This window comes from Grampus griseus, assembly GCF_964374135.1.
Source record: "Grampus griseus genome assembly, chromosome: 20".
Classification (NCBI taxonomy): Eukaryota; Metazoa; Chordata; class Mammalia; order Artiodactyla; family Delphinidae; genus Grampus; species Grampus griseus.
In genome coordinates, this window is record NC_139014.1 from 18,630,146 (window position 1) to 18,757,929 (window position 127,784).

Here is a 127,784-nt window from a genome sequence, read left to right on the forward strand (position 1 = left end):
CGCGCGCTCCGCAACAATGGCACAGCTCTGGGGTGTTAGAGAGCGGTTTCCCCCGCAGAGGGGAAGGAAAAAAACAAGGCACTTAAGGAGGAGGAAAGGGGGTTCGGGGCTGTTTTTCTCGCGCTTCCAGTCACCTTTTTGTTTTCCGTGACCCCTGTAAAAGCGGTTTTTGATGTACCTGGCCCCCGTCTGCACCGGTGGGATTAAACGACCCATTTCACATGAGGAGGTGGGTCTTCCCAAAACGAAGGTATTAAAAGTACTGCCTCTCCAAACAGCGCCTGTTTCTAGGCCCGAACACCGACGTTGCGGTCAAATACGAGGAACGCGTACTTGCCTCCATCTGGCGTAGGGCGGCAGAGCCTACCGCACGGTGGGCAACTGGGCCAGGGTAGGAGAAGATCCTACACGCCTGAAGTTTCTCTCTGCCTCCTCTCTCTTCCCCGGTGCTGGGGCGACGTTAGTGCTCCGCGCCTCCACTTGAAAAACCAGTCAAGATCCAGGGCCAGGAGTTTTCCCCTCGCCGCCGCAGGGCAGGCGACAGAAGGAGCCCTTTACACGTGAAACACAAAGACTGGATCACAGGACTTGCGCCCCGCCCCGCATAACAAGTCGGAACCGCCAGCTTAAGAAACACGGTGGAGGGCGGGGGGAAGCGGGCCTTCGAAGAATTGCAGGAACCCAGCTGGTGTCACAAACCAAAGCTCACACAGCCTCCCCCGCCCCTGCACGGGAACGGACAACACACGCGCTGCCGTAATCCGGAAAGCGGCATCTTCTTTTTTCAACCAGTGGTTTAGTCCCCGTGAGGGGAGGTGCACCGTTCCCGGAGATACTGCAATACCAGGTCGATGCGTGGAGCGGACGGAGCAAGCTCCTATTCCGACTCCTAGCTCTAAAAATCCATTTAATATATTGTCCTCGGATAGAGGACGTATCAGATATTAAACTGATAAGAACAGATACTACACTTGATCTTAGCCAAAAGGCCGAGAAGCGATACCACCTCGCCGCCTCTGGCCGTTGCCCTCTTCCCTTCATCCCTATTCAAGCCACGGTGAGCGCCCTCATCCTCACGCCTCGTCTGCCTCCTTTTGCCTCGTCCACAGTGCTAGCACTAGACTCCTGTGCAGACTTTCTGTTCTCTACCTTTGTGAGGAGAAAGTCTGTGTACTTGATTGTCCCGTCCTTCCCGCGCCGAACAGCCGTTTCTAATCTGCATGCTCCGCCTTCTGTCGCCCGGGGACGCGCGGCTGCCGCGGGCGGACTCCACCCTCCGGACCGGCTCCTCGCACCCGGAGCCCAGGCCAGACCCGGAGCCCGCCTCCTGGCCTCCTGGCCGGTGCACGTCCCGCCGCAGACCAGAGACAGGGGCGGCAGCCGGAGAATGCGAGGGGAGCGCTGACACGGTAGCAGCTGTCACGGTTCGAGCCCCAGCAATCAAGAACTTGCCTTTTGTCCACCGCTCTTCCCCCCCCACACGCACGGCACATTCAACAACCGTTCAATGAGTAAGAGTGCCTCCTCCACGCTTAGCCAGTGCCCGACACACGCCATGATTAAAGGCGGCTCTTCAGCCGCCACCGCCACCACCACCACCACCACCACACCACCACCACCACACCCCCTCGCCCCTCCTTGCTCGGGGCCGGTCTGCTCGCGTCGGTGTTCTCCCGCCCGGCTTCTGCCCGACGGTTCGGGTCCCCTGGGGGGACGGGTCGTCCTGAGAAGGGATGCCCTGGGTGACAGTCGTTGGAATGCAACAGTGCCCGTCGCAAATCAGTAACTTAGCATCTCCGTTTTCGCAGCGTGATTCACTTCCGCGGAGTTTGCTCAAATCGACGTGCACGGACTGAAGGGCCTGCGAATCGCGCCCGGCCCCCGTGCACGGCGCTCTGCGGAGGCCGGTCGCGTGCTCTTGTGCCCTCACGGTGGTGCAGGGCCGTCGCGGTCCCAGCCATCTTCACTGAAACGGAGCCTTGAAGCTCGGGAGATCACGGACGGTGACCGGAAGAGCACGGCAGGCGTTCCCCGGCACCGCCTCTTGCCCCAGCCTCGCCAACAACCCCACGTGGCATCAAACCTGCGAATGCTTTTTTGGTGCGGGGTGGGGAAAGGGGGGAGGGGTCGATCTCACAGGTGAAAATGGTACCTCGGCGTAGTTTGGATTTGCAGTTTTCTAATCTTGGGTAAATAAGGTTGAGCGTCCTCTCCTGTTGCAGAGACGCCTTTATTTTCTCTCCGTGAACTAACTCCTTGTTGGGGGTCTTCGGCCCTTTTCCTCCTGGATTCTCGGTTGGGCTTTATCCTAAGGGCGTGGATCTGCAATTTACACATTCAGGGGACTGGCGCTTTGTCTGTAATGGAAGCGGTGAACATTTTCTCCTGTTGGAGATCTGGCTTTGGCTTTACTTAAGGCGATGATTCCATTGCTTAAAGGTTTCATGGAAAGTTCTTTTTATATCATCATATTTATCAATTTTAAAAATATTCAGATTTTGAGTCGAAAGGATTTATAAAATAATTTCCTAAATCTTCCTCTAGGTCTTCTTGTTCTTGTTCTTCTTCTTTTTAAATATCTATCTATCTATCTATCTATTTATTTATTTATTTATTGTTGGCTGTGTTCGGTCTTCGTTGCTGCGTGCGGGCTTTCTCTAGTTGCGGCGAGCGGGGGCTACTCTTCGTTGCCGCGCGCGGACTTCTCATTGCGGTGGCTTCTCTTGTTGTGTAGGCGCGCGGGCTTCAGTAGTTGTGGCACTCGGGCCTAGTTGCTCCGCGGCATGTGGGATCTTCCCGGACCAGGGCTCGAACCCGTGTCCCCTGCATCGGCAGGCGGATTCTTAACCACGGTGCCACCAGGGAAGTCCCTCAATCCATATTTCTTGAATGAATAAACCCCAATGCATACTGTTCATTGGAATCTGATCTCGTGCTGCGGGGGGGATGCCTTGGTAGGAGAGGTGTATGTCGAATGCTTCTCCTAGCGCCCTCTTTGCCTTTCCACCCTCTACCCCTAGGTAATCCCGAGACTGGAAAGTTCAAGTAAAATGATCATCCACTGGATTAATCATGTTTTAAGTTTTTCTATAATTTACGATGCTTTGACGTCTTGAGGGCCTGCTGGCCTGGAAGAGACTGCCCCTCGCAGGACTAACTAATTCCTAGAAGTGCAACCTACTTGCTTTGGGAGCCTGCTGTTCACGTGCAAAGCAATCTTCCAACACCCGTATCTGCAACTGCCTCCTCTAGTTACTCTCACACTCCAGCTAGTATTTCCCCTGCCCTCTCTCACCCCAGGGCCCGGTACCTCACAACTAGAGAACAGCCCTGTAGCCCAAAGCTCACCGAATGCTATTCTAATGGTCCAATCCGAACCTTGCTCAAACTGGCCTACCTTGATGCCTCTGCCCATTCTCCCCACCCTCCCCTCCCCTCCCCTCCCCTCCCCTCCCCAGGACGATAAAGGCCATATACTCTCCGCTCCTGCCTCCCAACCGAGCAGGCCAGGCCGAGTCCCTATGTGGCTCGCTGCAGGGTGTGGCGTGCCCTCTTCTCTTGGGAACTGTAAGTAATAAAACTCCTTTCAGTGGCACTGACCTCTCCTTGTCAGTCAGCTGTATACAGTACAACCAACACACGCACCTAAGTGAAAAGCCCATCACTTTTTTTTTTTTTTTAATATAAATTTATTTATTTTTGGCTGCGTTGGATCGTCGTTGCTGCTCGGGGCCTTGCTCTCGTTGCGGCGAGCGGGGGTTACTGTTCGTTGCGGTGCGCGGGCTTCTCATTGCGGTGGCTTCTCTTGTTGCGGGCTCTAGGCGTGCGGGCTGCAGTAGCTGCAGCACGCAGGCTCAGTAGTTGTGGCACACGGGCTTAGTTGCTCCGCGGCCTGTGGGATCTTCCTGGACCAGGGCTCGAACCCGTGTCCCCTGCACTGGCAGGCGGATTGTTAACCACTGGGCCACCAGAGAAGCCCGGAAAGCCCATCATTTAAACCTCCATTCCGGGTGGATCCTCGTGGCTCTCAGCGGGAGCTGCCCTCGCGCTCGGTCCTTTTCTGCCTGTGGATTTTTTTTTTTTTTTTTTTTCCCCGCGGTACGCGGGCCTCTCACTGTGGTGGCCCAGGAGCTCCGGATGCGCAGGCTCAGCGGCCATGGCTCACGGGCCCAGCCGCTCCACGGCATGTGGGATCTTCCCGGACCGGGGCACGAACGCGTGTCCCCCGCATCGGCAGGCGGACTCTCAACCACTGCGCCACCAGGGAAGCCCTGCCTGTGGATATCGACATCAGGAAACACTAGGACAGAAGTAATGCTGGAGGCACCAAAAGAAGTCGGGGGAAGTAGAGACAGAAGAACAGAAGACTCAAGCTACTGTTTTCTTTCTGCTTTGAGGGTGACGTGGAAACGGTCTGGGAGCCTCAAGACGAAGCTTGGATACCCTCTCCGCTCCTTTCCTAGTTTCCACAGACGGAGGAATGTGGGAGAGAGGCCCCCTGAGAAGACTGGGGGGCAGAAACTATGTCCTCCAGAGGACGCCACGTTTGAGCAAAAGCACAAAGCTGCACTTCGAGAGAAGGCAGAAAAGAGAAGAAATTCTTAGCGCAAGAACACGGTTTAAAATTGGGGGAAAATGAGAGAAAAATGGAGAAAGGGACGTTCAGTTACCTAACAGAAGGAGAGAGACGGCAAGGTGAATGCGAAAACAGCCAAAGCACACAGGTCAGTCACCTTGTGGTCGTGGGTCCTTCCGCCAACCAGTACGAAGGCCCTCCCAACGCTGAAGAATGGGAAACTGTGAGAGAGCTCTCTCAGTCACAGCGGTTCTTTCCTCTACCCAACTGAACTTGCTCCTTTTTCTGCACATACAACCTATCTATACAAACAAATCCACAAGAAAAACAGACGCAAAAGATTTTAAAAACACTACCGAGAGGAGAAAAAGCTTCGCTAAAGGAGCGCACGGCGACACACAGCTCTTACTTTTTAAACCTCAATTATCTCCCCGGGAGGGGTGCACCAGTCCTGGAAATACTGCAATACCAGGTCGATGCGTGGAGCGGGCGGAGCAAGCTCCCACCCCGACTCCGGAATCCAAAAATCCGTTTAATATGATGTTCTCGGGTAGAGAACGTATCAGATATTAAACTGATAAGAACAGATACTACACTTGATCTTAGCCAAAAGGCCGAGAAGCGATACCCAACAGCCTGCCATCCCTGTCACCGTCCTCCTCGCATCCATATTGGACTCAGTGTGACCCCTGTCACTGCTCACTCGAGGTCTCACTGCCTTTGCTTCGGTGACAGTACTGTGGGTGGCACCACACCACACTCTCGTGCAGAGTTTTTATTCTCTACATTGTAGAAGAGGAATTCTGGATCTGTTGTAGCTTCGTCGTTCTCGGGCTGGAGCGCCATTTTACATTTGCATGCCCCGCCCCCGCCCGCCCAAGGGGGCGTGGCTCCGGCGGGCTGACCTTATCCTCTGGGCTGCTGCGGGGGAGCTCCTCTTTGGCATCAATGCGAGCGGAGACAAAAGACCGAACCGTAGGGGATTCGGGGTGGGCGGCTAGAGGGGCCTGTGGGAGGAGCCGTTGGCTGAGAGTTTTCCTGAAGACGAGGTCGCAAGACACTTTCGCTGGAAACGTCCAGACTGCAATGTGTTAAATAGGCCTCCGCTTCGTAGGGTCGGATGGGGCGCTCATTCTGAGTCCGGGGAGCGGAAGGTCTAGAGTGGGGGCTTCCCAGGGCCGGTGGGGTAATCTCCCTGCCAGGCGGAAGGCGGATGGCCCACAGTGGGGAAGGGAGGAGGTGTGTGGACGCAGAGGGCCGGGCTGAGCAGCTGGAGGGATTCTCTCCAACTCAAGCGCCTGCGTCGGTCGGTGCTTCTACGAATGAACCCAGATCCCGGGCTTCCTACAGAAAGCTTCCTCTGCCTGAGACCTCCTTTCCCTCCACCTCCTCCTCACCTGTCTAATTCTTACGCAGAGCCTCTGGGCTCCGCTTCGGCTTCAGCTGCCCCAGCAAGCCTTCCTCATGGGCTCTTCCGCACCGCACCGCACCGCACCGCACCGCACCGCCCCACCCCACCCCACCCCACCCCAGGATGATTGCGGCCCTCCTTTGTGTTTCATCCCACCCCAGACTTCGAGTCCACCATTCACCACTCGTTGGGGGCGGTCCTGTATCTCCGCCACTGAAATCTGAGATCCTTGAGGGCGGCGACCCTCATCAGCAAGCCCTTAACCTCTGTGTCCCAGCACTAGGCCAGGGCCCGGCCTGTAGGAGGTGCACAGTAAACGTTTGCTGAGTGAACAGAAGGTGTGCAAAACAGACTGAATCGGAGAAGCGCTTAGGAGGGTCCTGGCCCGATCCAGGGGTGAAGAGGGGAAGATCTGGCCTGGGGTGGCAGGACACCAGAGAGGAGAGTGACTGCCAGGGACGCTCTGGGCATCAAGGCCCGTAAATAAATTAAGGCCTCTGGCAAAGTGGGGATGAAGTTTCGCAGCGGCAACGCTTCTCTGTGGCAAAGGCCGCAGGCTGCCCAGGCAGCGTAAACCTTTTCCATCCCCCTTCCTAACAGAGCTTCACTTTAGTTGGGGAGTTTCTATTTCTTTCACTGGATCTCAGAAGAGCTCTTAGAAGGTATCACTGATGCAGGACTGAAACCCAATGGGGTCGTTTCACCCTGCCGCAGGGAAAACCTGATGGCGGGTGCTGCCTGAGCCCTTCCCAGTGCCCGCCCCTCTGCCGAGCGCTCCGTGTGTATTAACTCATTTGATTCTCCCCGTAACTCCGCGGGGTGGGTATCAGTATTATTATCCGGGGCCAGGACTAGGTGAGGCCAGTGAGAAACTAGTCTTCGGGGCGGGCGGGCGAAACATTTAAGGGAGTGCCGCCCCGAAACGCTCTTCAGCAATCAAGATAAGGAATATTTTGATACAGTGCATCTTACCTGGATCCTAAGATAATCGAGAGATTTATTTTGATTACTGGGTTTTTGGTGCTCCCTGAAATTTTTTGGCCAAGGCAAGCGCCTCACTCGTTTCCCTCCACTCTCATCCCCATTCTGTTGACCTGCGCTGTCACAGCCACTAGCCACTCGCAGCTAGGGAGCGCTAGGAAGGTGGTTCCTCCTAATACATATGTGCTGTTAAGTGTGAAATACACACGGGATCGCAAAGGCTTGGTATTAAAAACTGTCAAATAGCTCCGCATTAATTACGTGTTGAAGTGGTGTTTCAGATATCTGTTTTTGTTTTTTGTTCTATTTTTGTGGCCGCGCCGCAGCTCCCCGTAACCCCGACCAGGAATCAAACCCGGTCCCGCCACCCCCACCCCCACCCCCACCCCCATTCTTATCCTCCCGCCCGGGCCCGCTGGCTGCCCTGACCGGGACAGTCTGGTCAGCTTCCAGGTCAGGAGGCCAACATGAGCGTTGCATCAAGGAGTTCCAGTCCAGAGGCCGAGAAACCTTTCGTGGGGCTCAGATCTACTCACCGACGGTTTGTTAGTGCCTCCGTGTGTGAGCCAGGCACTGCTTACGGCACGTTCCTGGTCACCATCTCATTTTACCTTTACAGGACCCTGAGGAAGTGTCATCACCCCCAAACCTCAGAGGGGAGAGAGGCAGCCTGACTCACCCCCGGGGCTTCCAAAGGTCTTCCAAGGGCAGAGGTCTTCCCCCGAGGCCCGGCAGCCAACTGTCAGGCACAGCCCTTCGCTCACCCATTCTTCTCTCTGGCAATGACTTGCTGAGTGCCTCTGACAGGCCAGAGCTGTTAGGGGTTCGGAGTTACCATAACAGATCGCTGTTGTAGATGTACAGGAGAACATTGAAAGTACTCATCGTCAGGGAAAACATACAGCGTTTAGGGTCACTTCCTAGTAATCTGTTCTAGGCCCTTGCTGCTCAAAGCGCGAGTCTGTGAACAGCAACATCCGCATCGCCCTGGAGCCGGTGAGAAATGCAGGACGCAGGCACCAAGTCACACCTCCGGTCTTAGTTTGAGAGGGCTGCCAGGGCTGCCAAAATACAACGCCACAGGCCGGTGGCTTCAAGAACGTAAATGGATTTTGTCACAGTTCCGGAGACTGGAAGTCCCCGATCGGGGCGCCAGCGTGGCAGGGTTCTGGGGATAGTCTTGGCTTGGCTTGCACGTGGTGGACTCCCCTCCCTCTCCTCACGTGTTAGAGAGAGGGAAAGGATAAGCTCTCCCGTGCCTCCTCTCATTGGGGAGCTAATCCCAACAAGAGGACCCCATCCCCCATCACCTCTTCCAAGCCTCACCGGCCCCAGAGGCCTCCCCTCCGGATAGAGCTTACAGATACGAACTTTGGGGGCACAACTCAGTCCGTGACCCCTACTGAACCAGAACCTGCATTCCTGTAAGGTCCACAGGCGACCCCCGTGCACCTTAGATTGAGAAGATTGAGAAGCACTGATTTCTTAAGTCACACACACTGGAAAACAACGTGAGTTTTGGTGGTCAAAGTTGATGTGTTACTTTGTACTTTGTTTCCCGAGGAAGATTAAACTAGCTTCCCGGGCCAAACTAACCGCTACGAGCCACAGAGGACTCACTGTATGCCAGTCCCTTGGCTGAGTACTTCACACACTCCATCTTACTTAATTCTCCTGGTAACACTATGAGGTAGGTATTTAAACCCGGACGGAGACCACTCTTTATTCTTCCTCGCGCGTGGTGAACTTCCGTTCAAACCGCACAAGACTCACACCAGAAGTAGGTCCCGCAACTTCCGCGCGGTGGGCTCTTTTTTCAAACCCGAACACGAACTCTCATCTCCTCACGCTGCCCCGTAGAAAATTGGGGACAAGGTTCCGCAAAAAGTACCCTTCTCTTCCCTCCCACTAGTCACGCTTCGCAAACACCCATAACCTAACCACTTAGGTCCGCAAGATGAACAGCAGACACAAAAAGAACTTGCACAGAAGAGCAGTGTTACACCTTGCAAACGTAAAAAAAAAAAAAACACCCCTGCAACTGGGCGATAAAAAAAAACATAAACCACAGCTCTTACTTTTTAAACCTCAATTATTTCCCCGGGAAGGGTGCACCAGTCCTGGAAATACTGCAATACCAGGTCGATGCGTGGAGCGGGCGGAGCAAGCTCCCACCCCGACTCCGGCATCCAAAAATCCGTTTAATATGATGTTCTCGGATAGAGAACGTATCAGATATTAAACTGATAAGAACAGATACTACACTTGATCTTAGCCAAAAGGCCGAGAAGCGATACCCAGCGACCTGCCATCGCTGTCTCCGTCCTCCTCGCATCCATATATGACTCAGTGTGACCCCTGTCACTGCTCACTCGAGGTCTCACTTTCTTTGCTTCGGTGACAGTACTGTGGGTGGCACCACACCACACCCTCGGGAAGATTTTTTATTCTCTACACCGTAGAAGAGGAATTCGGTACCTGCGGTAGCTTCGCCGTCCTCGGGCTGGAGCGCCATTTTAAATTTGCATGCCCCGCCCTCTCCGCGCGGGTAGGTGTAGCCGCGCGGGTTGATCCGCCCAGTCCTCGGCACCGCCTCTGCGCGCATGAGCGGAGGCTGGGCCGGGGCGGACCTCTTCGTTGGCACCAGCTCTCGCGTAGACAGAATTCGGGGGAATTGGGGGTGGGAGAATAGAGGAGGGCGTCTGCGCAATTGATTCGCAGCAGACTGGTCCGAGTACGAAAAACGTCATCTGGTCTTCACTGTGAAGACGACAGGGTCCCACGGGCTGGCTCTGTCCAGGCCGAAGACCCAGTCGAAGGCTGGGAGTCCAGGAGTGCCTGTCCGGTGTCGCCTGGCAGGGGCTGCGGTGAGAACTGGGGACCCGAGATCGCTCCCTGCGAGCACTGCTGCCCTGGTTGTCAGGACCCCCGCCCCGCCGCGGCTGCAGGCCACTAGGGCAAACTCCTTCACCTCCAGAGCCTTAACTCCCCAGCTGAGAAGTGGAAACCTTAGTGCCTACCGTGTGGGGTTGAGGGGGTATAAAGGGAGCTAGTGAGGCGACCTTGGTTTGGTAGTCTAGAATGTGGGCCCTAGTGTCCAACGAGGTTCCAGTGAAGGCGTCATGGCTGTGACACTGAAACAACTGAGCAGCTGTGTTGCCTGTAACAACACAAGAGGAAACATTTATTGCTTGGGCCGGGCTTTGCGCTAAGTGCTTTCCTTATATCAGACTTTCAAAGTTTACCTACAGACGGAGCGGTTGACACAGAGAGGGTGAGCAACTTTGCCCAAGACTACACAGCTACTTAGCGGAAGAGGTCGGATCCATCTATGAAGAGCACGGGACCTAGAAAAGGGCACGAAAAGAAAGAGAAGTGGTTCTTGTGTGTCCCGCCCACTATGAGAGTAAGTGTTGCTGAGCCTGACACACAGGTCTGTCTGAAGAGAGACAGGAACAAGCTGTCTGGTGCAGCGGTTAAGAGCAGAGACTCGGAACACCTAGTCTCTAATCCCGCTCCACCTGTTAATAATCACGTGACCTGGTGCGTGACTTGGCCTCCCCGCTTAACCGTCTGTCTTCGATGTAGCCCCGTTATCTGTAAATTGGAGATAAGGAAATGAGAAATTATTAGACACGATCTTAAGAATTACGAGACACGCCTGGAATATGGTATTCCTGTAAGTACCAAATGTAAGGGAAAATATCGCAACTCACTTCTCTGTAGCTTACCCTCTTCATCTAGAAAAATGAGAATATTAACATATAGTCCTGTGCTTAATCTTCCCTCATTCTCCTGGTTTTATTTGACTCCATAGCACATGTCACCTGACATCTTACACATTTATTTGTTTATTGCCTTCTAGCCTAATAGCATGTAAGTAAGCTCCAGAGCAGGGAACTTTATCTCCTCAGTGTTTAGAATACGGCCTGACACATACTAGACACGTGAACACATGAATCTGGTTGAACACATGAATGTGTAAATATTAAATAATGCGATTTGTCCGTACAGAAAGAGATTAGCAGGCCTCCTGGCTCGCGGTAATTATTACGACCCTCACTGTGTTCCACTACATTTCTGCTTGCTTCCATGTTTATCAGGTCATCTTGTGCTCACCAGTTTAGCTTCCTAGGTATTTTGATCTTTAGAATGAGGTACCTTGGATTGCAGACATGCATGTTCTGTCATTGCAAAGCCGTATCTCCCTTTGTCAATTAACGACTTAGCATTCTAATTCACGCACCAGCTTCTTGTGAGTTCGGTTAACGTGAGTCAGTGCCCCTCAGCCAGCTCACGTCCATGTGTACAGACGAAAGTGCCTATAAAAGTTCAGGCAACACCAGGACGTGGCTGGCTGGTGAGCCTTCCTTTGTCCAAGCGTCCTACAATCTCACTATGGACCCAGTTATCATTGCTGCCAGGGAGTTGGAAATGATAAGCCAGAGACAGAGACTGGAAGAGCACAGATAGCCTTCTCAACCAGTGCGTTTCCCACAGCCTTGCCCAACCACCATGTTATCAAACTTTTGCGTACTACCCAATGTTATCTCTTACTATGAGCGAGGTTGCACAGCTTTTCATGCGCTTGAGATCCATTATTATTTTCTGTGAACTGCGCGTTCCTATCCCCTGCCCACCGTCTTTTGAACTGTTGATCTTCTTGCGTTTCCATCTCTGACCTACTTCACATTTGTCCTAGTATTTGAGTTCAGGTATAGATCTGATTTTATTTTGTCTGGATGGCTACCCAGTTGTCCCAATATCATATATGAAATAGTCCATCTTCTCATCAGTTTCAGATGCCAACTTTATCATATTAAAAAGTGAGTGTATACACACACACACACACACACACACACACACATATATGACTTCTCTCTTTTTTTTTTTAGAAAATCTTCTGATATCCTGTTTTTAAGAGTCTTGATTCAACTGATTCTCTGGTATCACACCTAACTCTGTGCCTGTCACCGTGTGGGTCCTGGGATCACACAGGTGAACGTGACCTCGTTCCTGTGGTCAGCAAGGGGCATCTGCCGTGTTCTTCCATTCCTCTCCTCTGGCTGCCACTCAACCACATCCACTGCTCTTTGCTGCCGAGGAAGCCTTGCACGCTCAGATAAGGTCTGCCCGTGCCGAGGCTGCCAACTCCAAGCGCTTCTACGTGTTCCATCCCTGGGCGTCAGAAGCCTGCTGGGTGCCCTGCCAGCTGGGGAGGACAGCCTCTTCAAGTCCAGGCCTCACTGTATCTGTTTTTCCTGGCCCTGCAGCAGCGCTGCCTTCCCCTCAAGTTTTACCCTGACCCCTTGGACAGCTCCCTCAGGTTTCTTTTCATCACTTGTCAGCTTGCCCTAGTTGAAGAGACAGGGAGGGAGGTACCATTTTGTTTTCTCTGACCTCCTCTCCCTTCTCTCTGACCCCGCCCTCTCGCCCTCAATTCTCCTTTCTCCCGCCTTCTCCCTTTTCCCAGTCACAGAACAAAAGCTTTCACTTTTATGACTAGCAACAGAACTGGATCGGTCTGTCTGACTTCGCAGTCGGAAAGGGAGATGGTTTTTCCCAGCCACGTGATCAGGGGGTGCGCGTGGACCAGCAGACCTTCTGCTCCTCACCCCCCTGCCCCCGCCCCGAATGTGCTCGGGGTCCTGGCGCTACAACGTAAGAGTCTGTGTGCTGGAGAGCAAGTTTCCTGCCCGGCTAGACTGGATCCGTCAAACTAGTTAGACTCAACCAAGAACTGGGCTTTTCGCAACTTGGCTGCCATCACGGAGGCCAGCAAATCTCCACATTTTCTTTTTGGCCTTTCAACAGCCCCCAACAGAAGGCGTCACACTCCACAGTGATGCCTGATTTTGTCCATTCCAAGATGCCCATCGTTTTCACAGCTTTACGTCTCAGGAGCCAGCATGCGTCTTACATTCGACGCCAGGAGAAAGCACTCTCGCCGTTTAACATCGCAGCACGTCTTTCTTTGTTTCTTTCGTCCTGTCTTTCTTCAGGGCTAGGTAAAAGAACGGTACCTCTCACAAAAGATGGCATCTTAAATTCGTGAACTACTATAACAATAAAAGCCTCTGTTTCTTGAACCCGATGTGTGACGTGGATTATTTCCTCCCAGCATCACAACACCTCCAGGATGGAGGTATCATGACCCCTACCCTGCAGGGGAGGAGGCTGGTCAGAGCTGGGGGAGCCGCTAGATCGCATTCGCACGCCTGTTAAATAACGCAGCCGGTATTTCATAAGATTTACCTGGCCCACGCTTCTAACTGTACCCTGTTCTCTCCGCAGCAAAGGATTCTGGGTCTCTATAATAACCAGCTCTATTAAAAATGCAATGTGCGAGTGGCTACAATCAGTTAACAGCACGGGAAGTTCCCCGAGGGCTGATATGAGTTAAAATCCAAATCGACAGGGGGCGGAGTGGGCTACGGAGTAGAATCGAGAGCTGGAAGGAGTTCTGAGGTCAGAGGTGGGGTTGGGAGAGGCAGCTTGCACAGGGGGAAGGCACGAGAGGGGCTCGGAAAGGGAGATGAGAATCGGGAGGGCGCAGCCTTGGCAGATTTGCCCTGAAAATCCCTCCTCTCGCGGGAGGACTGGCTCAGAGGGTTGGACACAGTTCCCCAGATTCAGCCCAGCCCACCTCCCCTACCCTGAGCGTCTCCACATCTGAGCCCTGGTCCTCCTAAGGTAGGAGGACAGGAAGAGGGAAATCGAGGGAGGAAGAGATACCAACAGGAACCCGCTTCCTCTTTTGCCCATTTAATGAGGGAGACAGTCAAGTGCCTTTCTCTTTCTCTTTCTCTTAAAATAGGTACTTTCCACCTAAATATTCGCAAAATTCGTTTATAGGAAGATAAATGTGCTGTGAAAATAAATGTCCAGTGACAAGCCTCCATTTCATTTTTTGTATCTGGAAACCCTTGTGTATCTGTCGTTGCAAATGACATCCCTGGGTGCTAGGACGAGGAGAAGGGAGTATAGCACCTCTTTGAAAAAGGGAGAAAGTTTTCCGGCAAGGCTCAGGTCCCACTGGCCCCTCAGCAGAGCTGGGGCGCCCCCAGCAGCTGGCCATAGCCAGATGCCCACTGTGACGGCGGGCACTTCCCAAGCATCCTATAGTGTCTTCCAACAACCTTCAGAGGAAAGGCTCAGAGACGCTGAGTGACCTGCCCAAGTTCCCCCAGGTAGTCGGTGACACAGGCGGGATTGAACCCGAGTCTGTTTGACTCCAGAGCGCTAGATGACTCCACTAGACTGGCCGCCTGAACTGACAGACAGACTCTCTGTTTGAGGTTCAAACTCTCTGTTTGAACCCGTTTTCAGGTTCAAGGGCTGCACCCTGCACCCTCCCTCCACCATCAACAGTGCTTGAGGCTGAGGCCGGGTCGAAGCCCCTTCTTCACCTATACCCTCCTCTTGCTTCCAGTTGGACTCAGCCTCTGCCGTTTCTAGAAAAATTTATATCTTTGGGGAAAGACCAACAGTCCACCCAGTCCCTGCCCCCAGAAGCCTTCCCCCGGGCTTCACGAAATGACACCCTCCCCTGGCCACTCCGCCTCCTGAAGACCCAAGGAGTTCAAAATGACTCTCCCCAGAATGTGCCACTTCGGCCTGGGGCTATTTGCGTTGAAGGCCGTGGAGGCCCCAAGGACACAGGAAGAGCTTTCTACCTCCCCCTCAACTGCCTAAAGAATTTAGATAGGGGGCCTGGCTCAGAGAGAGTTATTATCAGAGACAACTTTTATCTGAGAGACCCACCTGCACAGCAGGGCAAACATCCCATTACAAGAAGGGCAAACGTCTGGTCTGCCCTTCTTTTTGTCCCGGTGACTCACCCTTCTCTGCTTTGAAGCCCAGGCCCTTATCGCATTCCTTAGCTCAGGAGGGCATATAAGCCTCGGCTGCCCTTGGGTCTCGTATCCTTATGGGATCCCTGAACATACGTAATTATACCTGTTTTTCTCCTATGAGTCTGTCCGATGTCAATCTGGTCATTAGACCAGCCCACAGAACCTAGAAGGCTAGAGGACGAATTTTTCCTCCCCAACGGGACGCAAATCGGGTAGGATAATAAATAATACCAACCTGTAGCTGAGCGATTTTATATTTCATTTCACATACCTCTCATCCATTGACCCACGTGGTCCTGTGTGAACTTCGTGAGGAAGGTAACAAGTGCTACCCTTCTGGTTTTCCGGGCAGGGAAACTGAGGCCCAGAGAGGTGAGCTGAGGCCCGGGTCAGAGGAAGAGAGGGAGGGTAGGCTTGAGCCCGGGCGCATCCAATCCCCGGAACCAGGGTACTTTCTAATAAGCCGCTTTGCCTTCACAGAGCTCAGACCTCAGTGAGAGCTGGCCGGGTCTCGTATCTTCTTTTCCTTTTTTTGGTCTTCTGTGGCCGCTCCACGCGGCATGCGGGCTCTTAGTTCCCCAACCAGGGATGGAACCTGTGCCCCCTGCAGTGGAAGCGTGGAGTCCTAACCACTGGACCACCGGGGAAGTCCCTGTTTGTTCTTGAGTCAGCACAGCGGGGGAGACGGAGGACTGAGGGAGGAGGGAAGGGAGGGGTCAGCAGAGGGCCAGATGAGGAGGCTGGAATCCTGGGAAGGGTGGGAGAAAGAAACCGGAGAGGAAAGCCAGACCACTCGGGGGATCGTCCCCCGGGGCCCACTGAAACTCAAGGCTTAGGTGGAAAGGTGTCTTCTACCTGCCCAGGGCCCTGGAGAGAAAGGTACTTTACAGATGCTCTCTAGGAGGCGTGGGAAGAACACCCCCCTCCTTCCCAGGGCAGGCGGGGGTGGTGGGTGGGGGGTGGCGGGGGTGGGTCGCGGGGAGGGGCTGCCCAGTTGCCCCCGGTAGCGGCCGGCCGTATTGTGAGGTGGTTCTGGTCACAGGCCAGGGGGTTGAGGTGGGAGGAGACGGAAGTGGTGGGGGCAGTGGCAGCCTCCTGGGCTCTGCCTGCCCCCAGCCCCTGCCTGGGGCCTTCTGTCACCGCCACCATCATGGGCAGTGCGTACCACTGGGAGGCCAGTCGCCGGCAGATGGCTTTGGGCCGGAGGAGGTGGCTGATGGCCCAGCAGCAGCAGCAGCAAGAGCAGGTGCATGAGAGGGGCCCCGTTCACCAGGGTCCTTCCGGGGACACGGAGGGGATGGGGAGGGGAGACGACGGACCCCAAGGAAGCTGTCCATTACCTGGTGAATGTTGTTTTGCTTGGGCTGGAGGAAAGCAAGGTCCTTGGATGTCTTGGATGGACCGTGTGTGTTTGTGAGTGTGTGTGTGTGTGTGTGTGTGTGTGTGTGTGTGTGTGTGTGTATTGGGGTGACTCAGCTTTGCTGTTGTACTAGGCCGAGGCCTCAACGTGGGATTGAAGCGTCAGGCTCGGGAGGTTTTAAAGCTGCTCTGTCCAGTAGGGCGGCCACCAGCCTGTGTGCTATAGCCCTTGAGACGTGGCTAGTGAGACCGAGGACCTGCATTTTAAACGTTACATACATCTAATTTATTTAAATATACTCTTTAAGACAAATTTTCGTTTTACCTACCGAAACACTTTTAAGTATGTTTGGAACAACGTGGATATGTGAACCTACTTTTTCGACTGTGAATTATCTGAACTCTAAATATTTTAAATCAAAATGCAGTGTCTAAATTCAGATGTGCTGCTGAGTATAAAATGCCCTCTGGGTTTTGAAGACTTAATACAAAAACAAAGACTATAAACTACCTCATTAATATTTTCATATTGGTTTTACGTTTTGGCTGTATTGGGTTGAATAAAATGTATCATTATACCCAGTTTCACCTATTTCTTCTTACTCTGTTACGTGGCTAACAGAGCATTTTAAATGATACATGGCCCTCGTTATACTTCCACTGGGCAGTGCTGTTTCAGAGCATGTGCAAGAGATTATTCTTTACCCTCCGGCACTGCAAACGATTTTCAGTGCGCGGAGGTAGGTGGCCCGAGGCGGCTGTTTCCTGGGCAGGGGGCTGTGCGGGGGGGGGGGGGCGCACTGTTGCTATAGAAACAGTCCTTGGGCGTGGGTGGGTGAGGGGAGAGAGCTCAGGCCCCAGCCTCAGCCTCCAACTCCAGGGAACAGAGACCCTCCAGCCGCCTCCGCCTCTGGATTCCCTTGCCTTGCTCCCCTCAGTGTCTCCGGCAGGGGGGCGTGGCTGGGTGGGGAGGGAGGAGGATGCCACTTGCGGGTGGCTTCTTGACAGGAACTGAAGAAACTCCAAGAAGAGAAACGGCAATCTGAAAAAAGAACCCAGCCATCTCGGGAGTCGCCGCGGGAGTCGCAGCCACCGCCGGCGCCATCACGGTCGCCACCCGCGCAGCCGCAGCCGCAGCCTCCGCAGGTACCCGAGCGGCCGCCGCCGCCGCCGCCGCCGCCTCAGCCAAAGCCACAAAATGCCCAGGACCCTCTTACTGAGCGCACCTCCCGGTACATTCTCCAGGATTCCCAAAGGCCAGGCGCCCACAAGGACAGATTCCAAGGACGGGTGATGAACCCTCAAGGTGCAGGTGAGTGACATGCCCGGGAGCGGGAGATGGTGAGGAGAGAGCCCCGGGCTATAGTCCAGAAGCCACATCTGTCACCCCACCCTTTGACCCTCCCCGGCACCTTTCACCTTTACTTGGGGGTGGGGGCGGTCACACTCTCTGAGTGGATTTGCACCAAGCGAGAGCTGCAGAGAAACCCGCTGACTTCCGCAGAGCGTGGCTCAGAAGTGGTCAGTCCCTTCTCCATGGTGAGGGTGACAGACGGGGTCGGGGTCGGCTCGGGGCGGCCAGAGGGTGGGGCAGGAGGTGTAGGCTTAGCAACGGATATCCTGAGCCCTGGGGGGTCTGGAACAGGGAAGCCCCGGTCGGCTTCCTAGTGGAGAATGCTCAGCGGGGGCTGGGACTTTGCCTTGCCCCAGCTAGGGGCCTTGGCCTGCCCCCCAGAAACGTGGTAAAGAGTCCGGCTGTGGCACGTGCCATTCTCAGGAACTGCCAGCTGAGTGACGTGTGCTTCGTTTCATCATCAGGTTTCGGGAAATCTAGCCCAGATACACACACCAAGTACCCACGATTCACGGTGAGACGGACTCAGAGTGTGAGAGGCAGCTACGGTTTGGCTGCGTGTCTGCCCGCGCTCGCGTGTTAGTGCAGGTGGGGTCTAGAAAGGCTTCCTCGGCGGGAATCGGGAGAGGGGACTGAAGTTATTCCGTCACTTCTGGATGGCCCGTTCTTCCACTCCACGCCCCCATAAAGATGTCTCTGTAGGCCCTGTTGCTCAGCACTCAGTATAAGTGAAGGAGCTGACGATCTAGTTGGAAAGATAGGACGGGTGCCAGAGAAGCAAAATCAAGGGGGCCGTTTGAAACGCGGATGGGGTAGAGCCAGCTGGAGCGGGAGGACGGTAAGACGTGAAGTCAGGGCTTGTGGTCTCCGTCAGGATCACCACTCTCGGGTAGCACGACTCAGATCTCTGAGCCTCAGCTGCCCCACCCGTAAAATGAGACTGATAATACCCCACCTCCTCCACAGAGGTGTCACGAGGACTGAATTAAAAGGGAACGCATCCAAAGCACTTAGCTTACGGCCTGGCTCCTTGTAGACTGTCAAACCCAGGAAGACGCTTTTTTGAGAGTCTTGAGAATTACATGAAACAGGATACGCTTTGGAAAGAAGCTTTTTTTTTTTTTTTGTCTCTGACTCAGGAGCAAAGGATGGGAGAACCTGATCCCGGCCCTTTAAGACGAGGACTGGGCTGCTACATCATCTCACTTTGATTACTCGGGGCTTCAGAGGCCTTAAGACAATGTTCTCAAACCAGCAGGCCCGGGAGCTGCTAACTAACCTGTTCTGCCTCCTGTCTCTCCCTCTTCTCAGTCAACGAACTACATCCAGCAGTGGTGATTCAGAGACAGACCCCCGAGACCCCACTGGCCGGCCATCAGCAAACATCAGATGAGCAGCCCCGTCTTCCTACCTCCCAGCAGCATCTCCACTTCAAAAGCCGAGCCCTCCTGATCCACTCTGGCAGGGGAGGCTAGCCGGGAATCACGTGTGATTTCTTCCCGCAAAGAATCAAGAGACTGGCTGGGCTCCGTGAGACAGAGATGAGGGGGAGGGGCCAGGAAGACCCACGAAGAGGATGGAGAGGGTGCGAGAAGACAGTGGAGGGCAATTCCATGCTTCTCCAGGCAAAGGCAATGGGAGAACTTGGCCTTGGGCCCCCAGCTCTACAGCTCCACTACTGGCTCTTACTTAGCAGTGATATCACAGCCTGCTGGGGGCTCAGGTCTAGGACTCTCGACTCTCGCTGGAGCCACCAGCCCTTCCTCCTGGCCGATGCTTATCGAGATGCACCTGGGGAAGCGTGGGTTGCATCACACCAGAGCAGACCTGGGACCTGGGGCAGCATCAGGAAAAAGTGGCACGCAGGGGCCCGCCCCCCAAGTCCAGTGTCGTGCCTGGTCCACGGTGGGCACTCTGCTGTTGAACGGAGGGTGGTTGGAAGGGATGGAGAGAAAGAACTCGGAGGAAAGGAGGACTGTAGCCTCAGGCACAGGACACCTGACCTTGGGAAGAGGGGACTCGCCCCCCGCCCCCACCAAATCCACAGGCCTCTTCCTCCCTGGGTCTCAGCCTTTCCACGTAGCAGAGACAACCCAGAGGCTCTGGAGGCCCCAGGCAGCTGCCTCACCTCTTCCTGAAACTGACACCTGGGGTCCCCCAGCCCTGCTCCCTCTGCCACTCTTGACTGGTGAGGGGGATGCCTGGGTCCTTTCACTGTAGCGTCTCACCTTTGGGTGAGACTGAAGGAGCCTCTCTGCAGTGTTTCCTGAGAGGAGCAGTTGGGGGAAGCGAAGGAGCGGGGGCGCACAGAACAGGAGCATTAAAGTTGGGAGGGGCTCAGAGACACACAACGAGGGAAGGGGAGCGAGCGAGCTCCTGGGAGCGGTCTCCCAGAAGTCAGAGAGGCCGGGCGTGTTCCCGAGGGGCTCAGGGACTGGGGAAGAGACCTTGATGCCCACTTGGATATTAAGAAACAGGCTGTGAGATGGGGAGCGTCCACCGGCTCCCTTCCCACTCACAGGAGCCTTTTATTTTCCTTCCTTAAACACGGTTAAGCACAGCTGATTGACTCCAATATAAATCCATTACATTAGGCGAACTCCACCCAGCGTGAGCTCCAGCCTGGCCCCCGTGGACTTCCGTGCTCTTACCAGCACCACCTCGACGCCAGTTACCCAGGCGTGAAAGCGTGCGGACAGCACGAACTCCTTCCTTCCCCTCATCCCCCCGGCCGGCTCCTCACCAGGTTCTGGCCCCACGTGCCCTTCTCCGCCCTTCCTACTGCAAACTCAGCTTTCCCTGCTACTCAAGCTCACCTCTCTGCCTGTCTGAGTGACGGAAACCGGTAACCGCCTTTAGTGAGCAAACACAATTCCTGCTCGCCTAAAGAACCTGGGGTTTGCCTGGGGCTTCTCATCTGAGTGACAGCAAAGAGGGGACGGCCTGGACCAGTCCCGACTGATAGGCAGCTCCATACTGTCAGCGCCCAAAGGAGAGCAGAGGCCTCTGGGAGCAGAGGGCGCCCTGGGACTAGGCTAGGGGTGCAGCGGGACCCAGCAGTCCGGCCTCACCTCTGCAGGTTTTCAGCGGGAGGGCGGCTGCGCCCACCATTTGACCTGCCTGTGTCCCCTCACGTGGGCTCAGGCTTGTGGCCTCCTTCAATAAAAACCTTTTAAAATGACTCTGGCTTTGTCTCTGTTTTTCCTGTGCAGGCCCAGGGGGTTGCCCGGTGCCTCCCTTCCCTTTCCTTCCCTCCCCTCCCCTCCCCTCCCACTTTGGTTCCTGCTCTGAAGAGAACGATAAAACTGTTTTCGGGAGAGAAGCTTTAGCTGCAGAACAGCTCTGACTTCCTGGGGACCCAGACAGTCTAACCAGGAAGGCTGCGGAGCCAAAGGGCCTTGGCCAATCTTGCTGTCAGATGGGTGGGGTGGGGAGACAAGGTACCAGGCGTTCTCGAAGCAGGCCATCACCATCACTCTGTCACACGACCAAAGCAGGGCGGCATAGGAGAGCATCTACGGTTCCCTAAGAGGCCCTGGGGACAACACTGGCTGTCCCCCAAGTCACCTTCTCATTACCAGGTGGAGAACTTGGAAAGGATCCATGTATTAAAAGCCAGACAAAATGAAAGCTTTCTCCACATTCAGGCAGGACAAAGGTCTTCCCTGGACGAGCTGGGCAACCAAGGTGCTCAGCACAGACAGTGTGGGAGCCACTCCGTGCCGCTGAGGCAGCTCTGAGGAAACGTCAGGTCAGACTTTCCTCAAGACAGACCAAGGGGAATATCTGGTGCTGGCTTCTAGAAGAACCAAGCTTCCATTCCTGTGGAAATCAGAGAGGGCGTGAGGGTGTGTGTGCGTGTGCGTGTGCGTATGAAGTTAACGTCCACAGAAAGCTTCCTCTGCTGGGGGTGAACGGGGGGAGGGTATGATAAACCAGGGCTTTTCCTTCGGGAGTCACTCTCGTCCTATTGGGTGCCATGGAGTGGTGGGAGATACAGACCAGGCCGGCAGGTGCCCGCAGCTCGACGACAGCAGACAGGTCACGGCGGGCGAGGGACCAGCAAGTGGGGCTTGGATGCGTTTCCCCGGCAGTCCACATATTCGTAGCTCTGGAAGACCAGCTGCTCTGAATGGCTCAGGTAGGAACAGGTCAGGGTGCCCCTGGAGAGGAAACAGGGCTTTCTGTTTTCCCAAAAACCCCACACCAGTTTTATTTTGAAGATTACAGAACTTGAGCCTTGGCCCTACCCAACTTCCACGTCCACCGATCTAAGGATATGCAGTTGGGGTAGGAGTGAGAGAAGGAAGTAGGGAGGCGAGGGGAGAGACCTGGTGGCGGCAGAGGAAAGGAGTAAGATGGCGGCTGGAGAGCTCCCGCCACCCTAGGTCTGCGCTTCACTGTCTTCGCTCCTCCACACCACAAGGGTCTGGGAAGAAGAGGAAAGCCCTGGCCCTGCTCTGCTCTCTGGGGAGGGCTGGCTTCCTCAGACCAGACCCGGCCCTTCCTTCTGCTCCCCACTCTGCCGAGGCACCTGGGACAGCTGCCCCCCACCCCCCACCGGGTTCTGGGCAGATCTGTGCCTGTCACGTCAGTGGCTCCCAAGGTGGGCCTTAGGGGAGGGGCTGGATCTGCTACTGCCAAGAGCCGACACAGACCCACGGGATTCGCTGCGATGACTCTCCCCCCACGGGGGGCAGAAGTGGGAGAGGGTACCAGGGCTCCAAGCCCTACTTACTGGATGTGCAGAAGCACATGGTGGACTTTGATTTTCAGCCAGGTACAGATCTTGCTGAGAGAGACAGAGAGAGAGAGACAGACAACCTGGGCCCACGTTTCACACACTGAGCAGCCTGTCGGACAGCTCGGAGGAGGCCTGCCGTCCCAGCCCCCCCCTTGCCTCCTTTCCATCAGGGGCCCCACATGCCGCCCCCACCTCTTCCCTCTCCCTCTGCCCAAGGTGAGCACGTCGCCCCTGCTGCAATATCGCTCCTCCAAACCCCACTGGTTTGGCCCAGGCACGGGCTGGCCTCTCCCTTAGTAGAAGACGGTGAGTCAGGCTGAAGAGCCTAAGGTCATATAGCGTTAAGTGTGAACCAGATTCTAGGCTGGTTTTCATTCCAGTCCAGGTCCAAACAGGCAGAGGCTGGGGACCCTGAATGCTTGTACACTGCAGTCTTGGCCACAGAGTGCAGGCCACATGCTGACTGCAGGGTCTGCTAAGCAATCAGAACATCTGGTGGGAATTCGACCTGGGTTTCCAATCAGGAAAGAGGCTAAGGGAGAAGGGATTGATCAAGGGCTACTCACTATGTGTTTTCATCCCATATCCTGTTGGCTACCGTATACAACATCTGTCAACCAAATGGGTATAGGGTTAGCCCCAACTCCAGCCACCCGCGTCCACACACCTGTGGGCAGGTCTGGCCAGCAAGAGGGAGTCACCTGCTCACTGGCCAAAGGGCCGACGTGGAGGAGAAGGCTGTCGGAGACCTGCCCCACCACGAGGGACAGGTGCAGAACCTCAATGGTCAGCTGGGTCACAGCGATGGGGTAGTAGTTGTTATTGGAGATGCTCAAGATATTCTGGCGAGCAAGACAGGGAAAGGAAGGGGTTAGGGTAGCACCATCCTGGCAAGAAGTCGAACAGTTTCAAAACCCCGCAGCCTGATTGAGCCCACCCCCAACGCGGGCCTCAGCTGCCGAGGCCCAGTGCCAGGAGCCCCTTGGAGGGGCTCTTAGCGGCGAGGGGTCGCCTTTAACTGAGACATTAAGCTGGCTCAAAATCCAGTCTCACCCTGCAAGGCTCTCTCTGTTCAGTCCTGCCCACCCGGGGAGTCTCAGGCACACCACCCCGACTGCACCCAGTGATCTACGGCTCTGGCGTCAATTCTAACCCCTCACTGTTCCAATCCTGCACGGTCTGTTAGGGGGCTCATGGTTGCTCCTGCTTCTCCCCAGGCTCCTGACATCCTCTGGCTGCCATAAGATCCCCGGCTACCGATGCCCGGGGTGAGCACACCGGACAAGGGCTACAGAGGAGTGTTGCCAGGAAGGTGGGGTCGGAGCCCAGGGGCACAGGGCATAACCCACCCACCGTTATACTGAGGTGGATGTCGGCCTCGCCAACAGTCACCGTGGAGGAGTTGAGGCCTACAGGCTGCACGGCGATAGTCCGGGGAAACAGGAAAAAGACGATGAGGGAGGAGGTCACCAGGCAGATGAACACTGCCAGGAACACGGAGAGCTTCCTGTGGGAGAACAGGACCCGGGGTAGAGGAGTGGAGAAGTCTGGACACCAAGGCTGCCTGGGCCGGGGGCGTTCAGACACTCTTCTCTCTACGTAAGGCTCTCCTCCGAGCCCCCACCCCAACACACACACACAACTGTACACTTAGCTCCCCAGATGCGGAGGACCAACCTAGGCTCAGAGGTGGCCCAGGGTGGGTAGGAGCACCGGACTGAGAGGCTGGCAGCCCGGCTTCCATTCCCAGTTCTGTGTTAGCCACTGGCCCAGCAACTCTGAACAACCCGCCTAACCGCGCTAAGCCTCCGTTTCCTTGTCTATAAAATGGGGGTAATGGTACCTACCTCATACCATCTGTTATGGGCTAATGCATGAAAAGGCACCCATCCCTGGCCCTGGCACTGGCACATAGCCAAGGCTCAACCAACGCTAGCTATTCTCACTGGAAGAAGTAAGCCCATGTGAATTTTGACAGTTCTGAATTTTAACATTCATATTCAGAACAAGACATCATCTGTCCACCTAGTTCAAAATTGAGATATGCATTAGAGAGAGCACCTTGTTAGCATTTCCTAAGGGGCACTGCCAGATTCGGCTTCTGGTGCACTGGCGGGGGCAGGTTGGGTGGTGGGCTCCCCCACGGAAGCTGAGGACCCTGGGAGGAGGTTGCAGGGATCTATGTCAAAGGACCCAGATGACAAACAGGGTCATGGGCCCCCCAGTGAAACTCAGGGCTGCCTCCTCTGAGGTTCTGAAGTGTCCCAGAACAGAGAGCAGCTGGTTTCCCATCTCTATGGGGAAAAGAACAAGCAGGTCTGAGCTGCCGTAGCAAAGGAAGCTCTTAGGAAAAATCACTTCCCCAAACCAACAGCAACCACAGCCACTCCCTCCCTCCTGGAAGGACTTGCAGAGTCAAGAGGTCCTCTCGGTCTTCAAAAGGGAGCCACGCTTCTTGGAGGCAGTGGTGCAGGACACCAAGAGGCCTCAGGTGGCATCTGCTGTGCCCCGAGCTTCTTAAACTAGGAAAATCCTTGGAAACAGGGAGCTAATACGTCTGAGGCCAGTGAGGCTCAGGCTCTCTGGGGGAGAACCCATGGAGAAAAGCTGGGGGGTGGGGTGGGAAGGGGGATTGGGGGAGACAAAGAGGAAGAGCCCCCAGGGGCAACGCCTACAGAGCTGGGATAGGAAGAGGGGCTTACGTGTGCCTGGGCTTCAGCCTCTGGTCCCCATAGGGGATGAGGGCCACCAGCTGCTTCTCTAGTTCTGTAGAAAGAGGGTGAGAGGGAGGGCCGGGAAGTGTCCATGACAAGTGTTTCCTGTGCCAGCCTGCCAGCAGCACCCCTCCGTCCCACAGAGCAGTGTCAGAAGCACGCCACCTCTGCCTCAGAGCAGGACTGACTGGGGACACCGGGCTGCTGGCAGCTCGGCTTTGCCAGCTCTAGAACGGAGGCGAGAGTTTCATTAACAGGTGTGGAGCATTCCTGCACGTCACCACAAATCCGAGAAGCCCAATTTCTTTGGAGACGTCACTGTAACTTCCTGCATCCGAAGGCAGTGCTGCTAAGAGAGCAGAGAGGCTGGGAATCCCCTGGGTTCGGGCAGTACCACCAGGGCAGGAGGGGGTCTCTGCAGCGAGCCCAGGGAGGGTCAGCATCTCCCTGGCTAGCCCTGAAACTCAGGGACTAGGAGCTGGGAGACCCAACCCCATCCAAGGAGACTCAGAGGGGCCTGGCACTGGCCAGCTGGCTGCTAAGAGCTTTTCCTGGAGCCCGGGCTACTTCCAGAGCCTGGGGCCACTCACCTCGAGGGATCTCCCCACTGCCCTGGCAGGTGGGACAAGTCGCGAAGCTGCCGCCAGCAGCCCTTTCACAAGGCGCACAGGAGCAAGAAGGCTTGCTGCTGGTGGTGCTGGAGTAGCTGGCAGCCTCGCTGCCACAGGCTGGGCCGGAGGGCAGCATCGACTTGTTCTCATCCTCCCGAGAGCCCAGCTGGGAGAGCGTCTCACCCATCGTTCAGTGGTATTTTTCACTGATGAGAGAAGAACAAAGTCCAGTCAGCACCGATGCCGGGTGTCCCTCTGGTTTTAGGCTCTTGAGATTGGCAAGGAGCCCCACCACGCTTTCAGCAAGCGCGAGCCTAAGCCAGTGAGGGGGTGGGAATTCGAGCAGCTACACACGACTCCTGGATCGGGACTCTCAATGCATTGCAACTCTTTGTTGTTTTTGTTTTTATTGTAGGGAGAGCTCAATCGGCCTACAAGAGGGAAAAGCAAAGCAGAAGTTATTTCACTTTAAGGGACTTTCGTAAGTGAAAGGCAGAGCGCTTAATTTTGTTCTGGAAAAGCTGCTGAGCTGTCATTCACTGCAAGGGAAGGAAGTTAGATAGGTCATGGGGGCAGCAGCCAGGGGAGCCCCTTCATCCTCTGCGACAAGACGACTCTGAACGTGTCTCTAGAGCACCCGGGCAGAAATGCCCGAGGTGTCCAGCCTGGGTGTGGAAGGAAAGTTTCCATTCCTGAGCCTGGACAGGTGCTGGCGTGATAGGAAGGCAGGGATTCTTTGGGACAAGAAAAGAAAAAGGCGGCTAGGCTGGCCACAGGTGGGGCTGAGAACCCTAAAATGATTGTAGAAGGGAGCATAAACCTCTTCCGCTTGCTTTCTGAGTCGGGGTGGGAAAGAATGTCTGGGCGAGGGTGGTAGCAATTTCAGGGTCAGTCCTTCACTAGGACGAGTCACAGTGAACTCCAGATCCTTCCCAAAAGACTGGTGGCAAATGAGTGGGCAAGGTGAGCCCCACTCAGACCTTCTGGGCTTAAAATAAAGGAGGCCTCACCTGGCTTAGGTCTGAGGTTTAAAATAAAGGGAGCCTCACCTGGTTTAGGCCTGAGATCCTGGGCTCCTCTCAGCTGCAAGAGGGCTAGAGATTGCTGGAGTACGTCTTTGGGGAGGAGGGCCTGTAAGGCAGGGTGGCTCCAGGGGGCCACCAGTCTCCTTCCCGGAGAGTCCTGGGGACCGACTGCACCGCGTTGGAGGAGGTGGGGAGTGGCGACCCTGGCCTCCCCAGAGCCTTCACGCCTTACTCTGGGGCTCGGCCATGGGCTGCGGGGTCGGAGCGGACTGAGAGGCTAGGAATTCAATGAAGGAGGATTTTCAGTCCCACCACACACCCCGAGAGGCCGTTAGCAGAGCTTGGAACCTGCGTGTTGGGCTAGGAGGAGGCACAGAAGGGGCCTGGGCCCGTGCATGCCAAAGGGAAAGAAGGCAAGGAGGGTCCCTTCTTTCTAAGGAACCGATTCTAAGGAATCGCCTTACCCCCGGGCGACCGCAGCGACAGAAACGCCTGCAAAGCAGAATCGAAAGCGCGGGAGCCGGTGTTTTCGCCCCAAGCTTCGGCTCAAAGCCTTGGGAAGCTCCGCCCCGGCTCCTCCGGACCCGCCCCTCCCTCTCAGGGCCAGCCTCTCTCGACCCAGCGGCCAGAAAACTCGGTTCTTCAAAGGCCACGCGAGGTTCCCGACGAAAGGACCGGCCAGTCCAAGTAGGGGTTTCAAAGTTTATTTCACCATTCTTGAAGCGGTTAGGTACAAGTACAATGGGACAGACGACTGGACCCCGGGGCCCTCCTGGACCCCTACAATACAACTCACATGGTCAAGACAAGATCCCGTCCCAAATCAACCGAATTAATTACACACACCCTGCCGCTCAGCCTCTACCCAGAAGGCCACCCCCACCCCCACCCCCCACAAAAACGTTTTAAATAATAAACAGGCTGGTTGGCTTGCAGTCTGAATCCTGGCTTATTTCACAGCATTCAAGAGTTATACTGTAAATAAACATCATTATGGCCCATGATTCATTTAAATCACCATTCATTATAATACCAAACCAGGTTAAGTAATACTATTTTACTATCCTTCCCCCTTCAGGCTGGGGGTCAGAGTCTTCTTTTTCTGCAAGTAATTTTTATGACTAAAATCTGTAGTGTTTTCTGTCACACCTCTTTACTAGCTGTACCCAAGACTCCCTTCTGTAAAACAGCGCGAGGACCAGGAGCCTGTAAGCGAGCTCCTTCCCGCTCGCGTACCCTGGGGTTAAACCAAAACTTTTTCAGTGAGTTTGCTCCCATCCAAGTCTTGCAAAACACCAGCCTCTTTTTCTTGTTCTAGGTTCTCCTGAACAGATTGCAAACATTCAGGAGGCCATCAGGATGGCCTAAGCCTCACACCCACTCATTTGCCCACCCCTGAACTTCACTGACATGATTCACACAGGAGCCTGCCTTTCACTTTTCTCATGTTCCTATACACCCCCGCCCACTCTACTGTAAAGGCCTGCCCCCCGACATAAAGAAAAAGGGTAACTGTTAAATTTACTTTTCCCTTTAATAGAAGAGTTTCTTTCCTTCTTTGTAGCATTAGCAAAATATTTCACACTACCTACATTTTTTCCCTTAAATAAAATAAAATGTATGCAAAATTGCTACGACAGACACTGCTCAACAGGTGCTGCTGGGTTAATGCGCACACTCCCCGCTCCTTTCTCAGAAGTGCAGAGACCGGAAGATGGATGTACTCTAAACGCATCACTGGGGGTCTTTTGAAAAACAACAGTGCCCAGTACTAAGACTTGCAGGGGAACGACTTTCTCCTTGAGAAGGGAAGAGGAACAAAACTCCTATCGTGCGCACCCTGGGTGTTATTTTAACACCACACAGCTATGAAGCTTGGGATAGGTTAGAAAAATTATGAGAGTAATTCTTGAAAACAACGTCCAAGGTTAATTTCTTTTATAAGCTGACAATGAACAGATATCCTCATTGAAAACATCCACAATTAAGCAAAGAAAAATACTCAACTTCAGTACAAGCAGGAAGAAAAAGGGTTCTATAGGGAGTTTAAGTTGCACTTTTCAGTGCACTAAAACGGAGAAGAGTTTTATCCAGATCAAGTGAAAAATGCTCTTCCTACAATTCATCTAACGTCTAAAGGGAAGGTTTAAGTTCCGGCCTTTCATGTGCTCCAGAAAATACCGCAAGGCAGGTATTGTCTTGACAGTTCAATGATGGGCTCTATGTAGATTCATCAGATTAAAAAATAAGCAAGGGCCTCCACCCCACACCCCCAAGACAGAATAAAGATCGTCTCTGAGCAGCAGGCAAAGTTATTGAATACGAGGTCACTCCTCAGTAGCGGTGGCTGTACCAGTCGTCGTTGTTGATCTGAAGGAGTTCTGTCACAACCTGCAGGATGTTGTAATTGTGTTTCTTCAGCAGCCTTAGGTTTAGCTGCCTGTCACAGAATCCCATTTCAAAGAGATGGGACATCAGGGCTGCTGTCTGATCTTCGGAAACTATTGGCTGTGTAGAGTCAAGAAAAGCGGAACAACGTTTTTTGTATAATTTGTGTTTATCTTGTTAAGGCATACTCATCTTCCAGATTCATTCAAAATACTAGGTAATCAGGTGCCGGGCTACGGCACTCCTGTCCACCCAATACTAATGGGTCTTCTGAGGGGATAAGGAAGGACTGGGAAGGCCCTGCTTTGGATTAGGTACGTCTGCACTCTGAGCCAGGTGACTGGCGAACTGTCTTTACAACTAGATGAAGGAAAAGATGCTAACGAACTCTGGAAACCCTGTGAAGTTAAAGGTAATCATGACGATGGGGCAAGAAGGAGCAAGAGAGGAGATGGTAATTGGAAGAAAGCATGGGAAACTGGAAGAAAGTATGGCCAGCGCAAGTCTTAACCACTGGACCACCAGGGAAGTCCCTCCCACGGGTCTTAAAAATAAAAGCCAAAATCACTTAACACAGCATCCCACCTACATCACTGGTCTTTTCTCTTCTTGGTGCAAATTCACCTTCCAGGTTCACATCTCCAAGTCTCTGTACTGGCTACTCTGTCTACAGTGACCTCTCTAACCCTCTCTCCTGGCACACACTCATTCTGTCCTTTAGGACTGAGCTCGGGCGTCATCTGCCAGGACGCCTTCCCTGGCCCCGCCGTGGGGCCGACACCAGGCTGAGGTGTTCCACTGGTCTGAGAACACTGGCACAGTATCTGACACTGCACAATAAACGTTTTTTTTTTTTTTCTTAATTGAATGGGAAGATTCTTTACATTCTACAGTGCTTTGCAATTTTCAAAAGTTTCACAGATTAATGTCCGTTTGCTTATCTCCCACTGTCTCTGGGCAGGAACTGGTGTCTGATTCACCTCGTAGTGCTGGCACCTGGGAGAGTGACCCCCACACAGTAGGTCCGCAACCAACGTTAGGTCTTTTTTCTTTCCTCCCTCAAGTGACTTAGCCAAAGTCATACAGCTGGAAAGTGGCAGAGCTGCGTGTTAAAGATTAAACTTAAAGCTCACGCTCGCTACGATGCCATGCTACTCTCTCCAACCCGGGCAGACGCCACTGTTTTCACTGGTGACTTGGATTCGGTTCAGGAAAATAAAACATACACTGACCTGTGCAGTGACCGGTGGTCCAGCAAACAAGGCCTTGTATGCAGAGGCGGCAACAGACAAAGCCCCCTTCACCAGCCCTCCAGCAATGCTGCTCCCGTGGTGGTGCCTGCGGGGAAAGCCAATTTGTCTCCCTAAAGAAACGTGAATCGTTATCTTCCTACGGAGAACCTGGGCTCTAATCCTGGGAAGAAAATGAGATTTCCCCGAGAAAAAAGTCAGACGTAAAAGGAGAGTGGGCCTATTTTCCTATCAGTTTTATAGCTACAGATCTGGGCTTGATGCAGGGCCCAGCTCTTACTGCTTGCTGCAAGATATGGGCAGGGCACTGCAGAAAGCACATCACTCTGGTTAGCATGCCAGCTTTTAGCCCCGGCTGGAAATTCATGTGCTCAGCGGCACACTGAGGACCTGGCAGTCTGCATGCTCAGTTATCATCCCAGAGGAAACACCTCCCAAAGGAAATGTGATTTTCTGAACGCTCTACGTAGGGAGGAGCCCACCGTGACACTGCTCTGAGATGACTGGCAGCAGAGAGGCAGGTGTGTCTACGAAAAAGTTACAAGGATGCACAGCGGGCTGGGCCTTCCTGCCTTCTTCTCTGGTACTAAGCAGGAGGTGAATCTGAGGGAACTTCCTCCTGGTCTGGAATGTGAACACTCTTATTAAACATCAACATGAGTCCTCTGCTCAGTGCTGCTCGCAAGCTTTAGGAGGAAATAAGAACAGGAAGGAATGATGGCTCTCCTCCGCTCTCGGCAGGTGGCACATGCTCTGAGAGGCTCGTTTAAGCGGAGGCAATACTAGGATATCCCTCTGCTTCTGAAGGAGGGGCTGCACAAGGAAGCGCCCGTTACCTTGAGTGGTCAGAGCTCTTCTGTCTGCTGTTTACAAGTCCTGATGAGCCTCTGAGCTCTAAAAGCAAAAGAGCTGTTGGTTAGATACAGCACCCATAACCCCCTGGTGTTTCCTAATCACAGCAAGGCTAGTTTTGAGGCAGGTGGCAATCTGATTGCAAGGATTAAAGTCTCTTTTTCTTTCTTTTTAAATATTTGAGAAATTTTGCAGGTGGTTTAAGTAAATGTTAAAGAAAACTGTCCAGAATGCAATGCAAGGTGACTGTTTAGTGAATCAGAAAAATTAATTCTATAATCCTATCACAATAGTTTATTAGTTCTTAAGTACTTTCAGGTTTTGTTTTTTGAGGACGAGAGGAAAGCGACTTTGAGGGTCTCCTCACAACTTCAAAGTGCTAGTCTCTTTATTTTGTAGGTAAGGAAACAGACCTTCAGGTCTTAGAACCCTGCTGAACCATTGCAAGGTCACACGGTGAAGAAAGGTGGAGCTGAGGCTGGAGCCTAGACTAGTCTGGCCCCAAAGCCTGTGTTCTTTCCACTACAGCACAATGCCAACCTCTATGGGATCTTGTTTAATAAATATTAAGCTAGAAGACAGAACAAAAGAGTATGAGGCAGGAGCACAGAAAAAGTCATAGGGCAAGTTTCTAAAAACTGCCAAGAGTCACAAAGATAGAGTGCCTATTTATACCTGGTTCCATTAGAAAGGAGCACAGAAAAAGAGAAAGCTCAGGCTGGTCATTACCTCCTCTGCTCTGATCAGGGACTGAAAAAACTTCTGGTACGGTAACTGGTAAATCCACTCCTGGGGAACCATGATGCTGTGCATACGGAGGACTCCTTTCAGAAAGACACAATATTGAAAGTAAGTTGAAAAGGCGCCTACGGTAACGGCGGAGAAGCAGTAAACAGAGCACAGCAGTGCCAAACTCTCTAGAGGCTTCGCATTTCTGATCCAGATCACATGTCTGAATTTAGGGATCAGGTGAGAAGGGCTCATTCTTCTTCTGGTTTTCCTCTTCAGCCACAGTCAAGCTAGAAAGACTGGCTTCAGTCTGGTCACTTCCCCCTGTATCAAGTGGTGCTGATAAAAGAAAATATCTAGCTCCCTGGGAGAATGCTTTAAATTATAGTCAAGCCTCCACCATTTTCCACACTGTGAGAGAGCAGTGATACAGACAGAACCAGTAGAGAAAAACAGTAACTTCTATCTGGGTTTTGTAGTATATTTGTTTCCATAACAGATTAAACTTCTTATTCTACTTTGTTTGGATTAGTATGAGAAAGAGTTTTTGCTGCCTTTGCCCATGAGTCAACAGAACAGGGAGGAAGGTCCAGGGATGTTTGTGTTTAAAAACTGGCTCTCAATGATCAAAACATAAGTAGATAGATTATACTCAGATAATTAAGGTTAACTGAAACAAGTATTTCTTTAAATCCAGAATACACAAATACTGGGAAGTACAACTTTTATTCATCAGACTTTACTATGGGAAATAGACTCTTCCCTTGCTGACAAAGAAACAGGTTTTGAGATCAGGTTGAATCCTCTCTCTTTATTCCACCTCTGGAGAACAGCCCAGCAGAGCGGGGTGTGGATGGTACCTGGGCAGCCGTGGCGAAGGCCCTACCACCTCTGGGGTCAGGGGCACTGTGTCCAGAGTCTGTGAGGTCATAAGGATATCATTGATGCTGTGCCCCTGTGGCTGGTTCTCCCCTCCAGGGGGTCTCTCCCCAGCCTCGACTGGTTCCTGCCCAGCCTCAACCCCAGGCTCGCCTTCAGCCCCTCGCTCCAGGCCTGGCTGTGAGAGGGCAGAGCTGTACATGGAGTCCCCCAGGGGGCGGCTGGTGTCAAAGCACTCAGGCAGGATGATGATGTAATCCTCCGAAGAAGCAGAGGACTGACTCTGAACTTCATCTCTGAGCTCATCCTCCTCCTCCTCCTCCATGACAGCTTCTTCTTCAACAATACGGACAATCTCTTCCCTCTCGTCTCCAAGTGGTCCCTCTTCGGGTGGGGCAAATTTCACTAAAGGATGAAAGCAACCAATTTTAAGGTATAAGCTAAAAGCAGCCCCTGTGCTACCCTTACCCCACCAAGCCTTGTAGGTCATGAGCTATAATTATGAAACCCAGAGGACAGGGACAAACCAGAGGGAAGGGCTGCTGAAACCATGGTCATGGCCATATTCTAAACCTACGCAAAGCCACATAGAACCAAAGTTCACAAAAACAACATTGGCAGAAACATCGAGGCTTCTGAGAACACTATGAATCTTAAAACAAGGAGGCCTCATCCCTTTTCCTCTTCACGTGATGGTTAACATACTGAGACGGGTTCAAATCAAAACTGATATACTAGCTAACAGTGCTATAAGAAGAGAAAATGTTTGGTGGTAAATACTTCAGGACTGTATGACTACTTTCCTTCTCTTCTTTGTGAAGTAATGAGTAGTCATGATAGAAAATTGGCAAACATGGATGACAAAAAAAAAAAGGAAATAAAAAAGTACCTATAACCTTAACAGAGATAACTACTGTGAACATTTTGGCGTAAGTCCTTCCAGACTTTTTTGTTATGCATTTGTACACAAGTATGTGTGAGGAAATACATATATTTTAAAAAATATACAGTTTAAATATAGATACATAAATGAAAAAGTGAGATAAATCATGCTTAAAGGTATAGGTCAAATTTCACTATAATAAACACAAGACATTTTTTCACATTATTTTGATGGAGTAGAATTTGAGTTTTTGGATAGTACTTGAAATACATGACAGTGGTTCTACCTATCTGACATCTAAAAATTTCTGCCACAAAGAAATTTATTACAGCAGAATTTAACCGTGAGAAGCTTAGTCTGGTGCTCCTGTTTCTGCCCACTATTTCCTGACTGCTGCCCTTGGAGAAAGGAGACAACTCAGCTGCCAGTGGGGGTCTCTGCTGAGGGGCTCTGTCAACTTACAAGAAGACTCCTTGCTGCAGAATCCAGGCAGCACAACCGGCTGCTGCTCCTCTGTGGTGTGCAACTGAAATTCTGCCCCTGAAGAAGTACAGAAATGAGTTATGGTAGCTGCTTTGCTCCTGACGCTATAAATAAAATGGTCAGGTAGCATATGTAGAGCCCAAAGAAACAACCATGATCCGAATTCTAACAAAGATCCCGCTATCTCCACTACTCTCAGTAAAGAAGAGCACTTTTATCTGCTCAGGTCTGGCAATCACAAGTCAGGCGTCACCTCAGTTTTGGGGGGTGGGTGGGTGGGGAATTCAGGGATGCTCACTGTGCGTGGACTTCTGTCTGCAAGGTGGTTTGTGATCCGGGGCAGCATCCAAGGTAAGGGATCGGATTACAGTCTCACACACGAACTGGGTCCCACTCAGGTCATCTTCTGCTTCCTCCACTGAAGAAGTGTTCTCAGCCCTCTTCTTTACTGACACTGTGGAATCTGAAAAAGACATGAACTTTGTCTGCAATTAGCGTTTAAAGTGTTGAAGATCTTTCTCTAGTCATGTACCCATGCTGATGCGATGCCACAGAATAGCTGCTATTGGTGCCATGTGCAGGTGAGGAGACTTCAAAAAATGAGATCCTACAGAAAACCCGCTCACACAGCAAGGTAAGATTAGTAGGGGGTATGTGTAACAACAGGGTGTGGTGTGGAAGGGGAGGATGCAAATACTTTACAAATATTTAACCCCTTACCAGGAAGTTCTTTAAATCCCGCCCCTTCACTCTCTTCCTGTATCTGCCCCAAGCCTGGCTTCTCTATTAAAGGACTGTCATGTGGCAGAGGAGACATGCAGGGAGTCATATCTGGAGAATGAAGACAGGAGAACCATCAGCCATGAAAAAGCTTCACATCATCAACAGTCAGTGTCCAGAAACAGCAGCTCATAGGCTTCTTGCCTCCTGCATGGCTAAAATAAACCCAGGTACACTTCAAGGCGTTCTAAAGAATTTCTCCAGACCATTAGGCACACAAGTATCTCAGACAGATCCATCAATACAGGAAGGATCATAAACGGTTGTTTGGCTTTGGGAGACCATGGCCAAGACACAGAGCCATGAATGAAAAAGAACAAAGGGACACAAATATCTAGAGAAAAATGGAGAAGAGGGTCCCTTTATGGTGGGGAAACTTTGCACAAACTGGTATTGTTGCCTCTGACAACAGGGAGAGGAAGGAAAATGAACCAATGGGTGCAGTTTTAATATCACATTGTGGGAGAAATCCTTGCCAACTATTTCCTCAGAATAAAATACTAACTACCAGAGTCAGGGCTGCAGTATTTTGGGGCCTGTTAATAAAATAAGCAAGGTGGACCGAGTGACATTCTTACCCACAGGGGTGTTGTGGGGCACTCTCTCCAACTCTTGGACAATATTTATATCCAACAGCTCAAAGGACAGCAGGTCCTGAAAAAAAAAGGCACAAGGTTAGACTACTCGCAGCACACGCTAGAGCCATGTTTTGTCTTGATGGGTCCTGCAGGCCATTGAGTTCTGTATCATCCCAGATTTAACTCTGTTCAAATTCATGCCTCACATCAGTCAAGTGAAAACAAGAAGAGTTAAATGGGAAGTAGGCATTCAAATAACCAAATGGCAGGAAAGAGAGCAAATGCAGTGGGGGTGAAGGTGAACCAGTTAGGCAGAAAAGAAGAGGCAACTAGAGGGAAGTGGTGGGAAGCACAAGGTAAGTTCCCAATTCAAAGACGAAACATTTAGTTTAGAAGCCTGCTCCCACTGGTGATGATTTTGCCATTCAGTGCATCTGACTAGATCAGAGTGGGCGTATCTCCAACTTCCTGAGCACCACCTATGGCTCTACCGCCTTTTCTTCAACAAGTTCAGAACTCTTTCCCCAGGGCTTTCTGTCCCTCGCCCCTCAAAGTGCTCAGTCTTCCACCTGGGCAGTCAGAAGGTCCACAGATGGGATGTAGAGCTCCCTCTCGCTGGCAGCATTTTTGGCCTTCTGTGGGATGCAGGTTCCTGTCCCTTCTGCCTGCTCAGTTGTTTCACCAGGTGGAATTTCTTCTTTAGCCGGAAGAAGAGCTTCCTATGGAGATAAACCATTGGGACACATTTTAGGCCCTCAACAGAACTCAAAAGGCAAGCTGACGGCTGCCTCCCTAAAAACAAAAGCACTGCATGTATTAAAACTTTTTGTTTTGTTATAATTTTAGACTTATAGAAAAGTTACAAGAACAGTATAGAGAGTTTACTAATTACCCCCTTCACCCAGCTTCCCCTAATGACAATAGCTTAGATTAACCATAAAAACAACAGTCGAAACCAGGACATTAACACTGGGTAACTAAATTTAAGTAGTAAACAGGGAAGCTGCCTGAAAAAACTGTGCACCAAGTAACAACCAGGGTAAGACTTCATTAGTATTTAGGAAACATATACAAGGGATATACAGGAGAGATGACTGTTAAGCAGCAAAGGCATCAGCTCAGCAGGCCCACAGGCCAGGCAGCTCTGCTTTCCCTCGTGCAGCACAGAGGCTAGCCACACATCACTACAGAGAGATACGAAAGCACTGAGGGACGCCTGCACCAAGATGCGAAGGACATGCAAACAGAGCCCCTGAGGACTAGGCCCAATATAAGCACACGATGTGTTCGAAGGAGGGGAGAAGCTGGCTTCCCCAGACTTCTGAAGAACCACCAGCTGTGAGTGGGCTCTTTTGGTTTTAGTCACCCTTCCAATGCTCACCTCTTGCTGGCAGGTGAGATCAGCACCTTTGCTTGAGCTGATCATGCTCTTTTCAATGTTATCAGAGCTCTCTGTGTAGGGGAAAGGATCCACGATGATACTGCACCAGACCCGAGGCCCAAACTGCTGGCCTTTGTGAGAAAGACGCCAGTGGGAAGTGTATGTTCCCTCCAGGGTTGGGGCAATGAACTCCACAGACACAACTCCCACATGGCCGGCCTTTAGGCAGGGAACCAAAACATCCTTCTTTTCTGTAGAAGCCAAAGTCAGATTTCCCCACATGAACTTGAGCTGAAAAGAATAGTGACAAGAGAAAGAAAGCCTGTCAGTTAAGCACACTGCCACCTCAGATCACTTCACCTTCACGTTTTGTGGGGAAAAATACCTTTGTGTCTGTACTCCACTTTACATTTCCCGTATTTTTCATCCTCCAGTGTTTGATAAACTTGGTTCCTGGCTGGAGGTGAGTCCCATCAGGCAAATTCTCATCCACAAATGCTGCACTGAGGGTTGGCATAACTGAGGCACAGGGCTGCAAAGGGAGCCTGAACAGAAATTCAAATATTTAGTCACTTGCTGCTGGGTGTGATGTCTTCTGAATACCCAATACTGTGGTTTGAGACACAGACAGTGACCCTGGAGGATGTACCAATGCATTTGTCTTAAAAATAATACTAACAATGGGAATCCCCTGGCAGTCCAGTGGTTAGGACTCCGTGCTTGCACTGCAGGGGGCACGGGTTCAATCCCTGGTTGGGGAACTAAGATCCCGCACGCCAAAAACAACTCCAAAAAACAACCTCAAAAAACAAAAAAAAAACCCAAGGGGACCTGACTCCTAAGCTAAAAAACTATGGTGAGGATAACTAAAAGGGACCATAAATTAACTAAAGAGTTGGGCTCTTAAAATATTTGCTTCTTTTGCTTCAAATCCAGACTGCCTCCAGTGAAGAGAGGTCACACCAGCCAGTTTCTGAACCTTACTGGTTTCTGTTTTTCTGAAGAAGGCAACAAAGCAAGTGTCAAAGATAACTACCAAACCACCCTTTAAGAACACTAGGATCGGAAAACGGGAAGTTTTAAGGGTTTGGGTGTTATGGGTTACCAATAAATAAGAGAGAAGTTGGCTTAAGTTCCAGTTTAGAGGGCTGGACCTAAAGTCCTGGCTCCCGCCCTGGCCCTGGGCTTACATTGGGGTGTTAGACTGCAGCAGGCTCTCGGGTCGGCCCAAAGGAGACTTGGGGCTCTGGAGCCCATGGATCGAATTCCACAGATGAATCTTCCTGTGGAGTTTAAGCTGCTTTTTAAGTTCCTTGACCTCTGCTTTACGCTGTTTCTTCTCAGCTCGCAACCTTTGCTTTTCTGCTTTAAGAAAGTTCTTGTCAACCTGTTTCTGGAGCCTGTGAGATAAAAAACACAGTCTTAAAAAACAAATCTCACAAACAAATCTTGAAGCTATTCAGGAACTTCCCTGGTGGTCCAGTGGGTAAGACTCTGCGCTCCCTATGCAGGGGCTCGGGTTCAATCCCTGGTTGTGCATGCATGCTGCAAAAAAAAAAAAAAAAAAAAAATCCCCCACGCCACAATGAAGATCCTGAGTGCCACAACTAAGACCCGGTGCAGCCTAAATAAATAAATGAATAAATATTTAAAAAATCCTGAAGCTATTTTGAGCCACTTGTGGTCTCCATCAGCGTCAGCTTCTAGGTTAGTTTCTTAATTTCTTTCTGTAGTTCTCATTTCCATCTCATTACCTTTGGAGGATAATTATCCCCGTCATTGCACATCAACTGGAAAGGAGTGGGAACTAAGGAGACTATGTGCTTTTATTGTTTTGTTTTTGGCTGTGCCATGCGGCATGTGGGGCCTTAGTTGCTCGACCAGGGATCGAACCCGTGCCCCCTGCTGTGGAAGCGTGGAGTTCTAACCACTGGACTGCCAGGGAATTCCCAGGAGACTATTTGTAGTTTTGTGACTCACACCCTGTCACCAAAACCAAGAAACCAAACAGAGAACAAGCATCCCATGCACATATGGTTTTACCTGGCCTGTTCCAGAGCAGCAGGAAGACGAGGAGTAGAGAACCTCGAGTGAGAGAAGGGTTCAGAGGAACCCACAACAGGTCTCCGCAACTTCAGCAGGACATGGTTGGAGTCATGGGCATATGGCCCCGATTCACAATCTTCACAGATATTGTAGGATGGGCAGAGGCTATGAGGAAAAGAAAGGAACAGTGGGAAGTACCTGAGGTTGGGCGATAGGGACCCAGACTTCCTTATCTGCTCTATTACCAGTTAGGTGGGAACCTGAGCACATCACCCATCCATGCCATGTCTCAATCCTCATGAATAAAATGAGGATAGTAACACTTCACCTGTACCTATTTCAAAGGACAATCTATGGGAGAAAACGAGATATGAAAGCATTTGGAATACGGAGATAATCCTTGGGGATCCAATTTTGTTTTGGGGAACTTAATTTTGGCTCTTTTAATTCGAAAGTATATATGAACACCACAATCTGAATACCCTTCAAATAGTTATTTTATCTTGTGCGTGAAGAGTAGCTTGTTTCCAATCCAGAGCTGCTATGGATGGTGCTCAGAGGGTACCTCCCAGAATGCTAGAAGGCCCGCCTGCTGTAAGTTCTACTAAGAGCTATTCACTGCCCAGTTACTGCTTTACCTGCACTGGTAGCGCACACCGACGATCCTCCTTTGGCAGCTGCTGCAAGCAATATGCCAGTTGAACTGGTTTTCTGGCAAAAACAGTGTTTCCTCTGAAATAGGCATTGAGACTTCTGAAGGACAGGAACCCAAGGATGGATTCTGGAGGATAAGCTTCTCACGTAATTTCTGTTCAAGCTTCTCAACCGTTTCTTTAACCACTTGCTCTCTGAACTAGAATACAGAGAAGATGGGGGAAAAAACCCCTCAGTTCCAAGACTGGAAAAAGGCATGAAAATATCAAATAGACCTGAAACCTCACCACCTCTGGTATAACATAAGAGCATAATAAACAAATAATAGCTACTAAATGAAGGGACAGAAACAAAGCAAAAAAGGTCTATTCCTTCCATAGCTAAACTGGTTCAAATAAAATACCAAAAAATCCATTGATGAGTAAATTTCTAACTCTTCTTTCTCAAGCACAGAAATTTGTCCCTTTCCCTTACATCCTTAGAATTAAACTCCCCCCTTTTTCTAGTACATTATTGCAAAAGCTAGGAACTTTCTTGACTGGAACTACTCTAGTTTGGATATTATTAGCTACTACTCTTCATTCACCTGTACCAGAGGCAGCAGCCATCTGGATTTAGCTTTCTGTTTCTTCCACATTCCACCCGTTCCAACACTGCCATTAGAACCCAAGCCAGAAAGAACACTCACTGTCTCTAGGTAGCTTGTGAACCAATCTGGGGGCTTGTCTTGAGGCTGGTCTGCGTCACGTGGAGCAGGTGGAAACTGCTGCAAGTAAACACAATCGGAGATAGTTTTTTTCTTTTTCTGTTTAAAGTAAATCTCCTGAAATGTATTACTTTGAGGTTTCTGTTGCCAAATAATATAAATATATGGTCAAAAAAAATGAGCATGAAAGAGTATAGGAAAAACCGAAGTCTTTATGTCAAACTATTCATGCTCCTCTCCAGAAGTAACCACTGTTACTAGTTTCAACAAGTCAGACGGAGACAGTCAAAACAACTCCCAAATCTTTGATGAACAGCTCAAATCTTAGACTAGAGACAATGAAACATAGGTTAGAAAAATCATAGAGACAGGTCCATTCCCTTTGTACCTGTGCTGCAGGCTCCTCTGGGGTCTTCATGTCTGATCCCAAGACTCTCACCAGTGAAGAATAATGTGCAAGTGGCTTCTTCCCTGTCCTTGCAACTGGTCGTTTTTCTGCTCCAACTGGGGGTGGGGCTTCGTAGACAACACGATAGCCTTCATGGACTTGCATCTGCAGTTGGTTTCCCTGCTTAACTGCCATCTGAGAGCATACGTTATGAAATTAAAAACAATATTGTGTGATTCTCCTTTCCTAAATAAAATTTCAAAGACACCTAAACAGAAGAGGTGTGGTAAAATATGCTGGAAAATATCAGATTCATGCTTCTTTTATTAAATCAAATAACAAATATGTTAACAGTCTGCTGTTTCTTGGCCAAGAATGTTAACTAGGAATGGTTTTGTTAAAAACAAAAGGGTTTTAGTGTAGCTCTTCATTAGGTGAGATGTTTTCATTAATTGGGTTACTACTTTTCTGTTTAACTTTTTATATTTAAGTGTAATTGACATATATTAGTTTCAGGTTACAACATAATGATTTGACATTTGAAAATGTCAAATATACATTGTGAAATAATCACCACAGTTTGTCTAGTTACCATCTATTAACTGGTTTTTACGTAGGACTCCACTTACGGATTCTAATTTCAACTTTTCAAAAGTCAATTCTAGACCCAGGAAACTTAAAGCTATGTCCAAAGTTAAGCGTCTACCTTCCCACTAAGAATAGTATTTTGGAAAGCATGCTTAAGTGGTCACCTCTTTTTGAAGAGCATCTTCTTAAATATCCTATTTTGAAAACTCTACTTCAAGGAGCATTTGAGATTCCATGAAGGTACTCCAGCGTCCAAGAAGAGATTAGGGGGTCAAGTCCGTGGGGTTCTAGCTCCTCCCACTTGTTACCCAGTGACAAGATTTGTTCTTCCTTTATCTATTTTCACACATTAGACTTCTTAAGATTCCACTTAAAAACAGCATTCCACGTCCAAAAAGTCTGAAAGCTATTATCTTAGGTCAGGGATCAGCAAACTTTCTTTTTTCTTTTTTTAATTGAAGTATAGTTGATTTACAATGATTCAGGTACACAGCAAAGTGATTCAGTTATTTATATATATACATATATATATTCTTTTCCAGATTCTTGTCCATTATAGGTTATTACAAGACACTGAATATAGTTCCCTGTGCTATACAGTACATCCTTGTTGTTCAGCAAACTTTTAGTTTTTTTTTTAAAGTCTTTATTGAATTTGTTACAATATTGCTTCTATTTTTTTAATGTTTTGGTGTTTTGGCTGTGAGGCATGTGGGATCTTAGCTCCCTGACCAGGGATCAAACCCACACCCACTGCATTGGAAGGTGAAGTCTTAACCACCAGACCACCAAGAAAGTACCCAGGAAACTTTCTTAAAGGGCCACATAATAAATATTTTAGGCTTGCAGGCCATTCAGTTTCTGTCACAACTACTCATCAACTCTGCCATTGTGGCACAAAAGTAGCCACAGACAATACATGATGAATGGGCATGACTGTGTTCTAATAAAACTTTATTTATAAAAATGTGGCCAGGGTGGGGCTTCCCTGGTGGCGCAGTGGATGCGGGTTCGTGCCCTGGTCCGGGAGGATCCCACATGCCACGGAGCGGCTGGGCCCGTGAGCCATGGCCGCTGAGCCTGCGCGTCCAGAGCCTGTGCTCTGCAACAGGAGAGGCCACAACAGTTGAGAGGCCCGCGTACTACAAAAAACAAAAACAAAAACAAAAAATGTGGCCAGGGTGATGCTGGCAGCAAGGTGGCAGACAGGGATTTCTGGGACATGTAACAAAGGAGCTGTTGGCAGGATTCAGAAATAAGAATGTGAAACAGAGCACATGGCAACCTAACCATCAACCATCTGTAGGCCTTCGTGGGGAAAGTTCGTGAGGGAAGGCTTTAAATTTTGAAGAAAACTAAAAAGTCAGAAAAATTATAAGAAATTGCTACGACAGGAAATGAAGGCTCAAACCTCACAGGAATCACAGTTCACAGATTTATATCCTGATCATCTGAAGCACCTCTACTTAGTTGTAGAGGAAAGACTCAGGAAGCCACCTAGAAAAGTTGACCAGTCCTTATCAGAAGAACAAGTTGACGAGCCTTTGTAAGAAGAATACGTAGATCAACCTTTGCCAGAAGAGCAATATAGTATTGACCAGACTTTGTCTGAAGAACACAGTAGCTTTGAGCAGCCTCGGCCAGAAGAACAATGTAGCATAAGAGTAAATTCTCTTGCTATTCCAAAGAAAAAGAAAACATCAAATCAAACAGCACAGGAAGAATGTGAACAGGTACAAGCTAAGCATGCTGTTAAAGAACAAGAATTAGGAGGAAAAAAGAGAGAGAAGCAGCTCAAAGCCTCTACTACAAAGGGCCAGTATTATCTCTTTTTTGTTTTTTGGCCACACCACGTGACTTGCGAGATCTTAGTTCCCCAACCAGATACAGAACCCATGACCTCAGCAGTGAAAGCTCGGAGTCCTAACCACTAGACCACCGGCGAATTCTTACCAGTATCTTCTTTAAAAACAGAAACAAAATTAAATCAGACATGTCATCCTTAAGGGTTAAAATACCTGTGGGCTATTAAGTTCTCTTGAATATGTACTATACCTCCTAATAGTTAACTAAATTTGTCAACAGAAACTGGATTGCTAAGCTATACTGAATATAAAATGTCCAAATATTTTGTTTTTGTAAAAGCAAATTATCTATATATACGCTACATAATGTGATTTCTCTTCCTTTCTTAATTATAAAATATTGGCTAAATTCCCCATGCTGTAAAATATATCCTTATAGCTTATTTATTTTATATATAATAGTTTGCACCTCTAAATCCCCTACCCTTCTTGTCCCTCCCCACTGGTAACCACTAGTTTCTTTTCTGTATCTATGAGTCTGTTTCTTTTTGTTATATTCACTAGTTTATTTTATTTATTAAAAATATTTATTTATTTGGCTGAGCCAGGTCTTAGTTGCACTGTGTGGGATCTGTTCCCTAACCAGGGATCGAACCTGGGCCCCCTGCATTGGGAGTGCAGTCTTAGCCACTGGACCACCAGGGATGTCCCTGTTTTACTTTTTAGATTCCACATATAAGTGATAACATACAGTACTTGTCTCTCTCTCCCTGACCTATTTCTCTAAGTTACATCCATGTTGTTGCAAATGGAAAAAGTTCATTCTTTTTTATGGCTGAGTAGTATTCCAGTGTGTGTGTGTGTGTGTGTGTGTGTGTGCGCGCGCGTGCGTGCACACACACATCTTCTTTACCCATTCATCTGTTGATGGACACTTAGGATGCTTCCATATCTTGGTTATTGTAAATAATGCTGCTATGAACACTGGGGTACAAATATCTTCTCAAATTAATGTTTTTGTTTTCTTTGGATATATACTCTGGAGTGGAGTTGCTGGGTCGTATGGTAGCTCTATTTTTAGTTTCTTGAGGAACCTCCATACTGTTTTCCACAGTGGCCACCCCGATTTACATTCCCACCAACAGTGTAAAAGTGTTCCTTTTTCTCCACATCCTCACCAACATTTGTTATTTGTGGTCTTTCTGATGACAGCCATTCTGACAGGTGTGAGGTGATTTGTTTCTTATTTGCCTCTAAAGGAAGGTTGGCCTGGAGAACTGAAAGAACCTTCTATTTAGGTGACAGGTTCAAGCACATAATACTTTTGTATCATATTAAATTCAGATGAAATACAATGTTTACAAAAAATTTTAAATATATATATATATACACACACATACATATATGGCCAGCTTCCCAGCTATAGTTTGCCAACTCCTACTCTAGACCACAAACCAAGAAGCTTTTTCTAAAATATTTGGTAGAGTCTGTGGAAAAAATTGCTCAAGAAACAACTACAACGAACTGTGTCAAAATATAAACATGGAATTTTAAGTATTATATGTTACTACAGAAAAAAATGTATGTAGAAAAAGTCTTGCTTCCTAGGGCAAGACAGGCTTATATAAACTCTAGACTGTGGAGATCCAAGATTTCTGACAGAATAGGTAAACTAATAGTGGCTGTGAGAAAGGTAGAAGAATTATGAAGTTTTTAAATGACTTTTTTAATGAAACTACTATAGCTTCTACTATAGCTTCTGAATATGGAAAAAGAAGAGCCAGAAGATTGGAGAAGAGTACAGGGGTGTTGGGAGACATCATGTTAGAACAGCTTAAAAGCAAAGAAGAAGGGCTTCCCTGGTGGCACAGTGGTTAAGAATCCGCCTGCCAATGCAGGGGACATGGGTTCGAGTCCTGGTCCAGGAAGATCCCACATGCTGAGGAGCAACTAAGCCCGTGCGCCACAACTACTGAGCCTGTGCTCTAGAGCCCGTGAGTCACAACTACAGAAGCCCAAGCGCCTAGAGCCCGTGCTCCGCAACACGGCTAATGGAATTCAGAATTCAGAAGCCACTGCAATGAGAAGCCCATGCACCACAACGAACAGTAGCCCCCGCTCATAGCAACTAGAGAAACACCATGTGCAGCAACGAAGACCCAACGCAGCCAAAAATAAGTAAATAAAATAGATAAATTAAAAAAAAAAAAAAGCAAAGGGGAACTAGGAAGATCACGTGAAAACTGGGGCAGAGGGAAATTTCTTTTTGTTGTTGTTCTATATTTTTTAATAAAGTTTGTAATCCAATGGACATGCAAAACAAAACTGTGCTGAGAAAAAGTTTCATAAATTAATAAGTGTTAGGAAGTTGTGGGACAGGTCAAGGTCACAGGAAGAAGGGAAGCCAGTCTTTTGTACAGCCTTTTTGTGTGTGTGTGTGTGACACTTCCAAATGGTGGGGGCAGGGCCCGTGCTGTAACGAAGCGCACCTATACAAATGAGTGACAATACAAAGTCTGAGTATGAAAATAAGATTTTCTCTGAAAACACATTTTTGGCACAGATTAAAAAAAATGTACTTTGCAGAATCTGATTTTTAAGTCAGTATTATATATATTTATATATATTATATATTTATATATACACACACATCCCAAGTCCTGCAAAGGGAAATTACGAAGCATGAAAAATTACTAACAGAGACGGGTATTTCAACTAAGAGAAACCAGGAAAGGGCCTGAATGCCTAAAACCAAGAGACTGGCTGGTAAATGAGGATTTCTGCATAAAAACCAAGAAGACATTGGCTAAACTTTTGAAACAAGTGGCACTCAGAATAGCAATTCTGATCAAAAACCAGGAAGGGTAAATCCAGCTCCTGATTTAAAAAAAAATCTTGCCTTTCCCTCCCTAGACAAAAAGTGATTATGGAAAATGGCTCAGCCTGGATTAGAAGTTCAAAAAGGATAGTCAGTGAAAGGTCAGCTTAGCACACCTTAAATAAGTGACCTTGAGGAATACTCTAATTCCACTGACATACAAGAGATTGTAAATGGATGGTTTATACCTTAAATTCTTCCACATTATAGTGTAACATTTGACAGGGAACAAGGTGAAGGAAGGAGATAAAAAATGTGAACCAGAAAGCATCATTTCAGAGAGTTCTTTCAATTTTGAAATGCCAGTACAGTGGCATCAAGACCAGCAATGAGATGCAATGATACTGGAAAGAATCTTTATATTAGGAGGTATCTTTTGCTGCATGGTATGCTGAACTCATCACAGTCTCCCTAAAAATGGGTTTTGCTGTGTTTATAGTCATTAGTTTCTCCACATGGCTAATGGAATTCAGGCTCAAGTTTTAGTCCATAAACATTAAAAAAATTATTTGAAAATAAGATGAAATGATCATTACCTTAAGTGCTTCTTCATATTCTCCTAGAAGGACAAAAATATACATACTGTGATTTTTTTACCAGCCCAAAAGATTCTATTAAGCACGGACAATTCTTACTTTTAAGAATTCTTAGCTTACAGTCCTTATATATGAACAGCTACTACCTTTTTGCTGACAAATTCCCTTCTTATCCCATCATAAACAGAAGCTACCTGCAAATTAGTTCTCCCCCTTAAATCCCTCTCTCTGCTACTAGAGTCTTCCAGTTACAAAAACTCAATCCAGCTCCCTCACTCTAGGCTTAGTGAAGCTCAGGACTCAAGGAAGTTAAAGGATGGTGTTAATACTATCATTTCAGCTGGTTAAAATAAGGTTCTGGGGGCTATCCTGGGAACCTAATCTTCAAATATAACATTGCTCCTGTGGGAAAATGCACCCCATGCTCTCAAAAACCAACCATCTTATTTATAACTTGACTTTAATATATATACCAAGTCAAGGACAAAAGCAATACCAGGAAAACAAGTTAAATATGTTGAATTGGGAAACATGTTTTTCAAAACATTAGCATCTTAAATATAAGAGAACCTCTCATTAAAGCTGTCCTTTGGGTCCAATCAAGGCACCAACCTATACACAAAAAACTGTTATAAAATAAAGCTCTCCTATGTAACTAATACCTATGGGTAAGTGAGTGCATTTATTGCATACCAAATTCTACTCTAAAATAAATACTGCAACAAGATTTGAATGGAAATGGAAATGCCAATGCCTATGATCAGATTAAGGCTTTTAAATAAACCTGAATAGGTTCTCTCAGGGACTCACCTTGACTGTTGATGGATACCTGTAAAAGGAAAAAAAGCAACAGTGAATTATAAACCTCTCATCAACTGAGCAATTCAGCATATCCAGCCTCACAGGATAGATACAAAACCTCAGGTCAGGCATTCAGCTTTTCCAGTATCTGAACTAAATGTGAATAATTAAGTAATTTTACTGCTTAACTATTATATCCTCCTTTGTTTCAGGTAGTTAAGAAGCAGCATAATATAGTGGCTAGGAGCCTGGGCTCTGGAGCCAGAGGATATAAAGTATGTATATCAGAGGGTATGAGTAGTACCCTACTCTGCTATTTCCAAGCTTTTGTGCCTTTGTGCAAGTTACTTAAACTCTCGGCGCCTCAGTTTTCTCATGCGTAAAACAGAGATAATTATAATAGTACTGTTGTTAGTCTGACACATTGTAACCACTCAATAAGGGTTTGTCATTATTATTTTTATTACTAGAAACTAAATAGCAGCTTGTGATACAGTTGAACATAAGATCACTATATAGTTTTAAAAGTTATCTCTCAGATTTTCTTCTTCAATGTCGCTTCCTTATTTCTCAACTCCATCTCAGATGGCACAAATCAGCTTAGAACATACAATTATCAAATATGTTTAAACTCCTACACAAATGAGATAAACACTATTCTGAACTTTTTGAGCTCCACATCCCTCTTGAGAAATAAGATCCCTATTCTGGATACCTGGTCATGGGTACCATAATATACTTTACCTCTTCATTTTCCTCATCCAGGTATTTTATTTGAATAGTGTTCAAATCAAATGAAACTTTTACCTGCAAATGAAATGTATACACTATATGATCAAGTTATCAAAAAGGCAGGTTGTAATAGAACCCTAGAAGTCATAAAATAAAGGACTGACATATTTCACTACATAAAAATTAAACATTTTACATGGTTAAAAAAAAACCAAAGTCAAAAGACAAGCAATAGACTGGGAAAAATATTTGCAAATCACGAGAGACAAAGGGTTAATATCTGCAATACACAAAAAGCAACTGCTAATCATAAGATCTTAACTGGTAAAAGTGGGCCAAAATCTACAGAAATTTCACTGAAGAAATCAGATATGCCTAACAAATACATGAAAAGATGTTTAACCTTAATGGTAGTCAGAACAACCTAAATTAAAGCAATGAGATGTCATCTCAACAGAATGGCAACACAATTTTTAAAGCTGTAACATGCAATGTTGAGGAATTCCCCGGCAGTCCAGTGGTTAGGACTCTGGGCTCTCACTGCCGAGGGCCCAGGTTCAATCCCTGGTTGGGGAACTAAGATCCCGCAAGCCACGCATTGCGGCCAAAAACAAAAAGACATCCAATGCGGATAAAGATCCAGGGCACTGTCATGTGCTTCTGTGGGGTCCTACCACTGTTCTGCAAAGCATGCAGTAGTATCTATGAAAATTTAAAGTCACATGCTTGGTGACCCATTAATTTCACTTTGGGAAACTTTACCCTATAGAACAGTGTATACGTTATATATACAAAGAGGGATCTCCTGTAGTTTATTTTATAGTGGTAAAAGGAAAAAAAAACCCAACCTTTTGGAAATTGAGGCATTATGCTAACTGAAATAAATCAGACAGAAAACTACCATATAATCTCACTTATATGTGGAATATTAAATACAAATAAACAACTCATCAACTCATAGATACAGAGAACACATTGGTGGTTGCAGAGGCAGGGAATGGGAGTGGATAAAATGGGTAAAGGTGGTCAAAGGTACACACTTCCAATTATAAACTAAAGTCCTGGGGATGTAATGTACAGCACAGTGACTACAGTTAATAATATGTACTATATTGTATATCTGAAAGTTGCTAAGAGAATAGATCTTAAAAGATGTCATCCCAAGGAAAAAAAAATGTAACTGTGTGTGGTAATGAATATTAACTAGACTTACTGTGGTGATCATTTTGCAATACACGAAAACATAGAATCATTACATTGTATACCTGAAACTAATATAATGTTATATGTCAACTATATCTCAATTGAAAAAAACCCACAAAAAACCCTAGAAACAATCTTTCAATAAGGGATGGTTAAATTGTTGTATAACACCACCAGCAGCTTGGATCCTTGTCTATTCATTGAGAACTGTGTCTATAATACAGGCTGGGTTAAAAAAAGCAAGCTGTGGAGTTACTCAGTTTTCCTGGGTATCACTCATGTATACAGGAGGTATGCATGTTAGTAAACCACTACTTGTTTTTCTCCTGTTTTTTTTGTTTTTAAAAAGCAAGTTGTAGAATAATGTTCATAGTATGGTATGATAACTGTATGAACATGGAAAATGTGGGAAGTACACACAGGGCTGTTAACACTGGTTACCCCCAAAGAGGCTAGAATAGCGGGTGGAGGGTATGGGGAGTGGAGGGATATTAACATTTTCTTTATATATGTTTGGATTGTTTCACTTCTTATAATGGGCAGGTATTACACTTTTATAATTTAAAATTTACAATAAAGAAAAAAGGCAAGCTGTCAGTTCATTTAACTACTAGGAAAAAAAAGATAGCTGTGTTTGATTTTCAGATCATTTGACAAACAAGATCCAACTTTCTGGATAACCATCTGTCCAGGGTAGTATAAAGGAAATATTTTTCCTGGAAGACAAAGGATGAGATCAGATCATCTTTTGAGGTCTCTCCACCATTTCTTTTCCTTTTTGGTTACCATAACACATAACCAGAGAAAAGTAGGTTTTTACCAACCAGGTAAAACTAGGTTTTTACCAAAGAGTTTCATTAGACAAACACAGTTACACAGGAAGTAAAACATTCACTACTGCAAATCAAACAAAAACAGAAGAGTACAAAGGGCAAACCAAGAAGAGGAAAAGCACTAACAACAACGAAAGTGATAGATGAGCTGCTATCTGAACACCCGTGCGAGTTTTTCCTGCTCAACTTTGAGATATTCATCCTCTGACCTAGCAATAAAAGCAATCGATCAGCTCTTGCAAAACACAAATTATATCCTTGGTGGTTCAAAAACCACAGTAACCTATCTGCTCTCAAGCAAGAGAACATTCACCTCAGGCCTCGTTAGGGTGGAATCCACACCAATTCATTCCTCAGGCCTCCTGTTTCTAAAATAAACAGGATTTCTAAGTCCTATCTCACTTAAAAAAATAAATTTACCTTTCCTTTCTAAACGCCTCAGAAAGAATTTGTTTGTTTCCTCTACCAGGGCACATCTCCTATATGAATCCCAAGCCCCTGTCAAAAATAATTTTCCAAAAGGCCCAGAAATGGTAAATATGACACAGCTAAAAATAGCTATCTCTGGAAAAAATATTTATGCTTAAAGGATGGAGAAACAAAACAAAATAACACTCACCATAGCTTCCACATCAGCCCAAGTTGTATTTTCTGGATCAGACACTAGAAAACTTTGAGTTTCATTTTTAAAAGTCACATTTAGAGTAACCTGTGGTTCCATGCTGTGGGGCTAGAGAAGAGAGGATGGATGAGAGAGAGAAAACACATTAGAAAGAGTTCTATAAACTGCATAAACATTCATTCAACAAATACTTGTGAGGACCTAATACAGGCTAGGCTAGGAGGACACAGCAGTGGGTGTGAAGATAATGTCCCTGCTCTTTTGCTATTTACAGTCTAGTGGGTGGCTTAAAACGAATCTCACTGCCATATGTTTGCAGAGAGAATGTAAATTTTGGCCACATTCACAGAAATCATCTAACATTTGTAAAATCCTTTAGGATTTTATGAACTTTATAATGATTGCTTAATTAAACAGATACCTACTGTTACATATTTACTAGTAGGTTACCAAGATGAGTAAGCGTAGGTCTCTACCCTTGGGGAATTTACATTTCTAAAGCCTGAAAGTGATGGTCTATATTTTTCTTGGAAAAGCAGCCCTTTCCTAAATTGAGCAACCAAAGTTCTCTATTAGATCCATTTAACAACAAGTTAGAGGCTGAACCACTCGCCAAGAAACTATACAGGGGTAGCATTCAACAACCTTCATCGAAGTTCATGTTTTTTGTTTTTTTTGTAGGCTACTTTTTTTCTTTTATGGAGAATTTCAAACATACATAAAAGTGGAGAGTAGTGAACATCTAACTACAATGATCAACTCAAAGCTACCCTCATTTCATCTATACCCTTCCATCCCCCCAATATGGATTGACTGTAGTCAACTGTTTTAACCAAACTCATTTCATCCACAAAATAATTGAATATTTACCTCTAAAAGGTAAGAATTTTAAGGATTGATTACTTATGAGTTGTTAGATTGGTTTTTTTGACTTTATGAAAAAATTGTTTAAATCTAAATGTAAGTTGTAATGAAAAAGGCCAGCTTTTTTATATGTTTATATGTTTTCTAAAAAACATATTCATCAATAAATCTTGACTAAGCATCTACAAAGAGCCAGGTTCTGCTCCAGGCACAGGACATTGGAGAGGAACAAGATTAAGTCTCAGGAGTTTACAGTGTAATGAGGGGAGGGATCACAGGGGTTTAGAAGAGCTGGGTTCCAGACACAGCTCTGGCACATTACTAGCCATATAAGTGTGAGCAAGTCTTTTAACCTCCGAGCTTCAGTTCCTTAATCTGTAAAATAGGTCTAAGACCTCTGCTTTGCTAACCTCACAAGGATGTTATCACAAGGATCAAGTAAAAATGTGTATGCTATTTCTTTGAAAACGGTACTCAAATATAAAAGTTATTATCGTAATAAATCAGGGCCTGAAATAGTCCTGTTTTCCACAGTGTAAGGAACTGCCCTGTGAAACAATACAACTGTCATTAAAAACGATCTTGAATTCTCTGAGGATTCAATTCTCTGAGGATCAGGGATTTTTTTTTTTTTAATCCAAAGACAATCATCCTCCAACATTTTCCATCCTTTTTCTCTACCTAGAGCCAAGTTCACCACCAAAATAGTTTCTAGCACCAATCCTGCTGACATCTAGTATTTCATTCATATGGAATGCAATTCTTGGGGTCCTTAAAATTTGGACAGAACTCCTGGCAACTCCCCAGAATCTTGGGCAAAAAATCAGGGAGATTAGGTGACTGATTCACTCAGCCAAAAGTGGATATTCTAAAACACATTCTCACTTTTCAACTTCTGAGAAACACACTTCCACACTTTTTAAAGTCCAAAAGGAAACTAATCTTCTTTGCCTTTTCTCAAATTACACAGTTGGAAATTAGTTTAGATACTTTGGAGCTCATCCAACTAGTTGGCTGGCAAGGAGAAAACAGGAAGTGGGAGATTCTAGTTTAGCTGGACCATATCCAGGTCTTCATAAAGAGTTGCCTATTTCGGTTTGCCTTATATGTGAAAATTCTTTTAGCAAGAGCATTAGTCTTGAACTTGTGGAAATACCAAAGCTATCGTTAGTACTCTCTGTCCCTGTAGTTAGTAAAGTCAGGTAGCTGGGGCCTCGGCCTTCAGCTTTCGTTAACTGGCATTATATTAAGTTCATGCCACTGGCTCATCTTTGCTTGGCATAGATCAGCTTTTCCTGTATGTCGATTTTTCCAGGATATCAAAAATCCCTTTAATGAATCTGACCTGGGAACCTGAGCTTTCATTACTGTCTCCACCGGAGGCCTGTACAAGCTATCCTGGAGTTAAAATGTGTGATCTGAAAGCTGCGTGTTCGATAAAAAGGAAAAACGGTGTCTTTCCAATACCAGAGGTCCCTGACCAAGGAGACTTCCTTATGAGGTTCCCCAAAAGTGGGATGAGGGGGAGTAGGAGGCTGTGTGGGTAGTGTCATTTTTTTTTTCCTTGGAAACTTCATCCTAGTCTTCCACTTAACTTTTCCTGGCACTCCATGTCCCCAAGACAGTATCACCAACCCCTGAAGACTCTCTCTCGTTTTCTTTGCCTAGGCCCTCTTTGTGCTGGGGAGTCTCGGCGTCCTTCAGCAGAAGCCAGGCGTTCTAAGCCACGGACCCGCCATCCCTCCGGTAGTATCCGCCCCCTTGGCCCCTCGGAACACGAACTGCTCTCCCATCCGGTCACTGAAAAGATCGGCTGGCCCCAGACACGGAAAAAGTCGCCCCTCTTCTTTGCAGGTTTCCTCCCTTGAACTTCCCCAAGCCCTCTCAGTGCGACGTGACACCACCCCTAGGTAACCGCAACTGCTTCCTTACCAGCTTCCCGCCCCCGGGGGGCGCCTGCCCGAGGCCAGTGCAAGAACCGTCCGCAGCCAGCTCTCGGGCTATCCCTGCGGGGTGAATCTAACATGGCGGAGAGAGACAGGGCCTAGTCCCCTGCGTCTCTGGGTTTCCGACAAGATGATTGGTTCCTACCACTTGTCCCTCAAAACTACCACCCCACTGATTGGTCGAAGATGAGTTGGCGGAGGCGGGTCAGGAGCAGCCAGAACCTCACAACAACAACAAACACTGGGGCAAAGGGGCGGAACTACGAGTGCGCAGCCGTGGGCCGATTTCCCCTTCCCAGGTAAAAGCTGCGCCGGACCTTAGGTCACCGACCTTAGAGGACGACTTGCTGGAGACTCGCGGGGATGGATGGGAATTGTAGTCTTCCTAGGATTTGTAGGTTCTTTAGCCTATTATCCGCTCTCAAGATACTAAAACATAACACTCCAATCCATATCTGTTGACGTGCATAAGCGGGCGGAGCTCTTCAATTTGTCAACTGGGCTGTCGCGAGACTCGTGCCCGCTTCCAGTGTCGGAAGTTCCTCTCCATAAGACTACAGTTTCCAAGGGACACTGTGGCCAAGGCCTTTCGATCCGCAATGCATGCTGGAAATCGTAGTTTTCCCCCCACAGCCCTTTTATTTACCAAAACTGGAGACTTCCATTGCGACGGAAAGGGTGAGGGAATGGGCCCTCTTCCTTCGACTCTTTTAGGCACTATCTTGCGCTCATATTCGGGCCTCAGGTAGCGATTCCGACCCTAGTACAGCAATCACTGTGACATAATAAGCCGCACCTGGAAGCGTAGAGGTAAGGGGTCAGGCGCCTGCTAGAAAACTCGAGCAGAATTCGTTCTCTCCCGTCTCTTTCTAATTACGTAACGCAGGGAAAGAATGGGTGACCAATCAGGAACCCCGAGAGGCTCAGCTCTTTCTGTTCCGCCCTTCCGTAACGTGTTTCGTTCTCGCGTTCTGAGAGGCTCTCGCTAGGCGCAGCGGCCGGTGTCCGTGGCAAAAGGAAAGCGCGGGAATTACAGATTAATTGAAACTGCGACTGCGCGGTGTGAGCGTTCCTGACCAAGGGCGGTCCGGGGGGTTTTTTCAGAGAAGTGGGCCTCTGGGCCCGGGAACCACAGACGCTTTGCTCTGGATAAATGTGAGAGAACCCTGGGGAAGGGAGAGGGGCCTACAGGGTGCTCCGGAGGACAGGCAGTAAACAGGTGTGGAGACAGCAGGGGAGAGGTAACTCCTGAAGGCGAGCAAGATGGGTGTTATCTGCCAAGGGGCGGGCGGAAGATGGAACCTGAGAAGCCTAAGACGTTGAATCTGGGGAAATCGTGGGGAGGGGGGTAATTTGTGGGTCACGGGGTCGGGGGGAGGCGCTGAAGGTAAGGGAGGGGTCAGGGTGTCTCCGAGGGGGAATCCTGATGGTGGAAACTGGAATGGGTCTTGAGGGGGACATCATGGTATACAAAGATGGGCTGGTATATGTGAGATGGAGACCCAGAGGGAAAGCGGGGTGCAGGAATGTGTCTGGGAAGAGGAGGAAACAGAATTTTGTGGGAGGAAGAGCCGTTAAGAACTGGATTCATATGCGTTTCTGAGAAGGGACAAGAAGGAAGTAGAGGGGCGAGCCTCCCTTGGCATATACGCTGCTGGCATGGATGTGCCTGAGGAGGATCCTGAGATGAGTGCAGGCCAGTGGGAAAACACTGGGGAAGGACAGGGGTGGGGAGCATTGGTTGGTGTTGATTTTGATTTTAAGCGAGAAAAAGAAAACAGCCGGGATGATTGGAGAATTAGGTGGCTACCACCACTCACCCAGTCAGTCACCCCACTGTGGCTTTCCCGTTCTTGGAGAAAGGAAAAGACCAAAAGGAAGTGATTGGAGGCTAGATATGAAAAAATAGAGAATTTAAATGGTCTTAATTACAAAAAAACTTGTAGAATTTTTTTAAAATAAGGTTTTTGTCATTAGTTCTATGGTTGATCTGATACTAAAGCATTCCAATTTTAAGTGGCACTTAATGAAATCAAGCTTTTAAACCTTTTAACGTGATTTATTTACATATATATTTAAGTTCATGTGTTAAAGTTCATGGGAACAGGAAGAAATGGATTTTTCTGCGAATCACGTTGAAGAAGTACAAAATGTCCTTAATGCTATGCAGAAAATCTTAGAGTGTCCAATCTGGTAAGTCAAGAGTTTATTAATTTGAGATTCTTCCTTATATCCGATGCAAATGAATAGAATTGACCGTAGATAGAAAAGAGAAAAAATTATAATGTTTATTAAGATTAAGCTATTAAAGTTGCTGCTTTTCTTAAATGAAGAGCTTTAGGAATATAAGAAATTACTCCTTTTTCTCCACTCTAACCTTCCCTCTGTGTCACCTCAACACACACAGTCCCCTGTCTTGAATGTCCACAGACTGTCTTGATTGGCTGTACATTGGGGCAAGGCTCTGGTTTGGCTTAAGTGGCGTTTGGGCATTTCATCCATCTCTACAACCAGCTTGATCACTTGGAATGGACATAGTTAATAATGGCAAAATAAAATCACAAATGCTTGGTGTCAGTGAGTGGGTAGGTCTTGGGAGAACCTTTGGTTGAAACTAGCCCTGTACTATATTTAAATAAGAATACTGTGAGTCCTCAAAGCCTTTAGCAAGTTTCTTTGACCCCACCCCCCAGATTTATTCACTTATTTAAAAATTTTTATTTTTTATACAATTTTTAAACGTTACTCTCCATTTATAGTTATTATAAAATATTGGCTATATTCCTCATGTTGTATAATACATCCTCGTAGCCTATCTTACACCTAATAGTTTGTACCTCTCACCCCCCACCCCTATACTGCCCCTCGCCCCTCTTAGACTTTTTGAGTGAGCCTTTGTTTCCTTCATCTACAAAATAAGGAGGGGACTAGAGTAGTAAAAGTTTTTTTAGATTGAGGTGTAATTTACATACAGTGAAATGCAGAGAGCTTAAGTGTACAAGTCTATGAGTTTGGGCAAGTGTATATATATCTGAGTAACCCAGTCAAGATATAGAACATTTCCGGGCTTCCCTGGTGGCACAGTGGTTAAGAATCTGCCTACCAAGGCAAGGGACACAGGTTCGAGCCCTGGCCGAGGAAGATCCCACAAGCCGCAGACAACTAAGCCCATGCGCTACAACTACTGAGCCTGAGCTCTAGAGCCTGCAAGCCACAACTGCTGAGCCCACGTGCCACAACTACTGAGTCCATGCGCCTAGAGCCTGTGCTCCGCAACAAGAGAAGCCACCACAATGAGAAGCCCACGCACCGCAACAAAGAATAACCCCCACTCGCTGCAACTAGAGAAAGCCTGCGCACAGCAACGAAGACCCAACACAGCCATAAATGAATGAATGAATGAATGATATAGAACGTTTCCATCACCCCAGAAAGTTATCTTGTGTGGATTCAGGAGCTCTTAACTTGCTGACCCTCCATGACCCTTGGAGGCCTATAGATAGAACTGTATTCTTATATAATTAGTTTCTTATGTAATTTTATATTTTGTATTTTATATATTTAAAAGCATTGCTCTAAGAAAGGGGTTCATGAGCTTTACCAACTGCCAAAGGGGGTCCATGGTACAACAAAGGTTATGAACCCCAGGTAGTCACTAGCTGACCTCAATGGTATCTCTTAAATCTATAAAATAAATTAAAAACCATACCTCAGAATTTCTTGGTAAAAAGCCAGAAAGGCAATTTAGGAGGATTACTGACTACCCTCTTCCCTCTGTTCTCTTAATTCTGCTCATTCTGGCCTCTTCGCTGCTCTTCAGACATGCGACATATTCTCCTGCCTCTGAGCTTTTATGCTTGCTACACCCTCTGCCTGCAACATTCTTCCCCTGGTAATTGCATGGCTCACAAATCTTGGTTGAAATACCATCTTTCAAAGAGGCAGACGATCCCAATTTAAAATTGTAACACTCCAACCCTCAACACATCCCTTATCCCCCTATGTTTCCATAATGCTTATTTTTTACATAACTTAAAACTATCTGACATTCTGTATAATTTATTTATCCTTTTTCTCAACCCCCACAGAATATAAACTCCCATGGGCAGAGGTTTTTATTTGTTTTATTTACTTCTTATCTTCAGTAGTTAGAACAGTATCTGGGACATAGTAGCCACTCAGTAAACATTTGTTGAAGGTATTAAGTAATAAACTAAATTGGTTCTTTGATAATTTAGTGGTTTTTAACATGGTGATAGTGGTGGGTATTATTCAAAAAGTAAACTGAAAAGTTTTACCTTTGCTTTGTGCTTCATGAAAGTTGTTTTTCATACTTGGAGTCAAATAAGATTTTAAAAAATGCAAGTTGTGTTTTCAGAGAGAAACAAGATTTGTAAGTAACCTACCTTCTGCTCCCCTGCCTCTCAACATTTCAGCTAAACAAGAACCAAAGCTAAATGAGCTTTACAGCCTAATTTACGAAACATCAGAGCCAGGCAAGCAGGAAATGACAATTGGAAAAAAAATTGCTTTTGAAAAAGCATAAAACTTACTCATGATGATTACAAAGAGTGATCAAAAAGTCCTTAATAGTATGGCATTTGGGTCCATTTATTTTACATTTCCATGGGACTCAGTCATAATAATGTAATGTTCTTTCTCATTCTGGCAAAGTAAACTATCAAATAAAAAAACTCAGATACAGGGGACTCCCTGGTGGCGCAGTGGTTGAGAGTCCGCCTGCCGATGCGGGGGACACGGGTTTATGCCCCGGTCCGGGAGGATCCCACATGCCGCGGAGCGGCTGGGCCCGTGAGCCATGGCCGCTGAGCCTGCGCGTCCAGAGCCTGTGCTCCGCAATGGGAGAGGCCACGACAGCGAGAGGCCCGCATACCGCAAAAAAAAAAAACCAAAAAAAACTCAGATACATAAAAATTAAAGATGTGAGAATGAAAGTTAATGTTAAATTTTTATTTTCAGTCAACTACTGTGTATTTTCCAGCTCCATATTTATTTATTTTTTCAATCTGTTTTTGTTTTCTTTTGGCTGTGTTGGGTCTTGGTTGCTGTGCGCAGACTTTCTCTAGCTGTGGTGAGCGGGGGCTGCTCTTCCTTGCGGTGCACGGGCTTATCATTGCAGTGGCTTTTCTTGTTGCGGAGCACAGGCCCTAGAGCATGCAGGCTTCAGTAGTTGTGGCATGTGGGCTCCATAGTTGTGGCTCGCGGGCTCTAGAGCACAGGCTTAGTAGTTGTGACGCACGGGCTTAGTTGCTCCACAGCATGTGGGATCCTCCCGGACCAGGGATCAAACCCATGTCCCCTGAACTGGCAGGCGGATTCTCAACCATTGTGCCATCAAGGAAGTCCTCAATCTGTTTTCTATTAGAAATAGACCTGGTTTTTAAACTAAGACTGTTCTGCCTGGTTGTTAAACCTTAAACTCATACCTAGTTCACTTTTTTTTTTTTAACATTGCCTAGAACAGTACAATTTGCAGTTAATGTCTTAAATGATTCCTGACTGTGAATGGAAACAATGTTATTTATGGTAACTATAGGGTAGGTTTCCAGCTTCTTTGAGGTCTCAAGCTAAAATTCCTTCTCCTGGCCCCTGAGTCATTATTGGCATTTATTTCTGATAACTGGTAGTTCATTCTAACTCTTTACACGTGAATATACAAATTCTTTGACTTTCGAAGAGTTTGCTAAAATGTGTATCCCAGTGGGGGGTGGTTGTTTTTTGAACCTAACCTAGCTTCTTTCTCCAATCACTTACCATGTTGGAAGCTCTAAATATAAATATGCAGTAGACCTAAAATATTTCCTGGTTTCAAAAGTTTAAAATATTTGAGTCACTTTTATTTTTATTTATTTATTTTCAATATAAATTTATTTATTTATTTATTTATTTTTGGCTGTGTTGGGTCTTTGTTGCTGCGCGCGGGCTTTCTCTAGTTGCGGCGAGTGGGGGCTACTCTTCATTGCGGTGAGCGGGCTTCTCATTGCGGTGGCTTCTCTTGTTGTGGAGCACAGGCTCTAGGTGCACAGGCTTCAGTAGTTGTGGTTTGTGGGCTCTAGAGCACAGGCTCAGTAGTTGTGGTGCACGGGCTTAGCTGCTCCGCGGCACGTGGGATTTTCCCGGACCAGGGCTTGAACCTGTTTCCCCTGTACTGGCAGGCTGATTCTTAACCACTGCGCCACCAGGGAAGCCCTATTTTTATTTTTTAATTAATTAATTAATTAATTAATTTTTGGCTGCGTTGGGTCTTTGTTGCTGTGTGCTGGCTTTCTCTAGTTGCAGCAAGCGGGGACTACTCTTCATTGCAGTGTGTGGCTTCTCATTGTGGTGGCTTCTCTTGTTGTGAAGCACAGGCTCCAGGCACATGGGCTTCAGTAGTTGTGGCTCGCGGGCTCTAGAGCACAAGCTCAGTAGTTGTGGCGCACAGGCCTAGTTGCTCTGTAGCATGTGGGATCTTCCCGGACCAGGACTCGAACCCATGTCCCCTGCATTGGCAGGTGGATTCTTAACCACTACGCCACCAGGGAAGTCCCTGAATCACTTTTATAGTAAACATTTACTTTCATCAGGACCTAGAAGAGAACATTTTAATTTTTTTCTTTTCATTCCCATTCTCTCTTCAAGCTTTTCCTTCAACAGTAATTACTTTTTTATGTATTGGAGTTTTCATCTGTTCAAAGTTTGTGTTTACAGTATGTTTGTATAGCTTGGTTTTTAATTACTATACTGAAATATAATTATCTCAGAATTGAGTCAGTGGTGAGAATGAAAGCCATCTGGTATCATAGCTAAATCCAACTTCTCTTTTACTGAGAATTTCTTTTGCTGTCTAGCCTATCTGAGGAATAGTGATTTACTAACATATCAGAGTTTTCTTTGTTTTTCTTTTTAAAATCACTTTCAGTCCCAATAATAATACTAACATTGGTACAAGTCATCTCAGGTTGTAAACATTTTCCTAAGTAGCATTTAATTTTATTCTCAGAATAGCCTCAAGAGACTGGTAGAGTGGGTGACCGAGAAGGAAACTGAGGTTCAGGTAGCGTGGTTGGCCTGAGATCACTCTGCTAACAAAGAGAACTGTAGTAGAAACCCAGTCTTCTGACTTACTCTGGTATTTTTCTTTTCATTGCCCTGTGCTGCGTCAGAAACCCCATGATTGCGAGAGTTGTGTTACCAAACCCTTCATAAGGAGGCTATTGTCCCCCAGCTTTTCTTGTGATCCTTTTCTAAAGAGTTAAACATTTAATGAAACACATTCCTATCACATACACAGGTTACCTGTTCTTTGATGTCTTGCCTGAACTTTACCAAGAATCAGTTTCTGGAACTCTCATTCAGAATAAACACTGAAGACTTAAAATAGCCTGTAGGTTCCTGCGTGCTCAGGCTCCCACCTACCTCTCTGACCTCTTCTACTGGTACCTCCCCCTTGATTATTCATCCTAGACCTTGGCCTACTCCATGTCCTTCAAAAACCCTGGACATGGTCCTGCTCAGAGTCTGCCTTTTCTACTCCCTCTGCGGGAATGTTCTTCCCCCAACTGTTGCACAGCTTGTTTCCTCACATTGCTCAGCTGTCTGCCAGTGTCACCTTCTCAGTGAGGCCTTTCCTGACTACCCTGTATATACCCTTCTCCCCACACACTGCACTTCCTGTCCCCTTACCTTGCTTTATTTTTCTTTTTAGCACTTATTCCCATATATGTTTGTTTCTCAATCAACTGCCTACCACAACTAGAATGTAAGTTCTGTGAGGGCAGGCTTTATTTTGTTTGCTGCTGTATTTGCATCTCCAAGAGCAGTGCTTGCACATAGTAGATGCACAATAAATACTTGTTATATTAGTAAATGAATTAATCTCAGGAGGGCCTTGAGATTTTGTGGTTAGATGGGTAGGGATGAGAATTTGAGTGATGTATTTTCTTTTCTGGAGATTTTAATATTTTTCTAAGTTTATTATTTTCTAAATTTTCTTCAGTGAGTACTTATTACACTGTTCTTACAAAGTAATCACAAACCAAACATCATGTACCCCCTGAAGTGATGTAATAAAAGTACACAGAACCATCTGTAAAGTGTTCTTGCCAAAAAATTGAACCCAATTTTGACTCTGCCTGTAGGTCTAGTTTACAGGAAATAGAGGTTAGAGGGACAAGTTAAACCACATCATAGGGTTATAATCAGCAAAATCTAGAATGTGGGAAATTCTGGAGGTCAAATGACCTAGTTTTTTAAATGACGAGGTAAAAAAAGAGGAGAAATCTGTAAAAGAGACTTGAGATATATCAACCACATGCAATGTGTGGATCTTATTTGGATCCTGATTTAAATGAATTTAATTATTAAATTTTTATGAGACAGTGAGAGAAATTGGAACATGAGTTGTATATTAGATGATACTAGGGAAATTATTATTATTATTTATTATTATTATTATTTTTTTGCGGTACGCGGGCCTCTCACTGTTGTGACCTCTCCCGTTGTGGAGCACAGACTCCGGACGCACAGGCTCAGCAGCCATGGCTCACAGGCCAGGCCGCTACGCAGCATGTGGGATCTTCCCGGACTGGGGCACGAACCCGTGTCCCCAGCATCGGCAGGCGGACTCTCAACCACTGCGCCACCAGGGAAGCCCTAGGGAAATTATTTTTTAGGAGTAATAATGGTTTCATGGTTAAACTAAAAAAGTCTTTATCTTTGAAAGATATATTCTGCAATACTTATAGATGAAATGCTATGACAGCTGGGATTTTAAAAAATATTTATTTATTTTATTTATTTTGGCTGTGTCGGGGCTTAGTTGCGGCACGTGGGATCTTCATTGTGGCATGCGGGATCTTTTTAGTTGCGGCATGCAGGTTCTTAGTCGCGGCATGCATGTGGGATCTAGTTCCCCCACCAGGGATTGAACGTGGGCCCCCTGCATTGGGAGTGTAGAGTCTTACTCCCGGGACCACCAGGGAAATCCCCTGGGATTTATTTTAAAATAATCTTGGCTTTGAGTGGATTTTGGTATGGATGAAATAAATTGGCTGTGAGCTGATAATTGCTGAAATTGGGTTATGGTACATGGAGTTCATTTTACTGTTTTATTTGTGTAAATGCTTTAAGCCTTCCATATTAAGAAATAAAAAGTAGCGGCTTCCCTGGTGGCGCAGTGGTTGAGAGTCTGCCTGCTGATGCAGGGGACACGGGTTCGTGCCCCGGTCCGGGAAGATCCCACATGCCGCGGAGCGGCTGGGCCCGTGAGCCATGGCCGCTGAGCCTGCACGTCCGGAGCCTGTGCTCCACAACGAGAGAGGCCACAACAGTGAGAGGCCTGCGTACCGCAAAAAAAAAAAAAAAAAAAGAAAGAAAGAAAAAATAAAAAGGCAATCACATGCCAAAGAAGTGCTATGAGGGAATTCAAAAGAAATACAAGAAGTTTTTGTCTTTGTGGAGCTTAAAGTTTAGTTAACATATAGGATGTGCACCCACAATGATAGCTCAAAAAAGGTATCAGTGAAAACTAATATGAAATAATATCAGCTAATTTTTTAAATGCTAAAGATAACATAGAATATAGAAAAGAATGATATATTCTGTTTTGATGTCTGAAAGCTCATTGAGGGTAAGGATCATATTCTCTGCTGTATTTTTGGTTCCTAGTACAGCAGACATTTAATAAATATTTATTGAATGAACTTAAAGCCTTACTTTGACTCAGTTATAGCAGCTTAAAGTTGAACTTCTTTATTAAGAATTCATTTATTCATTTACTTTTAAATGAATTATTGAACCTCATTTCTTTTATTTTCTTTTTTTTTCCCCTACCCTTCTAGTCTGGAGTTGATCAAAGAGCCTGTTTCCACAAAGTGTGATCACATATTTTGCAAGTAAGTTTGAATGTTTTATGTGGCTCCATTATTAGCTTTTGTGCTTATCCTTCATAACACAGGAAACACCTAGCTTTATTAAAGCTTTAGCTTCTTCAATTATGTGAAAAAGAATCGTAAGTTTTTGTAGCCATAGTTTGTGGTAAAATATTGGCATATTTATCTAGTGGGATATGAAATCACTTTGAACAGCTGTTTGTTTTTTGTGTCCATGGGTGAAAGCAGATTGCAAGCAGTTACGAAATAAGCAAATTATGTTTCAACTGTCCCAGTTTCTCCTTTCTGTTCATTTCTGCATGTCCTTCTGCTCTCTGCCCTCTAAGGTTCAGTGTTTACCTGCTTCATAATCCTTGTGAAAATAGGAAAGGACCTGATATCAGTTTATATTTAGGCTGAAATTCATTCATACCAATGATTCAAGTTATATTTACATTTTTAAGGATTTTGCCCTTTGAAATGGATATGTTTCTTGATGGAAGAATTTCAGAAAAAGTTTGGTAGATAATGTTGTGGAACAGGGGGTTTTCTCCTTTCCTTGATGTTAAGCTATGACTGAGGCTCGCCCTGAATGCCAACTTATTTCTTTTTAAGCATTTTTTTCTTTTTTAATTGAAAAGGTAAGCCATGTCAATGGTAATGAGTTTACTAGCATATATGATGCAAAATATTTTTCCCTCCTACCTCAAACCCCTGCCTTTCCCTTCCCTCCCCAGAAAAAAACCACAATTATCAATTTCTTATGTATCCTCTAAGGAATTTTTAGATTCAAGAGTTTGTAACTTGGGATTCATGAATGGTTTTCATGAATTTCCTAGAATTATATTGAATTTTAAGTTCAATTGTATTAAAAACTATGGGCCTGTGCAGTTTTCTGGGAAGACAGTTCATAATTTTCATCAGCTTGGAACGTTTCTGTAACCTAAAAAACATGAAAAGCTTCTGCATTAAGGATAATGAGGGCTGGCTGAAGCTGGAGGAAACCTGTTCCCTTTGGAGGGATATCCTTTGAGCACAAGTCTGCCAGCTGGCCAGCCCCTTCCTTCCTCTGAATTTTACCTTTTTGCTATTTATCTGTCCCAACAAGGATCCAGAGCCCATTTCCACTGTCTCTCACCCCTTTTCCAGGTCACCCCACTGGCCTAGATCTGTTCCCAACAATTTCCTTCTCATTCTTCAGGCCCTTCTTCCTGGTCAGGTGTCATGGCAGCACGGCTTTAACTCTCCTTCAAGAATTTTTAGTTTTGTGGCCTCTAGAGGGAAGCTTCTCAAACTGTCTGTGGTATAGGGCCATTTTCTTTGTAGATCAATACCTTTATAAAACAAAATTTTAAAGTCCCCCTATTTAAAAGGTTACAGATAGCTGAAGACTAACCTTTTAAATGCTGGGACTTTCACTGTTTCTTGACAAGAATCTTTCTGAAATGTACTGTATGCTTTCCTGTCACCTTGAATAATGAATATATGGTATTATAGTGTGTAAAGAAGAGATTAAATTATGAACATTCATTACTTTGAGAGCTTGTGGAAGAAGGCAGTTTTACAGGCAGAGGAAATAATATGAGCAAAGGTATGAAGAGAAGAAAGAATATGTTCAGGAAAAAGAAACTAACTTTTCATATATATAGAGAAGTTGTATTACAAAAGGAAGGAGCCCTCAGAGGGGAGATGATATTTGCAAGAGAGAAAGATCCAAGAGGAGGCAGAGGGATTGGAACTAGAAAATGGATGCTAGAAAGAGAAATAGTTGTTATTCAGTGAAGTTGGAGGTAAAGACATCTGTTGAGATTGAGAAGGTTAAAGTTGGGAACTGGAGGAGAGTGAAAAAGGCTTGCAATTCCTAACATGGAGGATAGGAAAAGCAGAATAGCCAGCCATATATATATATATTTTTTTTGCGGTACGCGGGCCTCTCACTGTTGTGGCCTCTCCCGTTGTGGAGCACAGGCTCCGGACGCACAGGCTCAGCGGCCATGGCTCACGGGCCCAGCCGCTCCGCGGCACGTGGGATCCTCCCGGACCAGGGCACGAACCCGTGTCCCCCGCATCGGCAGGCAGACTCTCAACCACTGTGCCACCAGGGAAGCCCTAGCCAGCCATATTTTAAGTGATAAGTTAGAATTAAAAGTTTAGTATAATGCCTGTGTGATAGATCAACTTTTTCATGAAATATCTTCTGTAATACCTTTATAGTCTGAATAACACCTTGATATATATGATAAGAAAGTTCAGAAAAATGCCCCCAAGCATTAATTGTATTTTCTCAAGGTGGACTCTCATTGCTAACAATAACGCAGCTTTATTGACTGGAGTAAGCCTGTAGTTCTGAAATCTTTCATGAGATATACAAAAAGTACAATGGTACCAGTTTAGAAAATATTACTTAGGCCGTTCATGCATTAGCTTGCAGTTTCCAAACAACAGATGAAATGTGTAATACTTTTTGAAAGATCTAGAGCACATTGTCCAAAGAGATATAATCTGAGCCATATAAATCTAACCTAAATTTTCTAGTAGCCACATTACCAAAAGGTTTTTTTAAAGGTGAAATTAATATAGTTATATATTTTTAACCCAATTATGGCTAAAATTTTATCATTTCAAAATACAATATAAAAACATTAATGAGATATTTGACATTCTTTTTTTTTTTGCTGTACGGGGGCCTCTCACTGTTGTGGCCTCTCCCGTTGCGGAGCACAGGCTCCGGACGCGCAGGCTCAGCGGCCATGGCGCACGGTCCTAGCTGCTCCGCGGCATGTGGGATCCTCCTGGACCGGGCCACGAACCCGTGTCCCCTGCATTGGCAGGCAGACTCTCAACCACTGCGCCACCAGGGAAGCCCTTGACATTCTTTTTTTGTAGTAAGTCTCTGAAAGCTTGTGTTTTTCCATACTTACAGTACATTTTAGCTCGGACTAGCCATGTTTCAAGTGCTCAATAGCCACATGTGGCAGCTGTATTGGACAACACAGCTCTAGAAACTAACTACTCAAAGTGGGACTCATGGGTCTGTAGCAACCACATCACATGGGAACTTCCTAGAATCTCAGCCCTACCCCAAACCTGCTGAATCAGAATCTGCATTTTAACAGGATCCCCAGGAGATTCTTATGCACATTAAAGTTTGAGAAGCAGTGCTCTGGAATGATAACCTTTCTATACACTTACATGGAGGATACTAAGAGGGACTAGACCAAGGAAGGCTGAGGTTTAAAGACCAGATAGACCAAATAAGGCAAGTCTTGGGGTCATTTAACTGAGGAGATCCAGATAAGTGGTGAATCAGTGTTGGGGACGTTTCACGGCTGGATACATTAGATCATGACACCAGGGAATTCTGTAATCTAGTAGTAGGTCGGTATGTCAGAGGTCCAGAAATAGGCAAGAGATGGATGATCTAGCAAGTAGATTGAACATAGTCTCTCAGGAGTCTAGCAGCAGAAATGAGAAGTTCAGGGTGGTAGTTATAAGGGAAGAAAAGTAGCAGGGACCCAGCCATAGGAGGCTGAGGGTTAGTGGTAAGATTCTCATCCCTAGGAGACAAGAGCCTTGACTCAGGGGACTGGGATACTGGGCAAGGAAACTAGGCAGAATCTTCCAGATGAAGAGCTCAAGATAGCTTCTTGGTCGGGGAGGGATAAATTGGAAGATTGGGCTTGACATATACCCACTACTATATATAAAATAGATAACTAATAAGGACCTACTGTATAGCACAGGGAACTCTACTCAATACTCTGTAATGGCCTATATGGGAAAAGAATCTAAAAAAGAGTGGATATATGTATAACTGATTCACTTTACTGTACACCTGAAACTAACACAACACTGTAAATCAACTCTACTCCAATAAAAATTTAAAAAAAGAAAAAAAGATAGCTTCTTAATTGTTGGAACTAAAGTACAAACCAGAGGTTTGATTAAAAAAACAGAGCCTCGGGGCTTTCCTGGTGGCACAGTGGTTGAGAGTCCGCCTGCCGATGCAGGGGACACGGGTTCGTGCCCCGGTCCGGGAAGATCCCACATGCCGCGGAGTGGCTAGACCCGTGAGCCATGGCCGCTGAGCCTGTACGTCCGGAGTCTGTGCTCCGCAACTGGAGAGGCCACAATAGTGAGAGGCCCGCATACCGCAAAAAAAAACAAAAACAAAAAAAAACAGAGCCTTAGGACTTCTCTCGTGGCGCAGTGGTTAAGAATCGGCCTGCCAATGCAGGGCACACGGGTTTGAGCCCTGGTCTGGGAAGATCACACATGCCATGGAGCAAGTAAGCCCATGCGCCACAACTACTGAGCCCATGTGCCACAATTACTGAAGCCTACACGCCTAGAGCCCGTGCTCCGCAACAAGAGAAGCCACCGCAATGAGAAGCCCATGCACTGCAACGAAGAGTAGCCCCCGCTTGCCACAATTAGAGAAAGCCTGCGCACAGCAACAAAGACCCAACACAGCCAAAAATAAATAAAATTTAAAAGAAAAGAAAACAGAACCTTATTTATACAAACTGACAAGATTTGGTGGGACCAGCAACATAAGTGGATGCTGAGATGCTAAGCTGTGGAGCTCTCAGGGTCTTTATTTCCTTTAACAAGATACCGTATTTGTCTATTATCTTAGCTCTGTTGATAGTAAGCCAGGGCACCCAGTATAACTGAAGGTAGCCAAAAGTCAGCTTGCCTTTATTTTGCCTATAGTTAGAACTATTAATTCATTGCTTCCTGCCAGGATAGACTTGGACAAGCAACTCAAAATTAGATGAGTTTCCATAACTTGTTAAACTGTGCAGGGTGTAGATGTGCTCAAAAATGAGTACTCTGAAAAGTCCCCCAAGATTGTTTGTGGCACTGTGATTTTACTATTCTCCATCAGCGTTTTCTTAAAAAGCTGAAGCTGCCCTTTAGAAAGCATACTGCATTGTCTTTAAAAATGCCTTTCCTTAACCATTGGGCTTCAGAAACCCAAGAAGCCCAAAACTTTTCTTAGACCTTTTCACTAAGAACCTTATGTAGAACTTGTATATGTGTTTTCATTTAATTGGTGCATCACATAGATTACCCAGGGCTCTAAAACAGAGTTTAATAAATTCTTCTGAGCCCTGAAAAACATGCCACTGTTCTGTTGATCTGTCAGTATTTTCCTTAGCTCAGTCTTTTCAAGTCATGTACAAGTTCATTTTCTCTTTTGAGTTTAGTTAATAACCTTTATGAGTCTGTTCTTTTTCTAGCATAAAGAAAGATTGGAACTCATAATATCTTGGTTGATTTCTACGTATCTGGTTCTCCTGTGTTACTTATGTAATTATTGTACAGGCTGCAACATCTATAGCTTGGCTTATCACGCAATATCTTAGCTGCCGTATTCTGCAGTACTATGTTTAGGGAATTACCTAATCGCTACCTCTACTCTGAATTGTTGAATTGTACCATTTGCCAGTGTGATGCATTGATGCCTCCTAGAGCCATTATGGTAGAGTGCAAGTAGTATTTGCATCTTCTCAACGAGTGGTAACCTCTATTATGTGGCTCTGTATGGACTTTATGGGACTTCTCTGGGTCCAGTGGTTAGGACTCTGTGCTCCCAATGCAGGGGGCCCAGGTTCGATCCCTGGTCAGGGAACTAGATCCCGCATGCCTCCCGCATGCTGCAACTAAAGATACCACATGCCGCAACAGAGGTCCCGCACATGGCAACGAAGATACCCCATGCCACAACTAAGACCCAGCACCACCAAATAAATAAATAAATGTTTAAATGGGCTTTATATACAGAGCAGGTAGCTTTTTGATACCCCTGTCCTCTAAACTATAGAATTGTTGTCAAGTGCAATGTGGTAGTTCAAGCAACTATATAAGTGAAGAAGGACCCCTGGGTCTCCTTGACCAAACCTACCTACATTTACTTTCTCTGGTGGAAAAACCATGGGCTTTGCTACAGTTCAATTCTAGATCCAATATCACCTTTACTAGTTACTTGATTACTGTATGATCTGGGACAAGTCTCTACTGTAAAATGAAGGTAATACTTCAGGGTTGTGTAGACAGAGAGAACAATGCATGTTAAAGGACCTGGCCAGTAAAAAGTGCTCTCTAAGTGTCTGCTGGCTCACCATTCCCACTGCCTTTTCAGCTCCCTAAATCATCTTTCCTGGCTCTCTTCAATGTCGGTATCTTCTCTACTTCCTTCCAGTCACCTCCCTTGCCATAATATTATGTCCTTTATGATAGCAGGGATTTTCTTTTCCTTTTCCACTGAATTTCTTGCATCTAGAACAATACTGGACATGTAGTAAATATTGGTTGTATCAGTGTGAATCACTGCTTTTAATAATCATCACCACAGCTATTTCTGCCCTCTTCCCTTTTTTCCATTCTACCTCTCTTTTGAGTCTTCTTTTGTCTTCTTCCTAAGGGAATGTTGATTTTCATGGACACCATCAGCCAATGGGAGCAGTATTTTCCTTTCTTAAGGAAGCTGACTCAGGACTTCCCTGGTGGTTCAGTGGGTAAAACTCCGTGCTTCCAATGCAGGGGACCCGGGTTCGATCCCTGCTTGAGGAACTAGAATCCCTCATGCATTCCAGAACTAAGGGTCCGCATGCCACAACTAAGAGTCAGCATGCTGCAGCTAAGAAGCCCACATGCTGCAGCTAAGAAGCCCGCATGCTGCAGCTAAGACCTGGCGCAGCCTAAATAAATAAATGTTAAAATATTTATTTAAAAAAAAAGGAAGCTGACTCTGAACATGTTGCATGTGATCTTCAAGTCTTCTTAGCCATATTCAGCGTCTGAGACAAACAACAAAATTGTTCTTTATCCAAAGCCATTCTAAAACCCTGAATGAGCCTCCTTCATTCCTTAGATGTCTAGTGAGCAGTGTGGTTATGCCAGATACTCTGTTGGGCATTGTGAATATAAAAAGGAGCATGTTTTCTTCCAGTCTTGAGGGGTTTTGTTTTGTTTTTTATTTTATTTCATTTTATTTTATTTTATGTATTTATTTATGTCTGCGTTGGGTCTTCGTTGCTGTGCGTGGGCTTTCTCTAGTTGTGGTGAGCGGGGGGGGGGCTACTCTTCGTTGCGGCGCATGGGCTTCTCATTGTGGTGGCTTCTCGTTGCGGAGCATGGGCTCTAGGCGCCCGGGCTTCAGTAGTTGTGGCATGTGGGCTCAGTAGTTGTGGCGCACGGGGTTAGTTGCTCTGTGGCATGTGGGATCTTCCTGGACCAGGGCTCAAACCTGTGTCCCCTGTATCAGCAGGCAGATTCTCAACCACTGTGCCACCAGGGAAGTCCTGTGTACAAGTTTTATGTGGACTTATGTTTTCATTTCTCCTGGAAAGAAACCTAGGAGTAGAATTGCAGAGTCTTATGGTAACTCTTTGTTTAACATCCTGAGGAACTGCCGAACAGTTTTCCGAAGTGACTGCGTTGTTTTATATTTCCACCAGCAATGAATGAGGATTTCAGTTGCTCCACATCTTCGCCAATACTTATTATTATCTGTCTTTTTAATTAGGGCCATCATAGTGGGCATGAAGTGGCATCTCATTGTGGCTTTGATTTCCTTTTTCCTAATGACAAATGATATCGAGCATCTTTTCCTGTGCTTATTGACCATTTGTATATCTCCTTTGGAAAATATAGTTCTTCATATCCTTTGCCCATTTTTTAATTGGGTTATTTCTTTTTTATTGAATTTTAAGAGTTCTTCATATATTCTGGATACAAGTCCCTTATCAGATATATGATTAGCAGATATTTTCTCTCATTCTGTGGATTGTCCCTTCACTTTCTTCATAGTATTATTTGTAGCACCAAAGTTTTTAATTTTGATGTAGTCTAGTGTACCCATTTTTTCTTTGGTTGCTTGTGTTTTTGCCATTTATTTATTTATGAAATCATAGCTTAACCCATGGTCACAGACATTTATAGTTTTAGTTCTTACATTTAGTTCTGTGATCCATTTTGAGTTAATTTTTCTGTATTGTGTGAGGTAAGAGTCTATCTTCATTTTTTTGCATGTGGATGTCTAGCTGTCCCAGCACTATTTGTTGATAAGATTATTCCTTTTCCATTTAATTGTCTTGGTGCTATTGTTGAAAATCAACAATAGCATAGATGTATGTTTGTACTCTCATTCTATTCCATTTATGTATATGTTTATCCTTATGCTAGTATCATGCTGTCTTGATTACTGTAACTTTTGTATTGAGGTGCTGAGTTTTTAAACTAATTATAATCATTTTACTTGAACCACTTACCATTTATGTCTGATTATGCAGCATGAAATAATTATGAGTATATCATTAAATATGCCATATTAACTTTTAATAAGTTTTATTTGATCATAATAGTAAGCCATATGCATGTAAGTTCAGTTTTCATAGATCTTTGCTTATATAGTTTGTTTTCTGATTTTACAGCATCTAAAAACAATTAAAGAAGGCCATTGGTTGTAATTCACCTGCCATTACCTTTAAAATGGCTCTTAAGGGCAGTTGTGAGACTATCTTTTCATGGCTACTTGCTTTTTGAATATTCTCTCTGCAAAAAAAAAAATGTAACTTGAGTTGTTCTTTTCATTCTTTAAAATGTATAGATTTTGTATGCTGAAACTTCTCAACCAGAAGAAAGGGCCTTCACAGTGTCCTTTGTGTAAGAATCATATAACCAAAAGGTATATAATTTGGGTAGTTGGGAGGTTGGAAGTGACAACAACAGGAAAAAGTAGAAATTCCTTAATAACGTAGCTGGTATTCCTATCAAACCACTCATCAGTAGAAAAATATATAAAAAAGGGTGTTTAGCTGACAGGGTAAATTATTTCTAAAGTCATTTTTCTGAAAATTTTACAGTACATCTGCCTTATACAGGTACTAGCAATTCATTGCCTTTTTCTAATCCTTCTATATGATGCAAGAACTTGCAGTCTTATCTAATATAGGACTGTACCACCCTGCCCCCATTGTCCTGATCCTGCTTTTATTTTTCTTCCTTGCGTATATTTCTACTTATTTACACAAACACATATGCAATGCATTTATACATTGTGTGTCCCTCTGGCCAGGATGTAAGTTCTATTAGGGCACTGGCTTTGTCTCAGTCAACACAGTTTTTCCAGTGTTTGACACATAGTAGTCACTCAGATATGTAAATGAATAAATAAATTATATTGTCCTACAACTGTCCTAAACCAAAATCTCTCTTTGGACATTGTTATCTATCTGTGATTTTGAAATAATGTAATCATCATTTGGCAGAAATCCCTGAGAGCTAGAAGTGGCACTTTGGGTGGATGGGATTCAGATGTTAAGAATAATAAGTTCTCTATGCAGTGGATTTATATCTACTGTGGATTCAAAGTACTATTATTTTAGATAATTATAGGCTTTTGGTAAGTTTGAATGGCCAAAAATAATTATAAAAACAATCAATATGCTATGTGGTTTATTCTGCTGTCAGTGATGTTTTGATTAGTGTAATGTCACTAATAGCTCTGTTCTTTCCATATAGTTTTTTTTTTAACTGTTGCTACTTCTTTTTTTATTTGTTCACATGTCTTTCCTTATTTTAGTGTCCTTAAAAAGTTGGTAATCTTTTGCTAAGTGTGTCTTTCAAACAATTTACTTTCAGAAGCCTACAAGAAAGTACAAGATTTAGTCAGCTTGTTGAAGAGCTATTGAAGATCATTCATGCTTTTGAGCTTGACACAGGATTGCAGAGTAAGTGTTGCATAACCCCAGGGGCCAATGCTCAAGTGGCCATCTATTAAAATGGAAGTTGGTGGAATTATTTTATTTGAATAGGTGGTAAGACCTTTTGGTCTAGGTTAACTTTAGCTCTTTATCTGTAATCTTTTTTTTTTTTTTTTCCTCCGGTTCGTGGGCCTCTCACTGTTGTGGCCTCTCCCGTTGCGGAGCATAGGCTCCGGACGCGCAGGCTCAGCGGCCATGGCTCACGGGCCCAGCCGCTCCGCGGCATGTGGGATCTTCCCGGACCAGGGCACGAACCCGTGTCCCCTGCATTAGCAGGCGGACTCTCAACCACTGCGCCACCAGGGAAGCCCCTGTAATCTATTTTTTAAATCATTCCCACTGGTCTCACACCTTATTTTATCCATCCTAATATGCACGTTTTTTATTTGCACATCTCCAGAATTGGGAGCAGTTTACCATTAATGGTGTGTCATTGTTTAATTTAGTGTTTTCTTTCTTAGTGGTACAGAAAATAATGGTGCATTTTATATCACTGGTATTTTAGTTTCAGTGAAATATGGTATTAATAGGCAAATTTGTTAGTATTAAGGTAGGAAAAAAAGGAGTAGAAATAACTTTGGTCTATGTGTTCGTTTCCTAGGAGTAGAACTTCTGAAGTTCATTTTTTAAAAAAGTATAGGCAACCTTTAATGCATTGTTTTTGTTTTTTTGTTTTTTTGCGGTACACGGGCCTCTCACTGTTGTGGCCTCTCCCGTTGCGGAGCACAGGCTTCGGACGCGCAGGCTCAGCGGCCATGGCTCACGGGCCCAGCCACTCCGCGGCATGTGGGATCCTCCCGGACCAGGGCACGAACCCGTGTCCCCTGCATCGGCAGGCGGACTCTCAACCACCGCGCCACCAGGGGAGCCCTAATGCATTGTTTTAATATTGTACAACAAAGAGCATACACAGGCTTTCTCTTGGTTCTTTGCTTACAATTAATATTTTTTTCTAACTGCAAAAATAATGTTTTCCTTTGTAATTCACAGTTGCAAACAGTTATAACTTTTCAAAAAAGGAAAATAACTCTTCGGAACATCTAAAGGAGGAAGTTTCTATCATTCAAAGTATGGGCTACCGAAACCGGGCCAAAAAACTTCAACAGAGTGAACCTGAAAATCCTACCTTGGTAAGGCCATTTTTGTGTATTCTGATAACATCTCTTTATTGAGCACTGTGAGTTGGTGAGTGTGCTAGATGCTTATGGATTTACATAAAAAGTCAGTAAACAAGGGAAGATGGTAAATTAAGTGGCCAAACAAGAGTTAGAGGAGACGAGAGAAGGTCCCCGGTTTTAGTGCTTTGTTCATTCTGATGAACGTATTTTTCTTCATATCTGTCTTAAGATAGACACAAGGACACTGATGGTCAGCTTGCTAGTTTTTAAAATAACCATCTTATGGCAGTTCTCCAGGGACAAGGACATATCTTCTGTTTTATTTCCTCTGAAAAGTTGCCTGGAAAAAAAAAATCGGTTTTTAACATTTGAAAATTGCTTCAAGTTAAAAGTGTAATTGTCAAAGAAAATGCAGAGATTTGCGCTGTTATTCATATGTGAATGAATAATGAAGATCTTAAAAATGATAGTTCTCTGGCGCAGTGGGTATGAGTCTGCCTGTCAATGCAGGGGACATGGGTTCGAGCCCGGGTCTGGGAAGATCCCACATGCTGTGGAGCAACTAAGCCAGTGAGCCACAACTACTGAGCCTGCACTCTAGAGCCCGCGAGCCTAGAGCCTGTGCTTCACAACAGGAGGAGCCACCGCAATGAGGAGCCAGGGCACCACAGCGAAGAGTGGCCCCCGCTCACTACAACTAGAGAAAGCCCACGCGCAGCAAAGACCCAATGCAGCCAAAAATAAATAAATAAATAAATTAATTAAAAAAAAAAAAGTTCTCATAGTACCAGCATTCACTTTTCGGTAGATGTTGAAGTGCTTAAAAAGAAGAAGGAAAGCTTCAACAGAGTAAGGTCCCGTTTCTAAATATTCTCTCCTGTACTGAATATTCTTAGGCTTGCTGGGTTTTCTTTTTTTTTTTTTTTGCAGTACACGGGCCTCTCACTGTGGTGGCCTCACCCGTTGCGGAGCACAGGCTCTGGACGCGCAGGCTCAGCGGCCATGTCTCACGGGCCCAGCCACTCCACGGCATGTGGGATCTTCCCGGACCGGGGCACAAACCCGTGTCCCCTCCATCGGCAGGCAGACTCTCAACCACTGCGCCACCAGGGAAGCCCATTGCTGGGTTTTCTTTATTTTCATTTATCCTTTTTAAAAATTTACTTTGGGGCTTCCCTGGTGGTGCGGTGGTTAAGAACCCACCTGCCAATGCAGGGGACACGGGTTTGAGCTCTGGTCCGGGAAGATCCCACATTCCGCGGAGTAACTAAGCCGGTGCACCACAACTACTGAGCCTGCTCTCCAGAGCCTGTGAGCCACAACTACTGAGCCCGTGTGCCACAACTACTGAGCCTGTGCTCTAGAGCCTGTGAGCCACAACTACTGAGCCCACATGCCACAACTACTGAAGCCCCCGTGCCTAGAGCCCGTGCTCCGCAACAGGAGAAGCCGCCACAACGAGAAGCCTGCACACGCAACGAAGAGTAGCCCATGTAGCCCCCGCGCACCGCAACTAGAGAAAGCCCGAGCGCAGCAACGAAGACCCAATGCAGCCAAAACTAAATAAATAAATAAAAAAGAAAGAAAGACAAAAACAAAATTAAAAAGAAAAAAAATGCTTTCCTTATCTTTAAAAATATTACACAGATAATACATATTTATTTTAGAAAAATTTAGAACAACAGAGAGAGGGGAAAAGTATTCAAAGCACACAAAACTCATACATTCTGGTGTGTAGTCTGCGAAATGTTTTTTCTGAGGTGTCATAAATGTTAGCTAATTGATAATGGTCTATTTGTTTTGTCCATGGCTTTGAGTTTCTGTTAAGAAAAAAAAAGCACAGAACTGGCCAACAATTTGTTGATCATTCTTTACTGCTTAGCAGGAAACCAGTCTTAGTGTCCAGCTCTCTAACCTTGGAATTGTGAGATCTCTGAGGACAAAGCAGCAGATACAACCTCAGAATAAGTCCGTCTACATTGAATTGGGTAAGAGTCTCAGATTTTGTAAGTTTAGAATAATAGTTGCTGGATTCCTTGTCTAGGAGTTTTACCAAAAACCGTGGTCACAATTTATACAGTGGCAGAGAGCTCTGGGAAGTGAAAATAAAATAATTTTACTAGCCTTATGATGTGTTATAAATAATGTAAAAGATGCAGGTCTCACCTTGAAGAACCTTCCTTTGTAAAGAGAGCAAAAGAAAGGGTGTCTGGTTATAAGTATGTGTAAATATACTTTGGAAATATGGAGAGTAGGGCTAAGAAAGAATGTGATGAGTGGGCTACAGCATTTGGAGGGATCTAAGATAACTTGTACTAGACGAGAAAGACTTAAGAACAGCTGAGCTCAGTTCAAGCAGGTCTCTCTATGTCTTATCGTTTAGAGTATATTTATAATTGGAAAGAACGGCCCTCCTTTGAGCTCCCAAGCACTAATGTTTGACATAGCACGTGTCATATTCTTTCAAAATTTCTTGTGTCTTTTCCCCTTTTAAGATCATAAGTTCCTAGACAACAGGTATTGCCTCATAAAAATAATCAAAATAATTATAGGAGAGAATATTTAGGAGCACCTACTGTAGTGCACGCACTGGTGTGTTTTACTTGTGTAACTCATTTAAGATGCATGACAAACCTGAGATGATTACTACTATTATACTTATTTTACAGATGAGGGAATTAAGGCACAGAGAGGTTAAGAAATTTTGCCAAGGTTGTAAAGCTAGTAAGTGAAAGGGTCATGATTCAAACCTGTGCTTATGACCACTTCTCTGTATTGCCTGACATGTATCATTGTGTCTGCCATGTAGTGGGTGCTCAGTAAATATTTCTTGAAGATATGTTTTGCAACAAGTGTATTTTTTGAGTTTAAGCCTTTCAATAAAAATCCTTTTATTGATTTGTTATTTGGGGGTATTTGGGGAATTTTTTTAGGATCTGATTCTTCTGAAGATACAGTTAATAAGGCCAGTTATTTCAGGTGAGTCAAAGAGAGCCTTTTTCTATGAAGCTGGCATTTTTGTATCTAGTTAATATTAAGGATTGATATTTCTTTAGGTTAGAATCATGGCATTGGAATAGACCTTAAAGACCATCTACTTTAATCTCCTCATTTTAAAGCTGAGAAAATATCCTTTTTTAAAATACTTATTTATTTGTTTGTTTGTTTTTGGTTGCATTGGTTCTTTGTTGCTGCGCACGGACTTTCTCTAGTTGCTGCGAGCGGGGGCTACTCTTCAGTGCAGTGCGCGGGCTTCTCATGGCGGTGGCTTCTCTTGTTGCAGAGCACGGGCTCTAGGTGCGCAGGCTTCAGTAGTTGTGGCATACGGGTTCAGTAGTTGTGGCTCGCGGGCTCTAGAGCACAGGCTCAACAGTTGTGGCACACGGGCTTAGCTGCTCAGTGGCATGTGGGATCTTCCCGGACCAGGGCTCGAACCCGTGTCCCCTGCATTGGCAGGCGGATTCTTTTTTTTTAACATCTTTATTGGGGTATAATTGCTTTACAATGGTGTGTTAGTTTCTGCTTTATAACAAAGTGAATCAGTTATACATATACATATGTTCCCATATCTTTTTCCTCTTGCGTCTCCCTCCCTCCCACCCTCCCTATCCCACCCCTCCAGGCAGTCACAAAACACCGAGCTGATCTCCCTGTGCTATGCAGCTGCTTCCCACTAGCTATCTACCTTACGTTTGGTAGTGTATATATGTCCATGCCTCTCTCTCGCTTTGTCACAGCTTACCCTTCCCTCTCTCCATATCCTCAAGTCCATTCTCTAGTATGTCTGTGTCTTTATTCCTGTCTTACCCCTAGGTTCTTCATGACATTTTTTTTTCTTAAATTCCATATATATGTGTTAGCATATGGTATTTGTCTTTCTCTTTCTGACTTACTTCACTCTGTATGACAGACTCTAGGTCTATCCACCTTGTTACAAATAGCTCAATTTTGTTTCTTTTTATGGCTGAGTAATATTCCATTGTATATATGTGCCACATCTTCTTTATCCATTCATCCGATGATGGGTACTTAGGTTGTTTCCGTCTCTGGGCTATTGTAAATAGAGCTGCAATGAACATTTTGGTACATGACTCTTTTTGAATTATGGTTTTCTCAGGGTATATGCCCAGTAGTGGGATTGCTGGGTCATATGGTAGTTCTATTTGTAGTTTTTTAAGGAACCTCCATACTGTTCTCCATAGTGGCTGTACCAATTCACATTCCCACCAGCAGTGCACAAGTGTTCCCTTTTCTCCACACCCTCTCCAGCATTTATTGTTTGTAGATTTTTTGATGATGGCCATTCTGACTGGTGTGAGATGATACCTCATTGTAGTTTTGATTTTCATTTCTCTAATGATTAATGATGTTGAGCATTCTTTCACGTGTTTGTTGGCAGTTTGTATATCTTCTTTGGAGAAATGTCTATTTAGGTCTTCGGCAGGCAGATTCTTAACCATTGCACCACCAGGGAAGTCCAGAAAATATCCTTTTTGCTTCGCTGGTTGGTTTCTTAGTAAAGAGTTTGAAAGAGTTTAAAGTAACAGTAGAACTATGCACAGACTTGCTTCCAGCAGATGGTTGTGCCCTAGCTTAATTCGTCGTGTATGATAGTGTTGACTCAGTGATAATTGTGGCTGTTGAAAACATTAGAGTACTCAGTTTTCAGTTCTTTCCTTCCTCTGTTCCTTAATTCCATCTGTAACTCAAACTTTGTCTACATAAATTAAACCATAATCTACAAGCAGCCCCCAACTGGGTTGTCAAATTGCTTTCGTTAGGAATTATTGCTTGACCCTGAGATCTGTGATGGTGTCATTGCCAATCAGATTTTGTTTGCAAATTACTTTTTCCTGATCTCTCAATTGGGAGAAAATGGTTTTTAGCCTGGAAAGAAGCACAGAAGGCAGTGCTGCAAAGTGGTGTGCTTTTGCATTCTATTGGAATGTCTGTTCCATCCCAGTGCTCCCTTTGTTTAGATAACTTTGTACTTGTATTCTCATTAAGATATATTTTAAGTTTTGTTGGTTTTCTCTTTACTGTCTTTTAGCTATTATTTGGCCATCATTTAAATTTTAGTTCTCATTTGTATGTCCATAAAGCAATGTTCTATGTTACTGCTGTGATTTTTGTGACTGTATGTTCTCAGTCTTTGACCGTTTCATTTTGACTAGAAGTTACTAAAGCACAGATTTCAAAAAGTGAATCAAATTGATAACCCTTATTGCAACCCTACCTAGAGGAGCTAAAATACTTGATCATGTGACAGCTATTTGCGCATATAAACCACTGTTTCTCACTAAGGCTTCTGTCTTTTCCCTATAGTGTAGGAGACCATGAATTGTTAGAAATCACCCCTCAAGGAGCCAAGGCTGAAGCCAGTTTGAATCGTGCAAAAAAGGGTAATGGCAAGTCTTCCAACTTAATGGGCACTAAAGAAAGAATAGGTAGATGCGGTACTGTAATTAGATTATTCTGAAGAACCATTTGGGACGTTTATAATTCACAACATTTCTTGGCAGAGTTAGAATATCGTTCTTTCTCAGATGTCATGGTACAGCCTGACAATGACACTAGACTGATATGGTTATAATAGTACCCTATGTAATTGGTTGTTGCCTTTACTTTTTTTTTTTTTTTTTTTTCTTTTTTGCGGTACGCGGGCCTCTCACTGTTGTGGCCTCTCCTGTTGCGGAGCACAGGCTCCGGATGCGCAGGCTCAGCGGCCATGGCTCACGGGCCCAGCCGCTCCACGGCATGTGGGATCTTCCCAGACCGGGGCATGAACCCGTGTCCCCTGCGTCGGCAGGCGGACCCTCAACCACTGCGCCACCAGGGAAGCCCTGCCTTTACTTTTAACTGCTGTGTTTTTATTTCATACTTTGCATACTGGTATTTAGATAGAGGGAGTATGAGTCTGAAGATAGAACAGAAGCACTATATGTCTGATGCCCAAACTGTGCTTTTTTTTTTTGATTGAAGTAGAGTTGATTTACAATATTGTGTTTTCTGCTGTACAGCAAAGTGATTCAATTTTACACATATATACATGTTTTGTAATATTATTTTCCATTATGGTTTATCACAGGATATTGAATATAGTTCCCTGTGCTATACAGTAGGATCGTATTATTTATCCATTCTATATATACTAGTTTGCATCTGCTAACCCCAAACTCCCCCTTCATCTCTCCCCCACCTTCCCTCCCCCTTAGCAACCACATGTCTGTTCTCCATGTCTGTGAGTCTCAAACTGTGCTTTTAATTCACTGTTAGAGTTTAGCAAAATAGGAGGTATGGTTTATGAGTAGGGAGAATTCTGAAATTAAAACTCTAATTATTTTGAGTGGAAATAATGAGAGTCTAGATACATAGGAATTGAGCAGAAGAGTATGAGCTACGTCTTCAGTACACTTGATAGTTGAGGTTTCTTTAAGAATAGCCAGTTCCTTCATTCCCCCTCAACCAAGTTGTATTAAGTACCTATTTTTTTCATAATAATTCAGTTTTTAAGCACCTTGTTTTTTTTTTCCAGCTGCTTGTGAGTTTTCTGAGAAGGACATAACAAAGGCTGAACATCATCAATTCAGTAATAAAGATTTGACCACCACTGAGAAGCATGAAACTGAGAAGCATCCAGAAAAGTATCAGGGTATTTTTGTTTCAAACTTGCATGTGGAGCCATGTGGCACAGATACTCATGCCAGCTCATTACAGCATGAAAACAGCAGTTTATTACTCACTAAAGACAGAATGAATGTAGAAAAGGCTGAATTCTGTAATAAAAGCAAACAGCTTGTCTTAGGAAAGAGCCAACAGAGCAGATGGGCTGAAAGTAAGGACACATGTAATGATAGGCAGACTCCCAGTACAGAGAAAAAGGTAGTTCTGAATGCTGATCCCCTATATGGGAGAAAAGAACTGAATAAGCAGAAACCTGCCTCCTCTGACAGTCCTAGAGATTCCCAAGAGTTTCCTTGGATAACACTGAACAGCAGCATACAGAGAGTTAATGAATGGTTTTCCAGAAGTGACGAAATGCTAACTTCTTACGACTCACGTGATGGGGCATTTGAATCAAACACTGAAGTAGCTCGTGCAGTGGAAGTTCCAAAGGAAGTTGATGGATATTTGGGTTCTTCAGAGAAAATAGACTTAATGGCCAGTGATCCTCATGGTGCTTTAATACATGAAAGAGTCCACTCCAAACCAGTAGAGAGTAATATTGAAGATAAAATATTTGGGAAAACCTATCAGAGGAAGACAAGCCTCCCTAACTTGAGCCGCATAGCTGAAGATCTAATTATAGGAGCATCTACTGTAGAACCTCAGATAACACAAGAGCGCCCCCTCACAAAAAAACTAAAGCGTAAAAGGAGAAGTACATCAGGCCTTCATCCTGAGGATTTTATCAAGAAAGTCGATTTGGCAGTTCTTCCAAAGACTCCTGAAAAAATAATTGAGGGAACTGACCAAACAGAGCAGAATGGTCATGGGATAAATATTACTAGTAATGGTCATGAGACTGAAATGAAAGGTGGTTATGTTCAGAAAGAGAAAAATGCTAACCTAACAGAATCATTGGAAAAAGAATCTGCTTTCAGAAGTAAGGCTGAACCTATAAGCAGCAGTATAAGCAATATGGAACTAGAATTGAATATCCATAGTTCAGAAGCACCTAAAAATAGGCTGAGGAGGAAGTCCTCTACCAGGAACATTCATGCACTTGAACTAGCAGTCAGTAGAAACCCAAGCCCACCTAATCATACTGAACTACAAATTGATAGTTGTTCTAGCAGTGAAGAGATGAAGAAAAAACATTCCAGCCAAATGCCAGTCAGGCACGGCAAAAAGCTTCAATTCATGGGAGATAAAGAACCTACAACTGGAGCCAAGAAGAGTGACAAGCCACACAAACAAATAACTAAGAGACTTGCCAGTGACACTTACCCAGAACTAAATTTAACAAACATACCTGTTTTTTTTACTCACTGTTCTGGTTCTAATAAACTTCAAGAGTTTGTTAATCCTAGCCTTCAAAGAGAGGAGAGCCTAGGAACAATTCAAGTGTCAAATAATACCAAAGACCCCAAAGATCTGACATTAAGTAGAGGAAAAGGTTTGCAAATTGAAAGAGCTGTAGAGAGTACCAGTATTTCCTTGGTACCTGATACTGATTATGGCACTCAGGATAGTATCTCATTACTGGAAGCTGACACCCTAGGGAAGGCAAAGACAGCACCAAATCAACATGTGAGTCTGTGTGCAGCAATTGAAAGCCCCAAGGAACTTATCCCTGGTTGTTCTAAAGATATTAGAAACGACACAGAGGACTTTCAGGATCCACTGGGACATGATGTTAACCACATTCAGAAGGCGAGCATAGAAATGGAAGAGAGTGAACTTGATACACAGTATTTGCAGAATATGTTCAAGGTTTCAAAGCGTCAGACGTTTGCTCTGTTTTCAAATCCAGAAAAGGAATGTGCAACAGTCTGTGCCCACTCTGGGTCCTTAAGGGAACAAAGTCCAAGAGTCCCTCTTGAATGCAGACAAAAAGAAGAAAATCAGGGAAAGAGTGAGTCTAAAATCAAGCATATGCAGGCAATTAATACAACTGTGGACTTCCCTGTCGCTGGTCAAAAAGATAAGAAGCCGAGCGATCATGCCAAACGTAGCCCAGAAAGAGTAACTAGGCTTTGTCAGTCATCACAGTTCAGAGGCAACAAAACTGAGCTCATTATTGCAAATAAACATGGGATTTCACACAACCCATATCTTATACCATCACTTTCTCCCATCAGGTCATCTGTGAAAACTATATGTAAGAAAAACCTGTCAGAGGAAAAGTTTGAGGAACCTGTAATGTCACCTGAAAGAGCAATGGAAAACGAGAGCATCGTTCAAAGTACAGTACGCACAATTAGCCAAAATAACAGTCGAGAAAGCACTTTTAAAGAAGTCAACTCAAGCAGTATTAATGAAGTAGGTTCCAGTACTAATGAAGTAGGCTCTAGTATTAATGAAGTAGGTTCCAGTGGTGAAAACATTCAAGCAAAACTAGATAGAAACAGAGGACCTAAATTAAGTGCTTCGCTCAGATTAGGTCTTATGCAACCCGAAGTCTATAAGCAAAGTCTTCCTGTAAGTAACTGTCAACTTCCTGAAATAAAAAGGCAAGGAGAAAATGAAGGCACACTTCAGGCTGTTAATGAAGATTTCTCCCCATGTCTAAATCCAGATAACCTAGAACAACCTATGGGAAGAAGCCATGCTTCTCAGGTTTGTTCTGAGACACCTGATGAGTTGTTAAATGATGACAAAATAAAGGAAAGCAACTTTGCTGAAAGTGACATTGAGGAAAGATCTGCTGTTTTTAGCAAAAGTGTCCAAAAAGGAGAATTCAGAAGGAGCCCTGGCCCTTTAGCCCATCATACATCTTTGGTTCAGGGTCACGAAATAGGGGCTGAGTCCTCAGAAGAGAATGTGTCTAGTGAGGATGAAGAGCTTCCTTGCTTCCAACACTTATTTGGTAAAGTAACCAATACACTGTCTCCATCTACCAGACATAATGCTGTTGCCGCAGAGGGTCTATCTAAGGAAACAGAGGAGAACCTAATATCATTGAAGAATAGTTTAAATGACTGTAGTGACCACGTAACATCGGCAAAGGCATCCCAGGAACATCACCTTCATGAGGAAGCGAGATGTTCTGATAGCTTATTTTCTTCACGGTGCAGTGCAGTGGAAGACTTGACCGCTAATACAAACACCCAGGATCCTTTCTTGATGTTTGATCCTCTTTCCAAACAAGTGGGGCATCAGTCTGAAAACCAGGAAGTTCTGAGTGACAAGGAATTGGTTTCAGATGATGACGAAAGGGAAACTGGCTGGGAAGAGGATAATCATCAAGAAGAGCAGAGTGTGGATTCAGACTTAGGTATTGGAACCAGGTTTTTGTGTTTGCCCCCGTCTATTTTATAGAAATGAACTAAATGTTTATGCCTTTGGGGGAGCACATTTTACGAGTTTCCAAGTACAATGAAAGTAACTGCTTCTTAAACTTTAAACATGTTCCTCCCAAGGTGCTTTTCCTCAAAAGTCCTTTACTCAGCTAGAACATCTTTTCTATTTGAATGAGATTTAATGCCCTAATTATTGGTGGACTTGCTTCTGGTTTTCATCCTTACGATTCCTAAGAGGAAGTCTGGTGTCCCTAAACAAAGAGTGTAATCATTTTGTGTGACATGAAAGTGAAGTTTGTCCTGTCAATGAGAAGAAACAGGTACTGCAAGTTGGAGTATTGGCTGTCTGTTTTTACATCTTAATCTATTTTTATTATCATTTAAGGTGAAGCAGCATCCGAGTATGAGAGTGAAACAAGCCTCTCTGAAGACTGTTTGGGGCTGTCCTCTCAGAGCGATATCTTAACCACTCAGGTAAAAGCACATGGGGATGTGTGTGTGGTGTTCTCAGTGCTATGCATCCCGCATTCTTACATTTGCTTATATAACCTCTTAGAATTAATGGTATAACAGTTGTGTGTGGGACCTTGTCTCCTCAAATTGGATTGTAAGCACCGAGATGGAACACATTACCTCCTACTTCATACACACACATACACACATGTACGTACCAACATGCTCACTGCAGAACACTAAATGCTGAATTTAATGAATAAGTGAAACCTTCAAAACCCATTTGCCCTATAGCAAAAACACATATGAAAGCACTACTGTATCAAATAGAGGGGTGTGTTTCTTCTCAGTACCAAATTGACACCTACAGAGTTCTCTTCCTGTTAGACACTATCTAGCCTTTCACTGTTTGGTGGATACTTCTTTTTGTTTTTTCTTTTTAAATCGTATAGTTATTTGTTCTTCAGTGCCTGTAAGTCATCTTTTTTCTTTAAAAAGTACACAATGTTACTTCTTGCTCCTAGTGGTCAATATCCAATATTTTGGTGACTTGTGAGGGGGGTAACAGCTTTGTCATATCTACAACATTTGGTAACATGAATATTTCAGTACTCCAGGCAGAACAGTCTCCTAGAAAAAGCATTCTCTACCACAGCATCTAAAAATTAACATCATATTCCTCACAGAACCTGGCTCTGTCTCCTAATTTTTATGTTGTAGGAGTGGCACCAAAATTTTCTAAGTTCTCACATTCAAAACTTCAGGCTCATTCAGCTTTTTTTTCTCCCTTCCTTCCTTCCTTCCTCCCTTCCTTCCTTCCGTTGCGCCAGGTCTTTAGTTGTGCCATGTGGGATTTTCTAGTTGCAGCAAGTGGGATCTAGTTCCGTGACCAGGGATCGAACCCAGGCCCCCTGCATTGGGAGCGCAGAGTCTTAACCACTGGACCACCAGGGAAGACCCTCAACTTATTTTTTTAGAATATTGACACAGTGGTTGCTGGTGGTAATGGTGAGAGTTCTGTACCTGGCTGTGTTACTCTAGGCAATTTACTTATCATCTCTGAACTATAGTATGTACATTCTTAAAATGGAGATACCTGGACCACCTTGAATCATCCTGCCATGACTTCTTTTTCTCACCTAAACCTTAAATACACCTTCAGCTGCTAGCAAAAAGTGACATTTTTTCCTGAACTTCCTGAAATTCCAGATTAGATAAAACTGAGAAAAACCGATAGTCTTATAATATTGTATATGTGCATCATAAAAAACTTAGAAAATACAGATAAATAAAAATCATCCCTGACAGTCCAGTGGTTAAGACTCCGTGCTTCCACTGCAGGGGCACGGGTTCCATCCCTGTTGGGGAACTAAGATCCCACATGCTGCAGAGCAACTAAGCCTGTGCGCCGCTGTTACTGAGCTTGCGCAGCACAGCTAGAGAGCCCACTTGCCACAATGAAAGATCCTGCATGCCCCAAGTAAGACCCAACACAACCAAAACTTAAAAAAAAAAAAAAAGAGAGAGATTGGTTTGGTAAATGTTAACATTTATCTCTGGTATGATATACAAAAGATAGGTAATAGTTGTTGCCTTCAGGTGGGGAAATAGATGATTGGGAGAAGGAGAAGGAGGAAGCCTTACTTTTCTCTGAATATCCTTTTGTGCCTTGAATTTTATACCATGAACTTGTATTAATTATTTTTAAAATTAAATTCTATGCATTAAAAATCATTATTATTAACTTATTGGTATATATTCTTTCTTCTTCCTATTGTACACAGGGGTGTGTGTGTGTGTGTGTATACCTTATCTTTAAAAAACATTCAGATGGTACTCTACATACTTACATTGTTTTTACTATGTCACTAAATTTTCTTCAATGAATTTATTTTTAACTACTATATAGTATTCTTTCCTTGTGTACACCATGATTTATTCAACCTATTGCTGAATATGAGGGTTTCAGGGCAAGAGACACAGTTTGCTATCATGTACAGCACTGTATTATTATCTTAAAAAAAATTTATTTGGTTGCACTGGGTCTTAGTTGCAGCAGGCGGGCTCCTTAGTTGCAGCTTGCCGGCTCCTTAGTTGCAGCACACGGGCTCCTTAGTTGTGGTGTACGAACTCTTATTTGTGGCATGCATGTGGGATCTAGTTCCCTGACCAGGGATCAAACCCAGGCCCCCTGCATTGGAAGTGCAGAGTCTTATCCACTGCGCCACTAGGGAAGTCCCTGTAGTATTATCTTGATAACTAAATATTTACCCACATCCCCAATGACTTCCTTAGTATAAATTCCTAGGACTGGAATTTTTCTGTTTGGTACATGTTATTAAATTGTCCTTTAGAAAGACTGAACCAAGCTGTGCTCTTCTAGCCCCTGTGGTACTTGGTAGCTCCCATTTTCCTATACCTTTGCCAACACTGGGTAGTATCCAGTTCTAAACTTCTGAGTCTTGGCATTGCTATGAGGACTATAGATAGAGGGCTTGTCTTCTACTGCCTGTTTTCAACACAGAGCAAATCCTTCCAGGACTGAAGCCTGCTGGAGTCAGGAAGAAACCTCTGAGACCACTGCCTGTTCTGTGCCTGAATTGTCACCTGTATTCTCCACTTCTGCAGGATTGCCATGGTGACTAAATTAATGAAAAGATTTTGGAGTCCTTTTCTTTTTTTTTCTTTTTTGGCTGTGCTGCACAGCTTGCAGGATCTTAGTTCCCCAGCCAGGGATCAAACCTGTGCCTCCTGCGGCGGAAGTGCAGAGTCCTAACCACTAGACCGCCAGGGAATTCCCTAGGAGGCCTTTTCTCTGTTTGCAATTACTATGATCCTTTCTCAGTGTGGATTTGGGGCTCTGTCAACGTGACTTTCACCTTTTTATCCCTTGTGTTTTAGAGTTGTAGTGTTCGGTTTCTGATTCCATCTGCCTTAGCCATATTGTATAATATTTGACATTCAATAAACTACCTCCTTGTTTTCTATATTTCTGATCTTGTTCCCAGAGATATATGTCTATTTGTTCAAGATTCATTTTATAACCTGTTTTTGTCAAGCATCTACCCAAAACAGAGCCAAAGTCAGATTTCAGGGCTAACTTAAATCTAGAGTAGCTCCAACAAGCAAAATGATTGAAGTGGGATCTTTTCCCAAGGTCTGTTTACACAGAACTGGGGAGACATATATAGGAGATAAATCCTAATTTGGTATCATTAGTATCTGTGCTTTATCAAAGACTGATTAACTATATTTATTCATTAATTCATTTCTGTATTAAGCATTTACTAAATGCTTACTGCCTGCTGGGTGTTAGGGATACAAAAATGATTAAGGAAGGATTCCATCCATCTGGGAGGAACATTCCACTTCGGTATACTAATGCACTAGCAGTATAAATGAAGCACTGAGGGGTCATCTGTTCCTGACAGGAGATGTACTATTGGTGGGGACTTCTGAAGGAGATATTCAAGCTGGACCTTAAAAGATGAGAATTTTTTCCAGGTGGAAAGAGAAGAGAGGCAGTAAATCAAGGCAAAGGCACGGAGGCGTGAAATCATGCCCAGGAAACACAAAGTTGTCCCATGTGACTGGAAAACAGGGCATACGTGGTGGTTTTGGGGAGAAACAAGAGATAAGATCAGAGTGTGGAGGCCCTTTTGATTGATTGATTGATTTTGGGCTGAGTTGGGTCTTAGTTGCTGCAAGCGGGCTTTCTCTAGTTGCGGCGAGCGGGGGCTGCTCTTCGTTGTGGTGCGTGGGCTTCTCATTGCGGTGGCTTCTCTTATTGCAGAGCACAGGCTCTAGGTGTGCAGGCTTCAGTAGTTCTGGCACGCAGGCTTCAGTAGTTGTGGCTCACGGGCTCTAGAGTGCAGGCTCAGTAGTTGTGGCACGCGGGCTTACTTGCTCCGCGGCATGTGGGATCTTCCCGGACCAGGGCTCGAACCCATGTCCCCTGCATTGGCAGGCGGATTCTTAACCAGTGCGCCACCAGCGAAGCCCGTGAAGGCCCTTTTGAATGCTGTGCTTAGGAATTTGGAATTTATCATGAGATCAATAACGAGTAATAATTATACAGTATTCAGAAAGTGTTAACTTTTTATATGAGCAGTTGTATACAACTAAGCTCCTAATGGAAAAAGAGACATGATAAACATGGCTTTTAGGGAACTTTAGCTGTATTAAAAGTAGATATCAGAGTAGCACAGTGGGAATAGAAAAGAAAAGTAGGACTAATTCAAGAAACACAAGAATTAGAATCAAGAAAACTTGGTAACCAATTTGGGTTTAGTCTCCCAAATGTATCAGGCCAATTGCCTGCAGGGGAATTTGTCCAAGTTATAAAGTAACTGCTTTGGGAGAACCCAAAGGAAAGTTATGTACCTATAATTCTCCCATTACTTTTCCGATTTTCTAACCTATTTAATGGCCACAGAAGTTAGATGTGATGGTTGTGGCAGTAGTGACTGATAGAGCTCCTTGAAGCTTATCAGGTATCCTGGTTTCATTCCAGATTTACTGAGGTGAGCCCTTGGCTAGGATTTGATCAGTAATGGAACTACTCACAAGACACCACGTGGTGGCAATGGTGCTGCTGTGGACATTGGCAACAAAGCAGTCTCAGGGTAGTAGTGGAAGCCTTAGTGGAGCAGGGAATGCATTTCCCAGTCATAAAAACCTCCTAAAAACTGTGAACTCAGTGTAGCAGGAGAAAGTAGATGGCTTGTTTTTAGCAGAGGGCAAAGTCATTTGCGAGGATCAGAAGAAACAGGGTGAAACAATCTGTTTCCCCAGGGTTTGCTGGCAACCATACATGCTCCTTCTAAAAGTAGTGAAGAAATGTATATTTTGGAGAGCTCCTTACTTACGAAATACTTCGCTTATCAAAAACCTTAGACTTAGCAGATTTCTTCTTCATATGGAGAAATAAACATCAGGAGCCTCATAAGCAAGAGGAGCCCATTATCTTGAATTGAGAACAATAACTGGCCTTACAGGCTTTCTGAGGGCTCGTTCTGCTGGATCCTTCCATATAGCCGGTTCTTCTCTGCAGCGATCTCTAGGTACCCCGTCCCCATCTAGAATGGCAGCACCATTCTAGGGCTGTATCCCCAGTGCCTGACACATAATAGGTGGTCAACAAATAGTTGTTGAATGAATAAATAGATAAATTAATGAATTAGCTCTTTGCTTGTTCTGTTAGAAACTAAATGTTCAAAGAATCCCAGAAAAGGAAGTGACCTCACAAGCCAGAGATTAGACATTTTTATATGGACTAACCCAAATCTCTTATGAGTGCCACAATACCAAATTTTTGAAATGCAGCCTTTGGAAGATGTTAACAGAATCATGCTAATTTTAAATACCAAAAGTGTTTTAAGTACCTTATTTTTTCACTCCCTAGCTTTAAAAGAAAATAACCAACTTCAAAAGGACATCACAATAAAACAAGCCTATTTGGGAGAGTTTGAGGAATTTTTTCTCCCCTTCTAACATCTTTCTGAAATAATTTCATGGGCATTAACTGCATGAATATGGTCAGATTAAAAGGTGCTCAGGGCTTCCCTGGTGGCGCAGTGGTTAAGAATCTGCCTGCCAATGCAGGGGACACGGGTTTGAGCTGTGGTCCAGGAAGATCCCACATACCGCGGAGCAACTAAGCCCATGCACCACAATGACTGAGCCTGCGCTCCAGAGCCCGCGTGCCACAACTACTGAGCCCACGTGCCACAACTACTGAAGCCCGCGCGCTTAGAGCCCGTGCTCTGCAATGAGAAGCTGCCACAATGAGAAGCCCGCTCACCACAAGGAAGAGTAGCCCCTGCTCAACGCAACTAAAGAAAGACCACGTGCAGCAACGAAGACCCAACGCAGCCATAGATAAATAAATAGATAAATAAATAAATTTTAAAAAAGGTGGTCAGGCAGAACTTATAATTCCATACAAAGTGATTTCAAGTCCCACGGTAAAATTAATTGGTGTAACATATTCTTGATCTCTGGCAAGTTTCTAAAAGAGTATAACTTTCTTGGTGTCGTTTCTCGTGTCTGCAGCAGAGGGATACCATGCAAGATAACCTGCTAAAGATCCAGCAGGAAATGGCCGAACTGGAAGCTGTGTTAGAGCAGCACGGGAGCCAGCCTTCTCACAGCTCCCCTTCCCTCATAGCCGATTCTTGTGCCTCTGAGGACCTGCTAAATCTGGAACAAAACACATCAGAAAAAGGTTTGTAATATTGGCCAAACTGTTACCTTAAGCAAAATTCTTCCCTCCCTAAGCCTTTATCTCTTTCTGAAAAGTATGGACCCAGCTCCAACATTTTATATCTTTGCTCAGCATATATTTGCCGAGTCACTCCTTGGGAAATCTTAGAGCCTTGCTTCTAGTCCCTGCTTACAACTAATTTACCATTCAGAGGGCCCAAGACAGTCAGTAAGCATCGTCATCTGAGTACCCACAGTAAGCAAATGCTATGGGGCGCCCACAGGAAGCTGAGTGTCATGGGGCAGATTGGAAACAGGTAACCCCATCATTTTAGAAAGCTTATAAAAAAACCACTCAGACATGTTTCTTATAGCACTGGTGTCAGATCACGAAGCCCTATTTAATCACTTTCTGGTTTATAGAGAGAGACGTCTATGTATACTTCAGGAACTGCACCTTGATCCACAGAAAGCCCAATTATGTGGCAGAGACAGGTGCTTTATAACAACATGATTGTTATCAACAAGACGAGGCATTTGGAGTAACTGGGCAGGTGGAGCTGCTCTGAGCTGACTCCCTATAAGAAGTGAGCACCGAGCTGAGAAATAACCTGGCATAAAGGAAGGAAAGTGAGATGAAAATTTGAGTTTTAACTGGAAAAAGCCTGTGAAAAACAACACATCAGGCAGGGTTTTAAACGGGCAAATACAGACACGCATGAGAGGCTAGGCATAGGCCTGGGTTCCAGGAGAGAGCTGGTGCTTAGGAACTAGCACTCCCAGAGTGCTAGCTACCCAGCTAACTTAGTGTTAAAGTCCCTTCTTCGTTCTCCCTCCCTTCCTCAGGCCTACAGGGGGCCAAAGGGCCTTCCTTTGAGTCTTTCTAGGAACTCTACTCTTAATTATTCAAGAGAGTGGCGTTGGTCCCGGAGTGTGCCTTGTAGTGTTTTTATGTTCAGAGAGAAACAGTAAGTAGCTCATGCATGAGAAGCTAGGAACTCTGTTGCTATGGCAGTGGTTCAAAATGTATTTCCTTAAATGCATTCTTTGTAACTATCTTCATTTAGTTCATCTCCCAGATAAAGTAGCCCCAAGTCTCACCACCATCACAATTCTTGTTGGTGCTTTCACCACCTTCAATCTAAAAACAGACTAGACTTTCAATTTTAATGCACCAGATATAAAATGTTATTGTCTGGCTTTGAATATATGTGTGAATCTACTATCTCATCTTTGTTGGGGGGCGTATTTTTTCCTGAAGATCTGTACACAAAATGTTTCTTTGTGGCTTTTCTTTTTTCATAAGTGCTATACTTTTATATATTCTATTTTACTATGGATTTGAAAAACTCTGAAAATTTCTTCTGAATTTCTATATAAAACTTTTTTTTTATGAAAGAGCCTTTACTCTATCCTTTGTGGTAAACTTACTCATTGGTCTACTTTCTCATGAAATTATAACATCCTCAGAGTTTTGAGGTAGGTGGGTAAATGTTGAGAGGAGGGAGGAGAGGCTTATGAGAATTTCTCCATTTAAAAAAAAAGTGTCCCGGGCTTCCCTGGTGGCGCAGTGGTTGAGAGTCCGCCTGCCGATGCAGGGGACACGGGTTCGTGCCCCGGTCCGGGAAGATCCCACATGCCGCGGGGCGGCTGGGCCCGTGAGCCATGGCCGCTGAGCCTGCGCGTCCGGAGCCTGTGCTCTGCAACGGGAGAGGCCACAACAGTGAGAAGCCCGCGTACCGCAAAAAAAAACAAAAACAAAAACAAAAACAAAAAAAAGTGTCCCCTCTCCCAACTCCACAGAGAGTGTCTGCCATGCCCACTTATATTTGCACAACTTGAATATGTTTTTCAAATTGCTCAAATGCTACTTCTCAAGGAGATCACCTATAACCATGGTTTTTTTTGTTTGTTTTTTTTGTTTTTTGCGGTACGCGGGCCTCTCACTGCTGTGGCCTCTCCCTTTGCGGAGCACAGGCTCTGGACGCGCAGGCTCAGTGGCCATGGCTCACGGGCCTAGCCGCTCCGCGGCATGTGGGATCTTTCCGGACCGGGGCACGAACCCGTGTCCCCTGTATCGGCAGGCAGACTCAACCACTGCGCCACCAGGGAAGCCCAACCACGGTATTTTTTATTGTAATTTTTAAGTCTCTGACTTTTCCAGCCCCACTTTACCCTGTTATACTGTTACATTTTTTCAATAGCCCTTATTAACCTTTTTTTTTTTTTAATTTATTTTTGGCTGCGTTGGGTCTTCGTTGCTGGGCTCGGGCTTTCTCTAGTTGCGGTGAGCGGGGGCTACTCTTCATTGGGGTGCAGGCTTCACATTGCAATTGCTTCTCTTGTTACAGAGCACAGGCTGTAGGTGCACAGGCTTCAGTAGTTGTGGCTCACAGGCTCTAGAGTACAGGCTCAGTAGTTGTGGCACATGGGCTTAGTTGCTCCACAGCTTGTGGGATCTTCCCGGACCGGGGCTTGAACCTGTGTCCCCTGCATTGGCAGGTGGATTCTTAACCACTGTGCCACCAGGGAAGGCCCTTAACTTTTTTTTTTTTTTTTTTTTTTCCGGTACGCGGGCCTCTCACTGTTGTGGCCTCTCCCGTTGCGGAGCAACAGGCTCCGGACGTGCAGGCTTAGCGGCCATGGCTCACGGGCACAGCTGCTCCGCAGCATGTGGGATCTGCCCAGACCGGGGCACGAACCCGTGTCCCCTGCAACGGCAGGCGGACTCTCAACCACTGCACCACCAGGGAAGCCCGGCCCTTAACTTTTAACAATATCAAGTTTGTTTTGCATGTTGTTTAGAGTTCCTCCTTACCTCCCACTAGAATGTAGGCTCCATCTGGGCAGAGAACCCTTACACCTGAGCCTGGAACACAGTAGGCGCTCAATAAATATTTTAATTCACATGATTAAAACTCTGAAGCCCACTCTAGAGTTACTGAAAGAAAATTTCTGGGTATGGATTCTGGAATTTTGTGGCTTTATTTCTGAAACAATTTGAGCATCTACTTAATAGCAGCTCAAGTTTTGTGCCTTTTTCCCTCTTAAATTGGTGTGAGTCTAACTGAAATTCAAGCAAACTTCTTAATCCTGGGAAAAGGAGTTTTGTTTACCTTCAGCTGTACTAAAATGACTTATTATTTAAATAAATGTTTTATTTTTGAATAACTCTAGATTTACAGAAAAGCAGCAATGATAGTACAGAGAGTTCCTACAAGAACTCTACCTCTTACCTAGTTTCAGTTTCCCCTAATGTTGTCATCTTACATTACCATGGTAATTTTGTCAGAACGAAGAAACCAACATTGGCACATTACTAGTAATAAGCGAAACTCTAGACTTAATCATATTTCACCAGTTTTTATTTTTTAATTTATTTTTATTTTATTATTATTTTTATTTATTTTTAGCTGTGTTGGGTCTTCGTTTTTGTGGGAGGGCTTTCTCTAGTTGCAGCAAGCGGGGGCCACTCTTCATCGCGGTGCGCAGGCTTCTCACTATCGCGGCCTCTCTTGTTGCGGAGCACAGGCTCCAGACGCGCAGGCTCAGTAGTTGTGGCTCACGGGCCTAGTTACTCTGCGGCATGTGGGATCTTCCCAGACCAGGGCTCGAACCCGTGTCCCCCGCATTGGCAGGCAAACTCTCAACCACTGCGCCACCAGGGAAGCCCCAGTTTTTATTTTTTAAGAATCCGTATTCTTAATGATGATGAAAGCTCCTTTTCCAGGATCTTTACATCAGATGTCCTGCCCTCAGCCTAGATCTGCCCTACTGTTTGCCTAAGGGTCATTCCCAAGCCTGCATAATATTTTTGAGCAAACGTGTATTCTTACCCATTACGAATGATGTGTACCTCCCTCTGCAGGTAAAGCTATTTCATATCAGGCACTTTGTTTTTATTTTTGTTTTGTTTTTTTCCTCCTGAATTACCTGTCATTCATAAAGCAAACATTAGCATTTGTAACATCGTAGTCCATTACAGCTGAAATGATTTTCAGACACATCTGAGCTTTTCTGCCCTACAGTACGTTCATTCCTGAAAGCTTATAGTTTATCATTTCTCAATATCTCTTTCCTCCTTTTCAATGTCTTTCTCTTTGATTCTTCCCAATACTTTTCAACAATGCTTATTAGCACCTAATAGGCAGTCAGTAAATTTATTAAATGTTTGGTCTGGCCCGTATTCCCTACCCATGAAGAATATAACATATTAAGACCCACAGATGAAGGAATGATTTCGGGGGGACTACAGTACTGTTCCAGTACTTGGGCTCTGTATCACTGCATCTATGAAATAAAGATTAAGGAAAAAGAAGAGCAGAAAAGTTTTTCCCTGTATTTTTTAGGTACTATTGAGTTATTGAGTCCTAACTCAGGTTAGCTTATTTTCTTTGTAGCTTGGGCCCCATTGTAGTGAAAAGAGGAACTTGTATGTTAAATGTCCAGGTGGTAGAATGACCTTTTTAATATCTATTTTTGTGTCTGAGGCCTTTCCCTCCCCACCCTTCCACTTAAAAAAATAAAAAAGCCCTTTCCAATAGTTCATTCTGTCACTTTGCTGTACACTGGTAACTAACAACATTGTAAATCAACTATACTTTAATAAGTTTTTTTTAATTAAAAAAATAATTAATTCTGTTTGGTGTGATTCCTTAGACATTGCACATTACCTTTTATCAGTGATCACCTTGTATTTAGGGGGGAAATGATGCCTATATTAAAAACTTTACATTCCAGTTGGAAGAAAAACCTGCTGGTGCATGGTTAGACCCTTCTTTGTTTCAGCACCTTACAGTAGCTCCAGGCAGGGTTCTTGTGTTCCTAGAAACTCACAGGTCCAGAAGAGAAGACTATAAAGGAAACTATAAATAATGTATTTGAGGATTAACTCAGGAAATCAATGATTATTTCCCCCCAGGCTACCCAGTGTCTTAAAAAAATAGTTTAATTAATACAGCCTTTTGTTTAAATTTTTCTGCCTTTATTTATGGATTTTCGCTTTTCTAATAAAAGCTCAAAATAAATTATAGTCATCAGTGACTTTGTAATGGATAGAAGACGTGTAATTTTTAAGTATTTGTTTTTGCTTTTTAAATATTTCTGCCTTTAAGCCACTTCCTAGAAAGCAGTGGCACACTAATACATTTGGAGGAATTAATAAATAAAAAGGATGTACTAACGTACTAGAACTTTGCCTTGGGTCTGTTCTGTGTTTTTTCCTTTCTTGTGCCAGTTCATCATTAGTTCCATGTATTACTTCCAGGTTCCTTATCAGTCGGCACCTTGTTTTTTTGTTTGTATTGGTTTTTCGGTTTATTATTTTCTTAGTAATTGAAAATGTGAAGCAAAATGTCACCTCTTTTTTCTTTCTCATCTGACCCCTCCCTTGTTTCCACACACATGCAAAAACTCAAACCCCCATCCTATACAATCTTTTTTTTTATCATATATTGAGTTTATTTGTGCTCTAAAATATTTAAATATCGACAAGCACCTTAATATTGAGTGATGTCACGGGTCATGCCCAACGTAGAACTTGGACAGGAAGTCCTTTGGCCTTGGTGCTTCTGTTTCATGGAAAAACCGCATGCCCTGTGTCCGCTGCTTCCACACTTCGTTTCTTCCAGTTCCATCTTTCCCTTAATGACCGGAAGATCAGCCACCTTGGGGTCTATGACGTGGGCATTCTTCATAAACATTTCTCGGACTTTATCCCGTCCCGGTTTCACAAAGATGTCTAGCTGGAATAAATGCACAGTGTTCGGCACCTCCTGATACCAGGCGCCGTAGAGCTTACGCAGCCTTCGCTTAGCCTCGTTCATGTCCCGATTGAAAATGGGCTTCAGCGAGGTGCTGGCTGCAGCAGCAGCCGGGCGGAGGCCACTCATCTTGCTAAAGCCCTATACAGTCTTTGATGTGGAGGCAATAGGGATGGAAAAGGGAGTGTGCTTTGTGCTTTCCAGTACTTTCTCTTCCCTGTTGTCTGAGGTGATTTGAGTATAATTTAGTTTGCTGCAGAGATAAAAATTAATTTCCTATTCTTATGTCCTTATCATTCAGGGCCAAAAAATATAAATATATTATTTTTTCAGCCTTGTCTCAGCTGGGTATCTTTATTTACCCAGTTTTAAAGTGTTCCTTTTATTGTTGTTATTATTTTTTAGTCATTGAGTTCCATTTGGTGCTGTATCACTTGTGTTTATAGAATTCTGTCTGATATACCTGTTTAAAAACCAATTTGATTGGGACTTCCCTGGTGGTGCAGTGGTTAAGAATTCGCCTGCCAACGCAAGGGACATGAGTTCAAACCCTTGGGCCAGGAAGATCCCACATTCCGCTGAGCAATTAGGCCCGGGTGCCACAGCTACCGAGCCTGTGCCTCAACTAGAGAAAGCACAGCAACAAAGACCCAACTCAGCCAAAAATAAATAAATTAATTATTTTTTTAAAAAACCAATTTGATTGTCACAGATTGCTGCTTTTGAAAAAAAATGATATTCTCACCTGAATTATCACCATCAGGACAAAGCAGTAAAGTAGATTTCTTTGTTTTCTCATTCCATTTAAAGCAGTATTAACTTCAGAGAAAAGTAGTGAATATCCTATAAGCCAGAATCCAGAAAGCCTTTCTGCTGACAAGTTTCAAGTATCTCCGGATACTTCCACCAGTAAAAATAAAGAACCAGGAATGGAAAGGTAAGAAGTAATAAATGTCAAGTTTGGTAGCTAAGTAACACCTGTACTTACATTAAACTTTTAGTGTTAATTTTTTTTTCACCATACTTTCTCTAGTTTTTTGTACACGGACATATCTAACCTCTCATTGCCCTAGGACATTGCTTTTGTTTAATTGTATGTAGGCTCTTTGGACCTGTACAAGGCATGAGCTACAACATGAGAAGTGGACAGTAGATCTGTCCCTTTTCAAAGTCAGAATAAAATACAGAACTAAAACCTCAGCAGGCCTGGAGGCTGATGGTAGACTTCTCCAAGGCCGCCCTTGCCCTAATTGAAGTTTTTGCCTTCCTAGAAAAAGTTTAGCTATTGATTTACCCCAGTAAATATTCAGAATATCTTCCAAGGATGTTGTTCACATCACTATTGATATAAGACTATGTAACACTTTATAGTTTTAAAAATACTGTATCTACTTCTTCATTTGATCTTTATAAAAACACAGTGAAAGTAAAAGGACAAGTTCTGGACTATTATTCCAAATTGATAGTTCAGGATAGAGTCTCAGAACTGATAGAGTCACACATCTCATGACTCTAGAAAGGAAAAGGAATTCATATTTATTGCGTTTCTACCAAGTGTATGTATATTTTCACTTATCTCTCTGGAAATAGTGACAAGTTGTCAATAATCTAATCACACCATCTTTTCCAAGCATCTTGGATTGGACTGAGGATATATTTTTGAGGCTGTGATAATGGCCTGATGGCTGTGATAGAGAATGAAAAGACTTGACCTCCATAGGCCCTAAACCCATGATTAGAGGTAATGACCTCATTGCTGTGCTTTAACCGATTGAGCTAACCACCTGTTTAATATTCAGATGAAATATTCCTCTTCCTCTTCCCCCACCCCAGCGTACCCTGTAGAGACTTCTATTAAAAACCTACACATTGATTGAACTTCCTCTACTAGACTGCTTGAGGAACAGTTCAGGTCTTGCTCATCTTTAATCCGTGGAGCCTAGCTTTAGTGCCTGACTCATACTAAATATCCAATAATTGTTTGAATCGTTATCTGATCTCTGAGGTCCTTTAAATCTGTTGATAAGTATCGTATTCAGCAAAGTTCTAAACACCTGAAAGAGTAGAGGAATTACTGTGTGCATATGCTCTTCTAACAATATATTATAGCTGGCTTTTATTTTTAGAATGACTTTGGACATTGAAAAGGTAGGAGGTAGGGATGATTCTATGAATTCTGCTAAAATTGGGTAGAAAGAATGAGTGTAGCAATGTCAAAATTAATCAACTTATTTTCATGAGAGAGCTGATTCTCATACATTCATTTGAAATAGTGTATAGAATTTGAGTGAGTGGCAGTGGATAATTTGGTGAAATTTGCTGACATGCTTTTAAATAGCTAGGAGATATACTGCCTCAGGCCAGACCCTAAGGAGAGATGTTATATGTCAGCCCTGACATGTTGGCAGACATCGTGAATCCAGACTCCTAGCCATCTCTTGTGTTCTCTCTTGCTAGTCATTCCCGATCTCTGACAGTGAGCTCTTTCACTTATGCCTTGGCTGCCTGGGAAGTATGATTAGTCCTTTCACAAGCTACAGTGATGGTTTTCTCCTTTCATCCTTTTTTCTAGGTCTTCCCCTTCTAAATCGCAGTTGTCAGATAATAGTTGGTATATGCACAGCCACTCAAGGAGTCTTCAGAGCAGAAACTGCCCACCTCAAAAGGAGCTTGAGGTTGTTGATGTGGAGGAGCAACAGCTGACGGAGTCTGAGGCCCAGGATTTAATGGAGCAGTCGTCTTTGCCAAGACAAGATCTAGGTAATATTTTATCTGCTCTGATGGAGAAAACACTTTTATTTTACTCTTAACCTAAAGATATTCTGATGAATCAGCTTTCAAATGTGGTAGTCTATCATGAATGCATCTGTTATACTTAAACCCATTAGAAAACTAGCTTGAATGTTAATCCAAGTTGAACATTATTGCCGCTGTTAATCGGTCTATATTGGTTTAACTCTAACAGTTTTGAGGATGAGAGAGTCTTGGTGCTCTCTAAATATTTTACTTCAACTGTTAGATAAGAGTTCTAGGGCCCTAGGGTAAAGTTTTAGGCTTGTCCTTTATTGAAAAATGAGTCAAATCTCTGAAGTAAGCTCTTGTTTTATGAATTAATGAATATAAATTACTATATATTTTATGCCTTATAAATCACTGTAACTGAATAGTGTGTTTTATGGCTTGTAAATCAAGGTTTTAATCAGTAAAGAAAGTTTTAAATTAATCCTGAAAAACACATTATCATAAAAGGTGCTCTTAGACAACTAAATGTATTTGGCCATGTTCACTAGGGTCATTTTAGGAATCTCATACATTCTACTTAGCTGTGCTTACTTGCTGATGGAGTGACATTTTCTAAAATGTTTCAGGGATGGTCTGTTTTTAATTTGGTAATGATATCTGATGATTTATTAAGTGAAAAAGTTAATGATATCATCATGGATGAAGAAACAAAAATCATTTTGATTGTATTTAGTCAACTATTTGTATTTGGTATTTTTTTTTAAAGTTTCAGTGATATAGGAAGTGCCAAAATATTCACAAGCAGCCCAAAGATTAAAGTATACATTTGAGTATAACTGAATCACTTTGCTGTACACCTGAAACTAACACAACATTGTAAATCAACTATACTCCAATATAAAATAAAAATTTTTTAAAGAAGTATACATTTGAATCAAAACCATCCCCTAAGAACTAAACTGATAAATGACAGAAATTATAGAAAGCAGGCTTTCTTATAATATTGCATTTAATATCTAAGATGCAAACATATTTCATGTTAAAACTGAAATAGGGTAGCATCTTAAAAATCAATGGTATCTTTTTTAATTTTATTTTTGTGGTAAAAAAACATAAAATTTACCTCAGCCATTTTTAAGAGCTCAGTAATGTTAAGTATACTCCCGTTATTGTGCAATAGATCTCTAAAATTTGTTCATCCTGTAAAACTGAAATTCTGTACCCATTAAATAGCAACTCCCCATTCCCCCCTCCCCCTATCCCCTGGGAGTCAGCATTCTACTTTCTAAGAGTTTAGATACTCTAGATAACTCATGTAAGTGGAATTATGCAGTATTTGTCCTTTTGTGACTGACTTTTTTCATATAGCATACTGTCCTCAAGGTTCATCCATGTTGGTAGCTTTTTTAAAACCACTGTGTGTGTAGATAGATATAGATATATACATATCTCACATTTTCTTCATCCATTTATCCAATGACAGACATTTGGGTTGCCTCCACCTCTTGGCTATTGTGAATAATGCTACAACAAACATGAGTGTGTGCATTTCTCCATTTTATTGTAATTAAATGTAACAGGTGAAGAGTAGTTCATTGGAATGGATGTGGCATAATTTATTTAATCTCATTGTACATTTAGTTTGTTTCTAAAACCTTACTGTTATAAACAATGTTGCAGTGAACATTCCTATGACTACACTTTTACAGACCTCTTTTATGTCCTTAGGATACATTTCTAAAACTAGAATTGTTGACTGCAAGTATAAACACACAAGGCTGTTGCTACATAATACCAAATTTCCTTTAGAAAAGTTAAGCTGCTTTGCACATCTACCAACAGTGTTATTAATGTACCCATTTTTCTCTTAACCTAACTTAATCTGTCTTTTTAATTTTTAGCAGAGACTAGATGTTATAATTCAGAATTCACTGTCATATATATTAAATTTCTTTCCTCATTCCTTTCAGAGGGAACCCCTTACCTAGAATCTGGAATCAGCCTCTTCTCTGATGACCCTGAGTCTGATCCCTCTGAAGACAGAGCCCCAGAGCCAGCTCATGTCTGCAGCATGCCACCCTCAGCCTCTGCACTGAAATTACCCCAATTTCAAGCAGAAGAATCTGCCAGGAGTCCGGCTGCAGCTCATATTACTAATACTGCAGGGTATAATGTGAGGGAAGAAAGTGTGAGCAGGGAGAAGCCAGAGTTGATACCTTCAACACAAAGAGGCAACAAAAGAATTTATATGGTGGCATCAGGCTTGACCTCAAAAGAATTTGTGAGTGTATCCATATGTATTTCCCTAATGACTGAGCCTTCATTAACATACCGCAATGGCTTTAAATGGGTACTAGCTGTGAATAACCTATAGGAAGAAATCTGGCAAACGAGTTCATTACTATGTAATTTAATTTCCATTACTAATTTCTGAAAACTTATACCTAGATAAAGCTATAGCATGGATTATTTTGTATGTATTTAGTAAAGGAAATAATTATTAAGTATTAGCAGAAAGGTTATGGTTTTGAGTATAATCCAGAGCTTTTTTATTTTAATTTTCTTTCTATCTAAAAAAGCAAGGAGGTATAGCTCCACTGCCCAGAAGGCATCTTTTCCCCACCTTTGTTCACATCTGAGTGAACTTGCCAGCATGATTAACTACATTTAAACTGGTTCCAAGTACATGGCCAGATAGTGGCATTTCTCCAGTGTTTATTTATCTTTATCCTGGCTTGTAACACTGTTACCCAGTAGCTTGCCCTGTCAGTTCTACCCTACAATAACCCATCCCTGTTAGGATTTTGACATCTCCTGCTAGAAACAGGAGTTGTTTTGTGCTGTGGAAAAATACCCATTAAAATATTAAGACCACTGAAACTTTGTTTCTGCTTGGATTGAGCATAGATTTCAGACATCATAGGAAATTTATCTCCCCTTAATTAATCACCATTAATTAATCATTAATTGAGTGAAGATTTCTTTAAAACCATGATAACACACCAGAGTATCAAACAGATTCAATAGTGGATGCTATTTATTGCACACTGAGAAATGATTCAGTCATTCTTAAGTATCTTTCTTAATATATCCTTCCTGGAATAGAAACCATTTCTCATCCTAGCTTCTCTATAGGTTAGCAGCTCAGCATGACCTCTGTGACCAGATGTGTCCCACTACTAAAAGGGCAAAGTAAGCCTTGTCTGCCCTAGTAGATACAATGAATAAATTCTCATCAATAATGCCAGAATTCTCATCTCACAACCATGTGCCCAGAACAGCTATTTGCTCTAAAAATTCATACCTATGTCTGTTTATACTGCTCTTGATCTTTTGCCAACACATCTAAAATTCCCATTTATTCACTGAAAATTAGCGTTCCTTATTCCTTTGTTTTGTGAGATCAGCTTTTCCTAGAAGGCTAAAATGATCTAATCTTTCTTGCCATGGGCAATCCTGAACTGCAAATGAGACTCTAAGTGGCTTGGGTACATATTGTCTCTAAACAAGCAAAGAAGAAAACTTTTCAGCTCTATTCAGACTTGCCGAAGTGTGGTAAATTTATCATGAAAGCTGCTGACTGTATTACGCATGATTAATTCCGAAGCCTATATTAAGATGATCTTTTCAGCAGTTGCTCTTCTAACTGAACGCTGTTTCAAGGCTGGGATTTCAGCAATTAATCAGTTCAGAATTGCTAATGATCCTGGCAAAGGGCAGTGGCAAAAGCCGGGGGGTGGGGGGAGGATGTCATTAGCTTCTCCAGCTTGCCTTTTTCAGTGCCCTGTGGCAGTATGGAGTGAGGCAGCATGAAAGAAAGACAGCCCACCCTCCATTGCAATCTCGTGGGGCACATAAATACTGGCGTGGGTGGTGATGACTAGTAAATGATGGAAATACTGGCGTGGGTGGTGATGGCTAGTAAATGATGGCCCTTGGTAAACAAAGTAATTTACCAAGCAGTAGCTGCTGATTATGTCAAATGTGTCTATAATGGATCTGGTTAATTTCTTTTACTGCCTATTGATTTTTTATCTGGTTGATAGATAATAGCTAGAAGACTCTAGATTTCTTTGGGGAAGAATATGAGTCTCTTCCAATCCTTCTCCTTAAGAGGAATTGATAGTTTTTGTTCTGACCTTTAGAAGCATCTTGACTTGAACGTTTTAAAACTGTCAGCAGGTTGAATCTTGTTCTTAAGTCACATATCTGAGCATAACTTTCTGTATAGGCAAGTTACCTCTCAGCTTATAAAGTGTAGGCTGATAAATCTAAATTATAGTATAGTAGGGTGTCACTCTGCAAAGAAACTGTCTTAGGGAATCAAATGGTATCTGTTATTAAAAGGAAAATTAATGTTATTTTGAATCCTTGGTTATAATTCCATGTCTGTTAGCACAGACTATTTTAGAGTTTCTTCCTCTGATTTGTACATAATTTTTATTAAATTACTATTTATTTTGAAACTTCATATTAGAATAAAAAGGATGTACCTTTTGTGAGAAAAATGGAGGTTCAAAGCTGGAATAACTAATACTCAAGCTGTGTTCTAGATGTAATTTATTATAATGTGATATTTGATTTGATTTCAGGTGCTTGTGCACAAGTTTGCCAGAAAACATCACATCACTTTAACTAATCTAATTACTGAAGAGACTACTCATGTCATTATGAAAACAGGTACACCAAGAACCTTTACAGAATATGCTGCATCTGTTGCATAAAACTACATGAAGACATGGGCGTGTTTGTTAAGCATAGCATGGGTGACCGTCTTCCAATAGTCAATCAGTTATTGCTTGATGAAAGAAAAATAATAGTTTTGCTATTTCCTGACCCCCTTTATTTTGTGTTAAGATTGGAGAGTGATGAGCCAGAACGATGAATCACTTCTCCTAGTCCACCCTGCTTGGACTACACTGTGTGAGGGCTTTCTGGGAAGGCAGAGCCCAAGTCCTGGAGGAACAAATGGGGCAAAGAGGGGAATGAGCAGAAGTGAGTCTTCACTCAGAATCTGGGTGGTTGGAAACCCTAGCTAGCTCCATGACCTCACTCCACTCCAACACCTAGTTTGAGTGTGGTTGAGAGTTTTACAGGAAACAAGTCCAGTTATCAGCTCTGAGATAGCCTAGCATATGAAAAAGAAAAAAGTGAAGGGAAAAATTCATTTGTCCCACACCTTCCCCTTTTTAAATCTTAAGTATGACTTGTGTGATGACAAGGGAGACCTCAGAGGCTTTTAGTTGACTGTAAGCTAAATCTGAGTAAACATTTCAGGACTGCTAACAAAGCTCATTTGAAATTGGGCCTTATTGATACAAGCCTAATGTCCAGAGCAAGTGAGGTGATGATCCCGACACCCTACCCCACCCCCACTGGAGCGAACACCTGGAAGGTGTGTGCTCTGTTTTGAGCACCATGCTTTCTTTTCATGCTGGTCCCTGACAACTGGAGAGTGTTTATCCAGAGGTAGATGAAGAGAATGGGGAAAAGGAATTCAAAGCAATGTCATTTGAAGGACAAATGAAGGAATGGGAAGACTTAAGGGAACAAGACAAGTGTCTTGAAATATCTGAAGAGTTGTTATCTGGAGGAGGAGTTAGGTTCACTCATGGGCTCCAGAAACCAAAGACGTGCCTATGGCACACAGAAGATACAGATTGAAGCTCAACTCTTAAAACCTTCCTAACAAAATGGACTCCCTGGTCCTCTCCAGGGTGTTTCTGTTCATACAGCTGAAGGTTCTTGAGCATAGGGTCCAGACTTCTTGGCAGGCACATGCTGCCTTAGAACTTCTAAGAGCTTAGGTTTCTACTGTGTAAAGATCATACTACAGGGTCAGAGGATAATGCTCACAGGAATCCGATGCCAAAACAAGTTACCATGAACTAAACTGTTTTAGAGATGAATGTCATTAAACTTGAATATATCTTAAGCTATGGGTTTGGATCAAGGCTGCTGATAGGTGAAAAGAAAACTTTAAAATGCAAATTAAATCTAAAGTAGTTCAGTGTTTAAACTCAAAGGCAATACACTTGCTACTTTAAAACTAAAAATGAGCTAAGATTTCTGAGTTTAAAGCATATTATTAAGTCAACCTTCACAACAGTTAAACAAAAAGCTTTAAAAATTGTGAAGAGGGGCTTCCCTGGTGGCGTAGCGGTTGAGAGTCCGCCTGCCAATGCAGGGGACACGGGCTCATGCCCCGGTCCGGGAAGATCCCACATGCCGCGGAGCCTGCGCATCCGGAACCTGTGCTCCACAATGGGAGAGGCCACGGCAGTGAGAGGCCTGCGTACCGCAAAAAAAAAAAAAAATTGTGGGGCTTCCCTGGTGGTGCAGTGGTTGAGAGTCCGCCTGCCGATGCAGGGGACACGGGTTCGTGCCCCGGTCCGGGAAGTTCCTGCATGCCACGGAGCGGCTGGGCCCATGAGTCATGGCCGCTGAGCCTGCGCATCTGGAGTCTGTGCTCTGCAACGGGAGAGGCCACAACAGTGAGAGGCCCGCGTACCGCAAAAAAAAAAATTGTGAAGAAAGAGAAAAGATTTTTTTTAATTTGTGAAGAATTCGGTTAGGGAGAATGGCTGTTTCTACTACTGGCAGATGGCCCGCTGTGTTTAGGATTTAGTTAAATACATTTCTCCTGTTTAAAACTAAGTATTCTTTCCTGAGTTTGCTTAGTCCTTCAAACGGGCCTTTAAAACACTAAAAAATAAGCAGAAGTGATTCTTCAGCTACTGCTTGCTGAAATACGTTGAAAAGAGAAAAACTATGAAAATACTATATTTTTCTGCCTTGCAAGGGAATTAAGAATTAGGGGTTAGGATTCCCCAAGTAGAAGTTCTGGGGGTGAAAATTCATCATTGACATTTCAAATTTAGGATTTCAACAACACTGTTTTCTTTTCCTTTCACATGTTGTCATCCAGTAAAATAGATCTTGCCCGTCCACGTGTATCAATACTACCAACATGGGTAGTTCCCTGAGCACGCTGACAGACATCTTTAGCTGGCCTTGGCATCTAGAAGATAGAGCAGACGCTTCCTGTGGTCTTAACTTCGTATCAGCCTTCTCCAGACTTCCAAAGATCCACACCTGCTGGTTAGAATTAGGGGTGCTTCCAGCCTCTGAGTCCATCACCAGGGGTGTTGGAATCATCAATCCAGATTGATCTCAAGTAGCATAAGGAGCGGGGCGCTCTAGCTTCTTATGGCAGCCCTTCCTGATTTTGTTTTCAACTTCTAATCCTTTGGATGTTTTCCATTCTGCAGATGCTGAGTTTGTGTGTGAACGGACACTGAAATATTTTCTGGGAATTGCAGGAGGAAAATGGGTAGTTAGCTATTTCTGTAAGTACCATATAATTTCTCCCCTCCTCCCTTTAACACCTCAGAATTGCATTTTGACACCTAACATTTTAACACCTAAGATTTTTGCTGATGCTGAATCTGAATTACGAAAAGGTCTTTAGTGGTAACACTAAACTAGCTTTATCTTTAATGCATAGCTCTTTGTTCAGATAGCTGGTGATGTGGGGGAAAATGTATTTCTTTTTATAACTAATAGGACCTAATCTGCTCCTGGTAATGTTAGCATATGAACTAGGGATTTATTTAATGGTAGGCAGAAATCCATGTGCAACAGGCACTTTTATAATGTTTAAATTAAGCATCAACGGTGTCTCCAGAAGGAAATCTATTAAGGAGCTGTGGCTTTATAGAGAGAGGACCTCTATTCAGTGTTATTTCTCCCACACACTTATGTGAATCACTGCACCATCTACCCCCATGAAGGGAGGTCTTCTGCTCTTGTGTGACCTATCTTTTCTGTGATCTCTTTAGGGGTGACCCAGTCTATTAAAGAAAGAAAGATGCTGGATGAGGTAGGTACTCTGTTTTACAAACTAATCAGAAAGACTTGGTGCCATTGAGTCATACTGAGTCACGAAAATTTATCTGCTTCCTGCCTTGCACTACTTTCTGAAGATTTTCCTTGATGATGTGGATCATCAAGAGTTATGCGAGGGCTTCCCTGGTGGCGCAGTGGTTGAGAGTCCGCCTGCCGATGCAGGGGACACGGGTTTGTGCCCCGGTCCGGGAGGATCCCACATGCCGTGGAGCTGCTGGGCCCGTGAGTCATGGCCGCTGAGCCTGCGCGTCTGGAGCCTGTGCTCCGCAACGGGAGAGGCCACAACAGTGAGAGGCCTGCGTACCGCCAAAAAAAAAAAAGTTATGCAAGCAGGGACTTCCCGGGTGGTCCAGTGGTTAAGAATCCGCCTTCCAGTACAGGGGATGCAGGTTCGATCCCTGGTTGGGGGACTAAGATCCCACATGCGGCGGGGCAACTAAGCCTGTGTGCTGCAACTAGTGAGCCTGAGCGCCACAACTAGAGAGAAACAGGCCCACCTAAATCTTAAACACATACACCTTTTTTTTTTTTTTTTTTTTTTTGCGGTACGCGGGCCTCTCACTGTTGTGGCCTCTCCCCTTGCGGAGCACAGGCTCCGGACGCGCAGGCTCAGTGGCCATGGCTCACGGGCCCAGCCGCTCCGTGGCATGTGGGATCTTCCCGGACCGGGGCACGAACCCGCGTCCCCTGCATCGGCAGACGGACTCTCAACCACTAGCGCCACCAGGGAAGCCCCCACACATACACCTTTGTAGAAAACTCTTTCACAGTTGAAAAGAATCCTTCATATTAATATGCAAATGTATCTGTTTAGAAACCTGATTCCTTCAAAGAGATTTTATTTTACTCTTTGATACTGAGAACAGTGAGAGGTAAATAAGATAGAGCGTAGGAGGAGGAATAATTTTAGAACAGCCATCTTAGAGCTGCTGGTGACAACAGATCAGGCAAAATAAAATTAGCGAAAGCAGTTTTAAACTATTATGCACTAGTCAGCATATTCATAATTAATTAATTGATGTTTCTGTTGGTTTCATTCAGTGACTTATATTATTGGGAGCCTACTATGTGCTGGGCACCAGGGATACAGCAGTAAATAAGACTGATAGTTCCCTGCTGTGGTGGGATTCATGTTCTGTGGAGGGGAGATGCATAATAAATAAAGATGTGTTTAAAATACCAATAAACACTATGAAGAAATATATAGAACAACAGACTGGCGGTTGGCTGGGGACAGAGGTTGACTATTTAGGTAAGGAGACCCAAGAAGGCTTTCTGAAAAGCTTGAGCTGAGACCTAAAAGACAAGAAAGAATTGGCCTTGAAAAATGTAGGGGGCTTCCCTGGTGGCTCAGTGGTTGAGAGTCCGCCTGCCAATGCAGGGGACACGGGTTCGAACCCTGGTCCGGGAAGATCCCACATGCTGCGGAGCAGCTGAGCCCGTGCGCCACAACTACTGAGCCTGTGCGCCTAGAGCCCACGCTCCGCAACAGGAGAAGCCACCGCAATGAGAAGCCTGCACACCGCAATGAAGAGTAGCCCCTGCTCTCCGCAACTAGAGAAAGCCCGCGTGGAGCAACAAAGACCCAATGCAGCCAAAAATAAAATAAATAAATAAAAATAATAAATAAAATTTTTAAAAAACAAACAAGAAAAGAAAAATGTAGGGAACAAATGTTATAGGCAGAATAGCAGCAAGCATAAAGGTCTTAAGATGGGAATGAGCTTGGTTTATTAAAGAAAAACAGGCCAGTATAGCTGGAGAGTTGTAATTGGTGAATCATATGTAGGCAGCAGAGGTTAGACAAGGGGTTGGAGAAGGTCATAGACAAGGGCCAGATCAGGTAGGATTCGGTGTAAGTCATGGTAAGGAATTTGAATTTTATTCATAGGGTAATGAGACCTGGAGATGGTAAGAAGAGTTTGGTTTGAGATGTTTGGAAGATAGGACTTACTAATAGGTTAAATTGGAAGATGAGGTAAAGACAGGAATTGGGGTAACGCTTAGATTTTTGGCCTGAACAATGAAGTGGATGTTAGTGATGTTAATTAGATAAGGAAGACATGGGGGAGGAGCATCCTGGGAGGCCGAGGAGCAGGAGGCAGGAGTAGAATCAAGAGCTCTGTTTTAGGTGCATGGATTTGGGGATTTATAGGAGACCTCCGGGTAGAGAGGTTAGTAGGCACAGGGGTACAATCAGGTCTATAAATTTGAGGGTCATCTTCAAATAGATGACATGTTTATCACCAGACTCTTCTCACTCACGTGACTAGGAAATATTAAGAGTGCTTTCACCTAATAACAACCTGTGGTTATGCCCATGACTTTATTATTCTTCCTAATTCTCTTGGCAACAGATGTGGTCTCCCCTGCAATCTGAGTTTCAGTAAGAATTGTTTCTAAGCATTCTTCCCCAGAATTCTCCCCAAACCTCTGACCTCCCTAATCCTATTATTCTTTATTCCCCCAGCCTTGGCTAGTCCAAATAGTGATTATGAAAAGCCTCTTACTTTCTTCAGTATTAAATGTATATTTTATTATTTTGGTTTCATTAACTGTAAATCTCTCAATGGAAATCTGAGAAACCCTTATTTCTTTAGGTGGTAATACACATTAAGAGATCAGGAATTCTCCAGTTATCTTTATAACAGCACAGTATTAGCAGTTTAAATGCTAAGTGAATGTTCTGAGAGGAGATAGATGTTGCAAATTAAAATACGTTAAGTCCCAGTGAGGTGAAAAGCCAATTGTTAGTTTCTGCCCACAAAGATTTGCTTCAGTGAATTGATTTCAGCAGCTGAGATGCTGGTCATTTCATGCAGTCCACCAGAAAAGATGATTTTGGGGGAGATAGGGTTCAAAACTGCCTGGCAATATTTGATTCCTTAAATATGATGTATCTCCTCTGTTTCCATTGAAGGAGGCTTCTCTTTCTCTGACCCCTGTGGTTTGGGCTTGGTTTCTTTCAGCATGATTTTGAAGTCAGAGGCGATGTTGTCAATGGAAGAAACCATCAAGGCCCAAAGCGAGCAAGAGAATCCCAGGACAGGAAGGTAAAGCCCTCCTCCCCCATGTTGGCAAAAAACCTACCCACCCCTCTGCATTCCTGCCCACTTCGTGGAGATGGTCTCATTCATCTTGTAAGGGGCCTTACAAGATGGCCCCTTACACTGCTAGAATACCAAGTAGGTGCATTCATATAGGTTTTTTAGTTCTTCCGGAACAGCAGAGTAAATAAGTACAGTCATTCCTCAGTACCCTTGGGGGATTGATACCAGGACCCCCTGCAGATACCAAAATCCAAAGATGCTCAGGTCCCTTTTATAAAATGGTATAGCATTTGCATGTAACATCCTCCCATACACTTTAAATCAACTCTAGATTAATTCTAAGACCTAGTACAGTATAAATGCTATGTAAATAGTTGCCAAAAAGCAGATTCAAGTTTTGCTTTTTGGAACTTTCTGGAAGAAACATTTTTTTTTCAAATATTTTCCATTGGCAGTTTAGTTGAATCTGCGGATGTGGAACTTGTTGGATACAGTAGGCCAGTGGGCCAACTCTATTATCCGATTTATGAATGAGGGAGCTTAGAGGTTTAGAGAAGTTATATAATTTGGGTTTCATTCTAGGGTGCAAATCTTAGCTGATAAATAGCAGAGCTGGGATTTGAGACAGATGTGAATCTAAAACCTTTGCTCTTTCTACTTCACGGTGGTGTCTTTCTCTACAGCAGTGTGGTAAGTGCTGTGAGGGGGATGTACCCAGGCTGTCTGTGGAAGCACAGAAGAGAAAGTGGTTGATAATCAATAGCTGACATCTGTGTAATGTTCACTATATCCAGGGACTGCTCCAAACACTCGACCCTATCTTAACTAGTTAACAATTTTACAGCAACCCTGGGAAGCGTGTACTATAATTATGCCTATTTTATAGATGAGAAAATTAAGGATCAAAGAGGTTGAGTAAATTGCCCAAGCTCACACAGCTAGTTGTGAACCCAACTAGAAGCTGAACCCAACTAGAACCAGTCTCCCTCCAGAATCTGAGCTCTTAATGACAATACCATAGTTTCCTGGCACATTATAGAAATTTTCACACAGGAGAAAAATTGATTATTCTAACAACTTTACAAATGAAAGACTAGAGGCCCAGGAAGATTCAGTGACCTTCTTCCCCAGATCATACTGTAACAGATGATGTAGCCAAAATTATGTCGTTCTCTCAAGGAGAAATCCAGGCAAGATTTCACACCAGCCTGTCAGGCCTGAGTTGGCTGCTCTTGGGTCACTGGCTGAGTGCTTTTGCTCCTGGTCTGCATTTCTTCCTTTTTCAAGTGTGTACCACTGGGCATGTCAGAACATCCACATACGGAGCACCTCCTGTTCCTTTATAGAACTTGAGAGAGAACCAACAGAGATGATTTTCTAAGGAAAACTGCTTTGGGAGATGGTCACAAATCCAGCCCTGGAGCTCTGAACCCTTGGGGTCAGCCCACCCTCACCCTCTGAGCCTATCAAGTAACTTCTAGATGCCAAGAAAAGCCGCTGGCCCTGTTTCTCCTTCTGCCTGCACCTGAGGGGAGCTCTGTGTGAGCCAGTCATATGTTTTATTCCACTGGATACAAGGCAGAATCAGCACGAGATTCTTCCCTCCTTGAAAGGAAATTCCAGCATTTGGAGTTTTGCCCTGCATTTGGGGTGGCAGTTGTGGAACGTGCCTGGTCAAAGTAGTGTCATTCTGAAAACACCACGTGTCACTGTAGCGTTCTCTTGTGGAAGATAAATGTATTTGTAGAGGTGAAACTTCAAATTTCTAATCTCATAACTAGACATCCTCATCAGTGAGTGTCAGCCTGGATGTAAAAATTCCTAATCTTGGGCTTCCCTGGTGGCACAGTGGTTAAGAATCTGCTTGCCAGTGCAGGGGACACGGGTTCGAGCCCTGGTCCGGGAAGATCCCACATGCTGTGGAGCAATTAAGCCCGTGCGCCACAACTACTTAGCCTGAGCTCTAGAGCCCACCTGCCACAACTATGGTAGCCCACATGCCTAGAGCCCATGCCCTGCAACAAGAGAAGCCACCGCAATGAGAAGCCCGCGCACCACAACGAAGAGTAGCCCCCGCTCGCTGCAACCAGAGAAAAGCCCGCACAGCAACGAAGACCCAACGCAGCCAAAAATAAATAAAATTTTTTTAAAATTCTTAATCTTTTGTACTTTTTGTGTCAACATTTGGCTCCAGCTGGCCACCTGAGGAGAACTTTTAGCATTATGAGCATCTAGATCCTGCCAACAGGTTGGAGATGCAGTTTATTCATACAGATAGTGAGAATGGCACAGGTGGAGGCTGTCACATACAACAGAAACAGACTTGTCCTGCTATCTGTCCTTGTTCCTCTGACTGAGATTGAAATGGGGTGGGGGGGGGGAGTGGGCATTTCCTAAAAGGCCATCATGTGTTTTTAGCTTCCTGATTTTTCTCTACCCCAGTCTCTCTTATTTGAAGGGAGGTGAGTTCTAGGCCTAGACAATTTTCATTTTAGTAGAATGGGGAGAAAGAAAAAGGGTCAAGAGAACAAAGGTTACCTAAATGGTATGTATCCAGCCAACTGAAACAAAGTTAGATTTGTTCTTTGAAACGATACCCAAGTCCTTCCCTAAGAATTCGTGCCAAAGCATGTGTAAGAATTTGCGGGTCCAACAGAGTAGCCACCAGCCACAAAGCTGTTTACATTGTAATTAACGAAAATTAAATAAAATAGGAAGTTGAGTTCCTCACTCACCCTAACCACGTTTCAAGTGCTCATTAGCCACATGTGACTCCTGGCCACCTTATTAAAGCAAATATAGAATATTTCCACCAAAACAGAAAGTTCTTTCGGACAGTCTGTTGAGCACTCTAAGTGGAAGAGGTACCTGCAAGGTGCATTGTGATCTGTGTCTCCTGAAAATTTAGGCAGTAAGCTCAGTGAGGAGAGGCACAACCAGGCTTCCCTTCTAGATTAAAAACAACTTAGGTTGCTGAAGGAACAAGGGCCATTCGTAGAGCAGTGTGAAGGCAGGAACAGATGTTCTGGGGCCAGGAGAAAAGGAGCAGGTACACATAAAATAAACATAGACCTCTCTGCCAGTTAGGGTCAGGGTTAGTATTGATGTATATATCAAATCTGGATAAACATCAAACTTCAGCTGATAGTTTGAATCTCTTGCCATCCAAGCCTTTTATTAAACATAAAGGAGGACCAATTTTTTTCTTCTTGTCTCTAACGAGAAGTAAAATTACCTGCAGAGGTCATCAGGGAAGAGCCTGGACCTGATTGGTGGCAAGGTGGGATGCCCAGCCCTTGAATGACAAAGTATGACTATAGAGTAGATCAAATACATACACACATGAAAAAAAGTCTAAAATCCGTCAGTGTTTTGGACATTGGGCTGATTGTCTCTGGGAAGTAGCAACAGAAATTATCAGGTGGTAAAGAAAAGAAAAGGAAAGTTCTTATGATATCGCTTATATGTAGAATCGTAAAAAAAGGGAGGGGTACAAATGAACTATTTACAAAACAGAAGTAGTCACAGATATAGAAAACAAACTTATGGTTACCAGGGGGTAAGTCGGGGGAAGGATAAATTGGGAAATTGGGACTGACATATACACACTACTATATATAAAATAGACAGCTAATAAGAACCTGCTGTATAGCCCAGGGAACTTTACTCAATACTCTGTAATGGCCTATATGGGAAAAGAATCTTAAAAAAAAAAAAGTGGATATATATAAATGTATAACTGATTCGCTTTGCTGTACACCTGAAACTAACACAACACTGTAAATCAACTATAATCCAATAAAAAAATTTTTAAAAAAAGGAAAGTTCTTCATTTTTGAGAGTCTCTATATTGCTTTTTAAAAAACCCATATCTTTTATAACTAATGTTTCTTTCTCTCCACCCCTCTGTCCCTCTCTTCTCCCAGATCTTCAAGGGCTTAGAAATCTGTTGCTATGGACCGTTTACCAATATGCCCACAGGTAAGAGACTGACTGGGAGAACTGCCGAATCCAGCACCAGCCTTTCCCCTACGTCATCATCTTAATGGGGGTTTCCTCATATGGGTGAGATATTCCAGAGGTTATTCTATTTCTCTAGCACTCGTCAGACAAAACCACACCAAAACATTAGCCCATGGCAAAAAAAACTAGCCCTGTGCCCCTTCTCAAGAGCTAGAAGGCAGTGAAGAGTTAGGATCTAGGACACAATATGTTCTGTGCTCAGTGGGGTAGAGCTGCTTTTACTGCCCTTTGGTCTAAGAAAGGGGGGAAATAATAAGTTAGGGAGAAGATACCTTTTGGGTTTGTAAATGTCAAGAAAGAATTCTGCTCCTCCTAAACCATCTCCATTTGATACAGAGATGAGAGCACAACAGCTGCATAAGCCCTGTGGGCCTGGGGCCCCACATAGGCCCAGAGCAGAGGAAGACTCTTGATGAACATTTTCTAATTAAATTTGACACTGAATGTGATGTTATGTTGAGGAGTGCTATGTGGCTCAGCTCGGAAGTTGTGAGGCACTGAGGCCCTGGGGTGTGTCTAGATTTGGTTTGTTCTTTTCCAGACAAAGGCTACCCACCTTTTCCTCTGTACCCACTTCTGCCCCCAGGATCAGGTCCTCTTACTCCCCCGAAGTCAGCCTTGGCATCTGGTCAGGGACAGATGAGTGGCAGCAAGAGAACCTGGCAAAGTAATTTTGCTTCTGTCTTTATTGGTTATTGATTGGGTGTTCATGAAATTTCCAAGCGCCACTCAAAGGTTTCTCAGGGTTTTTGTACTTTGGTATAATGAGAATGAGGGTCTCTAGCAGCTGTCATTTTGGAGGTAAGTTAATTGACCTCGGTTCACTCAGCCAAACAGGAGCACCTCAGCAATCCTCAGAAACGGGCTGATGGTAAAGAGACCCAGAGGTGACCAGGAGCCACCCAGTGGTCAGTTCTGCTGCTTTTCCAGGTCCAAGTGGAACATCTCTTCTGATTTTTTCAAGTGATTTGATTCCAGCTCAGCATATAGCCTTTCCCCACTGACGTGCTGAGTCTCTGTCCAGGATGACTTGTATTTTCTCTTGACTGAATGAATTATCTTCCTATCTCTTGACATTTACAATAATTACCACCAAGTATGGTGCTGTCAGTGGCTGTGATTATCAATCACCAACACAGAATTAGGCAAGGAAGGAGGGATGGTGGGTAGGTAGTTTTTCACAGTGTCTTAGCCAGCAGTTTAGCAAACTAATGGAAATGAGATCTTCGATTTTTTTTTTCTTTCTTTCATTTGACTTTCAGACCTTATCTACCAAGTGGCCTTATGGGGACTGATAACCAAAGTAGGTAGCATATCCGTAGCAAATTGACTTAGAATTTGTAGTTTAAGGCCTTTCCGTCCCTTTGGAGCAGAGAAACAGGGACTCTTCCACTGAGAAGTCTTGCTGTAAGCCTTCATCCAGAGGAGTGTGGGGTAGAGAGCCCAGTTAAATATGTAGATTACTGTGGTGATTTTAGGTCTAAATGTCTTATTTAGATCAACTAGAGTGGATGGTGCATCTGTGTGGGGCTTCTGTGGTGAAGGAGCCCTCATCATTCACCCTCAGCCAGGTAAGTGTTTGGTGCCCTGTCTGGGGAGGACACTATTCTGTCCTGAGATTGAGCGAGGCAGCACCTTTCAGTCCCTATGAACCCCCCAGTGTAGCCTTGGAAGCCTCACTTCACCCTCACCCTTCTCTGCCCACGTACCTGTGCCAGAAGACTCCGTCTGTAAGGGATAAGTAAGGACTTGAGAGCTACAAATACTAAACAGACCCAGGGAAGGCTCTTTCCCTCTGACCCTTCCTTTTTGACATGTGCCCTTCCCCCTCCTTTGCATGGTTGCCCCCAAAGTAGTGTGCTTCAGCAAGCTATCAAGAAATGGTGAAGTGACTGTTGCAAAAGTCCTGCTCTGATACCCTCAATGCTGTTTCCTTTCTGGGGGTACAGGGTACTCAACCAATTGTGGTCGTGCAGCCGGATGCCTGGACAGAGGGCGGTGGCTTCCATGGTGAGTCTTGCTGTAAGCCTTCATCCAGAGGAGTATGGGGTAGAGGGCCCAGGTTAAGCGTGCAGATTACTGTGGTGATTTTAGGCCTAAATGCCCTGTTTAGATCAACTGGAGTGGATGGTGCACCTGTGTGGGGCTCCGGAAGGCCATAGGCATGTACCTGCGTCATATGGGGTGGGAAGAGTTTGATTCAACACAGGTCACCCGGTGCTTCATTAACATAGTTCTCAGCACATTCTAGGTGCTCAATAAATATTTGTTGAATGAATGGCTAAAATGTCCTTTTAAAACTTTTTTGTTGTTTGTTTTGCATTATAAAAGTAGTGCATGAACTGTTTCCACGGGGGGGGGGTGGTGTGTGCTTAAATATGAAAATTCATCACATAAAATATAAATGAGCACAAACACAGCAAAATAATCCCAGCAATCCCACCACTTGGAGATGATCACCGGAAAATTCTACCAGGCCTGGTTGTGTATGTACGTACACACATGTATTTTATACAAATGTGATCGTGCCCATCATACTGTTTTGCTTTTTCACTTAAGATATGGCAAACATGTTTCCACGTAATTAAATTGCAATGCTGTTTTGCTCTCTCTGGTGACTTTTCCTTTAACAGATTGGAGCTCATGTTAATAAAGTTGCCAGAGGCTATAGGCTTTCACCAGCAGTCAGTCCTCAGGCTTTTTATGTCCTGAAGCACTGCTGAAGATCAGTGATATTGCTCCTGCCTAAATCACTCTAAGAACTCATCCAACCAGTTGCCCCGAGTAGATTGACTAGGGTCTGGTCTGGGGAAATGTGAATTGACACTAATCTCTGCTTGTGTTCTCTGTCTCCAGTCATCGGGCAGATGTGTGAAGCACCTGTGGTGACCCGAGAGTGGGTATTGGACAGCGTAGCCCTCTACCAGTGCCAGGAGCTGGACACCTACCTGATACCCCAGGTCCCCAGAGCTGCTGCTGATTCCAGCCTGCCATGTATATAGGGGATAGGGCCCGTCTCTGCAGGACCTCAAGAATGAGCTTAAGAAATGACCTTTTTCCAGGCCCAGGGAAAGGCCTCTTCAGTCCTTCCACAGCCCCGATTCCTAAATATTTTATGTACATCAGCCTGAAAAGAACTTCTGGCTCTGCAAGGGTCCCTTAAAGATTTTCTGCTTCAAGTCTCCCTTTGAAATCTGCCATGAGCACAAAATTGTGGCAACTTTTCACCTGAAAAGAATTTAAAACCATTTAAACCCCACCAATTGAGCAAGATGCTGATTCATTATTTATCAGCCTTATTCCTCGTCCTGGGGCTGTCGGCTTCGAGCTGGAGGCAGAGTGGTTGGTCTCAGGAGAATAGCTGGTTTCCCTAAATTTGTTTCTCAAAACCCTTGTGTTCTTAAAGTCCAGGAGTCAGATCCTTCAATGGAAGGTGAGTACTTGGGGATCTGTGCTGTGACTTAAAATCAGAACAGTCCTTGGACAGCTCTCAAGTGTTGGAGTGGAGCATTGGGGAGGAAATCCAGAGGCGGTAATGGATATAATATGAAATTTGAGGGTTAATTAGAGGAGAGGGGAGTCTTGCTGACCCTGATCTCCAAAAGTCTGGGCTATAGTTGCTGGGCTTCTAAAGAATTTCTTAGCACTCATGTGCTCTGAAACAGCAGAATCTTTTCAAGAATTCTGGTGTCCAAAGAGAATCTTCTAATTCCCCATTAGTGACAAATAAAATGTTTATTGTTGTAGCTCTGATATGTAACCCATTCCTCTTGAAATATAAGATCTCTGATATGAATATTTCATGTCTGTAAGATGATGGATCCCACCAGGAAAGGAGCTGTTTGCTTTCCTTGAGGTAATTTTTTTCCCTTTGCTCCCTATTGCTGAACTGTACAGATTCATAAATAATTTTGTTTGCTGAAGGAAGAGAAAGTGTTTTTCATAAACTCATTATCCAGGACTGTTTATAGCTGTTGGAAGGACTAGGTCTTCCTTAGCCCCCCAGTGTGTGCAGGCAGTAAGGACTTGATTGTACAAAATATGTTTTGTAAATGTGCTTTTCACCTGGAAATAAACTTGGTAGCAAACACTTCCACCAAGTATGACTGTTTTGAAGGCTCACACCTGCAGACTTTCTCAGAGCCTTTTCTCACTGTACTTTCATCTCCTCATCTGTAAAACGGGGATAATAGTAGTACCTACCTCCTAGGGTTATCAAGGGGACTTCAAAACCTTATCATAAAAAAAAAAAAAAACCTTATCATAGGGCTTCCCTGGTGGCGCAGTGGTTGAGAGTCCGCCTGCCGATGCAGGGGACATGGGTTCGTGCCCCGGTCGGGAGGATCCCACATGCCGCGGAGCGGCTGGGCCCGTGAGCCATGGCGGCTGAGCTTGCGCGTCTGGAGCCTGTGCCCCGCAACGGGAGAGGCCACAACAGTGAGAGGCCCGCATACCACAAAAAAAAAACCCTTTTTATATTTGTTTTCTATTGCTGCCATAACAAATTGTCACAAATCTAGTGGCTTAAAACTACATCCATTTATTATGTTTCGGGTCTCATAAGACCAAAATCAAGGTGCCAGCAGGGCAGGCCTGTGTTCCTTCTTGGAGGCTCTGGGGATGGATCTGTTTCCAAGCTCATTTCATGTTGTCCGAATTGTTCCTTGCACTCCTAGGACTAAGCTCTCTGTTTCCTTGCTGGCTGTCGGCCAGAGGTCATCCTTAGCTTCTAGAGGCCACCCACATTCTGGACTCATGACCCCATACCTCCATCTTCAAAGCCAGCAATGGCTGATCAAATCCGTCTCACTTTTGGAATTTCTCTGACTTCCCCTTCTGCCTCATCTCTGTAACTCCTGTCAAAGAAATTTCTGTTTTTAAGGGCTCAAGTGGTGAGATTGTGCCCACCAGGTAATCCAGGGTGATCTCCCTATCCTAAGGTCCAGAACCATAATTACAGTTGCAAAGTCCCTTCACAGCATTACCTAGCTTACTGTTTGATTGAATAACGCCCGGGGCCAGAAATCTAGGGAGGACGTCTTTGGAATTCTGACAACCACTCCCGTTTAACATGCTTAATCCACTGATAACAGTCTGTATCATTTTTTGTTTGTCTTTACTCTGTTCAGAGATTGGAATTCTCTTTGAGGCAAAGAGGATGAAATCCTTGCACAATTCAATACTGACTTCCTTGTAAGGAGGGTGGTGGGTAGGTGAGGGGAGAAGTAGAGAAAATGGGACTAACTGCCGTTATTACATTTTCATATCGTTTAGTCTTCATCACAGCTCTGTGAAGTGGGTATTTGTCACCTCATTTGAAGAATAGGAACTGGAAATACAGGATTTTGCTCAGAGTTTGCACAGCTAATAAATGACAATGCGAAGATCCAAACCCATGCCCCTTCCATCCATCCCATCATTCAGCTTCCCACCTGCATCCGTCACTGACCCCGGGTCAGAAGGCACTGGTTCAAGCCTCAAGGGAATTTGGGGAGAGGAGCGGACTGGGAGGGGAACTAGCACTCTGGCTTTATGGCCTGTGGTGGGAGGCGGTAGAAAGTTCCTGCCTCCAAGTGGCAGCTCTCCCTGGGAAAGCAGCCCTAGGCAAGGGGATTTACAGGCTTGGATCGCGGCTACTTGTTTTGTCCACTCCCATCCAGCTTTCCAGCTTAGAGTTTCTTATCTTTCAGCTGTCAGGACCTGCCAGTTCAGCCTTGCCCACTGTGTGACCTCTCTCGGGCCCACGCCAGCTTCCTGTCCACCTGGCAGGGAGTCCGTAAAGGCAGGCAAGAAGCAAGTGCTTCCCAGTCTTCGGTCAAAAATGTCTCATTTCCAGTGACAAGCCATGGCTTACTGGACCCTGGGGGTAAGCTAGGCCTCATCCTGCTGCCCCCATCACTGATGGGTTAATAGAAAAAACAACATCTATGTAGTACATCCTGCCTTCCCAGGAATCCTGGGTGAAAGCAGAGACAACTAAGACACATTTAGAAGTTTTCTGTCATTGTCTCTCAAGGTCTCCCAACAAATGTCCACCCAGTCTGTTTTTCCAGCTCTGCATAACCTCTCCCGGAAGTCAGCTTCTGGCCCTGGCCTCAGGATGATTGGCAGAGCTTAAGAGTCCTATCTGAAGATGGAGTAAAGCTACCTGCTTTTTTGACCTCTGGCTTTAAGATATCCTCGCACTTTTCCATCCCACAGTCTTCAGCCCTTTCTGGGCACAGCTGCATTTTGGGAACTAGTTCCTGTACTGCCTTTATCTCATTTCACGAAATGAACTTCTGCAAAGAAGCTGGAAAGAAGGAGAAGAGGAGGGGTTATCATGCAGGTGCAGGGAGGGGGGCCTAGAGAAGAGCTCCTAGATTATCTCCCTCCCAAAAAGTGCAACCAGGATCATCCACAAAGTATCGGCTCAAAAACATGCGGGGGAAGAAGAAAGGAATCAGTGTTGGGGGGTTGGAGTGGAAGGAGCCAGGCTGCCCAGAGTGTATCCTGTGAAGGCTGCGAGGAGCAGATAAGGGCAGCCCCAGAGGCAGGCAGTGAGGAGAGCAGGGCCGGGTGAGGGGGAACTGCAGATCTACCCGCAGAACCTGAGCGAGAATGGAGCTCACTGGCCAGGGACTGTGGGAGCTTGCTTATCAACGGCTGTGAGATGGCTGAGCCAGAGGCCCCTGTACCGTACTTCAGGGCTGCCTAGCTCCCTCCAACAGGCTTTAAATCTGCCCATACCAAGGAGAAAATTAAAGAAATGGATCTGGGCAAATAGAAAATTAAGGAGAACTGAAGAGAAAATTGAGAACTGTGGAGAGCACGGATTAGGGAGGTGCAGGAGGAAGCAGATCCTGAAATGAGTCTCAACGATCAGGAAAATCTAAGTAATGGTTTGAGGGGCTAGAAGAAATGGAAAACAGGAGAGACTCCCTGCACATTATGGGGGCCAGCAAACAAGAGCTCTGGAGACCTAGTTTCAGGGACCCAGAATGATAAGGCAGGTTAGGACAGTGATTCTCAAACCATGGTCCCCTGATGGGGAATGGGGTGGAGGGGGTGGGGGCAGGCAAAACCTGTTAGATATGCAGATTCCAGGGCCTCACTCCAGAACTACTGAATCACAACTAGGGGAAGAGCCCAGCAGTCTGTGATTCTGAAGCAAGCTCAGGTTTGAGGACCACTGGCTTAGTGTAAGGGGCTGCTAATTGGTATAAAATGTTACCTACTGTCTATCGTTTGTCTCTAGGAAGATCTTGGGCCTGTTAAGGAAAACTAAGGTTCCCAAGCTGGTGAGTGGTTCTTATCTACAAAGTTGCAGCAGCTAGCTCCAGTTGACTCCAGAATGGCTCTTTAAACAAATACAAAGCAAAGGACAAAGATTAAATTATATTAGCAACCTAGGAGAAGAGCCAGACTGCTTAAAACAACAGCTAGAGGTTTAGGAGGTTTTATTAATATTTAAATTGCAGTGAAACCACAGCTGTAGCTTTTGACTCCAGCATAGAGATATGCAAATGTGGCTTTCCAAAGAAAGGCAATTTCAGACAGCCCTCCAGGTAATGAGAACAAGTAAAACAAATGATTTTGTAATTTACCTTTATTGACTGATGGAGATCAAGGTACAGACAATCCTTACCCAGCGAGAGTCGGCCACCAGCGGGCCCTGTGAGGGGAGGATGGAAAGCTGGCCTGGAGGGAGAAAGGCAGGGAGACACGGAGTGATGACAGGAAAGGCCCAAGGAGGGCAAAACAGGAGGCAGGTGGGAGATGACTCAATTAAAAAGGAAGAGAAATGGGGTCTGTGGACCATCGATCTTGCCAGCTCTCAGGAGCAACAACAATAATAATCATAAGCGACTGTCACGTGCCACACTCCTCAGTGCCAGGCACTATTCCCAACTTACCAGTAAGGGAAATGGCACTTTGAGAGGTCAGGCAACTTGCCCAAGATCACACCACAAAAGGAGGTGGCAAGACTTTGATGCAAACAAGATTTGTGTGAGGCTAAACTGTGCTGGGAACCAGTCCTAGGAGGTGATAACAACAAGGTTAATGACTGACGGGGGCCACTACGTGCCCGGTTTCGTAGTGGACTCTGTATGCTAGGGTTGTGGAAGGGAGGGAGGAGGAGCTTACTATTCAATGGGTGGAGCAAGGAGGCCACCGATAACCCTTGCAGAATTGTGTCTTCTGGTTCAGAAGCCCCTTGTGGGCTGTGTGGTGGGCTCTGCCTGCTGTGGAGGCACCTCACGCCTCCATATTATGGGGGCCGACAAACAAGAGCTTTGAGACTTAGTGTCAGCACCCAGAATGCTAAGGCAGTTTTGACATACAGCTTAATGCAGTGATTCTCAAAGCATGGTCCCCTGATGGGGAATGGAAGTGGGGGCTAACGACATAGTCTAGGAGCTTGTTAGATAGCAAATTCCAGGGGCTCGCTTCAGACCTACTGATCAGAAACCGGACATGGGGCCAGCAATCTGTGATTCCGAGAAACAAGCTCAAGTTTGAGAACCACTGGCTTAGTATAAGGGGCAAAGCATCTCAAGCTGGCTCTTGGGTAGGATTTGGCCAGGTGAAAAGCCGGGAGATTCCAGAAGTCCCGGTTAAGAGCCCCCAGCTAGCAGAATTAGGGGGAGGATCCAGAAGAAGATTTGGGAGAATCTTCTAAGGATCTATTTCTCTGACCCAGCCAGTCTCCCCAGGCTGTCCCTTCTAAGCCGAAATCCATCCTCACCAGTGCCTCACCTGCTGTTTCCTTTCAGGCACCCTGGCCACCAAATATGGGGACCCACAGATTTTGCTCACACTCTGTCTTATCCTCAGTGAGTCCTGCTCTGCCAACTCTGCAGGCCCAAATACTGCCCACCCCACCTCCTCCACAGAGCCCTCCCCACTTCCAGGCCAGAATCTCCCCGCTCTGAGCATCCCAGAAGCTTTGCTTTATTTATGATACTTTCTTCCCTCAGTAAGTTATTTTGCACATACTCTATTGTCTCTGTTTGACTAGAAGGTCCTTATGGGTAGGATTAGTATCATTTTATCTTTGTTATAACCCAGCTCTGTTCCTGGCAGACACCCTGATGGGTACTCAATGAATATTTGCTGAATGCAACAGTTAAAGAATGAATGAATGGACTCATTGAGTAAAGGCCTTATCCAGCTGCTAGCCCCACCCTCAAGAACTTTAGTCCTGGAAAACAAGCCACGTTCTGCCACTGAGAGTGCTAATTCCCTTCAATCCCTCCCACCCATTTTTCTAGTACCCAAATTTACTCCAAAAGCAGTACGAGAGATCTAAACATCCAAGAATCACTCTTCCTCTTCTAAGCCCACACCTACAGGTTTCCTCCTTGATTCTCTTTCGCCTATCTAGAAGCCTACTGCTTTGTGATGAATCAAACCAGCACCCACGCAGACAGAGAAGGTGTTTCCTCTCTCCATGTGTCCTCCAGCAGGGCCTCCTCCAGGCTAGATACTCAAGATAGATAAACTGCTATGCCATCATCACTGGAGAAATAATTAGGATGCTCATGATAATCTCTTTGCAAGTTCAAAGCCCTGGCACAACCATTATTTCTCTCTCCTTGCTTGTTCCCTAGGAGATCACTAGGGTAGAGATTGTTATCCCCATTTTATAGGTAATAAAACTGAGGTCCATGGGAATTCCCTGGCAGTCTGGTGGTTGGGACTTGGCATGCTTTCCACTGCGAAGGGCCTGGGTCCAGTTCCTGTTTGGGGAACTAAGATCCCGCGAGCCAAGCCACACAGCAAAAAAAACAAAAGCAAAAACAAAACTGAGGTCCAGGGCCTGGTCAAAGGTCACCCAGTGAATTGATGGCAGACCTGGAGCTGACTAGCCCAGGACTCCCTATTCATTAGAACACAGATGAAAATGCTCTCATTATGGTGTCTGGGCTGTGTCTTGTCTGAGAGAGGGAGTGTGGAATCCAGTTGAGTGCGGGTAGGGGCCAGGGAAGATAAAAGAAAGTTTGTGACCCTGTAAAGTTTTTTCTCTGCAATACTGCAGCAGTTGGCACTGGTTAATTCCAAATGAGTTTTTGTGGGGTTTTTTTGTTTGTTTGTTTGTTTAAAGCATTACTACATGTCCCAGATTAGGGAGGAGGGAAAAAGAGGTGAATCCAGAGGTAACACAGACACACAGGTAATCAGATGTTTGCCATCTTTTGAAAACAATCTAAAACCAAATGGCAAGAGAAACTCAAATTACAACTTATGTGGGTCTTCCCAGCTGTTAGGCTATAGGACTTCTGCAATAAGCTAGTGCCAAGTGGGCAGAAAATCTTCCCTTGGTGAAGCCTGGAGCTTGGTGAGGAGAGGTCTCTCCTGGAGGCAAAGGGCTTTGGGGGCCGTCTCACGGCGTCCACAGCTGCAGAGGTGAGACGCCTGCTGGTGGGGCCATCCCCAAGTGCCCAGAGACTCTGACAGCCATGGAAGCCAAGATTTGTGCTGGAACCTCCTCTGGTTTCCAACCAAATGTCAGAAAAATTAAGGAAAAAAAATCTCTACAGCAATTCAAGAGGCCATTTCCTAAAGATGTGGCCCTAGGGCTGTGCTGGGGAAAGCAGTGATGATCTTCCCCTTCCCACCAAAGCCCGAGCTTTCTCCCTGGGCTCCATTCTAAAGAGCAGGCCTTGTCCTCTTCACCCCAGGCCAGCTCTGGGCTTTTCTCAGCCTTTAGCCCAACACCAACCTCCATTACTCCTCGACCCTTTGCTGAGGCCTCCGCAGCTTCCCTGTGCCACTGGAGCTTGTAGGGTGTGGAGATGGGCAGAAGGGCATGACACCCACGCCCAGAGGGGTGGTGGTTGCACAACAGTGTGAATGCACTAAATACCACGGAACTGTACACCTTAAAATGGTTAATTTTATGTTATGTGAATTTCACCTTAATTAAAAACAAAAACCGAGCTGCCCTGGGAGCTATGTGGGGGTGGGGAGAGAAGCTGGGCCTCTTGGAAGCTGTGAGGGTAGAGCCCCCTTGCTGGGAGTGGCAATGAACGACAATGGGAAGGGCAGTCTGGGCCTGCCCCCTCCTCCTCCAGGACCAGATGGGAACTGGGGCTAAGGAGAAAGGCCCAACTGGGGCAGCGCTGAAGAGAGGCACTCAGTGAAAGCAAGGAGGCCGCAGCCGCCGCTCATTTGCATCATAAGTGATTGGTTTTCCCTGCTCGTCCCTCATTAGGACACAATGGACAGTTGTTTGCTGGCGCAGCAGATCTATTTACCAAGGGAGGGAGGACACAGAGCAAGAGTGACCGATGGGCCATAGTAAGTTGCTGGGGGGGGGCGGGGGCGATCCCGCCTCCTCTCCCCTGCTCCCCCCACCAACCCACTGCCACTGGGACTCCTGTTCCCACACAGTGCGAAGGGACCCAGAGGGCAAATCAACCCCTCATTTTACAGATGAGGAGACTAAGATGCTAAGAGAGGATGAGACTTGCTAAGGTCAAACAGCGAGCATGGCAGAGCCGGGGCTTCCGGAATCCACAGTGTAGATTCTAGACTCTCACTCCAGGGCTCACTCCACTGCTTGCAGTACCTTCTCCATTCCCAGCTTGTGTCTCTGTGTCTCTGTGGTCTAACCTTCCGTTCCAGGCCTTGGGTTCCATCACTTCTCTCTCCTCTGTCTATCTAATCTCTTTCTCTGTTCCTGCTCCTCTCTGTATCTTTACCCCCAGGTTTCTAGGCAGCCGGGATAATTACTAAACTTCTAATTCGCCCCTGCCCTAAGGAGCGTGTGTCTGGCAGGAGAGGCAGCAATTTTGAAGCTGTCTTGGTGTGTTTTAGGGATAGGTGGGGAGAAAATAAATATGTGTGGGGGCCTATTGTAAACCAGGCACTAAGACAGACACATGACGCATTTTATCTCATTTCTTCCTTTCAGTCTTGCAAGGTGGTGTTCTTGGAGACGGGAAAATGAGAGGCTCAGAGAGGTTGGGTAATTTGTACAAGAGCACCCAGCTGGCAGATGGCAGCTATCTGATTCAAAAACCACCTCACACCCTGGCGCAGGGGCTAAGCAGGGTAAGGGCCCCCTGATTCCAGGCTCATGGGAGGCAACAACCTTGCTGAAGGAGGCCACTGCTTTGTTGCTCCCCTCTGGGCAGCACCTGCCTCCCCCCTCCCTACCTTCAGGCTCCCACCTTCCTCTGGGCCCCTTCTGCATGGTGGTGAAATCGCACAAATGCAAGCTTTTGCCCCTGGTGAGAGTGGGGGACTGGGGAGATAGCAGTCAAGAGAGAAACCTGACAGACCCAGACGGTGGCAGTCTCCCTCCTGCTGACGCCCCCTCCCACTTCCCTGTCTGCCCCTCCCCTTGTGGTTCAAGCTTGCCAGCCACTGCCTCTGTCTCATTGTGCTCTGGGGGAAGGGGAGAGTCAGTGAGTGGGTGTCTGTGTGCATGAACATAAGGCCTCTGGGTTCATTCTGACACTGAATGAAAAACTCACCAATTATTCGTCCAATCTCATTAATATGCAGACAGACATCTGTTATTTAGGAGTCAACAGCAGAGGCATTTTCTTGGGGGGAGGGGCACTTATGTACGTGTCCCTCTTGTCTCTTCGGCTGCAGGCGGGGGTAGCTGCTTGGGAATCACCCCACATGCCTGGACCTGGTGCCTCCCCTCTCTCTGACCCTCACCCCCAGCCTTGAGGAGAGGGAGTTGGGGATTGGCTAGAAATGGAGAGAGACCTGGGAACCCAGCTGAAAGGGGGAAAGGGGGGAGAGGGGCTGCACTGTGTAGAAGAAAGTCCTTTGTTGGCAGAGGGGGGGGGGGTACTCAGAAGAGCTGAACCCCTTTCCTGGGGCAGAGAGAGTAGTGTAGGGGACAGCTGTACCAGGACTGCCTGCCAGGGTCCTGGTGTCCACCAGGACCCTGCGGGACATGACCCCTTCCCCCCACCTCCCACAGCCTGCAGGACCAGTCTGCGTGTATCTGGAGTGGCGTCACTATGGCAACCTGGTGCCCTCACCCAGACTTCAGAAAAGGTAATGGGGGAGTTCAGAAAAATGGGGGACCAAAGGATGTCCTTTGGAGGAGTCACTAGACCTCTCTCTCTAGCCCTCAGGATAGGTATGGGGACGAGACACCTGACCTGCCCCTTCCTGTCTTCTGGCCTTCCTCCAGTCTGAATCCCAAGAGGCCCTCTCCAAGAAGCCTTTCGTTATTCCATCAGGCCCAGTTCAGAGGCACTCAAGCCTGGATGTGCAAGTTGTAAAAAATAAAGGTCGGTATCAGTTCAGCCCCCTTTAAAGGCTCAAACAACTTTTCTACATCCTTTCTCCTCTCTGAATCCTCCTCAGCAACACAGTGAGGCAGATGTGGCAATCAGCTCCCTTTTCCAAGTATGAAAACTGAGGTTCAGATGCCTGCAGGGCCTCACTAAAGGCTCCCCAGGGAGGAAGCAGCAGAGCTAGGACCCAGGCCCTCGGACCTCTGCCTCCAAATATTAAGCGCTTTT

At 45.1% G+C, this 127,784-nt stretch overlaps 3 protein-coding genes, 1 long non-coding RNA gene and 2 pseudogenes across 15 annotated transcripts; 3 read left to right on the plus strand and 3 right to left on the minus strand.

The window, feature by feature from the left end:
• Positions 1-9,642: 9,642 nt before the first annotated feature.
• LOC309837986 lies at positions 9,643-13,048 on the plus strand. Its single transcript, XR_014298310.1, has 3 exons — positions 9,643-9,835; positions 10,220-10,374; positions 11,864-13,048. It is a non-coding gene; the product is annotated as an uncharacterized lncRNA (long non-coding RNA).
• Positions 13,049-20,042: 6,994 nt separating this feature from the next.
• Positions 20,043-27,165, minus strand: LOC309837723 (transmembrane protein 106A-like). Of its 3 annotated transcripts, XM_082678479.1 has the most exons (9): positions 27,096-27,165; positions 25,586-25,812; positions 24,984-25,047; positions 23,635-23,788; positions 22,983-23,123; positions 22,848-22,891; positions 22,276-22,329; positions 21,540-21,700; positions 20,043-21,359 (listed from the first exon to the last, which is right to left on the minus strand). In XM_082678479.1, exons 2-8 carry the CDS (start codon positions 25,791-25,793, stop codon positions 21,580-21,582), a joined length of 786 nt encoding a protein of 261 aa, XP_082534605.1. In that variant the 5' UTR covers positions 25,794-25,812; positions 27,096-27,165; the 3' UTR covers positions 20,043-21,359; positions 21,540-21,579. The 3 variants fall into 3 exon arrangements, with proteins under 3 accessions (XP_082534605.1, XP_082534606.1, XP_082534604.1); XM_082678480.1 differs by having other exon boundaries at positions 20,043-21,700; positions 23,674-23,788; XM_082678478.1 differs by having other exon boundaries at positions 20,043-21,700.
• A 162-nt stretch (positions 27,166-27,327) lies between these two features.
• Positions 27,328-53,532, minus strand: NBR1 (NBR1 autophagy cargo receptor). Its single transcript, XM_082679578.1, has 22 exons — positions 53,423-53,532; positions 50,624-50,734; positions 47,981-48,043; positions 47,246-47,264; positions 46,436-46,458; positions 40,629-40,823; positions 40,223-40,300; positions 39,519-39,733; positions 38,878-39,045; positions 38,025-38,234; positions 37,220-37,379; positions 36,835-37,125; positions 36,023-36,172; positions 35,454-35,529; positions 34,816-34,926; positions 34,394-34,558; positions 34,075-34,152; positions 32,711-33,134; positions 31,851-31,945; positions 31,106-31,163; positions 30,252-30,357; positions 27,328-29,139 (listed from the first exon to the last, which is right to left on the minus strand). Exons 2-22 carry the CDS (start codon positions 50,723-50,725, stop codon positions 28,966-28,968), a joined length of 2,961 nt encoding a protein of 986 aa, XP_082535704.1. The 5' UTR covers positions 50,726-50,734; positions 53,423-53,532; the 3' UTR covers positions 27,328-28,965.
• LOC309837866 (thyroid transcription factor 1-associated protein 26-like) lies at positions 41,451-43,143 on the plus strand (annotated as a pseudogene). The gene is made up of 2 exons: positions 41,451-41,456; positions 42,523-43,143. The product of its transcript is annotated as a thyroid transcription factor 1-associated protein 26-like (transcript).
• Positions 53,533-55,543: 2,011 nt separating the features above from the next.
• On the plus strand, positions 55,544-117,555 carry BRCA1 (BRCA1 DNA repair associated). 8 transcript variants are annotated; one of them, XM_082678188.1, is made up of 22 exons: positions 55,544-55,629; positions 63,279-63,332; positions 71,926-72,003; positions 72,960-73,048; positions 74,072-74,211; positions 76,085-76,187; positions 77,133-77,178; positions 79,525-79,601; positions 80,735-84,139; positions 84,550-84,638; positions 90,672-90,843; positions 97,394-97,520; positions 99,156-99,343; positions 101,296-101,606; positions 103,918-104,005; positions 106,597-106,674; positions 107,167-107,207; positions 110,203-110,286; positions 114,210-114,264; positions 115,804-115,877; positions 116,256-116,316; positions 117,163-117,555. In XM_082678188.1, the coding sequence occupies exons 1-22, from the start codon at positions 55,550-55,552 to the stop codon at positions 117,306-117,308; spliced, it is 5,586 nt and encodes a 1,861-aa protein (XP_082534314.1). In that variant the 5' UTR covers positions 55,544-55,549; the 3' UTR covers positions 117,309-117,555. The 8 variants fall into 8 exon arrangements, with proteins under 8 accessions (XP_082534314.1, XP_082534311.1, XP_082534315.1 ...); XM_082678185.1 differs by having other exon boundaries at positions 55,549-55,629; positions 76,082-76,187; positions 97,397-97,520; XM_082678189.1 differs by having other exon boundaries at positions 55,549-55,629; positions 76,082-76,187; positions 80,735-80,851.
• LOC309837867 (NADH dehydrogenase [ubiquinone] 1 alpha subcomplex subunit 6-like) lies at positions 96,321-96,712 on the minus strand (annotated as a pseudogene). Its single transcript has one exon. The product of its transcript is annotated as an NADH dehydrogenase [ubiquinone] 1 alpha subcomplex subunit 6-like (transcript).
• Positions 117,556-127,784: the final 10,229 nt, after the last annotated feature.

Bases quoted from the DNA above. Each gene is read 5' to 3' on its own strand.
- LOC309837723 (XM_082678479.1), bottom strand. From the start codon at position 25,793: ATGGGTGAGACGCTCTCCCAGCTGGGCTCTCGGGAGGATGAGAACAAG. The intron at 23,789-24,983 runs GTAAGCCCCTCT...GTTCTCCCACAG, and splicing joins AGGCTGAAGCCCAGGCACAC to GAAGCTCTCCGTGTTCCTGG. The intron at 22,330-22,847 runs GTGAGTAGCCCT...TGTCTCTCTCAG, and splicing joins ATATGGGATGAAAACACATA to CAAGATCTGTACCTGGCTGA.
- NBR1 (XM_082679578.1), bottom strand. From the start codon at position 50,725: ATGGAACCACAGGTTACTCTAAATGTGACTTTTAAAAATGAAACTCAA. The intron at 48,044-50,623 runs GTGAGTGTTATT...TTTCATTTGCAG, and splicing joins GGGCTGATGTGGAAGCTATG to GTAAAAGTTTCATTTGATTT. The intron at 36,173-36,834 runs GTGAGCATTGGA...TTATCTCCATAG, and splicing joins ATCTCACCTGCCAGCAAGAG to GAAGCTCTTCTTCCGGCTAA.
- BRCA1 (XM_082678188.1), top strand. From the start codon at position 55,550: ATGGATTTTTCTGCGAATCACGTTGAAGAAGTACAAAATGTCCTTAAT. The intron at 115,878-116,255 runs GTAAGTGTTTGG...CTGGGGGTACAG, and splicing joins CATCATTCACCCTCAGCCAG to GGTACTCAACCAATTGTGGT. The intron at 116,317-117,162 runs GTGAGTCTTGCT...CTCTGTCTCCAG, and splicing joins AGAGGGCGGTGGCTTCCATG to TCATCGGGCAGATGTGTGAA.